Here is a 117,997-nt window from a genome sequence, read left to right on the forward strand (position 1 = left end):
AAAAGAAACGCCGCTCTCAAAGGCCGCCGGAGCCCCCAGCGGAAACATGCGGGCCGCCGCCGCCGCCTCCCGCTTCCCGCTCTCCCTCCCCGCCCCTGCCGGACATTCAGTTGCCGCCGAGTGGCCGCTCTGTTGTTTCCGATGACGCCGCGGAGGAGAAGGACTCCTGTTCACTGCTCGCTTCTGACAGTGAAGACTGGTCATCTCTCGGATCCGCGAGAGAGTCGACGGGGACCCGCGCCGGGATAGAAGAGGAGCTGATGCGCCTCCTCTCACAGGCCGTCGAACGCCTCGGTCTCGAGTGGTCTCCTCCACCCGAGCAGGCCCCGAACCGAATGGACGGTAGCTTTTTTCATCGGCGCTCGACCCCCGCGTGCACCCGGGCCGCTCCATTCCTGCCTGAACTTCACGCAGAGCTGACAAAATCCTGGAATGCACCGCTCTCGGCTAGAAATCGCTCCGATGTATCCGCCTCGCTGCGCTCGGTGGACGGAGCCGCCGAGAAAGGCTATGCAGCCATGCCGCCCGTCGAGGACTTGGTCGCCACACACCTCTGCCCGCCCTCCGCTAGATGGCGTTATTCGCCCACGCTTCCTTCGAAGGCTTGCAGAGCGACCTCGAGCTTTCATGCTCGCGCTTACGCCGCCGCCGGTCAGGCCGCCGCTGCGCTTCACTCTATGTCTGTCCTCCAAGTGTTACAGAGCGATATTCTCCGTGAATGGGCCGAAGGCGGTAGAAAACCCCCCCCCGCCGTCACGGATTTGAGAAGTGCTACGGATCTCGCCCTTCGCGCCACTAAAGCCGCCGCACAAGCTCTGGGGAAATGCATGGCCAGCCTTTGTGTTGCTGAGAGACACTTATGGCTCACGCTCGCCGACATGGGAGATTCTGAGCGCGCCGCGTTTCTCAACGCGCCCCTCTCCCCGACGGGCCTGTTTGGATCTGCCGTCACGGGAATTGTCGATCGCTTTTCTGAAGTACAGAAAGCTTCTCAGGCGATGAACTTGTTTCTACCCCGCCGCGCTAGCTCTTCAGCGGGCCGCTCTCACGAGCCCTCCGCCAGAGCCCCATCACAGCGCCCCCCCTCCGCAGACTCAAACAACTCAGCGCAGTCAGAGCGGCCGCCCTCGCCCTCGCTCTCGCTCTGACAGCCGCCGCAGACCGCCGCCCCCCCGTGGCCCGCGACCCAAGATCACGCTGAAGCCTGATCATCAGAAGTCTGCCTAACAATGTCAAGAAAACGACGGTGCTCTCCCGCCGCGGCCGGACCGCCGTCAAAGCTTCGCCCTCTGCCAGTCCCCGTTATTTCGCCGACTGCTGTAGTGTTGACCGCCACAAACAAGCCGGTGTCCCAGCCCGCTTGCGAGCGACAAAAAAGCCGTTTTTACGGCTACCCAGAGAAATCTCAAAAAGAGAAATTTTGCCAGTTGTGTAGAAAATGTGCCCACAATCATGTGTTCACCCATACACACAAGCATAACATATCCCGTGTCTCTATCAGAGCCCCATCACATGAAACGGGCACAGCCCGCTCTAATATCAGAGAACATAAACACGCCCACGAGCTCGTGCACGTGTCCCCTCTCTGCTCGCTCTGTGTCACGGCCCATAGACTCCTCTCTGAGTGCAGATCCCGTTGCCACACACATTCAAAGCGCGCCCACACACTGTGTCCAGCCCGCTATGTGCAGCAATCAGGGCAATACAGCCATTCGGCCACTAGCCGCATGCTCCAAAGCGTGGGAAGCCATTCCAGGCATTTCCCCGTGGGTGTTAAGCATTATAAAGAACGGCTACCTGCTACAGTTTCGCCGCCGCCCGCCTCGTGCGCGCGCGCAGCTCGAATCTTCTGTCAGCCCGCTGGCCGCCGGCACGCTCCGCTCAGAAATTGCGACGCTGTTGCAAAAGGGCGCGATAGAGAGAGTCCCGCCATCTATGACCGAGTCGGGGTTTTACGGCCGTTATTTTCTGGTTCCCAAGAAAGACGGCGGCCTCAGACCGATCTTAGATCTCAGGTCTTTGAACAAAGAGCTCATGAAGAGACCGTTCAAGATGCTCACTACCAGGAAACTCCTCGCGCAGGTGCGCCAAGGGGACTGGTTCATATCTCTAGACCTGAAAGACGCCTATTTTCAGATCCAGATAAATCCCCGTCACAGGCCATTCTTACGTTTCGCCTTCGAGGGTCTTGTTTATCAATACGCCGTTCTCCCGTTCGGCTTATCTCTGGCGCCCCGTACATTCACGAAGTGCATGGATACGGCGCTCGCCCCCCTGCGAAGCCAGGGGCTGCGCATTCTGAATTATCTGGACGACTGGCTGATTTTGGCCCAATCACAGACGGAGCTTCTGTCGCACCGCGCAGTTCTCCTCGACCATTTGGAAACGCTGGGCCTCTCTGTCAACTGGACAAAGAGCTCCCTTCATCCCAGTCAATCGATTTCCTTCCTAGGAATAGATTTGGACTCGGTCACGATGACGGCTCGCCTGTCTACACAGCGCGCGCGCAGTGTTCAGCGTCTAGCCGCCTCGTTCCAGATGGGCACCCGCAGGCCTCTGAAAACTTTTCAGAGGATGCTGGGTTACATGGCCTCAGCCTCCGCTGTACTTCAGCTGGGCCTTCTGCACATGCGCCCGCTTCAGTTCTGGTTGAACAGCCGTGTACCCCACCGCGCGTGGAACACGGGTCGCCAGCTGATCAGGGTTACGCAAACGTGTCTCACGGCGCTGCAGCCATGGACAGTAGCAGAATGGTTTCGTCTAGGCGTCACGATGGGGACCTTTTCCTGCCGAAAAGTCATCTCGACAGATGCATCCAACACGGGTTGGGGTGCAGTCTGCGAGGGCTCACCGGCCTTCGGCCACTGGTCGATTCAGGAAAGCCCATTACATATAAACTGTCTGGAAATGCTGGCGGTCGAGAACGCGCTCTCGCACTTTCTCCCGCGCATCCAGGGACACCACGTCCTGATCCGTTCGGACAATATGGCCGTGGTCTCCTATCTCAACCGTCAGGGCGGTGTCAGATCCAGAAATCTCTGTCGACTGACGCACCGCATTCTAGTTTGGTCTCAGAGCCGCCTGCTCTCGCTCAGAGCGACGCACGTGCCGGGCCATCTGAACGACGGTCCAGACATACTGTCCAGGAACCTCATCTCCACAGGAGAATGGTCCCTGAACTCACAGACGGTCCAGTTACTGTGGCGACTATTCGGCAGAGCAGAAGTAGACCTCTTCGCGTCAGAAGAGAACGCTCACTGCCCAATATATTTCTCGAAGAGCGAGGACGCGCTAGCCCAGGAATGGCCTCGCCGCCCGCTCTATGCATTCCCTCCGATCGCTCTGTTACCACAGGTAATTCAGAGGATCAGGGACACACGCCACTCGGTGCTCCTCATAGCCCCGCGTTGGGAGAGTCAGAATTGGGTTCCGGAGCTCACGCAGCTGTCACAGACAGCCCCGTGGCCCATCCCAGTCAGAGCAGATCTCCTCTCTCAAGCTCGCGGCACGATCTGGCACCCCCATCCACAGCGCTGGGCGCTGCATGCATGGGTGATCAACGACTATTCGTTGATTTGCCAGAGGGAGTAAGAAACACTGTCATACAGGCTAGAGCACCTTCCACGAGAAGGCTCTATGCGTCTAAATGGTCTGTGTTCTCAAAATGGTGCACCGACAAACAGCTGGACCCACGGTCGTGCGAGGTGCCGTCTTTGCTTGTTTTCCTTCAAGAGATGCTGGACAAGGGCAGGTCCCCCTCCACTCTCAAGGTTTATGTGGCAGCCGTCGCGGCGTTCGCGGAACCCCGACGCGCTCAGTCATTGGGCAAAGACGAGTTAGTCATCCGCTTCCTCAGGGGAGCTAAGAGGATGAACCCTCCGCGGCCCCCGTCGGTTCCGGTTTGGGATCTTTCTATAGTCCTTGAAGCTATGAAAGCACCCCCGTTCGAACCGCTCGAGTCTGTGGATCTGAAATACCTCTCGCTCAAAACCGTTTTCCTGACGGCTCTGTCCTCAGTTAAACGCGTTGGGGATCTTCACGCGCTCTCATCCAGCGCCGCGTGTCTTGAGTTTGGACCGAATGATTCGATTGTCATTCTCAAACCTAGGCATGGCTATGTCCCGAAGGCGATTGGTACCCCGTTCAGGGCTCAGATTATCTCCCTATCGGCTCTGCCTTCATCCGATAGTGAGCGCGATGCCAATCTCCTTTGTCCGGTGCGGGCTCTGAGATTGTACACTACGCGCGCTGCCGCGTTCAGACGCGCTGAGCAGCTTTTCGTGTCGTTTGGGGGGCGCACCAAGGGTCTGGCCGCCTCAAAACAGACACTGTCTAGATGGATAGTGGACGCTATCGCCTCTGCTTACGCATCTAAATGCCTGCCCTGCCCTCTGGGCATCAGGGCGCACTCCACTAGAGGCATGGCCTCATCGTGGGCATGGTCCTGTGGAATTTCCATTCATGACATTTGTGTGGCCGCGGGATGGGCCTCCCCGTCCACTTTTGTCAGGTTTTATAACTTGGAAGTTCCCGCCTTGCAGGCAAAATTACTAGCTGTCTGACGAACAGCTCTCTAAGAAGCTGCATTTCTGGAGGTCCCTCACAACCGGTTCGCCCCTTGTGCTCTCCTGTAATGCTTATACACTTCATGTGCCCGCTCTGCTGGCCCCATACATGCTTATGTGTACACTTCATGAGCCCGCTCTGCGGCCTCTTTGTACATTCACTCCACGTTAAGAAATTCCCCCGGTATATCCCTGGGTTTTTCATGAGTGGATTCGTAGCGCGCACGGCGTTGGCCAGGTGTTCCCGCAGCGTAAGCTAGCTTACGCAATACGAGAGAACCTCTCGTAAGAGAACGAATCGGTTACCTAACGTAACCTCGGTTCTCTCTAGAAGAGGGAACGAGTATTGCGTTCCCGGCCGTGCTTGCGCTACTAGCGTTTCGCTTCACGCTGAAATAAATCAACATATAAGCCTGGGAGAGCGCCTTATATACACCATGGCCACGCCCATTCTGGCGGGTCATGACGCAATGAGCGCGCGGGCGCCTCTCATTGGAAGCGGGTTCAGCCCCGCTCTCCCATAGGCTTAAGCAGTTCTCTCTGAGCGAACCAATGAGCTGCTAGCTAGCCCGCTCTAGGTCTGCCGCAGAGGAACTGCGTTGTGTATGGATACAAAATTATGAAATAATTTTTTGGCTTCAATATCTCAGCAAAGATGAATCTTTCCCGCAGCGTAAGCTAGCTTACGCAATACTCGTTCCCTCTTCTAGAGAGAACCGAGGTTACGTTAGGTAACCGATTCGTTTTTCTTTACAAAGTGGTATCGCCAACTCCTGGCCTGGCATGCATAATACACAGCGTTTTTGGCCATTTTAGCAGATCCTTGTGAACGGGATCATTCTGACAACGTTGTCGTCTGTACGCGAAAAAAGCAAAGGAAAAACTTTTTCAGTGTTTAGTACATTATTGTCGTGTAAACATACCCTTAGTAATTTATCCAAAGACTGTGTGTCCAGGAAACTGCCTCAGAACATTCAGTTTTGCTGAACATTTACCCTGACCATCCACAGCTGCATGACTAGTGCTTGAGGGAAGATAAAAGTCGGGTGATATGTGTAGTGCTGTAAATCAGACTGGCATTTCTGCTCAAAAACTGACACATTGACTGCTTGAACTTTACTGGCTTACATAAAAGGCCCATATAATCGTCACTTTTGCTTGATTGGTCTAAAGTTAAGCTGAATGTCTTTTAACATGCCTTAGACCTTTCCCAATCCGAATATCTGCAAACCTATCAAGGCTTAGTGTTGGGATATATTATGCTAACTTGATTATACACTCTCAAAAATGAAAGCTCCAAAAGGTTTTCGCAGCTATAAAAGAACCATTGGTCACACTTTAGATAAGAGTCCTATTCTCATTATATTAACTACGACTTTTGCCTCAATAAACTCCCAATTACTGCTTATTAATAGTTTGTAAGGTAGTTGTTAAGTTAAGGTATTGGGTAGGATTATGGTATGTTATTGTAGTGCAGAATAAGGCATTAATATGTGCTTTATAAGAATGAATAAATAGCCAAAATAGACGTGAAACTCACCGAGTGGTCTGGGTGATTTTTGTGTGAGCATATCAGTGAACACCCCAGACCACTTGGTGATTTTCACGTCTTGTTTAACTAGTTTAACTAGGTTAACTAGTTTAACTTGTCCTTTAAGGCTGATGCCAGTCCATGTTACCCATGTCTGGCACTATCCATATCATAATGTACAAATCTGTGAGAAATAAAGCTGTTTCCCTTGTCTTTGGCACTTTTGTTTGTTTACAGCAAAGGGAGACAGGTTATGAGAAAGTGCAGCTTATGATGTTTTGAGGGCTGAAAGTGAAGAAAAAAACTAGGGGCCCTATGCATTAGAGAAATAATGTTCACCCTGGGGGTTTAAAACCTCCATGTAGGCTACGGAAAGGGGAAGGCAGGAGAGGAAGAAAGAGTGGAGGAGAGAAAAGGACTTGTAGGAGTAACAATTCTCAGGAGGAACCCTGAAGAACCTCCTGATTGGGTCCAGTGGAGCTTCCATTGTTTGCCTGTCTTTGACATCTGAAGTTCATTATGTCCAGGGGCTGAGGTTTGTCCGAGGAATCAAACCAAGAACATATGTAGAAGAGAGGGAGAAATTCCCCTTCTCCTTAAAAGCAATGAAAGCATTTATTTTCCTTTGTGGTGTTTCCTGATCTCATATCAAAAGCTGTATTGTTTCTTTGCTCACAGGGGTCCCCAACGTTTTGGCAGCTTGTAATTCGGTTGCACCCCAAGAAACCGCCGATGCCTCTTAGAGTAAACAGTGCGTTCAACAAATGTCCATCCATACTGATCGTTTCAGGGCATGAGATTCGGAACATTACAGATCTTTTTTTATACCAAATACCAGTTTAGAATCAGGTTAAAATTATGGAGGGGAATCATACTAATTCCAGAATTATTGTGAAGAGGTTCAATTTGAGTGATATAGGATGTTTTCGGTAGTCACAGTGGACTCTGTGAGCAAAGCAATCATCTGTTCCGGCAGAAACACCATTAAGATCCCAGTGATAAGATTGATTTTGAAAGGCTGTAACGTGGAGTTTGTTATGTTTGTGGGATCTGTCCTGAACATGAGCTGCACGTCAGCTATTAAGTAACAGTCTTGCCCATATTAAATATAGACATCTTGAATTACAACCAAATTCTACTATCAAATTACTGTTAATGTCACTAATGCCATCTGTAATCTCTGAATAACATTAAAATATAAATTAATATATAGTGTGTTCACCCAAAAAATAGAATGATGTCATCATTTATTCACACTCGTGTTGGTCCAAACCAGTTTCTTTCTTCTGTGGAACACAAAAGATGATATTTTGAAAAATGTTGGTAACCAAACGTTTTGAAGAAAAAAAATATATCTCAAAACATATCTTATAGATCGTACATGTTTGGAACAACATGAGGGCGAGTAAATGATGACAGGGGTGAACTATCACTTTAATCCTTAACGTTTTATTGGGCAAGATGTAAAATTCGAAATGGGTTGCACTGGGCAATATTAAAATAACACTGAGGTATTGCGCTGTCAACGTCACTCATTTTTGAGATTTGTTGACATAAAAAGGAATTCCCATTAATTTTCTTTTTCAGAGCTTGAGGGTTTGTTTGATTTGTGAAAATTGTTCCTTTACGATGTCAACCATCAGATAAGAACACATTCAAAGTGTGTGGCATGGGTCCAAGTGATCTTTGAAACGTAAATTTCTGCTTTGATGATAGTTTTATCTTTACTTCTTTTTAGTATTTTTTTCTTGAACCTTAGAAACATCAACAAATAGAAATTGGTCAACTGGTTGATGGTGACTCTAAAGGGAGTGAATAGGAAACGCCAGACATACACCAGTGTAAACTATAGAAATGCAGTTTATCTGCTTTAAGGGAGGATGATTAATTACTTTTTTATTCCACCAGTGTAGTAATGGAACCCCTAAAGTGAAAAATACAAATCCTTTTTGGACTTTGCAAAAAAACGTTTTGCATGCTCACGAGAAAGCACCGCTTCAAGTCAAACACATCTTAAATCTGCAGTGGTCAGGTGGTACAAGTCGTAGCTCTCAGAAAATTACCAGTTCTACAAGCATGCGAAGGCTTTTTACAGTTCAAAGTTATTACGGTAATTATGAGATGAACGCAAATGTTTCTTGTTTTTTGCAAAGGTCCCTTTAGGGGCTCCATAAATACGAACTCACCTGGGCACACGTTATTATAGTTTTGTAGAAATTGAACAGAAAAAAAAAATGTGTAAGAGAAGTTCAGTTTGTAAAAAGCATTAAAAATTATGAAGTTGATTTTATTAGAATTCATTTCAATCAGTAGACATAAAATGTTTGTCATGAGGACAACCAATTTAGAAATATAATCTACAAAATAAGTTTAAGTGAAATATAAAAAATTCAAAGAAATAAAAATAGTCACAAAGCCAAAATCCAGAGCAATATGATGCCCTACTTTTTCAACAACAAAAAAAGAAAATAAATCAAAATAATATTTACAATAAAATGTCATAGTATTTACATTAAGGCATTTCAATTACACAAAACTTGTCAAATTCCACTTCACAAAGCCAATGCAATAAATACATTGATTTTACAAGAAAGAACCAGATGATACTTTAAACCTCTCTTGAAATTATGAAAGGCAGCCGAATTGTGGTAATAGTGAAATAATGGTAACCTGCTGCGTTTTTACTGACTGTCTTTTTATGAACAAGAAGTCGTAGCATGTGCTGCTGATAAAAACAAACATGAAAAGGCACTTTAAGATGAAATGTGATCCAAAGGCATTATATCAAAAGAACAGTCACTGTGGTCTCGTACATTCATAAGAGCTTATGCATCAATGACAGTGGGAAAACAAACGGTCGGCATGCTTCTGTGTGTATAAAGGGGACTGTACAAATCACACAGCTATCTAAAGCCCTTTTCCACTTCCCATTGCTTTTCTATACCATTGTTTAATAATTCATGAAATAATTGCTGTTCAGTAGCAGCACATTATCATCCAAAGCTATAAATACTTCAGCAACTAAAAAGAGGGAATCGCAGTATAGGCTGTGTACTTGAGCAGTAACTATTCCAGTGATATATATATATTAAAAGTATTTATCATACATAGATATTCATATTTCCAGTCTAATTCAAGTGCAACGTAAAATGGGAGTTGTGTCTTAGTGCTTTGCAGATGTACAAGAACGAATCCTGTGTATTTTACAGTTCCATTTCATTCCGTTTAAAAACGTTTCAACTTCCAATAAGAGGATCTCATGAACAAGAATGAGGGTCTTAAAGGAAATTTGATCTATACATCCGAAAGAGAGATGAAAAAGGAACGGGCGTTATATCTGAAGGTACCACAAGAAATTGGCTTTCATGGCAATATGAAACGTTTTCAACAGCTCAACACTCTCGACAGGTCAGAGAGAGAAGATTACCCTAAACATTATAAGGTTCGTCGCGGCGTAGAGAAAGAAATAAGTTGTTCTGTCATCACTTCATGTGCATAATAATAAGCATGTGTGTCTGTTTCAGTGAGTGTGTGTTTGTGTCTAATTCTGGTGCCTCTTCATATGCAGGGCGAGATGATCGGAGCGAGAGAAGCTGCGGCTGCACACGGCGCACTGGAAGGGTTTGGCTCCGGTGTGCTTCCTGAAGTGACGCGTCAGCTCATCGGAACGTGCGAACCGCCAGTCGCAGCCCTCCCACGTGCACCTGTACGGCTTCTCACCTGAACACAGAACACAATGGACATCAAGTTAAGTTAAGGTTAAGCACATGGAGTCACCACTAGAACATGGAAGAAACTCATTCACAGTAAAAACAAAACAGGTTTCTTTTCACTAATACATTAGTAATACTAAATGAGTAATCTGTGTGGGTAGCGTTTCTCTTTCTGTCATTGCGAGTAACCATAACAAACATATACCGAGAGGTGTGGAGCGCTACCTAATAAACTTCACTTAACTCAATCTCTAAGATTAAAGTATTTCAGGATTTTGGTATGTTCGTGGAGGCTGACAAGACTAAACTCATTGTCGGCCATAAATAGCAGCAGCGCAATGTTTGCCTTTCTAGAACTCGGGTTTAGAAGTTTTAAAGTGTGTTTTTCAAAAGACGACAAGGTTATTTCTCCCTCCTGAAATCAAGTCGGTTTGTTAATCCCTTCGGAAAATCCTGCCAGCTCAACACATGCATTACAACCCTTTCAAAGCTTGAAATTCGGATAGTCGATGACGGATAGTAAAAAAAAAAATGCAAATCTTATATTTAGACGACTTAAAGAATGACATGTGAGATTTAAAGACTTTATTTTGTGTCCCTTGTATAAAACAATTCGCTCAAAAATGAACATTTTGTGATCAATTACTCATCCTCATGTTGTTCCAAACCTTGACTTACTTTATTCTATGGAACACAAAAGAAAATATTTTTGAAGAATGTTCAACTTTTTTTTTGTCGTCCATACAATGAAAGTCAATGGGGTCCAAAACAACATTGGACCACATTGACTGTATGGACAAAAAATAAACATTTAAACAAAAAAAAAAAAAATATATTTGTGTTCCACACAAAAACTGCATACTGGTTCGGAAAGACTGAATAAATTATGACAATTATTTGTTTTGAGATTTAGTTTTTGAGTTGTGCATTGTAAACATTAAGTGCTTCAAGTAATTCAATTATTGTTAGATTATTTGAAATATCAGTGCAAATGATAACACACTGAAAACTTCATCACAATGTTTTCATTCATTTGGGCTAAAGCCTTTTAAGTAATAGAAAATGGGAGCCGAAGGACTATAAAGAGTGATACTGCGTGTTCAGCTGTTTCAATCATGCAGTGGGTGTGGTGCTCAAAAACAATTACCTAGCAAAACGTCAGAACATGTGCCTGTCTTGAGCTTTAACGTTTGTGAGGAGAGCCCTGAACAGGGATCCTGTAATGACTTGTTTGGATTGCGCATCTCATGCGTTTGTCTGCCTGAGGCCTATCTCTTGTCTTCAGGGACTGGTTGGATTGGGTGTAATCTTGAGTTGTTATCTGGACATTGTGTTTTTTGTTTTGTTTTTTAACAAATTAATACTTTTAATCAGCAAGGATGCATTCAATTGAACAAAAGTGACAGTAAAGACATTTATATTGATACAAAGGTTTTCGGTAACACTTTAGAATAAGGTTCCATTTGTAGTTACCTACATTAGTTAACATGAAAAATACTTCTAAAGCATTTATTAATCATAGTTAATGTTAATTTCAACATTTATTAATACATTATTAAAATCAAAAGTTGTATCTGTTAATATTATTTAATGGACCTGAGCTGACAAGAAATAACAATGAGCACTTGTATTTCTACTCTAACAAATGCATTGGTTATTGTTAGTTAACGCATTCATTTTTGGACCTTATTGTAAAGTGCTACCAAGATTTCTATTTCAAATAAATGCTGTTCTTTTGAACTTTCTATTCATCAAAGAATCCTGAATAAAAATGTACCACGATTACCACAACAACAAAAAAGAAGCACAATTGTTTTTAACATTTATAATATTAAGCACCAAATCATCACAGGAATAAAGTACATTTTAAATATATACAAATAGAAAGCAGTTATTATAGATTGAAGTAAAATTATTATTTTACAATATTACTGTTTTTACTGTATTTTTAATCATATAAATGCAGCCTTTGTGTGTATAAGAGACTTATTTTTTTTAAATCTTATAGACTGCAAACTTTTGAACAGTATCGTAAGTGTGAAAAATGTCCATTTAATTTAGTAAACTTCCATTTTATTTAATAAACGTTGTATTTTCTTTTTCTTCTGTGTGTGTGCATGTTTGTTTTAAGCAATATTGTGTATCTTGTTTACAGAAAACGTAGGCAATGGCATTATTAAACTGACCCGCCTATTCTCTAGAAAAATATCATTATGAATTTGAAAGTAGCATCTGCACTGTAATTGCAAATCTTATTTTGACATGTTGTTTATTCGAATACAGCAACAAGTCTAGTCAAGTCACATTTATTTATATAGCGCTTTTTACAATACAGATTGTTTCAAAGCAGCTTTACAGAGATAACAGGAAAATAATACAAAAAAGTTTGTTTCCAGAAGAAAATAGCATCACAGTCCAGCTTAAGTAAGTTCAGTGACGTTTCATTTTTATTTTAAAACAAAAACTGTCAAAAGACTAAATCATGCCATGTCTAGACTTATAGAAAAGAGTGGGTGTTGTTATCTTATCGTAATAGTGCTTTACAAGCATTAAAAAATAAATCTATAGCTGGAAAAATCTACAAACTTTTGATTGGCCTGATAAGTAAAGTGGTTTATCAGTTTATTAAGTTAACATGCCAAAGGCCAAGTTCTGGAATTCATGAATATTCAGATTCACTCCTCTGGGTCAAATGAGGTCTGCTCTTCTGTTTACTTCCATTCAAATACTACATGTGTATCTCCAAATATATATTTTATATACAGAGAGAGCAATGCTAAACAATGAAATTTCAAATGTACGACTGATATATTCAAATGTTGCCAAGAGGTTGTTCAAATATTGGACGTTATAATATGATATGGAAAAAGGAAGTAGAAAAGGCTGTTCCTGCTGATGTATTTGGGCATGGTTTTGGTGCAATCTCATATTAGGAAGCGGCGCAGGATAGCTTTCAGGCATCGTGCAAGAATGAACGCATGTGCATGCCAACAACGCACTTCTGCCCAGCAACATGACAGTAAAGTGCCAAAATAGGAGGGCAGCTTTATCGAGCATAAATAAAACCATTTTTAATTGGAGAACTCTTACCAGTGTGTGTCCTCAAGTGAGCTTTCAGGTGGGACGACTTGGTGTAAACTTTCTTACAACCTAAAAACACATAACAGCTTTTGTTACTCACAACAGTATAAAGCATTTGTGTGTTTAAAAAATGCTGGAAGGCTAGGGAGTATTTATAAAATCATTTTAAATGATTAAATATTTAAATAAGTTATAATGCAATTATTATATCTGATGCATATACAGTATGACAAGAGTATTTTAATAATTTTAGAGACTGTAAAAAATGGTTGTGAGGCTATTTATAAAAATATTCATTATGAAAATAATTATACATTAAATATTTAAATTATAAATGATAAGTATTCAAAACAATGCAATCATTCATTTTGATGCATTGACAGCGTGGCAAGAGTGTTTTCATTTTTGAGAGATAAAAATGTTAGGAGGCTATTGATAATACAAAATATATAAATTATGAATATTATAAATTATTAAATATTTAAATTATAAGTATTAAAAAGCAATGCAATTATTTTGATTGCATTGATCTTTTGAGTGATAAAAAGTCTTGGGAGGCTATTGATTAAAAAAATATAAATTGTTCAATATTTTAAGTATTTAAAAAAACTATGTCATTATTATGCTTGATGCATAAACAGTACGAAAAGAGTGCTTTCATTTTCTTGAGAGAAAAAATGTTGGGAGGCTATTTATGATTAAAAAATTTTAAATATTATCAAAACAATTAAAATGATCAAGGCCTGGTTTCACAGACATGGTTTAGATTAAGCCAGGATTAGGCCTTAGTTTAATTAGGGCATATAAGTAGCTTTTATAAATGTGCCTTAGAAAAAAAAAAAACCATTACTGGTGTGCATATTGAGACAAAACAATGGTAAAATCAAAGATTTTTTTTAATATATTAAAATATGTCAGTGCAAGTTGCTTTCAGTCATGCATTTTAAACTGAGACTATAGGCTTAAAACTTGTCTGTGAAAATGGGGCAAATATAATAAAAATGCAGTTATTATGCTTGATGCATAAACAGTATGACAAGATTGTTTTAATGTTTTGAGATCTAAAAATGCTGGGAGGCTATTAATAATTAAAAAAAATGAACATGAAAACGTATTAAATATTTCAGTTATACATTATAAAACAAACAATGGCATTTGGATGTTTGATGTACGGCAAGAGAGCAATTTATTCTTTTAAGTCACCAACACAAAATCAGTTGGTTCACTCATCACCACAGTCACAAACAAGAGCATCCTGTTCTTTGGTTTCAGTATGCTTTCTTTTCCAATTAGGAATCCAAAGCCCATCTCATGTCGTTAGCAGTAAAACCCCACTCAGTGAAGAAAAGCAGTGATGGGTTCTTAATTGCAAAGCACGTCGTTTCAGACATGCAGCTTCTTAGCGTAAATGCACTATTAATGGCACTGTGAGGCTTGTCTGTTTTACAATTTGCCCAGTCAATTTGATGCAACAGGATTCAATAACAATTAGCCTGACGTCAACTCTTTGGCATTCGTTTTGAGCACTGGTTAAAAGGCTTTGCCCGTCTCTGAATTATTTAACAGTGGATTCAAGCGTGCGAGTAAGAAAGCCCAGTAGAAAGCAGCGTTGTGCTCCGGAAAACACAAGAGCATCTTGTGAATTCGGCTATATGCTTTATTTAGCTCAACATGATTCATTTAAGTTCAATTGAAACGATTTGTAAATTCTCTGTACCTGGAAAATCACAGTGGTGTATCCGTCTTTTCTCGAGGTCTGGGTTTGTCCTTCGGTTGTAACGGACAGGCATGGACCCGTTGGTCGCGGAAGGTCGTGTGGAGGTGGGGGTTGGGTGACTGGGCGCATGGACAGCCATCTTGGAGGCGATGCTGGCGGCGTAAGATGGTGGTGGTGTCAGATTGTGAAGCAGTTCCTTCTGTCTGTCAGGACTGCCAGGTTCTGAAGTGGGAGGCGTAGGGGGAAGATAGGGCATTTTGAGCTGCGAGTGAGCCTGACCCTGAGGATGGACGAAGTGACCATGGCCGAGATGGTACCCGGCAGAGGACATGCCACAGTATGATTTGGAAGCAGTCTGTTGGGTCGCTAAGTGCAGGTCGTGGAAAGTAGGCATCTGTGAGGGCACAGAATGAGCGTGAGAATCGGCTTGATGGGGGACGTCAAGGTCTGAGTTGAGGAGCTGGAAGAGTGGCCCATCCTGAGGGATGTCAAAGCCTTGCATCTCCTGCTTGACAAAGACCCCGGTGTTATCGTCCATGGGGTCCATTCCAGAGCCTGAAGTGGAGTTTGCGTTAAAGATGCTGGTGAAATCTGGTAGCGTGGATGGAGGAGGGCCGGTCGCGCTCACTGGACACTCTGGATGAGAGAAAGGCACCGATACAGGTTCAGTTTTGACCTGGCTGGGGACCGAAGGCCGTGCCGGCCGGCACAAGCCCGTTCTTAGATACGCAATGTCGGGCAGGAAGACATTCATGTTGATGCTGTAGGGGGAACAGTGGTCGTCTCCGAAAAACTGGTCCATTACAGAGATGCTCTCTCGTCTTGACTTCTTTAAGTCGGGGAGAGCCATAGGTTGTGGAGACAGATATTTATCCATCTCTAATTTAGCCTAGAGAGCAAAAGAGAGAAGCATAAAATTGTAAATGCAGTTGCAAAGGCCATTAAATGCAAACAAGGTAAACAGATTTCAGAATAATAACTACTGGAATATTGCATACGCTGCTTCTGTCAGCAAAGCTGGCAGGATCTCCTGGGACTGCTTGTGTTGGCGGAGCACAAACACAGACAGTATACATAAAATTTTAGAAAAGCTTGCAAGAATGCAAATATTCACTTACTCTTGTCTTACAACAATGGCCAACCTGCCTGCTTACTCAGCTAAGCCAAATTGGCTTGGAGTAAAAATATATGGACTACTTACAATATAAATATATTAAGCATAATAATAGAAAACACATTTTAGCATTTGTGCTAAAATTGTGCTATGTGATTATTTGCTAATCTTTGTTATGAAATAATGGATTAAAAAATATAATTGTCCCTCATATGAATAGAAAAGCATGTTGGAACAAGTACAAATAAACCGACAAACCAATTTATCGGCCAGGCGGAGTATTTGACGGATATTTATTTACTTCCTCTTCAATTGAGGACACTTTGTCTTGAAATTATTTTACATTATGTTATGTGCGACAGTTATGAGTATGGTAATGACTTTTTTTTTTGTATTTTGAGAAAACGGAATAAGCATTGGACTTGCTAACACAACAAGTTAGCTAGCAGTCAATTCATCTAGAATGTATAATACTAAGGAGAAACCTAAAGGTTTCTAAAAAGAAAACTAAAAAGAAACCTCTTTAGGAATATGAATATCAATATGTTATATGAACAGGCAAGCATGTTGGATCAGGTAAAGCGAAAAACGTCATGTACATCAAGTGATGAACCAATTTATTGGCCATGCAGGCTGAGTAATAGATATTTTGAGGTAACCTATAACCATGTCTGCTGGCCGATTAACAGGTCACTTTTCCCAGTTTTTAAATCTTATCAATTAATAATAAATAATTTATTCCCCCCCCCCCCCCCCCCCCGCAAATTTTAAGTAAATATTGTGTAAAACCTCAATTCATCTAAATTGCCATTGTATTATGTTTATTGGCTATAACAGCATTACCTACATCATGAGATAGGCCTACCACCAATTTTAGAAATTTTGCAGGTATAGATATTTACCTGCAAAACCTTTGTGTGAAGATGTGAAACCTAAAAATCAGGACTTGATGTTTTAACACCTGATCTGTGATCAAGCATATATTGAAAGCACGGAGCGGTTGTGTTGCTGTATGGAGCAGTCAGAGGTAAAGCATTTATCAAGTCTTCTTCGATATGTCTCTGCTACATTCCACCTAAGACTGTAAAACAGCGCTCATACCACAAGCTCAAAACAGACTTTGCTGACAGGTGGAAAGCATGCTGGAGAGATTGCTCAGCCTTTCCAAATAAATGCCAACCAATTATCATAAAACCGTAATCAGCAAAAAAGAATAAATCAAGACTCATTCATTACTCCCTCCTGAATGTAACATCTATAGAGTCACTAGAGGAATAAACACGAGGGAAAATAAAAACACTCACACACATAGCCTACATATAGGCTACACTCGGAATGCCAGAGCTCTTTAAGTGCTCTTTTACGCGGCTGCTACGCATAGCTATTTCTGGATTTAGATCTTCCAGCTGTTCGCCGGACATGTATCTCTTTCACAAGTTTTCAGATTGAGGCTCGGCGTTGCTGGGAAGTTTGAGTTCGGAGCGCGAGAGCAGCGCGCGTGGGTGAGGAGGAAGGAGGGAGGAGAGTCAGTTGTTGACGGTTCGGTAGCCAAGAAACCAACTGCAAGCAACTGACATGAGCCTGTGCGCTATCCGACCCAGCCCAGACTCTCCCCTGCATTACAGACACGGGGAAACCCCCCCAAAAAACATCACCAAATCCCTTTGAAGTGCATAATGACAGATTATACAATTGAGGACGCTTTTGATTTGAAATCTTGAACAACGACTTCTTCAAACTATAGGCTTATGCTGCTATGTGTGACAGTAATGACGGCTAAGGTAATTGTTTTTTACTATTTGGAGAACATGGGATAAGCGGAGCACTGAACTCGCGAAGTTATCTAGAAGTCAACCAACTTTAATAACAACTTTGGAAAGACAAAGCTCAACGCAGAACATGTTTAAAAAAATCTTAAAATCAATTTCTGATCTTAATTGTAACTCTGCCTGATATGGTGTAAATGATAAAGCATTTAGGAGAGAGAGAGAGAGAGAGAGAGAGAGAGAGAGAGAGAGAGAGAGAGAGAGAGAGAGAGAGAGAGAGAGAGAGAGAGAGAGAGAGAGAGAGAGAGAGAGAGAGAAAAACACATTCTATTAGGCTACTGAAAAATTATATGATCAATAAGTTATGACACCGTTTTTTTTTACATTGCTTTAACTCATCAAATTAAGTTGAGCAATTTTCAACTTTTTTATCAGGTTCGGCTAATTAAAAAAATCAGTTTAATGTAATTTAAGTTAACATACTGTGTAGGCCTAAATGACTTAAACATCCTAGTTGATTGTAGGTCTACTTAAAAATTTAAGGCAGCAACTTTTTTTGCAGTGTAAATGAGCACAATTTTTTGTTTTGTTTCTCTAACGTACTTGGTAATGACTGTTATAGGTTGTTATAAAAAAATTAAATTGCACACACAATTGACTAAAGGCTACATTGAAATATGTTTAAGTTATCATGGTAAAGTGCAAAGTAAAATTGGCCAGCGTGTATTGAAGGATGTGAGGTTTGAAAAATCTAGATGAGGGACAAAATTAAAAATGCAACATTTCAGCTATCGTTACGTCTAGATTCTAATCTATTTTTTTTTATTATTAAAAAAAAAACGCATTTTGTTGTTAAAAAATGTAGCCTACTATGAAATAGAAAAGTTCCTCAAATGAAAGATTCGCACATCGCTGAACGCATTTAATGGGGCATGATGCTGATGGGACTGCAGGCGTGCAGCATGCCGCATCATCTAATGGCCCACCTTTCACACGACTGAGGCATATGATCTTTAATTCATAGTCTTCGAGAGCACCATTCAGAGAACTGATAAAAACAATTTACCTGACAATAGTCGTGTGATAAGCCCCTTTCCGTATCGGGATTCTTGCCTTCAAAGGAAAACAGAGAGGAGTCCTCCTGAAAGCCGTCGGATAGTGAGGGCTTGAGAAGCGAGAGAAAGTCATCTTGTCCCGGTGCGAGCGCAGCGCTCATCGTTAGAAGCGTAGCGGCCATAAACCCGTGGATGTGACGGAGAGAGCGTCCGCAAAATGTGTTTTGATAGACGTCGAGGAAGGGGAAGTGAGTGTATGGTGCATGGAATGACACCCGTGCGTGTATGTGTGCGCGCTTTCGGTAGTAATATCCCGTTTTGCCTCGCTCCGTTCCTGGAGCTCCGGGATATATGTAGCCTATAATCGCTGAAAGGGCGGGGCCGGACTCTGTCAGGGACTGAGAAAGTGAGACGGCTACACCTTTACTACAGCTGATACTGTAACAGCGGAACAAGCCCGTCAAAACAGCCGGAGATAATACATGTCCAGCCCCACGTATTGCCCCTTAGCATTAAATAATGACGGTAGTGCAGAATAAGGCCAATATAAAAATCACCACTGACTAACAGCGATAATGTGTTCGAATTGACGGCTAGCCTATTTATTATTTTTATAATTCAAAGTTAATTTTGTGATGATAACATTATTTAAACATTATTCAAAATAACTATAGCAGAGAAGCCAGTGAAGAGTTCATTTTGGTTCTTATTATTCAGTCAATTCCCAAACGAACGATTCGTGAACCGGTTCTTTTAAGTGATTCAACAACCTACATCGTGGTCAGGGTAGTCTGATTCCCAAATCTTATGAGCCGGTTCTTTTAGTAAATCAAAACACTTCTGAATATCTTACTGGATTTGTGAATCAGTTACTTGCGTACAGAACGCAAATATCACTATGCTGTACTTAGATGACGTGTGTTTTAAAATAGGCCACTTTTATACCATTTGCAATAATAAGAGCTATTCAACGAAAATGAATGAATAAATGTTTTCACATTTCGACTTGTTTTGTAATTTTATTAATGCATACAGGTCCATATTCGACGACATTACATCATCTCTAATAAGTTTCTCTATTGAACTGTTAAATGTATTTCTGATTTAATAGGCCAATATCTGGTTTGTTAATCTGAACATATCTAATTATTTAGCAATTATTTAACTGTTAAGGTATATGCAATAAGAATTTTCTTTTCTTCAAATACTTATTTTTTGAAAGCACTAAAATAATCGTTAATGGAACTGGAATCCTGAACAAGGTACATATGCTAAGATGTGTCTGCCAGCGCTTCCCGTTTATAAAGCTGGGAAACAAGGCTTAGGCCTACAATATGATCCCTAATTAGCCAACATAAATGTTTACCATAATTTCAAATTTAAAAGTAACAACACAGCAACTAAAAATATCCATCTCAAGCAGACTAAATCAATGAAATGCATCAATAACATGCAGCTCACTGCTACTGCTGTTCTTGTTGGACATTCGAGCCTGTGGTGTGTAACATTTAAGATGACACAAATAAGCACGCAATGCTGCTGCGATTAAGGTATGCACACGCTCCTCTATTTTTATCAACAGTGTCTCGCATTTTACGGATCAAAACAGAAGGATCCAGATTTATTACCATCGAATAATACACTCTACTGAGCTATTTTACAGGGGATAGAGAATAAAAATGCTTATATTCAGATACTGTTGTTTAAACAACCTGATATACTTTTTAAAATTCAATAAATTCAATAAAAATATCCACACACCTATTGGACAACATACAATGGTTTATTACTATTAAAATAAATCATAGTTTTAGGTTTACAATGACTACACAACAAACCTGTGTAACTAGTTATGTAATAGGTCTTAAACTTAAACAGAGTTCATCAGTGATTGCATGACATGGAGCATCCTTAAACTCTTAAACAAGTTGAACAAGTCCCTACTTGGTTTTCCGTTTGAGTTTTCTATACCATTCTGGGACTTCTTTATTGGTCTGTTAAAAGAAAAGAAAAAAACACCAGTGTTAAATATCATTGACCATTTATTTGGACTTTGCTTCGAGTAAAACATTTTATTAAACTTGTAAAAGTCAACGTGAAGTAAATCTCAGCTCAAATAGCAGGCTCAATAAAACAAAAATGTTCAAAATAACTTTAAAATGTATTCCTTTTTGGTTCCCAGAGAAGATACTATTTGTCCTAAAATGCTGTTTAAAAGGCTCTCTTTGTGGATAGACAAGTAAAACTTACAAACACTGTGGGTTTGGGCCCATAGTTGTATTGCTCCTCATCTGTGCTTTTTAAAACTTTGGGTCTGTGAACAGCGGTCCCCGTACCATCGGCCTCGAGAGACAGAGGTCCACCGTGCTGCTGTGAGCGCATGCTAATAAGGACTTGCTTCATGACGGAAAGTTCCTGCAACAGGATAAGAACAAATCAGTGGAAGCCTGAAGGTTAAAGAGCTCCTTCCCAGAATATTGTTAGTTTTGCTTCCCCTTCACAACAGGCAAGAAAGAACCAGCAGCTTTTGACAGGAGTCTTGTTGTGCCAGCAGTGCTATTGGCAATTAAAACTAAAACCGCTAACACAAACATCCAACGTGTCCTGATGCTGGATGTCAACATTCCATAACATCCACATCCTCATGTCATTCAAAACACTGTTTTTCACTCATATGTTTTCACAAAAGGAAAAAAAAATTAATCTCTGCTCTCCCCGAAATTGTTCTGTACTATAAGCTCGCGCTGCAGTTTCGTCGTATGCCGCTTTAAATGCATGAGCTCTTTAAAGCAGGATGCATTCAGTGTTAATGTTTTTATCGTTCATCTGCAGGAAAAATTGTTCTGAAAGTGATATTGTTTCATTATGCCGTCATCGTTATAGTTGTGGGTTGGACTGCTATTCTTTTATATTAAGAACGATTTTTAGAACTATATCTTTATCGTTATCATTCTTAGTGTGAAAGGGCCTCAATACAAACTACTAACAGTATATAGTACTTTTATGGCACATTTCCTTACTGGAGCATGACAGACATGGTCAGTGTCGTTGTATGGAAAGGAGCTCCTTCAAAAACTCTCTTTGGAATGACATGAGCGAGAATAATAAATAACTTAAATCCACCTTATTTTTCAACGCGGAAGTAAGCTATTTTGTGCGGATATTTCCGATTCATTTGCTGCTATAGAGTAAATAACTTGAGGAATAACAAAAATAACAAGCAGCATAACGGACAGTTTTTGTATAGCTAAAAATAACTGGAAGCCTCAACACATTCAAGTTACAATTCCCCCACCCGCGCTTATGTTATAGAATAAGGTGGATTGCTTTATTTGCAGACACTTTTTTTCTTTCTCCTCTTTTAATCGAAAGTGGCTCACGATACACCACATAAACATGGCTGGAGCAGCCTGGGGGTTCATGTATGTAAACTTTCAAAGGTGCAATGGTAATTGGAGGCATATCTTCATCAAGGGGTGCCCTGAGAGCACCTCTACAAAGCACAGGAGACGTCCTGCTTTTAGTGTAAATAGTTCTGAATCAATTGAAGGAAACGCCCTCAAACAACACAGCGCTCTCTCATTACTCTGAAGTCATCAGCGTAATACAGTTCTGAGAACGGATACTGCAAAACGTTTCTGCATACATGTCATTAAAAGAGAAAGTAAAGAAAATAATTACCCAATATCTCATATTTTGAAAGTTAGACAGATGATTAAATGTTGCTTAAAAACAGCGAAGCTGCAATACCACTTAAATATTTAAAACATAAAATCATATAAAATGATAAAACAACAGGAGCAACAACAAAAATATGCTACCACTTTAAAATAAGGTTCCATTTGTTAGCATTAGTTAACACGAATTAACAATGAAAAATACTTCTAAAGCATTTATAGCTCATATTAATTTCAACATTTACTAACACGTTATAAAAATCTAAAGTTGTATCAGTTAATATTATTTAATGGACATGAGCTGACATGAACTGACAATGAACAGTTGCACTTTTACTAACAAACGTAAATAAAGAATAATAAATATTTCAACAAAAGTATCGCTTATTGTTAGTTAAATGTTAGTTAATGCATGAACTAATGGGGCCTTATTGTAAAAGGTTATGAACAAAACAAACAAACAAAAAAATAAAACAAAACAAACAACAATTTTCTTCATATGTATTAAAGAGAGAGAAAAAAACACAAGAAAATAAACATTATGAAGATCTGACTATATGGTTTTGTACTATAGGGTTATAACAAAAACAAATACTTGCTGACAACTGTGTATTAATGAGTGAGTTAATATATGTTTATGATTCTTGTGTTCAACCACAGTTTTGTCTCAGCTACAACTTATCAGCAATTTGTGGCTGCATTGACATAAAAAACCTTCATGTTTTTACTTGGCTCGTGTGAATAAATGAAAATGTTTAAAGAAAAAGACTCTCTGATGTTAGATCACGTTGTGAGTTGCTGTGCACGCTCGTGTTCCAACACGCCGATAACAATCATAGACGCCAAAAAGCTTTTCATACAGAAAAGCACTGGTGACAGATATAGAATGGTCTGTTAAAGGTACAGTATACTGCAAAAAAAACTGGGCATACTTGACCTAAGAGCACAACGCTTTCGGTCTTAAAATAAAACAGGGGAAAAGGAGACAGACATTCCATATTACGCAAGAGGAATGTTTTACAAAAATGTACAGAAAAGACTGCTGAAAGAAATCTAATAAAAGTAACTTAGCAAAAAATAAATAAATAAACTGGTATTATTCGTGAACGGTTACTATTCTAACGTACGACGGCAATGTAAAACATCCCCTGCTAGCACATGACCACCCGCTTCAGCGGCGAATGGAGATCAGCCCGATGCGCAAGAGTCATTCAATATTTCTATTTATCACTGCACGACCATATGCGCTGGCATGCCAAAAAGCACCAGTGAGGAGCAGCTGTCTGTGAGGATTGCATGCTTTCTGCCAACATGCCACTGGAAGTTGTGAAGTCGGCACAGTGTGTGCCAGCAGTATTTGGTTGAAAATAGCTCCATATTGCACTGGTGCTTAATCAGTTACACCCTGCCCTTAATATTCAGAGAGTTCAGAATGTCAGAAGAGGTGTAGTGTACCTTCATGCGCCTTTCAATAGAGCAGATTCAAGATCACTCCATTCATTTAATATAAATGCTATTGGAAATGAGTAAATTAGTAAACCAAACCAAAGGACATTTTTCACAAAAATGTATACCATGCACTGACTTCACGGTCTTCGTTTCCTACCGCGTCTTTCAACAAACTAAATTCAGAACCCATCGGTCAAGTATAGATTATGGTGTTACACATTGGTTTCCTTCAATGAGGCAATCTATTAGCTGTCTGTCATCAAAAACAACCACAAATTGCAAGGTTATTACTAATCTGATGACTTGAGCATGGGAAACAGTTGACCTGAGACTGGATTTTTTTCACAACTGAACTGAGCTGTACTGAAGGCATCCTACACATACAAAACTGAGGCATTCGTCGATCAATTACTAGACCTGAAGCTTCCTAATTTGCAAGAGGCTTTCTGATGAAGGACTTCTTAAGAGAGTAAGCGTTAGGTACACAGTGTAACCACTATTTGGAACGGCAGGCTGGATGACAATAGAAGAGGACACACCTAGACTAGTCTATGTGCTAGTGTCTGTGGGAACTACTCTCTTACATTGTCATGTGTGGACACCCTTAATGGATAATGTATGATAATGTTGCACACAAAAGCAGTTTTTAATTAAGTACCTTGGAGTAGGTACTTAATTTTATTAATACGTATTGACTACTTCTCTACTGAACTCTCTAAAAGCATCCAAATATGCATGAAACTGCTTTAAAATGGAACGAAGTGGACCACTTTCCACTTTAAAAAGATATAAAGCAAGCGCAAAAGATTTGTGTGAAATACAGTATTTGACAGACTAAAACTATTCAAATGTAGAATGAATTCAAAAAGATTTTTTTTTCAATATCAGTCACACTACCACATTAAACAAACCTGCAATTACTCACGGAAAACAGAACAAAAAACAAAAAGGTCATGTGGGAGATTCTGACTGAACAATCAGTAATGTTATTCTGTATTTAGAGTATTTACAATGTTACAGTATCAGGGTTTTGAATGGTCATTTGAACTGTCAGACTCAGTAGTGTCACCCCATGATGTCAGTTTTAATAAGTTCTTCATCAAACCACTTCTGTATTTTGTATATAACACTTGCCTTCATCATGAAATTGAACTTTCTCATGAAGTTAGTCAGTGGTTAGTGGCTACTATGATCTGTTTATTGTAATAAAATGTAACACCACGGACACAAAAGCCAGTCAGTCAAATAAAATTAATTTTTTTAAGGGGCTCCTTTGATTTAGACCTTGTGTGAAATGATAAACTAAATAAATCAAGATAGGCCTTAACATTGATGAATTCCATTGGTTTTTTTTTGGGATGGAAATGCCACTGCAATTGTAAAATTATAGATTAATATACTGTCATTAAAGCAAACAAAAAACATAATTACTGTAAGTACAGCAGACAGCACAGAACTTTATGTATGACTCACAATGTTGCAACTTAATCGTGTAAAACTCTGTCCACCCAAGACAAAATGTTATTTATTTATTTGTATTGTGGCATACACTGATCTGGCCAAACTAACAAACCCAAATCTAAATGTTGGGTTTGGTATAATTAAAAAAAAACTACTTGATTTAAATTCTGTTCTTTCTAATTTAAATTGTATTTCTTCTTGAAAAAACAAAAAAAACCTCTTAATTCTTTTTAATCTGCTGACACAGAAATTACCTCTCTGTGGTTCAGGAGTCTCTCCAAATCAGCAGCCATGTTGTTTTTCACCTGCAGTAGTGCATTCTTCTCTTTCCGCAGTGCACTGTGAAAATTCAAAAAGACTGTAAGAGAAATGGTCTTGAACGCTGACAAGTCTGATTAGTAATTCGTAAAATATTTAATTTATCACATTCATTTTCATGACTTACTTAACCCATTGAAGTCTCTACCAATCAATTATTTGTAACTATATATATATATATATATATATGTGTTAAAAAACAATGTCATACATGTAGACAACTTCAGGATAATGTGTCCTGTCTATATACAGAAATATGTGCAGTAACAAATATTAAAATATTTATGTGAAAAAATGGCAAAAGAATTGAACAATATGAAATGAAGAAGTGAAGAAGCACATAAGTGAAATGTAAATAACTGCAAACAATTCAATACAGATGACACATATGTTTGAATCTATCTATTTGTATGCAGATTTTGGGCTATCGCATAAAAAAAAAATGACGAATGGGAACGGTGTGCATAAATTAAAAAAAATGTGTATAAAACACATCTGCGCTCCATTAAGGTGGATACATTTTTTGGTAACGGTTCCTTTTACAGTACAGTACTTACAGTGTACTTACCTAGAAAGTACTGGCTGATATAAGGTAAGTACATGGGTTAGGGGTAGGTTTAGGGGTAGGGGTAGGCTAGTTATTACCCAGTAATTGTAATTACTATAATAAGTACATAGTATGTACATAGGTAACAGGACTGTAAAAGGAAGCGTTACCCATTTTTTTTATCTGATAAGAAATGCACATAAACTACTATGGAAACACATTTACTTAATAAATTCCTCGATGCGCATTAAAAAAGTCATGTGATTTTCATCAAAATGATTTGTATAATTACCTCACAAAACTGTCTTACATGACTGTGTTCCCAAACAGCAGGTATCCGCCTCCGAAAGCAAGATAACATTACCGCGTTTATTGTGTTTCGTCTGAGCGCTTTGAGGCGCAAGTCATTTATTATTATATACGAAAAAAGACCCACAGTAGCTTCTCCTACTGCAGCAACTTACATTTTTCGTAGTGATATTTGGCACCAGTTTATCAGAAAGTGACAATTTTGTTCTCTTTGACTCGCTGGATTGAAACAGTGCTTTATTCCATTTATTTATGCGGTATTTCAATTTTGCACAAGTCAAATTCACAACTTTGGATGGAAACATAACTAGAGTCTTTTAATCAACCTACATGCGTTTAAAAGTCACCAGCGCCTCATGTGAAATGCAGCACTGAAGGTCATACATGACAAAAACTGTATTCCAACAGAAATACCTCTTTGTCATACATATCGCATGAGTAATGAGTGGTGACAAACACAGTGAGTTGGAGGTATTTATCTCTTAGTGTACTATCTGAGACTCCATTTGTACAGAATTAACCACTGAGCTGTAAACAAACACAACCTGTAGGGCTTGACAGAAGCAGTTAAGAAGAAACCTCTTCAAATAAAAGTAATGTGAAATCAAACCGGCAATAAATGAATTTCATACACCTCACTGACTGCACAGCACCCGTTTCCACAGGACAGGCAACATTCACTAAAGACTAACCTCGCCATCAGTTCAATAGAAAAGTTCAGAAATTGTCCATAGCAAGAACATTGTGCCGATATACAGAAACACGACATATTGCGATAATGAACATGCACAATATTGTTATCGTACGGACTTCAAAATACCATTAATAATTACTTAATATGAATTATTTAGATTTTTATAACTTTACCATCAAACGGTTAAAATTGACTGTTTTTCGAATACTATGCATTCGGACATACTACTGTTTCGGTGTACTGTTTTTTTCCCCCCGCATACTATATAATAGGGAAGTATTGGATTTCAGATGCAGCGTAGATGGCGCTGATGGAACCGCAGAAATGCAGCCATAATTCAATACCATGACAATACAATACGCTGTGATAAAAGCTAGAGCAATTATCGTTATATGAAAATTTGATGCCGTCATGTGCCTATGAAAGAACAGTCCCCCTGGCCACAAGTAGCCTTCTAATAAAAGCAGATCGATGCTGAAATTTTGGTGAGCAATTTGCATATTTTTCACATTAACCCCAGGAGTACATCTAAAGACACTTATACAGGAGAAAACCTGATTTGCATATGGAGGTAAGACAATTATATCTGGCATTGATAAGTGACACAGCCAAGAAAAACTGGCATCCAGCCACCCTTGAATGCACGCACATACTGTATACTACTACTAAGAAGCTGTCAGGTATGCCTGGCTTCTGACCTTTCTTGGCAGGTGCATTACCTTTGCTCCTCAATGAAGTGGAATGCATTTAGATATTGCCTACTATCTTTCCTCAGTCAATACAACTGCATACTTTGGAACATATTAGCAGTCAAAAACCGTTGCGACCATTGTTACAAAACAAAGGCAATGGTTCTATAAAGACTCCACCTATATGCTTTCAAAATAAAAGCTTTGTAAAGATTTCAAATGGTGCAGTTATATAAAAAAAAGGATGTATCCGTAAATCTGTGGTGCTTATTTACTTCCCTTTTTACCTCACTTCCTCCTCTAACTGCGTGAGACGGTCTTTCAGTGTGTGGATCTGGGTGTCTCTCTGCCGTACGGTCTCAATCAGGTAGCTGTGTGGCTGCTGGGCCTGCTGAAGAAGCTGGTTGGCTGCCTCCAACTGAAAGAAAGTAAAATATATTAATATATATATATATATATATAATATTTCACATAATTTCTTATAGGGATGTATGATAGTAGCTTACTGGTTATCGGCTGATATTCCATTTAAATTGTAGGCCAATACTAGACATTTAATTTAATGGTATATATTTTAATATTACTTTTTAACGTATTTTTTCAAATGTTTATATGGTTTTAATGGAATCTTTTGCAAATCTCAACACGACAATCCATATTTAATGCCTGAATTTACATGTAGCATTTAAAATGACACTTTTTTTTAATTTACTTTAAAATATGTACACATGCATACATACCATCAGTATGATTTAAAAAAAAAAAAAAAGAGTAAAACAATTTAACACTTTAATTAAATTGATTGAATGTGACAGTTAAAGACTTATATTTTTTGTAAGAATGTAGATTTCAAATAAATGCTGTTCTTTTAAACTTTCTATTAATCAAGGAATCCTGAAAAAAATGCATCATAATTTTCCACAAAAATTATTAAGTGCCACAACCCTTTTTAAAAGGTGATAATGTTTCTTGGGCACCAAATCAGCATATAGAATGATTTCTGAAAGATCATGTGACACTGAGGACTATGGCTATGTATTAATGTAGAAAACAGTTGTTTTAAATTGAAATAATATTTCACAATGATACTAGCTATATTATATCACTGCATGTTTGATCAAATAAATGCGGCATTGGTGAGCACAAGAGACTTCTTCCAAAACATTGAAAAATATTACCAACCCCAAACTTTTGAATGGAAGTGTATTATGCAGACTGCCATGGGGATTTATTACTTTGTAGTAAATACTTTTGCTAATAGGATATAGCAAAACACCTTTTTTAGTAATACATACATGAGCTGGTTATACTCATCAAAAGGACATACAGTATCTAAAGTGCAGTCCTTTAACCGATCAGTTATAATCCTGTCTGTCATTACATTATGTCAAGCCATCGTCAGTGTGACTGTGAAGAATGATTAGATATAGAGCGTGAAACAGAAGATGTCTTGTGGAACAGTTCACAGGTAAGAACGTTGCTATCTCTGGGCTTTTGTGGCAGGGTGGGGTTCGTAAAAGTCTGCATGCAATGTGAGGCTGCTGCTGTGTGGGTGGCTAAGTGAGCAATCTAAAGGAATTTTGTAAAGAAAACTTGGTTTTCTTCCTCAGTGAATTACAAAGACATACAAGTGCCAATCAGTCATGTCTGACAGAGCAAAGGTCTGTTTGCTAAAAGCGGAGGCCAGGTTCACGGTAAACTCAATTACAGTGCTCAACGGCTCTTCCAATTGGCTGAGGATAAGCCGGAGTGTGGGTCTCATAGGGCAAACGAAAAGAGCGATCACTTTATTCCTGCAAGGGATGAAACACGTTACTAAGAAAAGTGATGAATGTAAACAAGGCATACACGTAAGGGCCAAATACAGTACATCAATACATTGATGTTTCAGGTGCTTTGTGAGAACACCAAGCATGACAGTTACGGTCTGCTATGATCTTGTTATGACAGCTTTAAACGTCAATGAAAGAAAAAGCTCAGATGTTATGTCTGAGGAACAAGTCATATATATAAAGTGATTTTTTTTTTCTTGGGTAGTTTTGAAAGATGCAATTAAGCTTTCCTCCCTCAGGCCATTCCTTATTAGCCTGGTGTGCCAGACCAACTGATCACGTAACAACACTGTTCCATACTTTTTATCTCAGTATCCTCCTAATAAGACAATGATAATTACTTTGGTGACAATGCGTTATTACCCATTTTTAAAAGAGTTAAACAATTAATTCATAATTAATTTTACTTTGGGCCAAGAACAGCGTGTACCAGGGTTAAAATGTGGTGTAAAAGGGCAGAAAGGAACAAGTATAGACTTGTGATGCCTCTTTATTAAAAGCTGATCCAAACTAATCCGGACGACTTTGTCTCTCATTTACAGGATTTACTGTATATATAATATTTGATATGTATTTATATATCTCTGGATACAGTACAATTGATGCTAGATGATGACACGTCTCGTGTTTTTAAGAGCAAAAGCGCATTCTGTTTGATCATCCCCTTATGCCTTTCACTCAGACGTCAACATTTTTTGTTAAATTGAATAGATAGTGAAACCAACATTTTCTATTTCAATATAGTTTATAATACATTGTATTCCTCTGATGGCAAAGCTGAATTTTCAGCATCATTACTCCAGTCTTCAGTGTCACATGATCCTTCAGTAATCATTCGAATATGCTGATGTTCTTACTATTATCAGTGTTTTCATCAAACAAATGCTGAAAACATGCATCACGGTTTCCACAAAAATATTATGTTGTAATGCATAATATTTTTGTGGAAACCGTGATGCATGTTTTCAGAATTTTTTTGATGAATAGAAAATTATCTTTTGTAAAATACTCTCAACTTTTGATCAATTTTATGTATCCTTGCTGAATAAAATCAAAACAACAACAACAAAAAGACACAAACCTTTGAATCAAGGTATATAAAGTGTCACTCTATTATCATGGAAAAAACTGAGAACCTAGAGAAAATGATTTTTGCATTTTCTTGATTATTAATATTATGTGGAGCAGACTTCCGCTGATGTACATAACAACACTGTTATGGGAAAACAGATTGGCCATACTTTTTTTTTTCAATAATAGAAATTTCAAAATATGGGCAGATCAAATAATTGATTTGAACACTGCAATAAGGATGGGGGTTCACTATTTGAGCAGCATAAACAAAATTATAATTAATGTAATGAGGTTTTTTAATGCTATTGTACAACTAAAAAGACCTTCTGAAGGTTAACCCAAAACCCAGTGGAGATGAAATTCCGGTTAAGTAATGATACTGATTTAATTTTCACAAACATGGAGTACATTCATTTTGAGACATTTACACCAAAGTAATGAGTCAGTTCAGTAAGAGAGTCAGATATGGATTCAGTAACTGAGTCTTATTGAATGATTCACTGAAAGAGTCATTTGCTCAGGTACAAGACTACTCTGTCATTTCTGTATGATTTTTCACAACTCAATGTTATTTTATTGCATGTTTAATAGCAATAATTTTGCGGTACACAATAATTTTTTTTTTTCTCACCAAGAAACACTGAAGTGCTCTGACATCAGATTAACCTGGATTAATTCAATTAATCTTCCTGCACTAGCCTAATTTTACGCTATTCAGATTACACAAGTTTAACACCAGAATTTCACCCTTCTCCTTTAGTAATGGCAGTTCTGCCATTAGTTCTGCCTTCAAGTATATGGATTTTGGCAAGAGGTACCCAACATCATATCCAAAATTCAAAGAATTACACAATAAAATGTACAGTAATTTAACTACTAATTGCCAAAAATGTATAGCATGGAAATGAACCATGTCATTCTAATTGGAATGTGGATTTCATAAATTAATAGCTATGTATCCCTATCACTGTTTCCCATACATTGATTTATTTGTGGCGGCTCTCCACAATATTAACATTGACAGCCACAAATAGATTTCAGTGCTTCCCATTCATCAACTAGACTGTGGCGGCCGGAAAATATATTTAAATGGATCATATAATGGTACATGCACTTTTACAAGTTGATTGTACTGAAATGTGTGTTGGCAGTGCCTCTACACAACCCATCATATAATGATAAAAATCCATCCAGTGTTTTTTTTTACATATCTCCTTATATGTTTTCCCCTTTCTCAAATCGAGCCGTTCGACCGTGTGACGTCACACGGTCGGACGCCTCTCCCACGATTGTTGATTGACAGGAGCGTTTCAACGAGTGCTGGGCCGTTATCGGCGTTAACGTGCTGCGTTAACGTGAGACTCTTATCGGGCGATAAAAAAAAATATCGCCGTTAATCAAAGTTGGGTTGGGATCATAAATAGCTTTTTCGAATATCGTTATATTTTCGCGCAATTCTAATGTGTATTATGACGCCGCGCCTACTGTCACAGATCGCGCAGTAGGGTATTTTCCTGTCAGGGACACAAGGTGTACTTTTACTTTGTTACGTTGGGCGACGTTCCTCTCGTTACTTTATTTTAATGCAATACGTTGTTAAATGAGTTTATTCCAAGCGCTCTGTGTCCTTTGTATGGGCATGAGCGATGCTCATTTACAAATGAATCACTCTTTTGAGTCGATTCTGTTCAAAGACTTCATCAAACAAGTTGTCAGATGATCTGTCTAAATCGGTTCGCGAATCAGTTGATCTGTTCAGTTCCTCGCGCACTGAATCGTCTGAAGCGCTTTCAATTCACACTCGGAGTCGAAACAGGAAGATTTAAGAGCATCTAGAGCGTTGGATGAAGTGGCCGATCTACATAGTCTAGTCTAGTGAATGCAAATCTGCAAATGCATCATATTTTTGCCAGCGACGAAGATCTTTATTAGTTGAACATCTTCGTAAGCTGTCTGTGAATGAATGATTCCACAGGACGATACATTCGATTTCATTTCATTCAGGTAATACATTGTGTGTGTATTGCGCGTGTATTGCGCAGTGGGCATAATCACACGAATAGTTTACATTGATTGAAACTAATTTGTTTAAAAATGAGGCTATTGCAGTAACAAGGCAGGTTCACATAAAATTCCTATGACATATGATGACATTATTTTTTGATCTAACGAGCATTGGCGATGCAAAAACAGGCTGTCGTGCGTATTGTTTTTTTTCTTCTTCCAATTAGCCTACTATGTTAAAAAAAGGACGAAAACATGTTACTTGTTCAATTAATAAACAGTTTGTTTGATGACAAATCGCTAAAGATGAAATTGGCCTCCCTTTCTGTCATTGCGTTTTTTTTTTTTTTTTTACGATATTCGACTTTTGCTCCTCGATTGTCGAATGGCATTTTTGGCAGAAATGCACATCCCTACGCGAGGCAAACTATTCTCAAAGACTTACTTTTAGTCATTATTTGGGTAGCACACATATTCTGAATGCCTTCGGGAGAATTCAAATTAGCCATTTTAATCTAGATTAATTTCAATATTAATCTAGATTAATCTAGATTAAAAAAATTAATCTATGCCCACCTATAGTTTCAACACATCCCCACCCTGAGCGAGTTGTCATCATAGTCCGTCATTGTTGATACGCTGGAGCAGAATGGCATCTAAGCGATTGTGGTGTTCTGTTCTTGGGTGTAATAACGAACACAGCAGTCATTTTGATGTTCCTAAATCCGACGCAGTGGCTGAGTTTTGTTTTCGAAGGGAATATTCCCCACGATAAACGTCAATGCGTTCATGTTTGCGCGAATCATTTCTCACCAGACTGCTTTATAAACGAGGGTCAGTATCAAGCTGGTTTTGCTAAGAAGCTGCTCATGAAAAAAGAATCGGTACCAACTATTCATGTTTCTGCTGCACCTCCAGAAGAAGTGAGAGTAAAGTTGTATTAACTTTTATATTAATCTTTGCAAATCGCTTGCATGCTTCACGATGAATGCGGCTAAGGTTTACACTCAGGGTAAGTTACATTACGGCATGTTTTCTATGTACAACGTTCTCAATATAATTAATAATCCCACGTTTATAATGAACAACGCGTTATGGTTATTGTGTTATTACAAACTGAGTACGCGGTGTACACTAAGCTTACTTTTGTAGATGGTTTATAACGGTGTCTGTTACTGATTAAGAAGTAATGTCAAAAAATCTAATTGATACGGTTGCACAGATGTGTCCTCAGAGACTCCCGCTGCCATTCTTTCTCCAAAATATACCCTCAAATGTTGTGAAGGCAACACTCCACGTGTTTTGTGTCAAAACGCCCCACAGAACAGAGAGGCGGGTTGATAAAGCTCATTATCATTTAAAGACACATGCACTTAAATGTCGTGCTGAAAACAGAGCAGTTTTTGACCAGGAAAAAATTAGTGTTTTCTTACAATACTAATGAGAATTTTTAATTAACGTATATTACAAACTTTTCATTTAGACCCTAAAGAATCATATTAACTTGTATAAAAATGGCATTATATGACCCCTTTAAACTTCTCATAATAACATAAAAGGTCTGTAATGTCGCGTTTGCGCCATTGCTGTCAAACAAACTTTGAAACTAAAAATGAAAGCACGATAAGGCTTTGTGTCCTTATCAAATCGCAAAAAGATTGTCTGACTGCGCTGTGCAAAGAGAGAAGTGCGCACTTCACTCACGCAATGTAACGTAGTTACGCATTATTTCCACATTTGCATAGTAGACGATTACAGCCTTTCACTAGAATTAAGGATTTAATTTGGCAATTTTGATAAAAAAAATATTATTTCATATTAAAGTGAAAATAAATAGCTACAAATCAGTCAGTTTCACTTTTGTACAGTTATTAAAGACAAAGTAATAGTTTGCATAATCATTCAAGTCGGTATTTAGCAGATGCACCTGCTTCTGCTGTAATTGTGCATTAATTCGGTCTCTATAATGGACCTGATTTTTCTGTATCTTCAAACTCAGGCCAGTTGCAAGGAAATACGTAGCTAGTGGACAGTCCTTTCAAAGTCCACCCATTAATTGAGATCTGCTTTAGACACTCTTAAGATGTTGTTTATAAGCCCTTTCAGTTTAATAATGGCCAAAAAGCTCACTTATGGTCTCATCAGGCTATAGACTCTGCCACATGCCAAATGAAGCAGAGATGTCAAATGACAATGTTTTTCAATGTGCAAGTTAACACAATACTGTTTTACAAATTGGGCCTTCCAAATCATTTTAAGGGTGATGAATCTTTTTATATTATACTTCATATTCATAATCAATTTATATCATTTTATAGAGATCTTATTGCACATTGCCAAACATATGTGATAACATGTACAATGTAATTTTTTTTTCTTACAAACTGGCAACAACTCTAATCTTAACCACAGCAGAGTAGAGGATCAATGCACGTAAAGCATGAAGTTGGGCTTTCCAAAGCACTATTTTAGATAAAAGCTGATCCTTGAATGTTTCTGTTACAGTCTGTAGTACTTTCTGCTATTTTTGAAACCACATTACTGACCTCGTGAACTTACAAAAATGCTGCTCTTACTGAATATCTGTCACGAGTTGGTCTTGTCTCTGTCACGTTTTGGTTTGTTCATGTCATGTTCCATGTCTGTCATGTGATTCCCTGTTTGTCATGTGATCCTGCCATGTGTCTTGTCATTGGTTAATCGTCTGTTCATTGTTCACAGGTGTCCCTTGTCCTGTCATTAGTCTTTGTATTTAAGCCCTCATGTTTGCCATGTGTCTTTGTCAAGTATTGTTTTCTGTGACCACTGTTGCGTAAGTCCATGTCCACGGTTTTGTTTCATGGCACGTCATGTTTTTGTTTCAAGTTATGTTTTGATCCTGTTATATGTTAATTTTGAATAAACTGCACTTGGGTTCTCTCGCTACAACTTGCTTCCAGTGGATCCTTACAATATCTGTAAAAGCAAACATAATACAATGATGATTTAAAGAGAGAACTTAAAAACAGAAAACAGACAGTGTGCCAAGTTAAATGTAAATGCTGTTCTCTTTTCTATTTCTAACTGGTTCGATATTTCAAAATGTTTTTCAAACTCTATGGAGTTTTAAGCCATTTTAAGCAAAGATGGTTGATTGTGGTTTTGTTTGAGCTCTGACCCTGAGCTTATACTATAAAGACAAATGCAAATAGAACAGATCTTAAGTGAAACAGAAATCTGAAAGGCAGTTAGGACTAGAACACACTTTCTGTACCACAGTTGGGAGATATTACTATATAGATTCTGAATTTCAACCAAAACCAAATTATGTTATCATTAAATGCTCATGTTTTTTCCAAATGCATTCCTCCATGGAACACAAAAGGAAACACAAAACACAAAAGGAAAATATTTTCGACGAATTCTACAAATATATATATTTTTTGCAATGCAATTACAACGAATGGGGACAGAGGCTTTAAAGCTTAAAAAAAATGCAAAAAGTATTTTACAATATTTATGTGTGAGAAATTTTAGATCATGTCAATGATAATCTTCCCCTCCAGTGAGCTGTTAATCACTACGAATGGATCATTGAGTAAACCGATTAGTCATAATTATTCATCAACAAATAATATCAATGAACAAGTCATACCCATGAACTAGATGAAAAATGACTGAAAAGATCCAACCCAAAATAAACAAGCTCTTCACAAATCAGACTTCTCTCATGGACACGTCAAACAAAACTAGGTGAATGTACATTTCCTGATACTTTTATGGTGCTTTTGCATCCTTTTTCAAGCTTGACAACATCAGTTCCCATTCATTCAAGCATTCCTGTACTGATGCAAATTTTTTGTGTTATATGGGTTTTGAACAACATGAGCTAGATGTATGCACAATATGGATGGATGAAATCCAAAGCCATGGTTATTTTGTGCACATTCTCCTTTACTTGGTATTTCATTGGGATGGACTGGCAGACTGACTTTAGAAAAGTCACTCCTGCTGCTGGATCAGGTTTGCCCTTGCTTTTGTAGCATTACTGAACACATTATTGAAACATACTTAGTGATGTTATGTTCGACTAAGAATCGAACTCGGGTCTCCTGCGTAGCAGGGAGAAGCACTACCTCGGTGCCACAATGTGGTGTATTCGACTCAGAATGCAGAGGCAGAGACAGTAACTCAGTTCAAGGGCTTTACTTGAAAAGCAGGGCAAAAGTATCCAACAAGGAACAGGCAAAAACAAAAAGTACAATCCAGGCAAAGGTCAAAGTCCACTATCTCAGTCAGAATCAGTGAATAATCCAGAAGCAGGAGGCAAACTTGTAATCCAAAAAGGCATGTACAGGTTGGTAATGAAGGGTTGGTCAAAATCCCTTGCCTCTTCAAATACATATATAATCATATATCATTTTGAATGGTTATATACTTCCTTTATAAAAATCAATAATCAAATATATTCATTATCACATAATAATTTTTATATTCTTGTGCTTGTGAAATTATATTTTCTTAAATGCATGGATGCAAGTAACCAGTTTCTTTTAGGTGCATCCCAATCTTACTTTGAGATTGCACGTAGTACACGCAGGACACGAAGGCCACGTAACCCACAAGGCCGTTTGTCTCTTTCTCTGGGATCAGTAGAAAGGTTAGAGGGTCCTAAAGGCAGCGTGGGCACATATGATCCTTCGTTGGACATATGGTCAAGCTATATTGAGCGTTACTATCAAACTTTAATTGTTGTATTAAAATGTATTCTTTCCAGTATATTTCCTTCCTTGGGAGTAAATACCAGTGATCTGTTTTTCTCCCAAACGAGTGAATGTTTTAGCAGTATGTTTTGGTATACTTAACTGATAATAAGGAGCTCAGACTCTCTTCAGCCTTGATGGGAGCTGTTATTTGCTAGTGTCTGTTATTTGTGTGTGTGTGCGTATGACATTCTATGTAGGTTCTGGACGGTCGGACCAGACACCCCGGCGCCCTTCTCTAACCTGCGAGGCCACCACAGACCTAAATCCAATGAGTGGACGACAACTATCTTTACTAATGGCGATAGGCACCCCTATCTCCTCACATGTGTTAAATTGTTTAGGCTTTAATGTTTCTTAGCCAATGAGAATCATTCAACCTGTAAGCAATGACGTAGCTTAGACCTTGGAAATGGTATAACTGCTGTGATCTTTGTAACTGTAAGCGGGGCGGCCTACGAACTCCTGTGTGAGTCTTGAAGCTGACTTCTGCTGATGAAAATGCAAACTATCTTCAGTAAAACTTTTCTTTAATTTTTTATAATTCTGACTCCGGGTCTTCATTCTTCATATCTGGTTCTGGGTCTTTGACTGTACACCCCTTACAGTTATGGTGGAGGATGCGCAGGCAATTATTCTCGGTGACACCCCTGGCAAATCAACAAACAAGGTAGTAAGCTTTTATTAATTGTTAGGGCTGTCTGACTGGAAGAGATTTTGAAGGAGAGCGGGAGAGCTTCACTCCGATGAGGCGAGTGAAGGAGTAAGTTAATTATACTGCTGACAGTATAAGAAGTCGCTGAGAGCGTCGTTAAGGGTAACGGCAGCAGACAGCGCAAGCGAAGCGTGCTCTGTGGGGGCCCCGCTGGGCATTACTGGTGTAGCACCACCCCAGCAGAGCACGTCCCTGGGCTAGAGGTCCAGTGGCACCGTAAACCTGCTCAATCTCTTCCATCTCAGATAGGGGATCCCCGAACTTAGTGAAGTGAATCAGGCAGTTAGGGATACTAACAATAACAGGGTTGTTTGCCAGGGATGCATCAGGAACGATTCCGAGAGAAAAATTTAAAAAGTTGTGACCCAAATTGGCATGGACCAGTATATGTAACTGTGATTTTGGAGTATACTTTGCAGTTTCATCACGCAGAAGCCAAGCTGTGTTGTGCAAAGATCGCCGCCTCCATTTCTGCAATAACTTCAGGTGAGTATGAACTATGATTAAGATATGAAAAAAAAAAATGTAATAACTTAATCAGTAACCTGAAGAGTCCTGAAACAAATAGTGAGTCAGGAAAAGCAAACGCTGTAAGCAGCTGTGCTCTAAAGCCCTCACTTTAAATAAATTTGCAGAAATGATTAAGTAAATGGTAGTCAGGATTTTGATTCTGATTGGAAATTTAAAAAAACTTGACTGGCTACAAACAAACAAAGAAACTGAAAAATTAAAATGTTTAGCCTCGTATTGCTTACGATGATTACAAGAAGCAAGTGAAAGAAATTCTGGGTCAGGGATAATTTCCCTCGACAAGCGACTAAAGTTAAACAGACACTTTGTGAAAACAATATTTTGCAGCTTATGAAAATTTATGTTCTGCCAATAATAATGATGAAGATTATGATTGGGTTATTATGATTAAATCAGCCACTGGTGGACTGTAAAAGAATACAGAGAACTGCTTAATCAGTAGCTCTGTTTGCATTCCTGAATGGGACACACTGCTTCAAGGGTGTGATGCTGTAGTTGAGGCTGAAACAAATTCACCAGATGACAGAGAGTGTCTTGATTGTGGTCAGTAGGGCCATTTAACACGTGACACATTTCTGGTAATAATGTGAGTTTGAAAGTAGATCAGTGTTTAAATGACGATATTAAAGTTGTCGTCTGAGAAAGAACAAGAGATAAAACAAGGTCAAAAGATTGAAGTCTTAAAGTGAACCCTTTTGAAGAAAAGATCTATAATACTAATTTTTATAAGTGAATTGATGAATACAGGTTGATGTAAAATGAATGACTCCAACAAATGTGAGTTGCAGAATATATCAAAGTAACTAAAAGGATGATTGTGTTGCCATTAAAATTTTTAAAAAGGTTTTAGATGATATAGAGAGACTAATCTCACAGATGATTTACAATAACTGCAAAAGTATCACAAGCAGAGAGTGCTTGCCTCAAACTTAGTGTGAATCCTAATTGGAGATTGATAAACTCCAAGAGAAAACTTAAGTCAAATATTAAGTTATGGTAATTGAGAACTTGACAACTAAAATTGAGATTGAGAAATGTGAAACGTTATTGAGAACTAGAATAATTATTTTTATGTAAGAACAAATAAGCAGAAGCAGTACTGGATTAACAGTTGCTAAATGCTGATTAAACAAACAGCTTGAAAAGTTGACCATGAAAGAACTAGAAGCTGATGTTTTGCTTTCAAAAGATAAGTTTGTTATTGGCTGTAATGAAACAGTTTGCTTATCTGAATCTGATGTGTGCTGTGGCTGAAACTGCCAGTGCAACAGACTCAATCTGAGTGGAAATTTGTAATGCCTAAATTTCCTGATGTGTGGGCAAAAGACAAATATAAATAATATGTTTATTTGAAACCGTATGTAATATCTGGCAAAGATGCCTTAAGCTGGGATAGAGTTAAAAGATGGTAGATAAAGTTAGACGTTCAGAGTGCAGTGTACCAGTCCCTCTCTCATTCAATGTCTCTCTCTCAGTCAATGTCAGCTAAAAGCTGTTACCTGAGTCGGTGTCATAAGTGATAATAAGCTATTTGTAGTGACATCTTTGATTAGGTTATTTTAGGACCCGTAACTTCTTTGTCTGATCTTAGTCCCCACCATGAAACGGGGGAGGGGCCGACGGAAATGTACACTGAATGTACGGTTGTGATCTAAATTCACTGAGTATAATCCAAGTAGCTAGGTTGCTGCTTTTAAGATAGTTAATGGATTTAAGTGATTAAATACTGTTGTTCTGACCTGTCTCCCTATGTGAACACTATTAGGCAATCCGAATGGCTCTGGTGACTCTTGAACGTGCCTTTCCTAAGCTCTAGAAAACAGCTGAGTTCTGTTGAAGCAAACAGCCTGTGATGGGACAGAGCGGTCACCAGTGGGCACGAGTGGCTACTCAATGACGGGTAAGACCTTCTATTGGCCAGACAGGGGGCAACCTAAGCCAGAGTGGATCACGTAAAGTCACTGGGCATCTCAAGATGGAGGTGTTTATGTGAGAAAGGTATGAGAGTGGAGCGGATGACTGTGAGGCCAGCAGCATCCTTTATCGTTAGGGCAGATGAGCTGTGAGGAGTTACAGGCAGTCTGACCCAGAAACGTGAGTGTTCCTCTAATACCAATCACCAGAAACCGCATTCATTGTATGGCTTGTTTTTTTTTATTTGTTACAAGCGTCTGCAAATATGCCAGGGGAAAACACCCTGATGGAGATTATAGATAAAGGGCTAACAGGAGTGGGCTTTCAAGAGCCAGCTGAGGCCATTAAGTGATTCCCATTAGTTGTTGTGGAGACAGTAGCAAAACTTTTTATGTACTGGTTTGCCTTATGGGCAAGGAAAATCATAGTGTTGATTTTGAACTAATAGGTCTATGACATAGTTTTAACTCCTGAAGGTCGTTAGACATGGTGGTGGCTAAAGATGAAGACAGCTTTTGATTTAAGAAAAGTCTGGATAACAAAGGTGAATGGTCAAAGATTATTGTAACGAATTTAATATTACATTTTATATAAGTTACAGTCTTAGAAATTTATTTATAGTGAGAGAGACTGCTTGAGCGGAGGAAGGGATGGTAACTGTGTCTGTCTTTCCATTATTGGCCTGCTAGAGCAAGCTGAAGCAAAATAATGATAATGAAACAAAACAACCCAGCTGACCTTGTTAAATTCTAAAGAAAAATGAACATTGAAAATGAACAGTTAACATATGTGTGTCTAGTATGAGTGCGTGTGATGGTGACAGCACTTTATGTCTTGTATGTGTTAGTTTGGGGTACTATTATTTCCTGATTTTGAGGATATTGTGTCATTAACCTCTGGAATTAGTGTTTTATCATTACAGATGGGTTAAGTGAAATGACCAACTTTAAAAAAGTTGATAATTCTAAGACAATCTGATGAAAAGACAATGCAGAACATGGGACGAGCTTTAATTGAAGTGGTTTTCCAGCTCTGTCTGCTATTGGTAATTATGAATGCTTTTGTCATTTATGATATTGAACTGAATTACTCTCTGGATTAGTATTTTATATAAATTGGAATTGTAAAGAAGATTGCCGTCCATTATGGGGTAAAACTCTTGTCTAAATTCAACTGAGGGTCTAAATTTAAATAGACAACTAGGTGGGATCATAAGGATAAACGTAGGGAAAAAAAAAATATATATATAGACTTGACGGCAGAGAGACAAAGTGGCACATTGGCTAAGTCACTATCCAAATTATCCAGAGTGAGCTCCCTCATTTTTATTGAAAGGCCGGAGGGCGAACAAAGAAGGAGTGAATATAACTTCTAAAAAGAAAAGGTTTTATTTCTCAATCCCTTGAATGTATGTATGACATTAGATGTCTAAGAAAACTACAATTTAATAAAGGTAAAAAGAGAAAGCAGCTATATGGCTGTGGGCTGGGATCTGAGTAACATAATATTTTGGTTTCTGTAAAACTGTAAAGATAAGTGGAACTGAGACAAATACTGTGAGAAGTAGTTATAATGAAAAATAAAGTTGAAGTTAATGATAAGAAAACAAGAGTATTGAAGAATTAATAAAATACCATGATTTCCCTAACGAGGGAACTTTAAGTGTCACTAGGCTGACAGTGGTGAGAGACTCGGATGCAGAAGGAACTGGCATGTAGGGCAAGATGGAAGAAATATAGTAGAAGAAAATGTATGTTATGAAAATACAATTTCTGATAGGATTTATGGAAGTCAAATTAAGTTTAAATGGTATGAAAAAGGTTAGGGTTAGACATTGTATGATTGACAGGGATTCAAGTGATATAAGGATAAGGAATGAACAAAAGCTTTATTAAGCAGAATGGGGAACGATCCTATATTTTAGTGGTAAAATAATGACTGAAATGATGATGTGAATTTGTTTTATTTTATTTCTATTTTTGAAACAAACAAAAAAGGGTATAAGATGTTATACAATTAAAATGGTACATGCTATGTGACCGTAAACTGAAGGATGATTTCAGTAAAGACTTAAAGTGTTTACATCGATTATTATGGGCCTTAATTATTAATATTCTATTGTTTGTTGTTTATTTTTAGTTAGACAACCATTGTGTTTTAAACCTAAAGGGTCTATAAAAGGGGTAGTGAAAATAATGGATTAACCATCCAACTTTGTTTATAATAAAAGGATTTGGAAATCATAATTTTATAAATTAAAAAACTAGTGCATATATTCTGGTATTCATGATTATAGACAATGTCTTTATTTAGGATCTGAGTAGTGACTGTGGATCTAGCCCATGCTAGTAGGAATACAGCAATAGTGCTTGCTTATTTAGCCTGGCTTCCAAAGAAAAAATATGTACTTGTTTCGTAATCAGTTATGTGTTTTATAAAAATTTTAACCTGACTGATAAACTGAGGAAGAATGACATTGATGTCCTGTTGTGAGTGGAAGGTGGGAGAGCCTCTTAATGGGGACTGGAATTTTTAGTATCCAGCATGTCCGTGACGAGGTGAAGAGACAAGTGTGACCCGTCAGGGGAGCATGCGTCACCACTCCTCCCTTCCGTAGTGACCTCACTGGTTAGACCAGACGTGGCGGTATTGGACCCCACATTGGTCTAAAACGGGGGACTGAAGGGTTGGTCAAAATCCCTTGCCTCTTCAAATACATATATAATCATATATCATTTTGAATGGTTATATACTTCCTTTATAAAAATCAATAATCAAATATATTCATTATCACATAATAATTTTTATATTCTTGTGCTTGTGAAATTATATTTTCTTAAATGCATGGATGCAAGTAACCAGTTTCTTTTAGGTGCATCCCAATCTTACTTTGAGATTGCACGTAGTACACGCAGGACACGAAGGCCACGTAACCCACAAGGCCGTTTGTCTCTTTCTCTGGGATCAGTAGAAAGGTTAGAGGGTCCTAAAGGCAGCGTGGGCACATATGATCCTTCGTTGGACATATGGTCAAGCTATATTGAGCGTTACTATCAAACTTTAATTGTTGTATTAAAATGTATTCTTTCCAGTATATTTCCTTCCTTGGGAGTAAATACCAGTGATCTGTTTTTCTCCCAAACGAGTGAATGTTTTAGCAGTATGTTTTGGTATACTTAACTGATAATAAGGAGCTCAGACTCTCTTCAGCCTTGATGGGAGCTGTTATTTGCTAGTGTCTGTTATTTGTGTGTGTGTGCGTATGACATTCTATGTAGGTTCTGGACGGTCGGACCAGACACCCCGGCGCCCTTCTCTAACCTGCGAGGCCACCACAGACCTAAATCCAATGAGTGGACGACAACTATCTTTACTAATGGCGATAGGCACCCCTATCTCCTCACATGTGTTAAATTGTTTAGGCTTTAATGTTTCTTAGCCAATGAGAATCATTCAACCTGTAAGCAATGACGTAGCTTAGACCTTGGAAATGGTATAACTGCTGTGATCTTTGTAACTGTAAGCGGGGCGGCCTACGAACTCCTGTGTGAGTCTTGAAGCTGACTTCTGCTGATGAAAATGCAAACTATCTTCAGTAAAACTTTTCTTTAATTTTTTATAATTCTGACTCCGGGTCTTCATTCTTCATATCTGGTTCTGGGTCTTTGACTGTACACCCCTTACAGTAACAAACAGCAATCACAGGGGAAAAATACTCTGAATAATAACTCACGGACAGTTTTAGTCAAAAACAAGACTGCACGGTGTCAACAGGGTTTTAAATAGGCAGCTTAACAAGGTTCAGGTGAAACTAATAAATCAATAATGAGAACATGTGGCAGGCATAAAACAACAAAAGAAAAACACTGAGGACCTCACATGGCAAAAAAAGGAGCAACAGCCACATAATTCATGACACTCTCAGACAAGAGCAAACAATTATTTATACCATGAACAAAAGCAAGGTTATACTGTGGTGCTACCTGTTCAAGCTTTTGATTTTGCCATCTTAATATAGGATATAATGTGTTCTCAGGCAGGGTAAGTCAAACCTCAAATCACAGTCTTTGTTGTGCTACTCAATTGATAGAAGTGTGCATGTAGTAGGGATGTGATGGTGAGGAAATTTTCCCACCGGTTAATCGACGTGTTACAACACTGGTAATACCGGTATGACTGGGGATGGATGGGGGGCTGGGAGACGTTGGAGTGTTTCCCTCCTTTGCACCTCACTTGTAAATCGTTAATTTGAAAGCAAAAGAAAAAAATGCGCATGGTGATTCGGTAAAGCTCAAGTACCATAGGAATGAACTCAAAATGATTGCTCTGCCTCGCACCAGTGGACACAGACCTTTATGAATGCCCGTGCGGCCGTGTACATTAGCGGCAATTTGGGGGCAGCAATTTGCTTGAATGGTGGGTTCATTATAATTCTTAATGAAAAACACAATAACTAGAAAAACACAACCAACCCTTTTGCAGGTTCCTTATTAGCATTGGGTTTAAATCCAAAATATTTCCAAATAGGAGCTTTTAAATTTAGCTTTGAAACAAAATCTTCCGCCATCGCCTTGTAAGTCAGCAAATGACTCTTGTCACGTCTTAAATTAAATCTGTCTCCTGCTGCTGATATTTGCTGCGACTCTTGTTCGCCTCACGTTGCATTGAGCAGATATTTTAACTCTAGTGTCAGTTCTCTAACTGAACTACATGATTTTTATTACTATAAAAAAGCCTAAACGACGGTGTGGGGTAAAACACTGTGTAACACCGGTAACACTGACTATCGCAGCAAGCCTAGCATGTAGTCCATTTTATAGACGGTGTCTGTTCCCCGAATAATGAGGTCAAATAATACATTTACTACAGGATCTAAAAAAAAAAATATAATCATGATTAAACCAGAAAAACACAAAATGAGTGCCATATCACTCTGCGTTATCGACCAGGTAGAACAATTATACCAACCACAAAAGATAGATTCACAAATAACCTCCCTGATCTGTCTCAGCTGCTGTACCCATAAACACAAATGAACTTGATAAAATGACTAGTAGTATGGGCTCTATCTTCTCTAGTACATTCGAAACTGTTGCACACATCAGATTAAAAATGGTTAGAGAGAAAAGTACTGCACCATGGTACAGCAGTATTACTCAATCTATCAAGGAGGAACTCGCAATCTGGAGCGCAAATGGTAACAAACTTATCTACATGTCTTTAGAATCGTGTGGAAAGACACTATATCCCACTATAAAAAAAGCTCCAGGCCAGGGCCGAGCATCTCCACAAACTCTTAGAAAATAACCAAAACAATCCAAAGTTTTTATTTAGAACATTGGCTATATTAACAAATAAACAGACGTCACCTGAAATTAATATTCCATCACAGTCTAGAAGTAAAGCATCAGAAATACAATTGTAAATATACAACCTTCAACAGTATTTTATGATTCAGCCTCAATTATCACTCCTCAAGAACAATTGCAATGCTTTACAACTATAGGACAGGAAGAATAAAATTTTCATTGCATCTGAACCAACAGCATGTATCCAATACCCACTAAAAAACTGAAAGAGTCGTTATCTACCAAACTTCTCAATATTATTAACCCGTCTCTATGTCTGGGTCATGTCCCGAGACCCTTCAAGCTGGCCATTATAAAGCCTCTCATTAAGAAACCACAAATAAATCCAAATAAATTGGCAAATTACAGACCCATTTCAAATATTTCATTTATGTCTAAAATACTAGAAAAAGTTGTGTCCATTCAATTGTGCTCATTCTTGCAAAAAAATGGATAACATTTATTTAAAGGTGAAATAGCTACATGTTACTACATGTACTTACTATAGTAATAACAGTAAATTATTCATAATTACAACTAACCCTAAAACCAAACCCTAACCATAACTCTATAGTAAGTACACACTGTCAACTTGGATAATTTTGAGATTTTATCTGGTCGTGATAAAATTTATAACTGAGTATCATCAGCATAACAGTGGAAACTAATTCCATGTTTTTTAATAATATTACCAAGGGCATGTATATTGAAAATAGCAGAGGGCCTAAAACAGACCCACACGGCACTTCATAATTTACTGATGTTAGTTTTAATAATTCCCTGTTTAAATAAACAAAATCGTAATGGTCAGATAGGTACGATCTAAAACACCTTAATGCCTGTCACTGAATACCTATTAATATCTATGAGTATGTCATGATCAATAGTGTTGAACACAGCACTAAGATCAAGTAAAACTAGTGTTGAAATCAAGCCTTTGTCAGAAGCAAGTCATTTGTAATTTTAACAAGTGCAGTTTCTGTGGTATGATGGGGTCTGACGTAGTTACATTGTACTTACTCAAATAATTACTAAGTACTATTTATTAACTACATGTACTTATTATAGAGTTACGGTTAGGGTTTGATTTAGGGTTAGTTACTTGTAATTATGCATAATTTACTGTTATTACTATAGTAAGTACATGTAGTTCATTAATATTACTCGAGTAAGTACAATGTAACTACGTCACAATAAAATAAAGTGTAACCAAAAAATTACATCTATGAAAAATTTCAGTAAGGATTCAGGCCCCATCATACCACAGAAACTGCACTTGTTAAAATTATAAATGACTTACTGACTTGCTTCTGACCAAGGCTTGATTTCAACACTAGTTTTACTTGATCTTAGTGCTGTGTTCAACACTATTGATCATGACATACTCATAGATATTAATAGGTATTCAGTGACAGGCATTAAGGTGTTTTAGATCGTACCTATCTGACTATTACGATTTTGCTTATTTAAACAGGGAATTATTAAAACTAACATCAGTAAATTATGAAGTGCCGCATGGGTTTTAGGCCCTCTGCTATTTTCAATATACATGCCCTTGGTAATATTATTAAAAAACATGGAATTAGTTTCCACTGTTATGCTGATGATACTCAGTTATAAATTTTATCATGATCAGATAAAATCTCAAAATTATCCAAGTTGACAGTGTGTGTTAAAGATATGAAATATTGGATGACCAGTAATTTTCTTCTATTAAATTCAGATAAGACTGAGGTATTACTTATTGGACCAAAACCGACAGTGGTTTAGCTCCTGTGTATTTAACTAATCTTCTTTCGCCCCCTACAATCCATCACGCTCTTTAAAAGGATAGTAAACCCAAAATTTTGTCATCATGTACTCACCCTTATGTTGTTCCAAACAATGTGTTTCTTTCTTCTGTTTAACACAAAAGAAGATAACTTCTTTATCTTTAGAAGAAAAAAAATTGGCAACCAGACAGTTTACGGCAGCCATTGACTTCCATAGTATTTTTTCCTACAATTCTTTTTCAATGAATATCGTCAACTGTTAGATTACCAACATTCTTTAAAATATCTTTTGTGAAACTCATACAGGTTTGGAACCACTTGAGGGTGAGCAACTGATGACAAAATTTGACTTTACCTATACCTTTAAAGGTCCCGTTCTTCGCGATTCCATTTTTCAAACTTTAGTTAGTGTGTAATGTTGCTGTTAGAGCATAAATAATACCTGTAAAATTATAAAGCTCAAAGTTCAATGCCTAGCGAGATATTTTATTTAACAAAGTCCCCTTTCAAAGCATACAGCGAACGGCCGGTTTGGACTACATCCCTCTACTTCCTTTTTTAATGACGTAACTAGAACAGTTTTTTGACTAATCTCCGCCCACAGGAATACACAAAAAAGGGGGCGTGGTCTTGTTGCGCTCCCACGGAGAAGAAGCACTTCAGCTGCGCATGCATCTCCAATTTATGGTAAGAGGCGTGACCTTTCCGGGCAACGTGCGATAAGCTGCTGTCGAATCACAACACAGGAACCGCTGGCACAATCAGAACTCGTTACGTGTTTCTGAAGGAGGGACTTCATAGAACAAGGAAGTCATCAGGCCGTTTTTTGGACAGTGAAAACAGCGGTATACAGATAAGTAAATTGTGTGAAAAATACTGTGTTTTTTAACACGCGAAACATGAACACGTTATATTGCACACTGTAAACACAATCAAAGCTTCAAAAAAACATGAAGAACGGGACTTTTAAAGTCCCTGTAAAGGCAATTTCTAAACTCTGTCAAAATTCTAAACACATTATAAATGTTAGAAATGTATTGCTAAAACATATTACAAAGACTGTGAACTGTGAATTACTGAATTGTGGAGTTAGACCGTTAAACATTTTTTCACCATTGCTATTTTCCGGATTTTTTGGGCGGGGCTAAAACAGGGCTCGATGACGCACTGGAGCCCCTGAGCTCCTGGACACGCCCCTAGTGAGGCCACTGAGGCTGTCCGCTGCGCTCCCCTAACAATATATAGCACATTCGCTTCAGTTTGGCGCTCAATCGCGAGTTACTGTCAGTACTATTATTAGTAACACAGCATACAGATTGCTAGCTAGCTATGCCTTCGTCACGGAAATGCGTACTACCTGAATCCGATCACCGGATCACGTACAAAACAGATCGGTGTCCTTATTTAAATTTCCGAAAAACGATTACATCAAGAAGAAGTGGATTCATTTTGTGAAGAGCCACCTTGATGGAGAGCTGAGGATCACCGCCAACACCCGCCTCTGTAAGTGATCATTTTACACGGGATAGTTTTATAAACTTTCGTCGGAGACAACTGGGATTCACTGATAATCCGCTGTTACTGGTGAATGGAGCCGAACCGACTCCCGCCTCGGCCATCATCCTCCCGCCGCGCCGACAACTGGTGCCATCATCGGCAGTGCGTGTCCACCGTGCCAGCATCCATTCCGGCTGTAGACTAGAGTTCAGTCTATGGTTCAGTGTGGCGACGGCAGTTTTCCCGCGAGTGGGCGTGGTTTCAGCGCAGCCAGCGGACACGCCCCCAGCGTTTGAGAGCAGAGAATACTGCTCATTTTTTCAAGATGTTGATAGCTTATTTTATGTACTTGCTGGCGTTTTTTATCATTCAAATTTGGCTGGGTGACTAATAACACATTTTTCTGTGGTGTGACAAACTCAAAACACATACTTATTTTTGACTTTACAGGGACTTTAAGGTTACAAAACTCTGGACTTTTGGTAGTACTTAGGACATTTAAGTCCAGAGAGTCAGACTTGTGACCCGAAGGTTGCAGGTTTGAGTCTCAGTACCGTCAGGAAATGTAGGTAGAGCTCTCTTCCACTCTCATTACTGAGGTGCCCCTGAGGCACCAGCAAAAAAAAAAAGGCTGCCCACTGCTCCGGGTGCATTTTTGTGGGTGTATACTCACTGCTGTGTGTGCACTTGGATGGGTGAAGTGCAAAGCACAAATTTAGACTATGGGACACCATAATTGGCTACACGTCACTAAAGCTAAAGGTAGCCTTTCTGATAATGATTGGGGCTCAGACACACTCTCTCAGCTTAAATCTAGATTAAAGAGATCTCTTTAGCCAAACAATCACATGTGTGTGTTATGAATAGCAGCAATGCAAATTCTTTTCCATTTGCTTTTCTGTTTCTACCTTGGTATGCCCATCCGGAAGTAACTAGAGATTACCCCAGCTCAGGTTTGGATCCAGCCTCTTACAAGGACTTGAGATGAAGTCAACTCTGAATCAACATATTTTCCCGACAAATTTTCCCAATATTGTAATCATTATGATCACAACTTGTCATAATTGCTTTAACGAGCTCATTGTTTTTGCCTATAATTCATTCACGTGCATCTATCTCTCTCGCACTATATCTCTGTGTCTGATTCAAAGTGGGCAGAATGCTAGATCTAACGAGTTGTAACTAACAAAAATAACTAATTTTTACCCTTGCGGTCAAATATTCCAATGCAAACATCAGTAACCACTTTCTAATGGCAAATGACCATGGTATAAGCGGGATAATCCATGGCTAGTTGTGCATTCAAATATTTGAATACACTCTGTTTTGCGTCGGGTGGTTCTTTGCCTCTACATTGTACATTAAAACAGTTTAAATATTTATATATATACAGACACAAAAATGCTTTTTACTGCCAAATTTTTTACTCCCACCCCCCCCAGGTACTGTATGTGTACATGTGTGTCTATGCATTCTTGTCAAAAGAGTGAAATGCAGCACCTCTTCAGAGATCTGGCTGCTGTGCGCCGTATGTCTTTCCAGGTCTCTCCGAAGCAGCGTATTCTGTTTCTCCAGCTGCAGAACCCTACGTGCCAAGTGAACACTACACACACACATTCAGAAACCTATGATTAGAGTCACGCAGACATAAAAACAGCCAGTAAACACAAAGATGAGCTTCTGGTTTTCAAAGATGAGTGACCTCCTCAGACTTCACCTTTGCTTCAGTCTTCTCTTAGCAGTTGTTGGAATGTTTGCACCATAACCATATGAAAACAGCACCCTCTCTGCCTCATCTTCATTTTCAACTACAAAAAAGGAGGAAAAAAGTATGTTTAAGAACAAATATGTCTCTAGACCACCCAACTAGCATCATTGCCAGAAGGGAGAGCACTTATAGGACTATAAACAGTTTTCTATCTTTTCTTACAATACATACTGTGTTGGAAAGTTTATGTAGACATGAAAAACGGTGAAGTAGTGTTTAAAGAGATAAAGATGAGAATGATGTATAGAGCAAGATGTTCTTGTAATGATGTATAGACTCAAGAGCAAGTTTATATAACCAATTGAACAAGAACATAAAGGTCAATAACAAACAAGAATATCAAAAAATCTTGTACCAAGTTCCTATAAATGTACTCTCTGTAATCAATATTGGTTTCTTTTGGTTTTGAAAAACTTTTACACCACTTTCAATTTTTGTTTTTTTTGTTTTTAATGAATGACTTTAAAAATGTCACGTGCTGCAACCATCAGGCAAAAATAAAAAGTCATTTTTCCTTACACATTTAATACATGCAAATGTCCTAATTTTTCAGGGTAAAAAGTTGTGTGTATTTAAACATAAAAAAGCTAAAATTATATGATATTTTAAGAGACTTATTGACCTTAAGAATAACCATCTGAAAGGTTATGTCTATATCGTTTCTTGCTTTGTCTGCATGTTGGTAGAACCACAATAAGTTTACATTTTTTTTAAAAAAATTTAACAAAATTGCTTCACTACATTTAGAACAAAATATATAACAATAATAATAAGTAAAAAAAGTTGGCAGTGTGTGTGCGATTCAGTGATTCAGAAGTTAAGATGAAAATGAACACAGAATGAACAAAAACACATTTCTAATCCAAGAGGAAGAAATATTAGTACAATGCTTTCCCAAATAAAAAGGGAATCGCAGTGACACAACATTACACACATTTATAATGTTGTACCAGGCAGGAATCAACCCCACAATCTTTAGATCACATGCTTGTTGCTTATTGCAGTGCACCATTTGGAAGACAAGCTTCAGTAGTTCAGTTGAGAATTAACTCAACATTTTTTCTATATAAATGCATCACATGTTAGATTTATTAAATTCAGATTAGATCATTCTCAGAAAGACACAATGTCTTGAAGAGAATCAACTTTTGCACCATTTCAGGCCACAGTACCTCTTGCGGTCTGGGCATGTTCCACACAGGAGTCGAACCCACAACCTGAAAGGTTCGGTGCTTGTTGCTTATATAGTGAGGAAAATAAGTATTTGAACACCCTGCTATTTTGCAAGTTCTCCCACTTAGAAATCATGGAGGGGTCTGAAATTGTCATCGTTGGTGCATGTCCACTGTGAGACACATAATCTAAAAAAAAAAAAAAAATCCAGAAATCACAATGTATGATTTTTGAACTATTTATTTGTATGATACAGCTTCAAATAAGTATTTGAACACCTGAGAAAATCAATGTTAATATTTGGTACAGTAGCCTTTGTTTGCAATTACAGAGGTCAAACGTTTCCTGTAGTTTTTCACCAGGTCTGCACACACTGCAGGAGGGATTTTGGCCCACTCCTCCACACAGATCTTCTCTAGATCAGTCAGGTTTCTGGGCTGTCGCTGAGAAACACGGAGTTTGAGCTCCCTCCAAAGATTCTCTATTGGGTTTAGGTCTGGAGACTGGCTAGGCCACGCCAGAACCTTGAGATGCTTCTTACAGAGCCACTCCTTGGTTATCATGGCTGTGTGCTTCGGGTCATTGTCATGTTGGAAGACCCAGCCTCGACCCATCTTCAATGCTCTAACTGAGGGAAGGAGGTTGATCCCCAAAATCTCGCAATACATGGCCCCGGTCATCCTCTCCTTAATACAGTGCAGTCGCCCTGTCCCGTGTGCAGAAAAACACCCCCAAAGCATGATGCTACCACCCCCATGCTTCACAGTAGGGATGGTGTTCTTGGGATGGTATTCATCATTCTTCTTCCTCCAAACACAGCGAGTGGAATTATGACCAAAAAGTTATATTTTGGTCTTATTTGACTACATGATTTTCTCCCATGACTCCTCTGGATCATCCAAATGGTCATAGGCAAACTTAAGACGGGACTTGACATGAGCTGGTTTAAGCAGGGGAACCTTCCGTGCCATGCATGATTTCAAACCATGACGTCTTATGCCGAGTTCAGACTGCACGATTTTAGCCCCGATTTTGGCTCGCCGACAGGTTTTGAGAAATCACCGACAAATGCCCGAAATCACAGGCAAATCGGTGCTCGTTCACGCGAGTGACAATCACGCAGTGTGAATGAGCAAAGACGCGATCTGAGAGAATCGCCGACGAGTCGCCGACGCCCGTGAGATATTTGGCATGCTAAATATCTGGACCTGTCAGCGATTCACAATCCTGCTGTGTGAATGTGTTCTGACTGAAAACTACATCGGCGATGACCGACAGCCAATGAGAGAGCAAGATGCAGGGAGGAGGAGGAGGAGTTATAGACCAGAATATCAGTATTTTAATAGATAGGCCTATATTTACAATTATATCAAACAGAAACAAAGCACAAACATTTGCATGACCAGCAGCAACAGCAGGACATTTGCAAAATTATTTATTTACCCCCAACTCTCTTTGCAAAACACAGTCCTTGCTCCCCTCGTCTTCCCAACCATTTCCTCCATAAACTGTTTATTTATTTTTGTAAGCTATCATTTTTAATAACAAATTCAGTGTCGCGCGAGAACTCCGGTCTCACGCACGCGTGATCTTCCGTTATTTCCTATCACTTCTCGCGTTTGTTTGGTTGTGAAACGAGGTTTGCGGACCAGGCAGAAGTTGTCGGCGATTCTTTCTTTTGTAAAGTCATGCAGTGTGAAACCTCCTGTCGCCGATCCAACGTGCAGTGTGAACACCGCAGCAACTGAATGTTACCCCAGATAGTCATGCAGTGTGAAAACAACAGTGACCCGATTATTATGAAAATCGTGCAGTCTGAACTCGGCATTAGTGTATTACCAACAGTAACCTTGGAAACGGTGGTCCCAGCTCTTTTCAGGTCATTGACCAGCTCCTGCCGTGTAGTTCTGGGCTGATTTCTCACCTTTCTTAGGATCATTGAGACCCCACGAGGTGAGATCTTGCATGGAGCCCCAGTCCGAGGGAGATTGACAGTCATGTTTAGCTTCTTCCATTTTCTAATGATTGCTCCAAAAGTGGACCTTTTTTCACCAAGCTGCTTGGCAATTTCCCCGTAGCCCTTTCCAGCCTTGTGGAGGTGTACAATTTTGTCTCTAGTGTCTTTGGACGGCTCTTTGATCTTGGCCATGTTAGTAGTTGGATTCTTACTGATTGTATGGGGTGGACAGGTGTCTTTATGCAGCTAACGACCTCAAACAGGTGCATCTAATTTAGGATAATAAATGGAGTGGAGGTGGACATTTTAAAGGCAGACTAACAGGTCTTTGAGGGTCAGAATTCTAGCTGATAGACAGGTGTTCAAATACTTATTTGCAGCTGTATCATACAAATAAATAGTTTAAAAATCATATATTGTGATTTCTGGTTATTTTTTCTTAGATTATGTCTCTCACAGTGGACATGCACCTACGATGACAATTTCAGACCCCTCCAAGATTTCTAAGTGGGAGAACTTGCAAAATAGCTGGGTGTTCAAATACTTATTTTCCTCACTGTAGGTGTGCCACTGGTTGACCCACGTTCAACAGGCTGCTGAAGAGAGTTTCCAAGGCAAGAATGAGCTCACAGAAGTGTTACTTAGCATTTTAAACGATTAGCACACTAAGCTATACCTGAACTGCTTATGTAGCTTACGGTTAACCTGATAGCTGAAGAGCCACATTAGAAAGTATAGTAACTGGTTAGCATGTTAACCAATTAGCATGCTAAGCTAAGTCAAATAAGACAACAAACACAGGCATGTCAAATTCTGAGAGGTATTTCTCGGGAACGGTAGGGAATATCAAAAATTTGTTCAGTCATTTCTGTGCAGCTCGGTCCAAAGATCATCTGATCATATTTTGGACAAAATTTGTAGGAGGAGTAACTAAAAAACTGTTTTTCTTTTGCTTCAAAAAGGCAGATAGATAAGTTTAACTTGACAACAACATCACAGTGATAAGTAACTACATCAACTTGCGGTATCAACAGGCATTCCTTGCACTAGGCATTCTTTTTTTAAGTTTGATCTATGCAGATTTGATGATGTTTTTTTACCTTGATGGAATTAAAAACCAGTTTTTAACTTGGAGTTAAAAACCTGTTGTTAACCTGAGGGATTTTAAAACCTGTTGTTAACCTGAGGGATTTTAAAACCTGGCTAGGCCAGCCTTTCACATCACCTCAGCTCAGTGTCAGCATATTCACTGACGTTTAGAAGAGGGTTGTTTAAGGACGAGACCCTAAGGCCATTTATTCAAATCATCATCAGGTCTGATGTAGTATGGCATGTTGAACATGCAAAACCAATGGAAAAACAAACATGCAGTGTGTTTTATTTTTATTTTTTTACTATTACTACAGTGTTTACTTGTGTTTTTTGCAGCAGAACTGTTTCACGAGTAGGGTTGGGTATCGTTTGGGTTTTATCCGATTCCAGTACCTACTCGGTATTTTTTAAACGGTTCCGGTGCTTAAACGGTTCTTAAATCGGTACTTAAGAAAATGAAACCGCACACACTTTATCAAAAAATAATACCCTTTAATTTACAGGGCCAAACTGGACACACTATTAACTTAAATCTTTAAACAATATAAATACAAGTAACATATGGTAATAATAAAACCAATATAAAATAAAAATTCATATTTACATAATATCAAATGAAACAATATTGTATCAAACAATGTAATACTGGAGATTAATAGAGATTACTAGCAGGCAGAGCTGCCAACTCTCACGCATTGACCGTGAGACTCACGCAAATGACCCTTTTCACACAGAAAAATCGCGGACAAAGAGGACACTGACAGACAAGACAGAGAAGGTTACTTTTGATATGGAACAAATCCACAGCTGTCAGATTCTGTCAATATTTTTACAAGATTCACACAATAAATAACGTTTTGGCTCTTTGAAATGTGACAGATTGCTGTAGCGCGTCAGTTCAAACGGCACGTGATACAGCAGCCTACAAATCCACTGCTTCTTAGCTACGCAGCGTTGAGTGAACCTATGAAAGAGAACATCTCTGGTTACTGGTGTAACATATCTCTCAATAGGGAACGGGACGCTGCCAAGCTCCTCGCGCTGCCGACCAGCTTCCTTTTTCGGCAGAGAAATCTGAGGAGCAGATGGCGCGCGCGCGCCAACATAGTATGACGACGTAAGTGCGTCGATGCGGCACCCGCGCCATCAGCCAATGAATTGGCTTGATTCTATATGGGATTCAGACTATCGGCACACCCAGAGGGCGTTCTGACACGTAATTTTACACGTGAAATGCAGCCAAACCTTGTGAGAAAGAGCGCGCATGGGAGACAGAAGAAACTGTGCTCCAAACTGTGTAGCACACGCACGGCGGAGAGAGAGCGAGCGAGAGACCTTGTGTGTGTGTGTGTGTGTGTGTGTGTGCGCGCGTGTGTGCCTAATGAAGTTAGGCACCGAAATCAGGCACCGAAATTTTCGTTCTTATTCGGTCTGGTTACTACCGTTTACGTCGGAACCGGTTCCCTATTGGCACCGAGTTTCGGTACCCAACCCTATTCACGAGTAGTCATAAAACAGAATCTTCACCAGCACTAATTTAACCACAGCTTTGACGTCTTTAAATCTACATGACCATATATGCAGAAATAAGACCCTCATGTCAGAATTTAAAGGCCCCCTGAAATTAAAATGTAATTTTTTTTTATCTTTAAGTATGAATATGTTAGCCTTAAGGTTATGGATAAGCTGGTGTGTTCCAAATCAATGACAAAATTCGCATTTAGGAGATATAAGCATTCAAAACTTACAGTCTCTCACAGATTTTTATGACATCACCACAGACTTCTGCTTCTCATCACATCTTCTGTCCAATCAAATGCTCTCTAGAATCTAAAGCATCCTGCCCCCTATATGCTATAAATACCACCTGGCCAAAGCGATCGTTGACACGTCAGAGCAATATGGGTTGGAGATGTGTGTTCGGTTGCTCAAACGCTCAAGTTTTATTCCGTTTTTCAACTGTGCGTTGGTAAAGAATGCAATGGCTAGAATTTATTCACACCTCTACTATTGAATCTATCATATCATCAGCGCTCGGATTCGCTTTCATGGTGCTGCTAAGTACGACGTGCAGTCTGTGAGGTAAACTAAACGCTATTGGCTATTTGAAAAGGGGGAGGGGCCATTCAATGTGTCCCGCCTTAGTTTCCTGTTTCAGTGGAAATTACGTCAACGCATCATACAAAGCTCTTCAGTGGGTCTTTAAGAAAAATTTAACTGACCATTTAATTTCAGTGTGCAACCTTGCTGATGTTCTGGTCTTGTCTTATCTTTGGTCTTCAATATCAATGACTGAATCAGTCTCCTTTCTTACTCTCTGCAGCCTGCATGGTAACATCGTCCAGCTCCTTTTCCAATCGCTCGTATGTCTCCAGTCGTGCTTGCCTTTCAGAATTCTGAGCTTGCAGTTCTGTGATGCGTTTGTCTGATGATGTCTGAAGCCCGTAAAACTCTTTTGTTAGAACCTGCATAAACAGATCAAGAGAAGGACAAAGATATAACGACAGAACTTGAGTAACAAGGGTGGTGTCATATCATGTTCAAATAGGCTTTATGATGCTGACAAATATGTGCAATCCTTATTGTATGAGGCTGGTATGGGGTTCAACCCTTGCCTGGTCTCCGAATGAGTTGAGAGAGTCAGTGTGGAGCTCATTACAAGAATGATATATTCCATGTATGACATTGGAACAATCAAATCATGGGTAATAATTAAAGAATACTGTAATATTTATGAAGTGAAGACCCAAATAAAGAAAATTCTATTATCATTTACCCTCATGTCATTCTAAATACTTTTATTCTCTCCGTAGAACACAGAGGGAGAAATCTTGAAGAACAGACTGGCCTTTGAATTGGGATCCACGATGCTGAGCATCAAAATGCAGCATTAAAAAGAAGTCCATATGACTTGTTAATGGCTTAATGTAAATGCCATTCATAGATTTCACAATATTACAATTTTATACTATTTTGTAAAAAATCAAAAATAAATCAGAAGACCCGGATCAGAGAAATAAAACGCTAAAAAGCACACAAAAAAACGGGGGGGAAAAACAATAGTTTTCAATGCTACAAGTTAACTCAGGCATACAGTGCTTAGCGTAAGTGAACACACCCATGCTAAAATTGACTAAAAAGAGGAATAAAAAATGATCTTTTGGAAATTGATCTTAATGCCTTAATTAAAAAAATTAGGAAAAATCTAACCTTTAAGCACACACATTTTCTTTGTGAATGAATAATGTATCATAAATAAATAAATGTTCTTCATTAAAATACAGGGGGCATAAGTTAGGACACCCCTATGTTAAAGGGTTAGTTCACCCAAAAATGAAAATTAAGTCATTAATTACTCATCCCCATGCTGTACCAACCCCGTAAGACCTTCGTTCATCTTCGGAACACAAATGAAGATATTTTTGATTAAATCTGAGAGGTGGATCACTGCTACATAGGCTGCCTAAGGGAATGACACTTGACCAGTCCCTCCAGGATTTCACGATTTTTTTGTGTGATTTTTGCGATCAAAATTTTTGATTTTGTGGTGATAATTTCCAGAAATTTGTGAAAAATTTGCGATTTTTATATTTTATAATTAGGACATCACATTTACCATAATAGTATTATGTCAGATGCACAATAGTCATACATGACACAAATGACAAACAAATTGCATAAAGCTTGTTTATTTGGTCTAATCAAATTCTTTTTTTTAAATTGTGCTGTAGCCTATTGTTGTTGCTTGCTTGAATAACATTAACAACACTGACAACAGCAGGTAAATTAGGTTACTGTCACTTTAAGACCTACTACAGTAATGACAAACGTCCCAATCAGTTATTACTGATTGTTTTACGTAAATACTTGCCAAGATTAATATTTTGAAGTAATTGTAGCTATGTGTATTTGTTCAAGCGCTATAAAGTCAGCCAGTCAGTCAGTCAGTCAGTCACACACACACACACACACACACACACACGCTTGCAGTCAGAGACAGACTGTCACTCGACTGGCTGAAATTAGTTCTCTTTCACGGTATGCTGCGCTTTTAAGAATTCTTTTTAGTACCATCGAGCATATCATACTTTTTGTTATGTCATTCAATCATGTTAAATGCGTTAATAAGTTTGCCGTATCCCAATGAAAACCTGGGCGGTTATGTGAGAGGGCAGGAGAGACGCATTTTCTTTCGCCATGTTTCTGACAGACCGCTCACAGACATCACGCGTGCGCAACATCTGTATCCACGTAAAAATGCATTGAAACTTTAACTAGATATATTTCAATTGGGTGATTATAATTTAATGTTTTATGAGGTCATTTTTTGAATTTTTGTGATTATTTTGCGGTTAAATTGGGAATTATGCAGGATCGCAAAAAAATGCGACATTTTGTTGATTTTGCGTTGTATTCAGCGATCGCAGAATCGCGAAAAACTGGAGGGACTGCTTGACGGCCCAGAAAGTCATTAAAGAAAATGTTTAAATATTCCATGTGCCTACAGTGGCTCAACTATAAGTTTATCAAGCGACGAGAATACTTTTTGTGTGGAAAAAAACAAAAATAACGACTTTATTCGACTATTCCATTGCTTCCTTGTGGGCCTGAGACGAGAGTTCAAGAGATTTCCAGGACGCATGCGCGAGAACTGACGTTCTTCTTCTACTACACAGCGTGCGTCTTCCTCTGCTTGTAAGACGCGCGCTGTGTAGTAGAAGAAGAACGTCAGTTCTCGTGCATGCGTCCTGGAAATCTCTTGAACTCTCGTCTCAGGCCCACAAGGAAGCAATGGAATAGTCGAATAGCAGTTTTTATTCCTCTTTTTAGTCAACTTAAGCATGGGTGTGTTCACTTATGCTAAGCACTGTAGCTCTCTAGTCAGAGCCAATGGCCTCGTTGGCCTCCCTTCGACATGTTGCGCTTCGGGCGACCCGAGTTTGAGTCCCGGCTCCTTTCCCGATCCCACCCCCCTCTCTCTCTCTCTCCCACACTGCTTCATGTCCTCTCTCGGTAAGATAACTGAATTATCAGAATAAAGGCAAAAATTCCAAAAAATAAATCTTAAAAAATACAAAGGAATATCTACGGAGCCCCTAAAGGGACCTTTGCAAAAAAAAAAAAAAAAAAGACTATCGCGTGCGCACGCAATGTGTTTCGCGTGCGCACGCGATAGTTTCTCGTGCGCACGCATTACAATTTCCAGTTTGCATACAATTTGCGTCACTGTCATTACTATGAGGAAAACAAGAGCATGGATGTCAAAGTTTAAACTTCTCCTATAGATTAAAAAAGACCAAAGTGTTATTAAACTGTTGGTTACAACGTGACCAATAAATCCTTATTTTTAAGGAATTGGTTTAACAGGGATATTTATCATCTTATGAATATGTTTGATAATTATGGAAATATTTTAACATACGAACAATTTATGCGAATCCATAGTTTTCCTGTGCATTTTAAAGAATTTAATTCTGTCATTAAAGCTATTTCCCCTACTCCGATTCATCTTATCAAAAGTCATATTCAATTTAACTCCACATTAATGATAAATCCAAAATAAATTTTAAATGGCATTGAATTGATTGATAAAAAATGCAATAACAAACATATTTGTACAATATTTCAAATACAAAATAAAATAGCACCTAGAGGATTTTTTTTAACTCTATTATTGATAATTTTATTTGGAAGACTGCTTGGTTAATCCCCTTTAAATATTGCATTAATAATAAAACCAAAGAAATTGCAAGATACTCTGATATTGACGATTTATGTTCCTTTTGTAAAAGTGGCAAAGGAATTGGCAGAATTTATCTTTTATTTAGTAAAAATTAATTACTATTTTACTTTAAAGGATATTATTGTATATTATGAAAACAATGTTAACAAAGGTCTTGAATACATTGTTAATTTATATTGTTGGCAAAATTTTATATCCATAAGCAAAAATATTTAAATTCATCCCCAACTTAAAAGGTGAAGCTCACATATAACAGACTCATTACATGCAAAGTGAGATATTTCAAGCCTTTATTTGTTATAATTTTTATGATTATGGCTTACAGCTTATGAAAACCCCAAATTCAAATTTAGAATATTGTGAAAAGGTTTTCATAGCTGTAAGCCATAATCATCAAAATTCTAACATGTATAGTATGCAACATTTTAAAATGTATTTCTTTGGTTTTATTGTTAATGCAATATTTAAAGGAGATTAACCAAGCAGTCTTCCAATTAATATTATCAATAATAGAGTTCCAAAAAAATTCCTCTAGGTGCTATTTTATTTTGTATTTGAAATATTGTACAAATATGTTTATTATAGCATTTTTTATCAATCAATTCAATGCCATTTATTTTGGATTTATCATTAATGTGGAGTTAAATTGAATATGACTTTTGATAAGATGAATCGGAGTAGGGGAAATAGCTTTAATTAAATTCTTTAAAATGCACAGGAAAACTATGGATTTGCATACATTGCTCGTATGTTAAAATATTTCCATAATTATCAAACCTATTCATAAGATGATTAACATCCCCGTTAAACCAATTCCTTAAAAAATAAGGATTTATTGGTCACGTTGTAACCAACAGTTTAATAACACTTTGGTCTTTTTTAATCTATAGGAGAAGTTTAAACTTTGACATCCATGCTCTTGTTTTCCTCATAGTAATGACAGTGACGCAAATTGTATGCAAACCGGAAATTGTAATGCGTGCGCACCAGAAACTATCGCGTGCGCACGCAATGTGTTTCGCGTGCGCACGCGATAGTCTTTATTTTTTATTTTTTTGCAAAGGTCCCTTTAGGAGCTCCGTAAATATCTCTTACATTTTCATTATAAATGTACAGTATAAAATACGGATATTCATATTGAGATTTAATTACCAAAGATTATTTTTAAAAGGGTTATTGAATTATTCATGTTTTTTAAAGAATAACTATGAGTAAGATGTATTTACTTCACTATACAGTAAAGAGTGGTAAATAAATGATCTTTTTGTGTTCCTTGGAAAAATGAAAGTCATGCAGGTTAGAAATGACATGACAGAGTTGTAAAAGATGACAGAATGTTAAAGTATTCCTTTAAGGAATTAACAGCTTGAACTACTAAGCAATTGACAGGTTTTAACTTGCAGTGATGCTAAAAGAAATCACTTTTTGAGGTTTCATGTGCATGGCATCTGTGCCATACAGATTTAACCAAAATGAAACATTTTTTTATTTTATAGAGCCTTGCCTCCAGTTTTTTCTGGTGTTTCTCACACTCAATTTGACAAAGGCTGAGGTTCCTGGCGGTCTCCTCCTGGACCATCTGGGAACGCTCCAACTCAAACTTTTTCAGCTTCACCTGGTTAAGCAGTTCTGCCACCCTGCTGTCTGAACCCAGCTGCAGCTGCCTGAACCTCGACACAAGCACAAACAGAGGATATAAGTGCATCTGCATTCACCCATTCTACACACTGACCATCAGAATGAAGTCTCTTTTGCTCACTAAGGCAGCATTCATTTGATAAAAAATAAACTAAAAATAGTAATGTTGTGAAAAAATATTGCAATTTATAAGGACTACTCTCTATTTTAATATGCCTTAAAATGTAATTTATTCCTGTTATGGCAAAGCTGAATTTTCAGGATTACTCCAGTCACATGATCGTTCAGAAATCATTCTAATATGCTGATTTGCTGCTAAAAAAAAACATTTCTTATTATTATCAGTGTTAAAAGCAGTTGTGCTCCATATTTATGTGGAAATGTGATGCATTTTCTTCAGGATTCTCTGATAAATAGAACGTAAAAAAAAAAAAGAAGCATTTCATTCAAATAGTCTTTACTGTCACTCAAATTGTTATTTAAACAAAATGGGAGGAATAAAAAACATTATGGTTATAATGTCTGCTGTAGCTCACCTTAGGCTAAGCTAAGCGATTGCTAAATTAAATGTGATGCCTTAGATGCGATCGCCTCTGACATGCTAAGTGTGTATTTCCTAGGGCAAAAAGTCACTGAAATCTGAAACACCAAATCTCAACATGCCCAAACAGATTAAGTATCTGTTTGCATCCTCCAACATTAACAGCCAGGTCTTTGAGTGATTAAACCATATTTACTGAATGTCAGAGAGCTCCAGGGGGTTTTGGTTGAAACCATAACCACACCTATGAAGGGGCCAAACTGGCAGGTCAAGATTTTTCTTTTGTTTGTGCTTTGCTACTAACATTCAGTCAAATGCAGACAGTTTGGTAAAGAATACAAAGGAAATGTAATCACGATGACCAACACCTATACAAATAATTGTGACAAATTGTGCGTAATTGGACCACTCCTATCATACATTAGGGAGTAAGGCTGGATATTGTTAAGCTATTTATTGGCTTAAAGTATATTAGAGTAGTTTATTTACGTAAATTCAGGGGGGGGAGGAAGGGTGAGGAGGCTGTCTGAACACTATGTTGTAAGGACTGGTTGCCTTATTCATATATTTTATGATTTATTTATGTGCAAATGCATTCGACACAACAGAATTTTTTTTTTTTTTTTTTTTTCAGTATGACGCAATACAATGCAACACTCATTTCTATTCTCCCTTCCCCCCCTTAAAATTGTCAGCCCAAAATAGAGTCACTGGACAACATGTTCACGGACTGTAGACTTGACCTCTCAAGAGCAGGGTAAAGGAGCATCTGTCGTTTTTTGCCCTCAATCGAGCTTCTCTGTGAATGCCAGCAATCCGTTCCCCGGGGCTGAAAAACGTGGGGTATGCCCAACAACTGTGTGCAGAGTATCTGCTGGTATGCAAGGCATGTGCCTGGAGCTCAGTGACACCGTAAGCTTCTCACATGGGCAAATAAGGGCTGACCACTCAGGAGAAAGGGGAGGGGCAACAACCTGCACTTCTAGACACCCTTATCAGCCACCTCATTTACTTCGTTAGCGCACATTACTAGTCTTCCGGTGAACAATTAATTCGTGCAAGTTAATACACAGAAAAAAAAAATAGTTTGTCGTGGTAATCTTTAATCAAAATTTGAAAATTTGCTTCTGCTCTAGAATGGCGTTCCTTCTCTGATGACGTCAGTTTGACGGCTTGGATAGAATATCCTTAACCACTCCCCTCTAACCGTCAGTCTGCCATGAGCGAGGGATGGAGAGGAGGTAGGGTTGCCAACCGTTCCGTATAATACGGAATCGTTCCGTATTTGACACATAAAAGGCTTGTTCCGTATTGAACTGATACGGAACGCACTTTGTTCCGTATTTTTGAGAATCAATTCAGTGCAAATCCATGACAGACGCATAGCTTCTAATATATATGTCAGACAGACTATGATGAATGAACGAAGACCCGCTGCTATAATGGCAAATTCGGGGACTTGGCGCCACCTTGACGGGCTCTGACGTGTAATGACGTAGAGTTGGCTCATTGGTCGCACGTCAGAGGCGCCCGCGCCATTGGATGTGCAGTTGCCGCAGCGCAGCCTGAGCGAGCCAGACGCTCAATGTGTAAGCTGTGCAGCTGCAAATGCATTTTACAGGCTTCAGTAAATCGAGTAAAATGTGTTTCCGAAGACATTTGTAGGCCATGATAAGAAAAACTACTAAAAAAAAAATTTTTTTAAAATGTTGCACCGGAAAGAACATTCTAGAAGTCTAATTCTATTGAATAAGTTCGCACAAGGCTACAGAAAACTGTTGTGTTTATTTTTCTTCAAATGCTGTCTAAGCCGATGAGTTTCGAATGTTATATGTTGTATTTGTTTAAGTTAAAAATAAAACGTATTATAATCAAAACAAATACATGGTTCATTTTTGGCAAAATGATCATGATAGCCTTTATATATCTGTGTGGTTAAGTCTTGTATATTGATTAAGCCTACTTTGCTATTCTATAAATATATAGGCCTAATAAGTTGCATTATAATATGATATAAAATGTATGAATTTCAGGGGGCATGTCACTACCACATACCCCCCCCAAACGTTCCTTATTTCCATTTCAGAAAGTTGGCAACCCTAAGAGGAGGTGTGCTAAAATAAAATCTTGCCCTCTATTCTAAGGCTGCATAATTAATCGATTATGAAATAGCAAAGGCTGCGATTATTTTTTATGCGCAGCTTGTCAGTGACGTACGGCTCTACTCCATCTGAAAGCACTGCGAGTTTGAGTCGCTTATAACATGCATTTGAAAAAGCAACACGCGTCAAACATCTTTCCAAACATGTGAAGCATTTATGAACCTCTTGTCCAACAAAAGACAACATTTAATAAATCAATCAATGCATTTTAATCTTCTGTTTATTCAGCTACAGCAATAGTATGATGCCCATAGGTATTTCCTGGAATGACATGTGTTGTCTACTTCTGTGGCGGGGCATATATGGCGCGTCTGCACGAGAGCGCCCTCTGGCTTTCAGATGGAGCAGCATTTACTACCGATCAGCCGCGCTGCACTGACAAGCTGCGCAGAAAATAATCGCAGCCTTTGCCAAATCGCGTGTGGTTTCATTTCGATTAATCGTGCAGCCCTATTCTATTCAATATTCCATTTCACTTGGAAATACGTCACGACACTGAAGTAACGTCGGTTGCAACTTCCGGTTCACGGGGACTTTAAAAAAAAGAAAAAAGGATGCATACTAAAATGTAGAGAGAAAAAGATTTAAAAAAATACTGATAACAGCGAAAGAGGGTAAAAAATAGTTGGTGGCAAAAAAGAAAAAGAGACTGGCAAAAAGCAAAGAGAAAGAATCATTTAAATAATCGCAAGATATTTTTGTCATTTTGACAAACTGTGCCGACCAAGTCCATTTTCAAATATTTTTGTGAATTTTAATTTGTGTAATGCAAGCATTAAATTGCATTATATGAATGTTGATTGTTTGTCTGTGATTTAACACTATTCCATCTTTATGGCTATTTTCATGGTGAAAACAGGTAAAAATATAATAAATAATATCAAACCACTTATCAAAAAAAGTTAACCACTTAACGACCGGTTTTCAGAAAAAAAAAATTAGATTCTACATCATATATTCTGAGGATGTATAATTTCTCTTTAGTATTTTATTTATGATTTTTTTTTTGGTTTGAAAGAAATTATTGCATTTATATAGAAATTGATCAATAGCGATTTATAAATCCATTTATCAAAAGTAACGCATTTACATGAAAAAGACATTTACATTGTTACAAAAAACATTCTATTTCAAATAAATGCCGTTCTTTTGAACTTTCACAACTTGAACTTTTTTTTGTGGTTTCCACAAAAATATTAAGCAGCACAACCATTTCCAACAGCAATAACAATAACAAATGTTTCTCGAGCACCAAATCATCACATTAGAACGCTTTCTGAAGGATCATGTGACCCTGAAGACTGGAGTAAAGATGTTGAAAATTCAGCTTTGACATCACAGGAATAAATTACATTTTAAAATATATTAAAATAGAAAGTAGTCTCTTGTAATAATATTATTTCACAATATTACTATTTTCACTGTATTCTGATCAAATAAATGGAGCTGTGGTGAGCATAAATGACTTCTTTCAAAAACATTAAAAGAAACTTACTGACCCCAAACTTTTTCCATTAGTGTATGCCTACACTAGCTCTACATTTCAAGTCATTTTTCAAACCTTTCTATGTTTTGGCTGCAGACATGCACCAGCAGAGTGTACCAAAATGGAAATACCCATCTTTTCTAGCCAGTTTAGCATGTTTTCTCACTCATGACACTTACCAATGCTGTTAAAACCAAAGCTCATATGTTAAATTAGCCTGTCAGAGAGGTTTCACAGAGCTGTGGCGACTCGCTGCTTATTTACTTCTACTTGTCTAACTATAATTCTAGTCATGTCTTAACTAGCCACATGTTCTTGTTTTAGATCATCTATTTTCACAGTCATCTACCACAGCCCAGTGTCCAGAATCTGATACTGCTTTCCTTCAAGTGCAGGCCCTGGTCACCACAGTGTAGACGCATGGATTCAACTGCATTTCATCACAATGGAAAGCTTAACAAAGGCATGTTCAACACCTCTGTCACACTGGCTCTACAACCGTGGGAACATGACTGCACAAGACATTCCTTCTCAAGAACACAGGCTCCAAAAATAATTACATCTATCATAACCAGGAGCAAAACAATCCGCATATTTTAAAATCTTGGCTTTGATTGTTTACTTGTCATAGAAAGGCAGAGAAGAACGCTTTTATTTTTTCTGGAGGCAGTAACAGAGGTTAAATATGTCTCCCTCCAACTTTAGAAGTCATATACAGTACTTATTATTGTAGATGATCCTCACTAACAGACAAACATGGCTACACCCACTTTTACTTACAGTGACACAAAAATGGTCATGTCTGTCATCAGTTCAAGATTACTTGATTTGGCCTTGGAGGAATCCAGTCAAGCTTGAAATGTTTGACACAGAAAAAACAAACAACATACAAAAAAGTCCTAAAGAAATGTCCTTTTCACAGATTTACAAAGTGCATGCAACAGAACAGTGTTAAAGCCGCCACCCATCACTCTTGTGTGCTTATTAATGTAAAGTTAAGTTAGTAATTTTGTCATTTTAAAGTGACCCGGTAATATTATTTAAGTATTTTGGGGGATTTACAATGCAGTTCAAAGGTTTGGGGTTGGGAAGATTTTTGAAAGAAATCTCACCAAGGCTGCATTTATTTCATCAAACAAAATGGAAAATTAAGTTTTCAGTTATAGTTAACAGTTAGCATGTTATAATGTATTTTAAAATGTTCCTGTGATGTCAAAGCTGAATTTTCAGCATCATTACTCCAGTCTTCAGTGTCACATGATCATTCAAGAAATCATTCTAATATGCTGATTTGATGCTTAAGAAACATTTCTTATTATTATCAACGTTGAAAATGGTTTTGCTGCTTAATAATTGAATAAAACTGTGAAACATTTTTTTCAGGATTTTGTAATTAATAGCAAGTTAAAAAGAACAGCATTTGGTAGGAATAGAAATGTGTGTAACATCAGAAATGTCTTTTCAGTCATGTCTTATCAATTGAAAACAATTTCTTAAAAAATCGTATTGACCCTAAACTTTTGCACGGTAGTTTACTTTGACATCACATTGGGACATATCAAGTATTAATATAGTGGAAATAGTTGTCAATGCCTAGGCCTAATTTTGAATAACTTTTGAAATCCTGATTTCGAAATGCCCAGAAGTCTACCGCATCATTGCATCTGGTTTCACTAATTTACGAAAACTCATTCACTTATTCAGTGATTCACACACATTCGGCCATCAAGCTTCTTTCCACTGAATTATGAGTTGGCAAGAATTTCTATACATGCATTTACTCAATAGTTTTTCAAACACTCAACAAAGTGTCAGTAAGAAAATTATGACTGCATTTGTGAGAGTTTTGTAAGAACTTACTGGTCTAAAAGTTGATCATATTTGGCTTGGGAATCTCTTTCTGCATTCAATGCTCTGTCTTTCTCAATGACAGCATTATCTCGGGTTTCACGAAGGTTTCTGAAAAATTAAAAAACACATTTCCTGAAACAATTCTGTACATTATGCAGCACAGGATTAAGTTAAATGTTCTTTACAGCCTTGCCATTTGAAACAATATAAATCATGAACTTTCATTACCTGCATTATTACATATAGGCTAATACAATACAGTGTTTCCACTGCCACTTTTTTCTGTATAATTTACAGAATATGAATTTAATTTTTGTGCTTTGGAGAGTTCAGATTGCAGTGATACATCAACGATAAGTCTACACCAACATTTTGATGCTGTGAGAAGTAGCATAAAGCAGAAATTATAGTCCCACAATAGTGGGGAAACAATAGCTACGTTTACATGAACCTCTTATATTTCAATTGAAATTAATTAATTCCATACTAACATTCTCAAACATTGCGCAGTATTTTCCAGTTTCGTATTTCAATTCAATCAAGTGTTTACATGTCCTCTCGATCGGATTAGAAAAGGAATAAACCACCCCTTACAATCCGAATTAAATTTTAATGAGGTTTGGCCAATTAATTCCGATTGGCACGGTTACATGTGACTTTTATTCCGACTGTGCTACTAGTCCGATTACAATCGGATAATTAGGTTCCATGTAAACAAAGCTAATGTGTCACACACTCAAATGTTGAGGGTCAATCTTTTGCACAGATGAACTAACACAAAACAAGAGACGCCAATTAATAGCAACAGAAAAGTATAATGTTGCTCTGTGTGAACAGACTGTTTGTAGACTTTTTAGACTGTAATCAGATATTGTTTAGTCATAACTACTATTCTTGCATTAATAAAAAAAAAATTGTATTTATTCATGTTTATATGAATGATAATGATAAAACTATTTAGGCTGTGGCCACTTGAATAGCAGTGTCTGTCCTGGGACCCCTCTTACTTCACCTATGCTTAGTTGATTAGAAAATAGGGCTGTGTGATTAATCGGAATTGATTTCGATTTTGGCTTCCAAAAATTATGAAAACAAGATAATCGAGGTAAAACTATTATTGTACCGCTGCCACATTCAGCGGGTGTGCTTTCATTTCTCCCTAAGCCAAATTTAACATCCAAATCAGCCGAATAAGTGAGGGCTGTAAAATGTAGTCTACTGTTGCTAAACTGCGAGAAGTGTTTGATATTAAACAGTGTAATTAAAGGTACATTAAGCCGCGAAAGAGAAACTGTTCCCCAGGCGGATTTCTGTGCGTGCGCTCCGAGATGGAGAGAAATGTACACAAGCAAAGTATACTTTGGGCTTTAAATTCATGCCTAAATGGTCAAATAGAATGTAAACAGTTCAGAATGTAAACAGTTCAGAAAGAAAACGCGTTTGTAACTGTATATTGGATCCGTGCATTCGGTCTTAAAGTGACAGCAGCCCTATATTGCTTCTTCAGTCTGTGTAATTGATGTTAGTCAAACAACAAAAGACAAAGATATAATCTCTCACTGGTCTTGAATGAATAACTTTTGTAGCTTTAATAAGGATTCATCTATATTTAATATACAGTGAAGACTATGCAGTGTTATTTTACATTTGATTACTTTCTGCTGTAGGATACTAGCCTGGCTAACGTCAGACTCAGACCCAAGTCTCATTGAGACTTGGGTCTGGGAACCACATGTTCATTTTCTCGTATTTGAGACGTGGTTTACGAATGCCCAGAGCCGTTTATTGGGTGCTAAGAACGTCTATCAAATGCGCCTTTACGTAGCTCATAGCCAATCGTTTCAATTATACCAGATGGCGTATGTAGAGCGGCAGAAATTAGACGAGGAAGACGACGATGGGTCAGAGATTTATGTGTACACGATGGCGTGTATCTAACGGCCGTTCACACCGCATGCGTGAGCGGCGCGTATTTTTTCCGGTGTGCATGTTAATCAATGAGTGCATTCACACCGGGAGCAGGAGCAGCACGTGAGCGTCGAGCAGGAGCGGCGCGTGAGCAGCAGTGAAGCGGGGGTTTCGGCGTCGAATCTGTTTTTGCTGCACTTCTCCACGCTCAATTCAAGTGGAAGCACACTTTTGATGGACACAAATAAATATGATTTCACACAAAAAGTCCCCAAAATGCACAGAATAAGCATGTCTATAGTTTTAACAAGAACTTGTGTAGGCAAATAAAAGAAAATAAAGACTCAAAAATATTTATAGAAGATTACCCGGTAAAAACTTTTTTTTAATTATTCAGTTTGGGTGAAAGTTGTGTATTATATAAAAAAAAACTAAAGTAAACTAGCCAGAAAATATTATATAATAAACGTTCTTTTAGTTTATGTAACACACAGACAGCTACATAGGCTAGCACAACCCAAATCAAACCCGAGTGTGTGGTTTATTTGTGTGTTTTGTTTTTTATCCACGGAGTTTTATTGCAGTCTTGTAAACATATCGAAAGTATGAGTGAAACTAATAGACTGGAGCCATTTTCTGGGTTGTTTTGTTGTTTAACATTTACATGCGAATGTTGTACACCTCCCCATTACAGACTTTCAAGACTATCAATGTTATAAATGACCAACTTCTAAAAACAAATGTATAGTTGTCTTTGTAAAGAATTGCTCGCTTATAGTAGTCTATCTTTGGAGCTGCTGCTGTGACACTGTACAAACGCTTCCAGTGTGAATACTCTCGCACGGCGATGTAGTTACGCTGACGCGCTGCTCAAGTGCCGCTCACGCTTGCGGTGTGAAACGGCCGTAAGGCTGCATCAAAAGGTAACTTCGCGTCTGCTGCCATATTGGATCCATAGGTATAAACAAACTGCTTCGGTGTGTCGCATAGACGTCGTCATCGTCTTGCTGCTCCCTCCCCGTTCTGTGATTGGTTCCCTAGATGAGGCGAAAATTTGGTCCATTGTATCCAGACTACCTAGCAGCGTGAATAAAATTGCGCAAGGCAGTATGGAGAAACCCAGGCTAGTAGGATACTGCTGTAGCCCTGTTTATTTAATTTGTATTTTTGTTCTGTTGTATCTATTTGTCCATTTGTGTTTGTAATACGTTTCTTGCCATAATCGCGCAGCCCTATTAGAAAATAAGATTCAGCACTGTAAAAGCCCACTAAATCCATATAGGATCCAGCATCTAGTTGCATTTTAAGGACACTGAGCTTTACATGTGAGCCGTAGCTGTGAGAAGACCAAATGTTCACTATTAGGCAGCAGTTTCAAAGATTACATCCCATCCTAAGTAACTGATTTTCTTCATTTCTTTAACTTGATGCAAATGTTCAGATTATAAAACATAAAACACAGTATTCAGACTTTTTAACATATGAATTTCCAGTCATTCGTTATTACTGGACAAGGATTTTTTAAAAATAATTTAATAATTTATTATTTCTGATTCTGAAATTTTATAGAGATTTCACATTTTAAAATTCCCTCACATTCCCAGATATTCCATGGTAAACAAGGATAGAAAGAATAGGATTTGTCCAATCTGAGACATGAAGGCTTGCTCTCACCTGTTCTCTCTCTCATACATCTCTTTAGATGCCCTCTGCAGGCTCTCGATCTCATGACTGGTCTTCATTCGAATGCGCTCCAGTTCATCACGCAGTTTGTTTTCATACTCTGTCTTATAGTGATCTCTAGTGGAGGGATGCAAACAGTACAACTGTTACATTATAATGACAATACATTATAAAGAAATGAGAAGAATGGACCTTGGATTTCTGCTGTAAATCCAAGTATATTAAGATTCTCGAAAGGTTACGTAATACCTGATACCAGACCGGACCTGGCCCATTTCTTCATATTACGCAACCTTCTTACTACAGGCCAATTCTATATTGTTCATACAACTGAACTGAATAAATTGAAAAAATGTAGGTAGGAAGCACCATCTGTTGTACATTATTTATCACACATACCTAGAAGCAACATATTTTTCATAGGCATCTTCCCTGGCCTTCTTTGTGTCCTCAAGCTGGGTCTGCAGTCTGTCCAGACGGTCTTCTTGATGAGCACAGCGCACATTAAGCTCCATGTTCTGCTTATTTAGATATTCCTTGTCCTTCTGCATCAATGTTACAGACTGCTGCAGAGTAGCTACCTGTGGATGAAAAAAAAGGTGTCGAGAAAAAGGAAACGTAAGCAACAGAAGAAAAACCTTTATGATAAACAGATTTATAGGTTGAGATTATAGACATCAGCTGATAAGTTGCCCGCTTTGCTAGTTTGCAGAAGTGTGCTGGTTACAAAATGTGTAAACTTGTTAATGGATAATGCACATTTGTTGTTTTCAAATACGTTGTATTCAAATATATATGGGTATTGTACCTTGCTCTTTATATATAATTTCCCCAAAAAGAAAACAAACTGAAAATTGTTTATTATCCATTAACAAGACTGTCAGTGTCAGATGTCTATAATTTAAACAATCAGCCAATTAATTAATTGACCTAACTGGCATGCCGATCTGTTAGTAATCTTATGTGTGTGTTCATCCCACATTACCTCTTTATGTAGCTCATTCCTCTCTTTGGTCAGGGCAGTGTGTGTGAGGTCCAGTATTTCTAACTTCTTCCTCAACTCTCTCACCTCAGTTTCATTCTCATCTCTCTCTCTGTCGACCAAAATATGCAGACACAACCACCGTATTTAAAGGACTGAATTTTAACAATTCATACATAATGAAACTTTTATACTACCGGTAGTCAGTCAACTATAATGTTGCCCATAATGTTGACTCCCAACTAAAATATCTTTGTTTTGTTAGATTGCAGCTAAGGCTGGACATTTAAAGGAAGTAAACCACCGTTTGAGATCAGTACGATTTTTAAAAAAAATGTTTTTGAAAGAAGTCTCTTACGCTCATCACGGCTTCATTTTTTTATCGAAAATACAGTAAAAACAGTAATATTGTGAAATATTATTACAATTTAAAATAACTGTTTTCTATTTTAATTTATTTTAAAATATAATTTATTCCTGTGATGGTAAAGCTGAATTTTCAGCATCATTACTCCAGTCTTCAATGTCACATGATCCTTCAGTAATCATCTTAGAGTGCTGATTTGTTGCTCAAGAAACATTTCTGGCTGAGCTGAATGTGGACTTCAAAAGACAATGCAGGACATAGCACTCACCGTTTGATTTTATCATAGTTCTCTCGTTTGTAGTCTCCTTCCTGAATAAGCTGCTTGCTGTCAGCAAGTTCTAGCGTGAGTCTCTGACAGCGGATCTCCAGTTCGGAGCGTGCTCTCCTCTCTTCCTCATAACTCTGGTTGGGATATGAGAAAAAATTATTTCACAGCTGTCTGGAATTGGGGTCATGAATTGAGAAATCACATTTTCTTTGATCTTTTGACATATAAGAGGTAGGAGTTGCACAGACTAGTCGACTGCAATGCTCTGCCAAGACGCTGTAAGATTTAATTTGATGTCGACTAGTCGCTGATCATAACCTACAGAGAATGAATGAGAATGAGAATGTCCACGTCCGCGCAACAGAATGAGAATGTCCACGTTTTACACTCTGTTTCCAACAGTTAAAATGACAAATAAATGCATACTCCAAGAGCACTTCACAAGATATGTTTGAATATACCATCTGGATGCTCAAATTGATTGGGTAAATTCACGTTTTAAACAGCTTATTGTCCATGCAAGTTAATCGCCGAGCTAAACTAATGCGCCTCTGCACTGTAACGCACACACAGCACGTGCAAATCGCGCACACACAGAAACATTCAGTAGGGCAGTAATATATTGTCAACACTGTTCTGTGATTTTTCAATAAAATAGCTTAGAAACTGAAAAGTTCTAGCACATATATTTCTTAGTAACTAAAACCCACAGCTTCACTATTAGTAGAGAAAATTAATTCACACGCAATCGCTCTCTATAATGCATTCATATATAAATATAATCTTTATTGTGCCAATTTATCTGTATCTGATTTAGAACGAGCAGCAATCTGTGAGAAATATCATGACCCAAAGACAAAAGAACACATAGCCTACAAAGTAAACTGTTATGTAGGAACAATAGTGTATCGCAGTTAGATGTTATGGGAAGAAGGAGGCGGGAACCGCCGAACATTTAAATACTTTAATAACGTAAAATAACTCTCTCTCTCTTCTCTGTCGTCGTTCCTTTTTACACTTTTGTCAACTTACATTTATGACACAAGCTTTTTGCCAAATATAGTAAACAACCGTAAAAACTGAGCGCCCACATAGCTACAATAACCTTTATAACCTGTAAGTTGATAAAAACTTAATGCGACACCGACACACTGCCTCGGATGTGACCATTCTAACGACGGACAAAACACAGATCTCTGACATTCGCTGGTGAAAAACCTTGTAACTCAATTCGAGCTTGATTTTGGAAAGATTTTAATAATATAACAACACACGCAAGTGTCTAACCATACACATAAAGCCACAATACTAACTTTGACAACAAGGTGTTTAATCATTAAAAAAAAAAAATTTTAATACAATTTCCTGAATATAGTAGCGGTTCTACACTAACCTGCAATTGGTTTCAAAACATACCAACGGATATCAGCTGGATATCACCTGCCATGGTAACATATCGGATAAACTCTGCGATCCAACAGCTAATGCGACCTACATAGGATGATTTGACAACTGAGCGAGGTCATTTCCCTCACGTTGGTCACATTTGCATAGATAGGCCGTACTATTTGAATTCATAATTGGTTGACTGCCAAATTAAAATCTTAAACAGAACGATAAAATAACGTTATTGACCGATTAATGGTCATTTCAAACAAGCGTTTCTGTTCAGAACGTTTAAACTTGACTTCATTTTTGTTTATGTCCCTGTTAAAATTCCAGTTTTTGTTTTCATTCCTTGAACCAGTTCAGAGCCCTGCACAAGTGTGAGTAACAGTGTTTTTCAGTTTTCATGTTTCACCGCTGCTTTGTCTGTTACAGATCGTTTGATAGTATTTATACTGTAGCGCCGCAGTCAAACTGAATAGTTGTGCTTCGGCCTTTATGGGGTCACACGACCGTGTGACAAACAATGGTACATTCATTTATGATTCCGTTTACACAAAACACCGTAAATCATCCTTTGTCTATTATGACTGTGGCAACTCCAAGTACTTACTTATTTTAATATGCAAAACTTTTACCAAATCATAGCAGTGGGCGTTTACTTGCAAGTCTTGAATGCATCATGTGTTCTAAAGAGTTTTGCCCTTTTTACCGAATGAAACGTATGCATGGATGATTCGCTCACAATAAGATCTATATCTTGCATTTAGAAAATAGATAGATTTCATTTTGACTTTGAAGACCGTAGTAAAAATGGTATCCAAAAAGGAAAAGAATAATTTTCCACACCTCCATTAGTGATCTAATTTGGTTGCGGTGACTGTCCAGATCCTCGGTCAGGTTAGCCTTTTTCACCTGCAGCTCAGTCGCAAGAGCCCTCAGAGGGTTCACGACCTCATAGAACCGAATCTATATGAAGAAACACACACACTTACAGTATAGCTTTTAAATCACTGTTTGTTAGTGGGAGGAACCAACAGCACCAATAAATATATCTGAAAATCTTCATTTCCAACTCCGTGCTCACCGCCACATATTCAGGGATGGTGAGTTTGTCCTCAGTCAGTTCCTTCAGCTCAATGTACTTCTCCTCAGACAGCTCCAGGTCCCTCAGGCTCCTGCGGAGGTCACCTGCTCGATCACACAGCTGATGGTTCGTCTCTTCCAGCTGCTTCTGTCTGAGCATGATGGTGTCCATCTCCTGCTTCCTCAGGGCTTGCTGCTTCCTGCATAAGCAGAAGCCAAATAGGCTTTATGCTGAACCAACGTCACATGAACAAAGAGGAAAACAGGTCTCATTGCATCTGCTTGTCGGAGAAAGTGTTAACGGCAACTGATGGCGAAGAGATAATCAGCTAACCTAGCTAGTTCTTTTATTGTTGCTGTTTTATTTGATTTTAATATCTAAATGTTAGTGAGAAGAATCTTTTTTTTTAGATATCAATCTGCATACGGACATTGGTTATGCTCATCTTTTCTTGCTTCTTTGAACGTTTCTTGTGTAAGACAGCTCTAGAGTATATTTAAGGAAGCACTTACAAAAGACCTGAACCGGAAGTGATGCGACCTGTTTTACAGAATATGGAAGTTTGTTGCGCATAATCACCCTCATTCAACCCTATAAAGCCAACTGTATCATATTTGATATGATTCTAAGGCCTCTAAATGACTAACCTGATCAAAACTTTGCTGAAAGACCTGCCCTCTGAGAGTTCATTCTTTTTTAGCAAGTAAAAAGGCCTTTTAGTATAATTCTTAAAAAACCCACCTTAAGGTTGTGGTACACAAGTTTTTTACTGTGAAGTCTTTAATGATTTTTAAAAAGAAAACTAAAGAAATGTTTTTATATTGTTATTAATATTTCAAGATGTACATTTACCTGACTGTAGCAACTTAGATTTATGTAATTATCCATACATATTTTTAAATTGTGTTAAAATGTTGATGATGTGTGATACAATAGGCTTTTAAGAAATGTTTATTTGTACATTTCTCAATCATCATAGATTTTTTTCTTTGATGTTTTGTCTTTAAATAATGGCTGAATTTCCAAAAATCAGAAAAAAAAATCTGTAAAAGTTAAACATTTAACATATAAACATTTCATTTTATGTGTGCTTAACAATAAATAGCCCAACTAGACATGACTAGAAGAAGTGGCTATAATTTATCGGCTTATGATTGAATGAATGAATGAATGAATGAGGCATTTATATAGTGCTTTCATATACTTCTGTACACCCAAAGTGCTTTACAATCATATCAGGGGGTCTCTCCTCAACCACCACCAGTGTGCAGCATCCACTTTGATGATGCAACGGCAGCCACAGAACAACGACAACCCCAGTGCGCTCACCACACACCAGCTATAGTTGGAGAGGAGAGAGAGTGATAGAGCCAGTTCAGTGGAAGGGGATAATTAGGAGGCCATGATTGGCACGGGCCATTGGATGGAATTTGGCCAGGACACTGGGGTTACACCCCTACTCTTTATGAGAAGTGCCATGGGATTTTTAATGACCACAGAGAGTCAGGACCTCGGTTTAACGTCTCATCTGAAGGACGGTGCTCTTATGACAGTATAGTGTCCCCGTCACTATACTGGGGCGTTAGGACCCACACAGACCACAGGGTGAGCACCCCCTGCTGGCCTCACTAACACCCCTTCCAGCAGCAACCTGGTTTTCCCAGGAGGTCTCCTATCCTGGTACTGACCAGACTCAACCCTGCTTAGCTTCAGTGGGCAACCGGTCTTGGGGTACAGGGTGATATGGCTGCTGGCTTAAATATTTCACATTTATCAGCCAATACCAATACGACGACTGATATGTTGATCTTTTTCTTAACTGTATGTAAATGCACCTGTTTTCATCCTGCTGGAGTTTGAGCTGGCTGTCCAGACGCAGAGCGAGCACCTGTTTTTGATGGAGAGCATCGTTCAGCCTTTCCTCCAGCTCTTCTATCTAAAATGAATGTGAAAATAATCATGTTAACACTCACAGGCAAACAAACAAGCGTTAACTATTCTTCAAACTGCTTTTCAATTTAATGTAAACATCAGTTTCTCTATTAATCAACCATTACTTTGGTAAGGTGGTCCACTTTGAGATTGTCTATGAGCAGATTTTTCTGTGACAGATCTATCTTCAGTTTTTGAAGGTTATGAAGCAGCTCTTTTCTTTCTAGAAGCTGTTTTGTGACCTTCCCTGCGCCATCTTTCTCATCCGAAGACGATATGTCCTCTGTGGGGACTGTTGTCTCCAGACTGATGTCCTCAGACTCGATGGAGCTGGAGATGTTTGCCGTTGCGCCCTTCGGCTTCTTTGGAGGCATATCGACAAAGATCCAGTCAACGCGTCCTTACCGACTTGTCGTGTCAGAAAAGAAGAATGTTCCTCAAAGCTGGTTTTAAATCTGGGAAATGTGGATTGTTAGTAGTCAAGCGCCAGGACGGGCTCAGAAGCTCAAGGAAAGAATTAACAGATAAGACGCTATTCACTAAGTTAAGCGATGACAGTTCGGTTATTTTTAGGTTAACTAAGTTACCTGACTTCCGTAGCCTCATGACAAGAAAACCACAACAACGTGAAAATGTAACGTTATGTGGAAGTTGGGAAAAGTATTTTATGATTATTTATCATACCGACTGTTTAAGCGTCCCGCCGCCCATAGAAACAACAACGGATGACAACAGAGAAGAGAAGTGAAGATTGCGTTAAAGAGCGTCTTTTTAGAAAACGCTTGTGATATAAAATAACGCGCCACCTATAGGATTCCGCCTGAACAGAACTCTTATTTTGAAATTCACCCCAAATTCAAAACAGGAAAAAGGGAATGTGTTCATTCTGTCGTAGCACATTTCTGGTTTTGTGAACAAATAAATGTCTGTTTTTATTGCTTTTCTAGCACGATAATTTTGCTATGTCTAATCAAAACGTAACTGGACCAGCTTTGCCACCGTCGATGGGAAATAGCCAAAATGATGATTCAGATGGAGAAGACGCAAGTATGTTTACACATGCACGTCGGTTTTAGTATGTTAACGTTAGCTGCTTTGTGGACTGCAATTCTTTTTTTTTTAATTTTGCAAATGCACAACAAGGCTGGCAGCTTTTAGGTGTTTTTTCCCCTCCTGTCAATTTTCTTTAGCAAAAACGGTTAGGTCATTTAATTCTTTAGTGTAGATCTGAGTGCAAATAATTACACTATAAATAATAAATATTGTCTCCAGTCATAGGTCCAGCCTTGCCTCCACTGTATAAAGCTTCAGAGTCCTCAAGTTCATGTGAGGACAGTGATCAAGAGGAGGTCGTGTTCAAGAGAGCCAAATACTCATCATCTGGGAACCGGTCTTCTTTAAAGTATGATACTTGTTTTGTACTTATAAAGTATGATACAGAAATGTTCTTTCTCAAGTGTGGATACTAAATGGGCCTTAACCGGATGTATAAAATATGATACAAAATATAAAATAAAATAGATTTTCTTTCATATTTTGTCTAAAGTTTCAATAAACTGTTTTGAAAAATCTGACTATTAGTTAATTTGTCAGGCAAATTAGTTAATTTGTCATCATTGTCTTTCAGGAAAAAATAATTTGCTCTCACTTTTTCATGTGTGATTCTTTAACAGCAACAGAGACATCATGAAAGCTGAGATGGATATAAAGCAAACTGAGGAGAAGGAGGAGGAGGAGGAGGATGATGATGGTTTCTTTGGTCCAGCACTTCCCCCAGGATATCAAAAGCGAGAAAAGTCACCAGAAGAGTAATAAACATAAAATAATACTTAATAGTACCACACATAGTCATTTACATAGCAATTTCAGCATCTCAATCTAAGTCTTGGATGAAATACATTTTGCATCTCCAGGCCACCTTTACTAGGACCTGCACTCCCTCCAGGATTCAAAAAACAAGATGAAGATGGTGCAAAAGACGATACCAGGGGGCTTTCAGGACCAGCTCTACCCTCAGAATGTCGAAAGCAAGACAAATCTCCTGAACGGTAACAGGAATTAAACAAACATAGAAGACAAATCTTCACATTTTGCTGTGTAGAGTTGGTAGGATCACACACTGTTATTTATTCTAATTTTACATCCAAATGTAAATGTTGATTGAATTCATTTTTGTTTTTTGGCTTTTCCAGCAGGCCACCTGCGGTAGGACCTGCTCTGCCTCCAGGCTTTAAAAGACAAGATGAAGATGAAAAGGGGGAAAAAGAAGATGCCAGTGGATTTTTAGGACCAGCGCTACCACCAGGTTATACTCCAGAATTGTCAAGCAGTGAAGAAGATGATGATTATGTCATTGGACCCATGCCATCAAAAGGACCGTCCCAGGACTCTGTGGCATTGGACTTTGAAAGAAGAGCTCAAAAAATGAAAGACAAACTTACAGGAGTGGATGTAAGTGCATTTTATGTAGTTTTTTCCCATTAATTCAACTAGTACAGCTGAATATATGTATAATAATAATAATCATGATATTTATTAGTAGTAGTAGTCAGTGTTATTTATATACTATTTTAGTAATATTTTGAATTAGTTATTAGTTTTATAATTTCAGTTTTCATTTAGATTTTAGTACTTTTTTTGTATTTTTGTTACATGATTTTATGTCTTTTTATTTTATTTTTAATATTACTATTTGGGTTTAATTTGATGTTTATTTTAGTTTTAGTTTTTATTTTGTATATATCCTCTATTTAAATATGATTGAACAACAGTGAAAGACAGAAATAATTATGCTATACTTCATACAACATCAATAAAATCTGTGACTCTTCTGTTGTTAGACTGGCCCAGAGGTGGTTTCCAGAGAGAGCTGGATGACAGAGTTGCCTCCTGAGTTGCAGCATGTGGGCTTGGAAGCACGGACCTTTAAGAAAAGATCAGGCCCTGAAAACAAAGACCGCTCAATCTGGACTGACACTCCCGCTGAACGTGAGCGAAAAGCTAGGGTGAGTTAAAGATTGAGTTCAAATGTGAAATGTGGAAATTGTTATGGAGACTCACTGTGGATTTACCAATGATATAATTTGTGATTTAAATTTTACAGATGAAACCAGTTTTTTTACATTGGGTTTTGGAAAAGAGGGATTTCAGGGATTGTTTGAAAATTCCCTTCTTGTTTGTCTTTCTTAGGAGCGACAAGAGGCTAAGGAAAAAGGTGAATCTGCCAAGGATGATGGACCACGTCTGCCTCAGAAAGAGCTTGAGATGGCTGAAAAAGTTTCAAAATATAATGTACGATTTTTTTTTAGTTAAATGCAGCATAAATTACAAAGTGTGTGTGTGTGTGTGTGTGTTCGTTCAGGTATACCCTACGTTAAGAGTTTTCTGTGATGGGTAGGTTTAGGGTTAGGGAATTGAATATACCGTTTGCACAGTATAAAAATCATTATGTGTGTATTAATTTATTTATTATAAATAGTATATTAATAACAGATAGGTAAATTAACCACTATCCATTTTGGGATTCCAAAACTTCAATCAAAACACTAGTTATTAAGGGGGGAAATTAATCTTGATCATTTTTTTTTATTTTTTTTTATTGCTAAATAGTTGAAAAATAATAAAAGTATTATTAATTGTGTGTATACATGTATATGTATGCATGTATGTATACACTAAAACTGAAATAAAGATTAATAAAAAAACTATAGACATATTTTTTTTTTTTAAATTACTAAAACTTTAACCAAAATAAAACAAGATCAAAATTAAAACGAATTCAAAAAAACGTAATAATCTAAATGACACAAAAGTAACACTGGCTCTTGGTCCTATGTTTGAGCAGCTCACTCTAATGGGCCTTTTGAATGGACTACACCTTTAGTTTGCCAGATGCAATTGTTACTGCTTGAATGTAAAAAAAAAAATTGTTTCAATTGCCCATCTCTTTTTAGGAGTCCAAGCGTGGTGAATCTCTCATCAGTCTGCACACTAAGAAGATGAAGAGAAAAGCTGAGGAGGATGCTGACAAGCCTGTGGAGAGAAGACCCTTCGACAGAGACATGGACCTCCAAGTCAATCGCTTTGATGAGGCTCAGAAAAAAGCTTTGCTCAAGAAGTCACAAGAGCTCAACACCCGCTTTTCACACAGCAAAGACCGCATGTTCCTATGAGGGACATCAAATGCATTTATCTGATCTTATCAAAGACGCTGTACTGATTTGGAATCCTCGAAACATCATCATCAAAACATTATGAACCACGTTGATAATTATATGTAAAAATTTGGAGGGCTGACTTTTACTCCTCAATTCGCTTTTTTTTCACCAATGTTTAATTGTAAGTATTTGATTTGATTGAACAAAAAATATTTGATTTGTGGCTTATAAAAGTTTTTAGGCCACCTTTTTTATTAAAAAGTAATGAGTGCTTTAGTATTGGTGTTCATATTCAGTGATATCCCATCCTAACACCCTATCATTTTACTGAATATTGGTAATAGTAAGTATTGTTCACCAGCGTGTATTTTCATATATGTTTAGAATATGTCGAGTTCAGGTCATATTTCACCCCAAAATTAAAAAGAAAGAAAGATTTTATATTTTGCTTAAAGGAAATGATGACTACCTTAGACCATTAAAACTTTTTGTATTGTCATTATTTTTGTCTCATTATTTAACAGTTTTCACCCCAAACTATTGTGACAATGCAAAAAAAGAATCATTCTCATTACTGAATGCAAAAATGTAATTGTAAAAATTTGTCACTGTAGTTTTTGTTGTACTGCGTTTAATGTATGCAGATTTAAAACCATTTACCATTTAAAACCATTGCATTTTTACTGTAACATTACAATATTATTATATTACAGTAATGACGATCACCATTCATATATAGTTGTTGCGATGCAAAGAATCATAAAGATCCTAAAAAATGTTTGTTTGTTTTTTTACCTTGTAATATTTTACTTTTTTTTAATGCTTTCCTAAAAATTTCCCTATGAAGACAAAGGATATAAGTCAATTATAAGTAGGCCTATACAGACTTATCTGAATTGTTTGTTGTCTGTTATTATGATATTGTAAAAGTAAGGTACGAAATTTCCTTTGAAAAAGTTATTCTCAAAAACATGTTCATTAACTATAAGTCAGTTGCATTTACTGCATTTGACTAAATAAAATGACAAAGCGATGTCGAAAATCTCCTTTAAATCTATAACTGGTCAACCTAACAAATAGAAAATGCAACTATGTGGCAGCCATTAGGTGGCAGCCTAACTAACTGAGATCTGTGTAGTAGTGCTTCCGTTTTTTGTCCTATCTGGCCACCGTACAACCGAATCTGTTGTTGGTGATGTACTAGCTAAAGTGCGTATAGCGTGGAAGAGGTCTATTAAATCCACATGAAATAATTAGAATATACAGTTTTAAACTATTAACAATCATGTCAGACAAAGGAGAGGTGGATCTGACTGGAGCAAAACAAAACACTGGTGTATGGCTGGTCAAAGTAAGTGTTTTTTTTAAACAGTCGATGATGAACTGCTAACCTACAGCTAATGTGTCAGGTTTTATTAACATGGTTTTAGCATCTACAGATACCACGATTGCAATGTGATTTGTGCGTTGCAGTGCGATATTACATTGTTTTAACGCCATTGTTGGTGTTTAAACCTCTTAAAGGTCCCAAAGTATTTGTCACATCAATGGGCCAAAGCAACAGGGAGAGGTGAAGTTGGAAAGCTCCGAATTTGCAAGTATGTAACAAAACGTCATGTTATTGAGGACTACAAACACAACGTTTATATTAAACATTTAACATTTGTATTCACATAATTGTTCTTGTTCGTACAGGAATCAAGGCAAAGCGGAGGTAAGTAGCAGGTCTTTAAACATTAACCCCCGGTTTCACAGATAAGGATTAACGTTACAGTCTCAGAATAAAATGTATGTTTGAGCTGTTTTTACTGAAAGTAACTTGCACTGATATATCTTAAAATATGTCAGTGCCATTGTTTTGTTTCAAGACCCGTAATGTTTATAAAAGCTATTTAAATGCCCTCATTGAACTAAGGCCTAATCCTGGTTTCGCCCTGTCTGTGAAACCAGGCCTGATTCTTTTATATATGGGTTTGTTTGTTTGTGTGGAATCAGTGTTTTTCTGATTGATTGACAGGTATCATTCACACTCAATGAGGAGCTGACCACCATAGACACCATTGGGGAGAAGCCTTCTATGGTACGAGCCCCTAGAGAGCATCCATTCACTCTGCAGACCGTCGGTGGACAGACTCTGGCTGTTTTTACTGAAAACTCTTCAGGTGAGAACCAGGATCTTACAGTGCTGTGAATTACTGTGCTGAATCTCAAATTCAAAATTCTTACCCCTGGTTTCACAGACAAGGTTTAAGCTTAGTCTCAGACTAAAATCCATGTTTGAACTGTTTTCACTGAAAGCAACTTTCACTGATATATATTAAAATATGTCAGTGCCATTGTTTTGTCTCAAGATGCACACCAGTAATGTTGTTGTTTTTTTCTAAGTGACATTTGTAAAAGCTACTTAAATGCCATAATTGAACTAAAGCCTAATCCTGGTTTAATCTAAGCCCTATCTGTGAAATCAGAAAAACTGAAACAAATGCGTTTAAAATGATGTGCATTTAAAGGTACACCATTTGTCATTAATTGATGAGAATGCTCATGTATTACATTAGTGTTATATTGTAAAATTTAAGCACAACAAATATAAATAAAGTAAATGGGTAAATCAGATTACCATTTTCAGTAATGCATAGTGATATTATTTTTATTGATGACTCAATAATTAAAGTTATTGACAAATTATGTTATCATTATTTTTATTTAGTATTATATTTACATCTTTACGTTTTTATGTTTGCATTTATTTTAATGATAAAATATATTTTTGTACTTTAGTACACAATTTTATGTCCAATGTAAAATCAGAACCGCTGCACCTAAAAAGTTCTCTGATACTTTTTTAAATATTTGTGCACAAAGACATGTTAATAATTATATAATGGTTGTTAATTACTTATTAATGAAAGTATTATAGTATGACTGTTTTTTGTTAACTGAACTTTTGCTTTCAAACAGTTTATTCGGTAAGTCATGTTGTGCAATCTCTGGGATATCTTGTACATACTTCAGTTGCCTCATACTCTCTCTTCCTCCAGTTCTTTGCAATTACTTTCTCTACTCTGTCTGTTCTGTGAGATGAATCAGAAATTAGGTTGTAATAGCTTCCATCTGGTCTCTTAAGCTTTTGCAGTTGCTGACCTTTGCCTCTCAATCACGTATGTGTGTGTTTTGATGGTAGAAGATGTTAGAATGGGCCTTTAAATATCGCTGGTTTTGGAAGCCAAATCTACTCATTGCCTTTTTTCTTTGATTAACGTTGATTTGTTTTGTGTATAGCTTGGGTGTTGTGTGTGTGCATGAGCGACTAGTTGCCATCCTAATTCACTTTTTTTTTCTATATTGCAAGTTTTGAATCGGATGATTTCTTTAGTTGTTCTAATGTGCTTGAGTGCCAAATTGCCTGGTCGCTTCACTTCTCTACCTGGGACTATTTCTTAAAAAATTTGTTTTTTCAGGGATGAATGAGATCAGTTTAATTTTTTTAATTTCTAGCTCAACTGTAAATGTACTAGGGGTGTGACGAGAAACGAGATCTCGTACCACGATATTAAAATGTGGCGATGTATTTCTTGTCGAGGTGAAAAGCTGTCTCGCAATATCAGCATGATGGGGTTTGAGTTTGTGGCAAAACCTTTTACAGTGCTTACATTGTTCTGTCTTTTACTGCATATGACAATTAAATAAATAAATGCGCTGTGGGTTTCTGAGTGAAGCGCAGTGCTTTAATATGTACATATGTGTTTTAGAACGGCTCCATTCAGTAAATGCTGCTCCACTCGAACTCAGTCTCTGCATGTGCTGTTTGTTTGGGTTAATAACGTGCATTTGGGAATGCATAAAGTCTGGTGCACTTTGTGTTTCAAGCGAAGTGTTTCACTGTTATTATTTAGATGCGTGTAGCGCGTCTCAGCAGTTTGGTTACAAACTCCATCTCTGCATATGTTGTGAGTTTGGGTTGCTTATAACGTTCATCTGGGAATGCAGTGCGCACCATTTCACCAGATTTGTAACGTAGGCTAAATCATTCTTAAACCTGTGCCAACACAGGAGAATACATCAGTATGTTTCTAAATATATAAATTGTTGTTCATCGTGATTTTTCAAAATAAAGGTTTAAACCTTTTCTCAGAGTTTACATGTTTTGAACATGTTTTTGCTCAAGAAATTACTGCATTTCTATCGTAAATACTTGCTTTTGATACTTTACTTGAACCAATTATTGCCTCATTGTTATTATGTATTTAAGTCGTTTTAAAGACTATTGTTCACTTAGGTCTATTTATATTACCACCAAGAAAAAATCTCGATTGCCAAAATAATCATTGGTGACAGCCCTAAATTAGTGAAAACATTTCAAAATGCACCTGCATATTTGTGGATTTTATGACTTTCAGTCGAATAAAAAACATTTTTTCCAGGCATATAATGCATCACTGAAGATTCCTTATAATGTTAAAGCTGCAGTCCGGCATTTTTCCTCTTTGTCGCCATCTCTGTTTGAAATCTGTAATTGCAGTTATTCGCGGAATTATTAACTTTGCGTGAGTTGCACATTGGCATGAAACAGCGCAGATGAACACAATGTTTTGAGACTGCGAGTCTGTCAGTCACCGCGCCGATGTGGAAACTGGCATTCAGAATCACACATTCTACTTTTGGAAGTAGGCCTACAGTATGACCATGACAACATACGAATTTTCATCGGAAAATGTCATCTGAACAAGTAAGTAACATCCACATCAACTAAGGGGGGAAAGCCTTGCAGTAAATCGTGCTGATTAAATATAACGATCGCGTCAAACCTTTCAAATTATACTTTGTTCTCAAATTATCAACATCAGCATTGTGACTACATTTAATGTGTATTATGATTACCCTGTAGTTCAGTTTCTATTTCTGTGCAGTCTAATTTCTAATTGTCATACCAATAAATTAATGTTTCTTTACTGGTTTTCTTTGAGAAAAAAGAAAAGAAAAAAAAACACGTATCTGTAATCCGATGCATAATTAAAACTATATATAATTTCGGAGGAGGCCGGTTTGGTTTGCTTGGAGTAGAGGTGAATTGCTCCCTCTCATAGCTAGCTCAAAATATTTACCATAATAGCTAAACGAATAAAGACAGGAAACTCCGTAACTGTGTGAATTAAGCGAACAAGTGTGCTACTGTTACACGATTGAACTATTGAAATGTCTTACCTGTCCTAAAAGAAAAAAAGCCGTCTCTGCGTCCGTTTTGAACCGATGTTTATCCTTGTTTTCGCGTGGGCCAGTTGCAGTCTCTTTTTTCTCTAACGTTACCCACTCCGAAGTCCGAATTATTTGGGGTTTTACAAGTGGTGAATGTCCAGTTGTCACTGGTGATTGTCGTTTGAACCTTTCTGGATCCGCCATAAGTTTAATTATTTAATGCTGTGAGAAAAGGCTAAAAATGTCCACCTCCAACATCCTCACACAATATAGCCGACTAGCCGGGACGCCTTCTTTATGTGTACAGATGTGACGTAATGACGCAAAGACATGCTCGAATTTCCCGCGGAAATCCACCAGTACCACTGGAATTAAAATCATTATTACAAGCTAACCGTTTTGAATCGGGCAAAAGCAAGCAGATATTTTTGAACACTGGCTGGTTATGTTTTTTTTTATTATTATTATTTTGGATAATTTTTAACCCAAAAAAGTTACGGACAGCAGCTTTAAAATGTCATCTCATTCTAGTGAACCCAATTCACATCTATCGTCACACCCCTAAAATGTACTGTTTAGGACTATTCTAATATTGTCATAGATATAAATCTACACAGCACTGAAGACAGGGTAGGGACCTGTTGTGTGTGTTTTTTGGGGTTTTTTTTTTATTAATTTGGATCAATTTCCTCATTGGTTTCTGATTGATCAGAGGTTCTGTGTGGCTTGTTGGTTTGTCTATTTGTGCGTTTGCTTTCGCTGACTGCTGTGTAAGAAGCTGGCGTGAGGCTTGGCCTGCCGTGATTACTTTGGCATGTACCCCCCCTCGTTCTCATGTTGCCATCCCTCTTGTAGGGCAGTCAGATGCCGAGGCCAGCGGCTCAGGTACAGGTACAGGCCCAGGTGAGTGCTCACCGTCGCCCCCTGCTTGAGTGGAGGTCCAAGAAGGACCTAGTCAGGCCTTGTTCTGTTTATAATGGTCTGATGGCCTTTGACTTGACAATCATCCAACAAAACAGCAATTATAAATTATTCCTTTGTATGACCTAATTTAAAGTATTGAATTGGTGTATTGAAATTTTCACTGCCTGGATGAGAGACTGTACAGAACTTACTGTTGCGTCTCTCTGCTGATGTAATGACTGAGCAGTAATAGGCTGTGTGTTGCAGCAGAGATTGCTTCGATACAACTGCCACTGAGTATTAATGTCTCTTCTCTCACAAAGATAAAATTGCACTGGAAGGATTGGTGGTGCAGAGAGCTGAATGCAGACCGGCCGTCAGTGAAAACTACATGAGGCTGAAGAAGTATGTTCATATATGCACACTAGCTCTGTTACAAAACCTGTTGAGCTGCTATTGAGGCCAGTTCACTCCAAGAATGATAACTATAACCGTAACAAATGCACAATAACATTTTGTTTATTAAAGCATGTGCTGTAGTTATGTTGTCCACCGCTTTAAATGTTTCAACACGGTCAATGTTGTGTTTTGTTGCAGACTGCAGATGGAGGAGTTGTCTAAACCGCTCAGGTTCTCTCAACAGCTCGACAAAGCCGTTACCACCAACTACAAACCTGTGGCTAATCACGCCTATAATGTAGGTCAAGCTTTTGTGTCATGTATTGTAAGTATTATACAATTGATTGTTGAAGCACTCTCTCTTTGTTCCTGTTTTTCTCAGCTGAATTATGAAAAGAGGAAGAAAGAAGAAGGGAAGAGGGCACGTGCAGATAAACATCAGGTGCTGGACATGCTGTTCTCCGCCTTTGAAAAGCATCAGTATTATAACATTAAGGATCTGGTGGACATCACAAAACAGCCTGTGGTGAGTTACACTATATATACACGAATGTTTAACACCAATTTAAAGCATCCTTGCTGATTAAAAGTAACAATTTCTTTCAAAACATTACTTTGCTCTACTTTATTCTTACTGACCCCAAGCTTTTGAATGATAGTGAATGCTACAAGGCTAGCTATAAAAACTCCCTTTTTTCATTCTCTAGACTTATTTGAAGGAGATTCTTCGGGACATTGGCATATACAATGTCAAAGGCACCCACAAGAACACCTGGGAGCTCAAACCGGAGTACAGACACTACCAGAGCGAAGAGAAGAGTGACTGACCATTTTCACCATTGGACTCTTTGTGGTTCTGAAAACCTGAAAAACAAACGTCCCCAATTTTTTTAAGGATAATTTTTGTTCTTTTTAAAGGTGTATCAGAAACCTGTGGCATTTTACAATGCTAAGCAGTTTTATTATGCTTGTTAGATTGAGGAATTCCCTTGAGAAACTAGAAATATAACTATTCAGTTCAGATCTTCAGAGATGAAAAGAACTTCCAATCCTCATCACTTGTTGTGTATAAAAAGTAGATGTTGACGTTTTTTTAAGAAAACGTATTGATCGATTAATTGTAAACAGTTGTTTTATTCAGATTTAGTTTTCTGATTGAACCACTTATTTTATATAGTATTTCACTTTAATTTCTTGAAATAAAGGTTTTTGTACAAAAAACGTTTTTCCATGTTGTATCTCTGCACACATTGTGAGACATTTTTTATGATTCACACAGCATGACTGGGATAAATGTTAAATAATCAAAGTATTTAATAATTTATATTTAATTGTGATTTCATAATATATTAGAATAATGTTAATGTCCTTTTATCCTCAGCTAATCACAGAGTGCAAATGAACCTGCTTGTGAGTTCTTCATGATCCTTACAATGTATACCACTATACTGGAGAATTTCTGTCATGGGAATTTAAAATATATTTAATCAAATAGGTTTGATTTGCTAATAACAAAGTGTGAGCATTTTGAAAACAGCATATGCTCAAAATCTGTGGTCATGAAAGTTCTTCATTAGAACACTCAAAAATAAACATTTGGTCTAACTTGACGAAATGATGAAAGAAACATATTACTATTGCACAGTAGAATGTACTTAAACTAATAGGGAATATCATACAAGTTTTAATTTAAACTGTAAAATTGCTATGAAAAAATGAATGTCATTTGATAACATTTTAAAAGATTAACAAAATTTTTTGTTTTATTACCACAATTTTTTTAAGTAAATTTGTATTTGAAAATCCTGTTTTATATTCTATGTACTCCTAACAGTAAAATAAGCCACTATAAACTATAAAGGTCCAGTCATGAAAAGAAAAAAAAATACAGTGATGTATTGTGAAATCGCCAGAATCTTAAATAAAAATACAAATGTGATGAGATTTTAGGTCACACTGCCCAGCACTACTTTGTTTCAACTCAATTGTGGTGATTTCATAATATATTAGAATAATGTTAATGTCCTTTATCCTCAGCAAATCACTGAGTGCAACTGAACCATAAGGTTTCTACATGATCCCTATATACTGGAGAATTTCTGTCATGGGAATTAGAAATACATTTAATTTGATTTGTTGATAAGTGTGAGCATTTTGAAAGCAAAATTTATGTCATTGTGGTCATGAAAGGAGTGATAAGGCATCAAGAAACAAAGCTGCTTATTACCAAGAACAAGGTCATTATTTGGGCTTTCTTAGCAGCCACAAGACCCAAGGATCTTAAAGTGAATTCATTAATGAACTCCATTACAATGGACAATTATATTGAGCACACCAGCTAATATACTTTTACACACACAATTTTCCTAGGTGAGGTTACAGACACAAAATCTATAGGGTAACTACTCCGATGTTCCACTTTAAACTCATGATTTTGCAGCTACATGTCAACTGACTCTCATTGGAGTATTAGTAGACTGTCTGCTTACTTCATTTCCATGGTCCCCGACAGACATTCTACTAAGTAACTTTGCAACTACGTCAACTTATTCTACTAACCCTACCAACTAACCCAAAAGTATAAAATCCTAATGAGAGTTAGCTCACATATAGTTGCAAAGTATAGTTAGTACTAGTAGTATGTCTAAAGTTAAAGATCAGCCGATTTCTGGGCGGAGAGGGGGTGAATAACAGTAGTGTTTAGCGGTCTCTTTACTGATGCTAAAGACTCTTTCATATGTTTATCAAGGGCTTTGAGCACAATTCACCTCATTGCTTGTAGACGTAAAACACACCCCTCTTCAAAAAAGCAAGCATTTGTGTTTCCAATACGCATATAGAAAAGCCATTTTACTGACCAATTCACTTTTATCACTAGCTGTCATTTAGCATAACTTGTTTTAATTTATAATTGTGGCATGTTTAACTTTATTTTGGAGATTGAGCAGAAATGTAAGATTAGTAATATCCAAGGCAGCATTATAAAGAAGAATTTAAGTACTAAAACAAATGCTTCTTTCCCACCAGATAAATTACAGGATATTTGAGGAATTTTCTGTAGTGGAGTTGATCAATGCTTGCTTTGCTTTTATTTAGTAGCACAGACATCAACAGTCCACATTTTGATGTGTTAAGGACCTTTTCTTGTATTTTGTTGAGGCTTGATCCTCACTAAATCCTGTACAAATATACTATATTTGTCCCCTTCACACATTAAGGTCTTTAGGGTGAATTCAGGGTAAACTGGGACACTTTGCCATTGAGATGACTGGGGAAACGTCCCATTTATCCTGAATTAAGCCTACATTAACATTTCTTCTAACTATTGAGGCTACAACTTCTGCATAAGATACACATTATCAAGAATAGATGCAGCTGTTCATTGTATAGGGAACAAATGCCCAAACATGCCATTTAAATAATGTTTTCTCCCCAGTATCGATTTTTTTTCTTTGCATTGAAATAACGAGAATAAGTCAAAAACTTTAAGAGCATCACTTCATTTTTAGTTAATCTTGGTTTAACAATTATTTTGAGAAAAGGGAATTGGATTTAAAAAAAAACTAATATATACTTCTATATATTCATTTAGCCCACTGCCCTCAATCAAGTTTTATTCTTGGTGCTTCGTATAGTAAATTTTTTTTGCACCTCTGTAGAGCTTCCAACTTATCTCAAAAGCTTTCTCTCCTTTACCCATTGTTTTTTGATCAATGGCAGTTGAGCAAAAGCTAATTGGATAAAAAAAAAAACAGGTTGTGATTAAATTTGCAAGACAAGTTAGGCAGAATCAACAAGCAAAAACTTTAATTAGCCAGCAGCTTGATTTTATTCAATAATGGTGCCAAGAAATCCTATACAATCCTGTGAATCAATGGGAACGCGGGGAAAATTACAACTGTACATCTGCTGAAACTAGAAGCTGACATGCACAGCAAATGAGAAGCCAGCAAGTCAACTTCACCTCCATGATAAAGAAATAAAAGAGAACCCCCAAATTACTCAGTTTCTTTACCACAATCTTTTCACATTGCGGTTTGGCTTGCTAAAAGTCCTGTTTTTAATTTCCTTTGAATGGATAGTTCACGTCTTCTCGCCATGGACGGACGTAAGCCAATCAAGAAACGAAAACGGCGGCCTCGTAATGTTAAAAGAGCCTCTGGTCCTGATGGAAAGAATGAGGGGGAATGACTGGTTTAATCCATGGGTCCAATCCACCAAGCAGAAGCCAGAGTTGGAGGGGTAACTTGAAGATATTTGGGAAGTTTACTATGGTGAGAAAGAGAAACACAAAAGGATCAATTTTGTTTCAGGTTAATACCGTCAAGACCCAAACACTTCAGCACTAGCAAAAAAATAAAAATAAAAATCCAAGCACACCCCATCACGCAATAAGTTTTTTTTTAATCTTCAGATCTTCATGCTAATGCAATTATTCTATCCTCCTCAATTTAATCCTTTCCAGCCACCATTCAGATGATGGCCAGGCATCATGAGGAAAATTACTATTGCATCCTTGTGCAAGCCCAGACACCACCGATTATGGCAACAGGCCTATCAGTGGATGCTACGCAATAATTCGAGAACTTCATATATAGCAAAAGAAACATAACACTTAATGTAAAAAAGACATTAAAATGACTTCAGAAACTTACGCATTTCTCAATCTCCAGACCATCCTTGAAAAAGAGCATGAATGGTGTGACTCCATCCTCACGGAAGTCAAGGAGACCAATTATACCGTCCGGGTTCATGGATTCGCCAGTGAAAAACTGTACGATTGAGAAAATCAGTTAGCAGACCACAAAGGAGTTTCGTAACCCAAGACAATAGAACTGGGATCCCCACTGACGCATGTGTAAAGAGCATACATGTGATTATTTTGTGCTATGCTGTTTTTAACTTGATGCGGAGTTAAAGCTAACCCTAACCCTAATGATGCGCAATTCAGCTTTGCCAGCACAGGAATAAACACTTTAAAATACATTAAAAAGCTATTTATAATTATAATGTAACAAGCAAATGACATTACTGATTTTGATTAAAGATTTTTCAAAAACACTAAAAGAATCTCACCAACCACAAACTTTTAAACGGTAGTTTATATAAATTCAGCAAAATCAGAAGTTACTGCAGCCTACCTGATAGTTTTTGATATTGCCTAGAATTTTCTTGACCTCAGCCGGTGCGTTCGCCATGAAGGGGTCTACCCTGTCAGGTGAAAGTTCCTGTAGCTTGGCTTTCACTCTGTCACAATGGGGGGGGAAAAGCTAATATTACTGAAATATTTAAGTTTCATTTAGCTTCACAAACTGCCAAGCACAGTGGTTTCAAATCAATTCTGTAGACCCCAATTCAATCTTACATGCCACTCACTGGGCAGGCAGAAAGCGCAGGGACCTTTAATTTTGCATCTCAATATTTTAAAACCCAGGTGGCCACAATGCAAGACTCTGAGCTGTCAATGATGCAAAAACAAATACCAGGAAAATGCGAAACATGATATTTACAGTACACCAAGCCTGTTGCCAGGAAAAACATGCCTCATAACATTAAACTTACGCCTTCATGTAGTCCTTGATGTGGGCTGTGTAAGACTTCTTGTCAAAGGAGGTCTCCTGAAGCTTGTGGTTCAGAACAATATCCACACCGCTGACAGTGGCACTCTCACAGCCCTCATCCTGAACTTCTGCTGACGCATTGCCACCAATCAGTGCATCGTCTATGTCTCCCTCCGCCCTGCTGATCATCTGCAAAAACATGAGTCAATGCCTGTAGCTGATCACATCAACATATTGATTGGGAATTGTACAACCAATGCTAATATCTGCAGAACTGATTAGAAAAAGTTACTGACTCAATTTGGGACGCACAATTATTTTTATTTTGCTATAGCCCATCAGAGATCGTACTCAGAATATGGTGGTTTCATAGGTCATAACCTTCAAAGGTGTCCTAAGTTGTCATCATTGTACATCCATGGGAGGGCTGTCACTCAATTTTAAAAAGCTGTTTGGTTCAAATGAACCTGCATACCTTTCCCTCCACTTCAATCATCATTCCATTCTCAGACTCTTTGATTTTGTAGATGTCAGAGAACATCTCGTCCCCTGTGAAAGAAAACAAAGAAAAGTTAAATTATCAGTCCAATGTGTTTAGTTACTTCTGATTATTTTATTTCTCTTTTCCACTGTCACTAAGTGAAAGACAAAACAGATAGCCTATTGCACTCTTGTGGTCCAATTTAATTAACTCCCATGAATATTCACTGGAATGCACTAAGAATCTCTCACTTTATGCATAAAGTTCTGCCTGGTTTTTCACACTAATGCTTTAACCCTCTGCTGCTGTTCTGTCAATTTAGAGCAAAATGTATTTATTTTTTAGAATTTACTTCATCGGAATGGTATGAAACTTAGTGAAGGTTTTGGCACTTGCTATGTGAACAAAAAAACATGGATGATTCGAAAAGGTTAAACAGTCCGGTATAATAATAATAATAAAAAGTATTGAAAATGAATGGGAGGCAAATTTCATCTTTTGGAAACATTTTGTACTGCGGCCAAACAAAATGCTACTAAAAGCTTAAACCTCAAATCTATGGCTTTGTTTATCAGTTTTAGAGTAAAGCGTGTTTTGGAAAATATACATTTCATAATTTGTGCATTTTTAATTATAAAAAGTGTAAAAATTGTATAGCTTTTTTTCCAAGCTCACCTCTTTAAACTTTCATCTCTCTTTTTTCACTTCAGCAATAATGTGCCTGTCATCTTTAAAAAGAGACCAAACAGTCTGTGCGCCAAAGCATTCAAAATGTATGACATTTAAGTTGGAAACGTCTTTCAGGTTAATGCTCAAAAAGACAATAAATTGATTAACTACAGCATAAATATAATTTAGTACCAAATAATCCCATAAAATTACAAAATACTAAATAAACATCCAACTAAAATATAGTACAATCATTTCTTTGAAAAATAATCGTTCATTTTTAAACGACACGCTAACAGTACCAGAGGTTAAAGCGTAAAGTTAGTTCGCTACCCATTTTCACATCCAATCTCAAACAGCTTGCTTTACTGGAATGTTTCCAAAGCAGAGATACAATATTTGTTTTCGGTCAAGATGACAGAAAACACTTTTATCAATGTTCCAGATGACGGAACATTTTCCTTGACGCAATGTACGATATATAACAGACTTAACATTAGAAATAATTGACACGGCCGCAATGTTGCTGCGGAAAGACTGGTTTGAACTTTTGGGGCAATTCATGATCTTCTAAAAGTAACGTTAATTTATTTAAATCTCCTTATGGTGTTCGACGGTTGAGGGGTGACAAGAATGTCGCCTTATTGTAACGTAACCCAGTTTTTGCAATCGCTTATTACACCCATGCGTCGACCCTTTAAACAGGTTTATTGTTAGCATCTGACTGTTTGGAGTTCAACGGATGTTACTCACCCATAATTGAGCAAACCGTCATGGCGTTTAAGAAAAGGTCGATAATTCTCAAAAATGAAAGAACTTTCCATTTAAAGGCCCTCAGAAGAGTGACGAGTAACGTTAAAGTGAACTGGCCTGGACTAGTAACACGCCCTGTTTAGCGCTCATTTCATCATCTCATAATGGGCTGTGAAAACGAAAAAAAAAAGCCTAAATTATTTTCAAAATGAGCCGTTTCCGTCGTTAAAATCAAATTCACTAGAGATATTGGTTTCCAAAACAAACAGTGATTTAGATGAGTATGAGTATTAAAACACTAACATCACAACTTCTACCAGGCACCAAACTGGCCGACCGGCGTTTTAACTCAGCTGCTAACACTTATCGACAAACTTGTTTAAATATAACCAAACACGTTTATTCCCTGAAATAGTTTGAGTAAAATTAATTCGCAATGGTAAGGTAAACAAAAGAGTAACATTTAAAACCGCAGCAATGAAGCGAACGTCTATATAGTTTACAGCTTTGTTAGCCACTAAGCTAACTGCATTCAACAAAGTTAGGCCGCGATGAGCCGGGAAAGACCGGCCCTTTAACACAATTCAACAACATTTGACGCCAAAAATATAGGTAAAATCGTATCATTTCGGAATCCAACGTTGTGTTAGACGCAATTCTTACCGGTGATGATGTCCTTGTAGATGATCATTTTGTCGGATTGTGTTTGAGGGTGTCAGGAGGCAAACAGCGCTGGCTGTGACCTGATCGCAGACTCAGCTGAAAAAGGCCGTCGCGTGGATTGAGCATCTTATATATGCGCTGAGAAACACTGGCGCCCTCTAACGGTTTAACATGAACTCACTCCACAGGTATTGAGAGTTTCCTAAACTCTTCTCTCATTGGTTCCCACTGAACGGTATAACTTTTTTAGATATTGGAAAATTACAATTCCAGAGAAATACACAAATTGTTATAGTGTTAAAACAGCAGCCAAGACATAGCCTATGTGACATAGGCATCTGGATCATTCATCGCAGGTTACTTTTCCATCATCATTATACTTCTTCCATGGTCATGTCCCCCTGCCTTGTACTGTATGTCTCAGTAGTATTAGATACAATATTATACTGTCTGATGTAAAGTTTATATTATATTATATTAGTTATTATTATTTTTATTTGATCACAGTTATGAATCGTATATCATTTCACTAGGTTTGAGTGGAACTTTTTTGCTACAGAATTTTTGGACATTTTTGCTATGGAGGCTATATGCACTAAATTCTAACATGAAAAACTGGCAGTGTATTAAGAAATATACCAGGCATTTCTTATTTATTTATTTTTCTTTCAATTTCAATTCAATTCAGAAAGCTTTATTGGCATGACAAAAAAAAAAAAAAAAAAAAAAAAACATTTTGTATTACCAAAGCATCAAAACAACATAGAAAATGATTTAGAACATTTAGTACACAAAATAATAATACTGATAACATAAAAACAATAATAATAAAATAAACAAAGATTAATAAATAAAATTAAAGGATTTAGAAATCATCTATGTAAAAAACAAACACAAGCAACACAAGCAAAAAACAAAAACATTCAATTCAACATTCAATTGAATTCAATTGAATTCAATTCAAATGAGCTTTATTGGCATGAATGTGTAAAATAGCACAATATTGCCAAAGCCATTGACATATACAAACATATGAGGAGATATATTTTGCAGCAATTATTTCACATTTGGGCATTTCTCCCAGTAAATAAGGGAGTTTCTGTGTGTCTGATATGGATTCGAATTCAGGAATATTTGGGAAATGTTTGCAAAGTGTTTTTGTCTTAGTGTATTATATTTGGGGCATGAGGTTAAGTGCAGCTCTGTCTCTACCTGTCCCCTGTCACACTGGGAGCAGAGTCTCTCCTCTTGTGGGAGCCAGCTCTGTCTGTGCCGACCCGTCTCTATGGCCAGGCTGTGTTCACTCAGTCTGTATGTTATCAACATTTTTCTTAGTTTAGGACATTTTATTGTACTCAGGTAATTTGCCCGTGTGAATTCTCTTTTTAGGGTCAGATAACATTGTAATTTACTTTGTGTTTTGGTCGTTTCTTTCCAGTATTCAATATATTTTTCTTTCTGCTTGTTGATAATTTGGTTTGGTCTGCTTGAGTTGGCGTTGCTGTCCTGAGGCTGTTGGGGACTTGTTACTGCAGAGAGCCCCAGGACCAGCTGTCTGAGAGGACTCTTTTCTGGTTTCAGCTCATTTTAGGGCTTTGTGATGATATGTCTGGGGGTTAACTGATTTTAAGTGATTGTAAAATTTAATTGATCTTTTCTGTATCTTTAGTAAGAGGGGGTATTGGCCGAGCTCTGCTCTGCACAGGTTATTTGGTGTTTTTCTCTGCACCTGTATGCTCTTACAGAACTCGGTATGGAAAGATTCTGTGATTGTTTTGTCCCATTTGTCAAATTCATTATTAAGTTTTGGCCCTCAAATTTCACTACCATATAATTATTGGTTCTAGTACAAATTGGAAAATTTTAAGCCAGATTGGAATTCAATTAGAATATAGATTTTAATGTTTCTTTTTATTGCATAGAAAGCTCTCCTTGCTTTGTCCCTCAGATCTTTCAGCCATGTTGAGGTTCCCTGTGTATGTAATGTCGAGGCCAAGGTAAGTGTAGTTTTTTGTGTGTTGTAATTTAGTGGTGTCTAAATGGAAATTGTGTGTAATTTCTGTATTGTTTCTGAAAGATCATTATCTTATTATTTACTGTGTTTACTGTCAGGGCCAAGTCTGACAGAATATCTGCAGGAGGTTAAGGTGATGCTGCAGACCTTATTTAGTAGGTGAGAGTAACACTAAGTCATGTATACAGCATACCTCTGATCTCTGTGTAGCAAACTAGCTCTATGAAATATTAATAATCAATCATAACTTGTTATAATTGATTATGAATATGTGGATCAGTTAATCGGGTTAACTTGATGTAGCTACATTAACATCACAACCAATTACTCGGTTCATCCTGTGAACACTCAATATTGGTTATTAAAATTAATTAATAGAAATGTACATTTCCGGGGCATGGGAAATGTCTTTCTTACTAAGTACTACTAAGAGCAAGTAGTCAAGATCTTTGATTAGTGACTCCAGATTTGAGCTTGAGACACGGACAACTTTACATGTGATATGAAAAAGACTTTATTAACTAACATTTAAACTACTCTAAAATACACATACATAGGCCTACATGCATACAGTTTACCAAGGGAAAGAGAGCTGAAGCAGAATACAGGAAAGCAAGAAGTTATAGCATTGTTTGATGTTCAGCAGATCAACAGCCTGAGTAAACCATCAGACACGCCCTTCTTTATAGGGGTAAGGATACTTGTGTTTTTTTCCTCTTTGTCGCCATCTCTGTTCTAAATCTGCAATTGCAGTCATTCGCGGAATTGTCAACTTTACGTGAGTTGTACTTCAACACCTTCGACACGGCACAGCGCGGATAAACACAATGTTTGAGGAGAGTGTGCAGCTGTCAATCACCGCGCCGGTGTGGATACTGGCATTCAGAATCACAGATTATTCTTTTTGGAAGTATGACCAACATAAGAATTTTCACCGGAAAATGTCATCTGAACTATTAATAAACATCCACTTTTGTTCTGGTTCTGACATTGCAGTAAATCGCGCTGATTAAATCTAACAATCGCTTATAAGTTATCATATCATGCAAAACCGTGCAAATTATACTTTGTTCTCAAATTGTTAATGTTAACAACGTCAGCAAGCATTGCGTGACTACATGTAATGTCCTTCCGATATCCTTGTTTTCGCATGGGCCGGTTGCAGTCTCTTTTTTTCTGTAGCCTCTCCGAAGTCCGAAGGAAGTCTTTTGCATTTTACAGCGGGTGAATCTGTTGTCACTGGTGATTGTCGCTTGAACCTTTCTGGATCCGCCATCAAATTGATAAGTTTAATTATATCAAGTGGTGTGAGAAAAGGCTATAAATCTCCACCTCCAGCATCCTCACACTCAATACAGCTTATACTAGCCGAGACTCGGCTAGTATAAGCTGTCTATGTGTACAAATGTGACGTAATGACGCAAAGACATGCTCGAATCTCCCGCGGAAATCCACCAGTACCACTGGAATTAAAAACATCATTACAAGCTTACCGCTTTGAATCGAGCTAAGGCAAGCAGAGAGTTTTGAACACTGGCTGGTTATTTTCTCAAATATGTATTTTGGATCATTTTTAACCCAAAAAAAGCTACGGACTGCAGCTTTAATGTATCAAATAATGAGACTAAGTTTGATACTTGCATGTCTCGTCTATTTGCATTAAACTGTCCTGATGCAATTTGTCGAGGCTCCAGTTGATCTTTGCTGATGTAGTCTTGATGAGAGAGAACCAGTGGGAGTCAAAGGATCTTTGGTGAATGGAAAGACAAGGCCGCAGCCTGGCACAAGCTTGGGGGTCCTTGGGGGACTTCTAGTTCAGCATCATCTTCACATTAGGACTTCTCAGGAAGGACCAAGAGAGTAAGAGAGCCAGAGGCTAAGAGCGCAAGAGGCTAAGAGGACAAGAGAACAAGAGAACAAGAGAACAAGAAGACAAGAGAGCTAATCTTGATGATCAGTGATTTTTAAAGTGTGAAAATGTCACAACCTCTGGAGGTGCGTGAGCCAATGCAAAGCTGCCCCTTTGGAGGGAGTTTTTACGACCCTTTACGACCCTTTGTTTTCTAGCAGGGCATTTGAATGTTTAATTTCATTGGGTGTTTACGAAAAGAATCTTCAAGATTCTTATCATACTAATGCGTCATAAAGTTAGCAAAATGTAATGTAAAGTAACAAATGGGGGACGAAGATTGGAGTTTACAGAGACTAAACATATAATTGTGGTTAACCATAGTATGCAAATCAGACCAAAATAGTTTAGAAGAGAGAATGGAGACATAGGCCAAACCACATAAAAGGAAAATTTATGAGATGGAAAATTAGATACATGTTTGTACATTTATCACATGGTTATATAGAATTTATAGGATTAAAAGGGTTCATTTCTTCTTCTCAGGCCCCATCCACACTACTGCGTTTTCGTTTAAAAACGGAGACCTTTTGCTACGTTTGCACCTCCCGTCCACACTAAAACGGCAAAAACAGAGATTCAAACCGGAGAAGTTCAGAAAAACGCTGCCGATCCGTTTTTCGTTTTGAATCTCCGGAGGGCGTTTTAGTGTAGACGGGTCAAAACGGAGGACTTTAGAAACGATGACGTAGTGGAGGCTCACGCTCGGCTCTATGAAAGGGTGTCATCAGTCATGCCGTAAATCTTTGCTAGCCGCTGTTGTACAAGTAAATTCTGCATTTTACAACGCTATAACTGCCTACATGCGTCGGAGTCAAGCTATTGAATCGCGTGATCTGTGACAATTCCCGTGTGCAGCGGCGGTGTTGACCGTACATGGAGCGTCGGTTTGGGGTTAACCCAGAGCATGGTAGGATAATTTTATCAATGAAGTTGTGTTTACACTGGCACGCGCATGCCCAGTGTCGGTGAATGGTCACGTGATCCGCGTTTTCAGTCGTTTTAATGTGGACGGAGATCAATTCTAATACGCAGCTAAAACGCTGGTGTGGATGGAGACCGTATTCGTTTTAATTATCCGTTTCTAAACTAAAACGCAATAGTGTGGATGGGGCTTCAGCAAGAATTAAAAGAGTGTCACAATTCCCTGCACATTCTTTTGGGTCGTAAAACTGTGTCCTGTAACAGGACACCGAGTTCTACCAGTGTGTTGACTTGATTTGGGGGAAGTCTCACAGACCTTTGTTGGGATAGTGAGTTTAGCCCAATTTATACTTCTGCGTCGACCTCCCGCCGTAGCTACGTCGTAGGCTGTGTGTAGTGCGCGTACCCTTCGGCGTACCCTGACGTGCACCTCTCCAAAAATGTAACAACGCGTCAATTCTACGCGGACGCAAGCGCTGTGATTGGTCTGCTAGAACCGCTCCCTTGGGTTTCACATGTTCCCTCTGCGTGCATCAACGCAGACAACGACGCAGAAGTATAAATTAAAACCAACGCGTAGTCTACAGCGTAGAGGCTCCGGCGTAGGTCCGACGCAGAAGTATAAATCAGCCTTTTGCTGGATTATTCATTAAATATAATGAATAATTTGTGTGTGTCTGATCCTGACGCTACAAATGTGTTGTTCAGGGTGAGGCCAGGTGCCGTGAAAAAGGGCTACACGGTGGTACAAATAATGTTCCTCAAAGAACAGTTTTGTACCTTTTCAATAATAGTACCTTTAAAGGCAGGGTAGGTAAAAATCCCCCAAAATACTTTTTTCCAAATTTGTTTAAACTGTCTTTATATATCAATGCATAATTAAAATGTAAGTAATCTGGAAAAGAAATTATAAAAATCGAGTGTCTGTAGTCCTCTCAGGACTGCAATAAACACAGCTCATTATTCCATTCGGGACGAAAGAAAATATTGGCTGGGGCGATTGTCACTCTCCCTCGCTACCATGGATACCACCTCTGCTGATACAGGAGCAGCCCAAATGCGCGGACCCGTTTGAAGAGGCACGGAAGCTAGTAAAGCAGAGAAAGAACAGTCAAAATTCTCAGTACCTGCATATACGGGCAGCGAAGTCAAACAAGCTAAAAAAAGGAAGACAGTATTTGAAAAGGCTATGAACAAAAAGTCTTTGGATAAATCAAGAAATCATACAAGAGTCAATATCGGCGTGGCTCTCCAGCGGTGGCGACAACTGAGGGATCTCAAGGGACTGAAAAGTGACTCCATGATGGCATTATTTCTGCTGGACAGGTAATCTCGCTGTTTTCATTTTGATGGCATTTAATTTTTCATGAAGCATGTATCACAATGTGGGGAAATCTAGAATATACATTGATAGAATAGAATATACATTGATAGAGTAGTATAATTGTTATAAGATAATTGTGAGTTAAAAGCTAGACCCCCCCATGTAATAGTTTTTTGTCATTTCAGTTATTTTATTAATAATGGTTATTTAATTATTCAGTACCTGCATTTTAATTTGTAGTATACAGCTATGTGATGGGTGTCCAGTGGGTGGCAGTAAGCCAGAGGGATACCCCCGGAGAAAAACCTAGAAGAGAAAAAGAAAAGTTAGTTCACGCGAGGTTTGAACGGGACTATGAGTATTGAGTTATGTTGTACTGTGTGGTACGGAGCTGTTGCGAATGACGCTGGCTGAATAAAAGAACCCAACCAACTCACACGCTTGTTCATTCCTTCAAGTGTGTTACAAAATACTGGCGACGAGGGATGGGATCGGCGGTGCCGTTTTGAGTGAGTTGTCTACGAAGACGCTGAGCATGGACATTGAGCAACTGCAAGATCAGCTGAGCGCTGCGTTGCTCCGGCTGCGACTCGATCAGCTGCACGAGGTGTGTGTGTATGTGAAACTGTCAGTGGAGGAGGGACAAACAAAAAGGCACTCGCTGATCAGATTAATAAGTGAATCAGTAGAGAATGTTATTGAGACGGAAGATGACGATGTAGCACGTCAACATGTGAAAGATTTGTTAGAGTTTTCTAGCAAGATGACGCAGTGACCGCGCGGTACAAGATGGCGGTGGTGGCGCAGACGGAAATTCGGCGGAGCTCTTGCATTTAAAGAGACAGTACACAGAATTGCAGCATCAGTTTGAGTTGTCAACAAATGTGTTAAAAAACTAAATACAACGCCTGAGTTTGAAAGTTCCTGATGTGTCAAGTCCCCCTGTGTTTTCCCATCATCATCATGCAGTTCCTGAAGTCACTATCCGGCGTGATTTTAAGATTAATGGCCAAATTGGAGAACAGGGTCAGAAAGATAAGCTTTCATACAATAACTTGATGCACCAAATTGATGCTGGAGTGAACAAGGGACACAGAGAGTCTGAAATAATTGATGCGGTGATAAGAGCAGTGAGTCCAGGTATGAGCCTGCGTGATATGCTGGAGATCAAGACTGATTTAACCCTTTCTCAGCTGCGCACAATTCTGAAAGGCCATTATAAGGAAGAAAGCTCAACAGACCTGTATCATCGACTGATAAACATCACTCAAGAGAGCCGTGAGTCACCACAAAACTTCCTATTCCGTGCCATTGAGTTAAAGGAAAGACTTTTAGCTGCTGCTCGAGAACCAGATGGAGAAGAACCGTACAGCCCTGATCTCATACAGAGAAGATTCCTGCGCGCCCTAGGAACAGGGTTATCAAACGATCACATTAAGTATCAGCTAAAAACCTGCCTTGATGATCCTAAAATCACAGATGAGGTTCTCATCACAGCTATGAACGAAGCTGCAAGTCTTGAGTGCGAACGACAGCAAAAGTTCAAGAAAAATGCCAACATCAAATAAACTAAAGTCAGTGAGGTTCCAGTAGAACTACGTCAAAGTCAAGAGAGAATGGGTTATGCTGTTGGAGGTAAAGAACAGTCCACATGCACACAACTAAAAGCTTTGAAAACTCCACAAGTCATGGACAAGAAAGACTCTGAGCTCTATGAGGTTGTTAAACAGCTGAAAGAGGAGATCGGAGAAATGAGGAAAGCGATGAGTACTTACCGTTCCACGCAGCCCAGAGAAAGGAAGCGAGGATGCCGTGGATGTCAAGATGATGGCAGAGGTGACCAGTGTGACCATTGCTTTAAATGTGGGCAAAGTGGACATCTTTCCAGAGGGTGCAGGGGACCAGCTGCATGAAGAACCGAAAGAGGACCCTCAGCTAGCAGTATGGTAGTAACAACTCACACCACATCCTCACTGTGGCCAGAACATCAACATGACATCCTGTGTGACAGCATTAAGCAGCTGGAAGCTCAGGAAGCAGCGAAGCGAAAGGAGTGTCCTCTGCAGCATATCCGATCCATAACTACTAATCAGCTGTCCACCAAACATAATGCACAGTTATTGAATTTGATCGGAGAAAAATGTATGGTAAACTGTTTCTTCGATGGTGTAGCAACAAAAGCGCTATGGGATACTGGCTCACAAGTCTGTCTCATGAATGAAAAGTGGAGAAAAGAACATCTCCCACACACAATACTACGTGGCCTTGAAGAGATCCTAGGCCCTGGAACCCTCACCGGTCGAGCAGTGAATCAAACAGTGATCCCGTTTGAAAGCTGGGTCGAAGTGACATTCAAGCTGGGAACAGACGAAACCACACCGTTGGAACTGGAGGTACCGGTATTAGTATGTGGTGACGATGAAGTGGCAGAGGAGCCCATCATTGGTTACAATGTCATTGAGTACCTGTTGAACAGTGGTGTAGAGGGACCTACCAATGTAAAGACCAAAGCCATGAGTACTGCACTGTCATGTGACTGCAAGAAAGCCGAGGTTTTGCTGAACTTAGTGAGAAGCCAAGACGAAAGGTTCAGCGATGGAGTAGCGAAAGTAGGACGGTCAGTAACAAAGATTCCTGCCAAACAGACTAGAGCTGTTAAATGTTGCATTAAAACGGGCCCGTTGCTATTTGATCAAGATGCTCTTTTTGTGCCGGATGAGTGCGCGAAGTGGCCAGATGGATTGAGGGTGGAGGAAAACATCGTCGGCCTCCAGAGAGGGACATGTTCACGTATCTGTATCCCTGTGATCAATGATACTACTCATGACATCGACCTGCCTCCACGGGCAGTTCTGGGCCATATCCAGCGAGTAAAAGCCATCTACCCTGCCGAAGTGAGACCGGTGACCGCTCAGAAAGAGGTTGCATGTGCGACTGTTGCACACACCAGCCAAAGCCTGTTCCAAAAAGACGGTGAACAAGTCAGCCAATCTACAGATAACGCAAATACAACGCAAACGGTTCAAAAAGATAACCTATGGGACCCTCCTGTATGCGTTGATCACTTAAAACCTGAACAGCAGCAGAAAGTGAAGCAGCTTTTAAAGGAGGAGAGTGGTGCTTTTGCTTGTGATGACAGCGATGTAGGATGTATTCCATCTCTCCAGCTAAAAATCCGCCTCCATGATACCACATTCGTGAAGCACACATACATGTCCGTCCCGAAGCCACTTCGCAGAGAGGTTAAAGAATACCTGGAGGATCTGTTAAATTAGGGGTGGATTACTAAATCTAAGTCACCATATTCTTCACCAGTAGTCTGTGTGCGTAAGAAAGATGGAACTCTCCGCCTCTGCTGTGACTATCGGGAGTTAAACAAGAAATCCATTCCAGATAGACACCCTATTCCCCGCATACAGGACATGCTCGACAGCTTGGCAGGCAACACCTGGTTTTCAGTCCTTGATCAAGGCAAAGCCTATCACCAGGGTTTTGTAGAGGAATCCAGCCGACCTCTCACTGCATTCATTACACCGTGGGGACTATATGAATGGGTGAGGGTCCCTTTCGGATTGTCAAATGCACCTGCTGAATTCCAAAGGAGCATGGAGGAGTGCCTGAGAGAATTGCGTGATGAGGTATGTCAACCATATTTAGATGATAATTTAGTTCATTCTAAAACATTTGATGATCATCTTCAGGACCTTAGAAAAGTGCTGCAGTGTTATCAGAACCATGGTGTCAAGCTAACGCCTCGAAAATGTGAAGTGTTCCGAAATCAGGTACGATTCCTAGGGAGGCTGGTGACAAAAGATGGGTACACGATGGACCCGGCTGACGTTGCTCCTGTCCAAGCACTGAAAGAAAGGACCCCTAAGACAGTTGGTGAGGTGAGAAAGTTGTTAGGATTCCTCTCCTACTACCGGTCATACATTGAAAACTTTTCCCGCAAGGCCGCACCTCTTTATCTGCTGCTCGCTGAAAAAAAGACACCAACAGGGAAAGTACAGATGAAGCGGAAAGGAAAAGGGAAACATGGCCAAGGACAGCTTGCGTCATCACATCCAGTCACGTGGACAGATGAACATAAAAAGGCCCTCTGTAAGTTAATCGACTATTTGTCTAACCCACCGGTGCTGGGATATCCAGATCTGGATGAACCTTTTGTACTCCATTGCGACGCTTCACAGGAAGGCCTTGGTGCGGTGCTTTATCAAAGGCAAAGAGGCAAGTTAGTGGTAATAGTGTACGGATCAAGAACCCTAACCCCTCCTGAGAAAAACTACCATCTTCACTCAGGAAAGTTGGAGTTCTTGGCCATGAAGTGGGCTATATGTGAACGGTTCAGAGACTATGTCTATCATGCACCATCATTCATTGTGTACACGGACAATAACCCTCTCACATATGTGATGTCAACCGCCAAGTTAAATGCCACAACGTACAGATGGGTAGCGGAACTTGCTGACTTTCGATTTACCATCAAATACCGCCCAGGAAAGTCAAATGGGGACGCGTATAGCTTGTCGCGTATGCCGCTGCATATGGAACAGTACATGAAAACCTGTTCAGAAGAAGTGCACCCTGAAGTCATGGTCAGCTTATCTCAGTCAGCGGTAGTACAGAGTCAGGAGAGAGGGCCGTGGTTGTGTCCACTTACAATTGAAACTGTGTTGTCGGGAGAACAGGAGGAGGAGCTGTTCACTGCAGTTGCAGAGATCCCCAAGGAGGTACTGAGAAAAGACCAAGAGGAAGACTCTGAAATCAGTGAAGCCGTTACATACCTAAGAGTGAAACCGCGGCCTGTGAACAGAAGTCAGGGAAGAGAGGTTCGGGGACTGATGAGGGAAAGAGCAAAATTATACCTGGATGAACATGGTCTCTTGTTTCGGAAAACAGCCACTCGTCATCAGTTGGTATTGCCTAGGAGATACCATGAGCTCGTTTATAAGGAGTTGCATCAAGACATGGGCCACCTGGGAGCAGAAAGGGTGCTGAACTTAATCAGAGATCGATTTTATTGGCCCCACATGCAAAAGGAAGTGGAACACTATGTCACACGTGTTTGTAGCTGCTTGAGAAGCAAGCGTCCAAACAAACTGACCCGAGCTCCTCTGGTAAACATCACCACCACTTACCCATTTGAGCTGGTCTCTATTGATTTTCTGCATCTAGAGAAGAGTAAGGGAGGTTATGAATACATTTTAGTTGTGATGGACCACTTTACACGATTCGCACAGGCGTATGCATGCAGAAACAAGAGCGCCAAGACAGCGGCTGAGAAGGTTTTCGGGGACTTTGTTTTGAAGTTTGGGTTCCCGACAAAACTGCATCACGACCAAGGCAGGGAGTTTGATAACAAACTGTTTTCAAAGCTGCAAGAGTACAGTGGTGTGCAAGGCTCCCACACGACACCGTATCACCCGCAGGGGAACGGTCAAGTTGAGCGGTTTAATCGGACTTTGCTAGCAATGCTGAGGACCCTACCGGAAACCGCCAAAGCCGACTGGAAGACATCACTTGCAAAAGTTGTGAATGCATACAACTGTACAAAAAGTGAGGCGACAGGGTTTGCTCCCTATTATCTTCTGTTCGGCCGTACACCCAGACTGCCCATTGACATCATGTTCGGTGTACCAGCAAAGGACCAAAGCCCCTCATACCAGGACTATGCCGAGAACTGGAGGAAGAGAATGACAGAAGCTTACAAGTTAGCCTCAAGAGTGTCACACAAAGAGAAAGAAAGAGGTAAAGCTTTGTATGATAGGAAAGTACACGGAGCTGAACTGATCCCTGGGAACAGAGTACTTGTACGGAACTTCAAGGAAAAAGGTGGACCGGGGAAGCTTCGATCATTTTGGGAAGAACAAGTTTATGTTGTCACCAAGAGGAAGTACCAGGATAGTCCAGTATATGAAGTTCGTCCTGAGCAGGGGAAAGGAAAAACAAGAATACTACACAGGAACCTACTGTTACCGTGTGACTATTTACCTGTAGAGAGAGAATACTTACCGGGAAGACCTGAAAAGGAAAACAAGAAAAGAGGCAAAACAGAAAAAACATTGACACAGCAAAATCAAACATTCTGTGACAGTTCAGATGGTGAGGATGATTGGAAATGCCTGGTTGGAGTGCCAGTTGACAGGGAGAGTCGGAGCGCCAGAAATGGTCTACAATCAAAACCCCCAGAACGTGATTCAGAAGACACGGTGATGCTGGATGATGAAGAACCGGAGGTGGAACATGAACAAGGAGCAGGACGGGGAGATGATGATGTGTCATCCTCCAGAGAAGAGGCTGAAGAAACTGATGATGCCAAAGAAAGTGACGGGGAGCCTTCTTCACAACCTGTCTGCAAAAGAGTATATCCTTTGAGAAACAGAAAACAAAAGAAAATGTTTACTTACGATACTTTAGGTCAGCCTAGTATTGTAAGTGGGTAAACTGCTGAATTAAATCACAGTAATTAGTTCTAGTTAAAATGGTAAGAAGTTAAATTAGACCAGAATAAGATTGAGTTCATATTTTTGTTTCAAAGAGAAAATAGTTACCATAACATTCCAGAAGAAAACATAAAGTAAATTGTTTCAATGGTGCAAGGTTAGATTCCTTCAGTGAAAGTACAGATTCCTGTTGATAGACAGCGATGGTGGTAGAAGATCATGGTGCACAATGATGTCTGCTACAAACACACTGCATGGAAAAGGAGATACATGTTGTGTGTCGGGTGACAGTATAGCACGAGTACTAAAACTGTTGTATCACTGACTCCTACCAAAGAAATGATCTACGGGTAGATAACCAGTAATTTATTCTGAGAATGTCGGGACTACATTCTGTTTTGTAGGGGAGAATGTGGGGAAATCTAGAATATACATTGATAGAATAGAATATACATTGATAGAGTAGTATAATTGTTATAAGATAATTGTGAGTTAAAAGCTAGACCCCCCCATGTAATAGTTTTTTGTCATTTCAGTTATTTTATTAATAATGGTTATTTAATTATTCAGTACCTGCATTTTAATTTGTAGTATACAGCTATGTGATGGGTGTCCAGTGGGTGGCAGTAAGCCAGAGGGATACCCCCGGAGAAAAACCTAGAAGAGAAAAAGAAAAGTTAGTTCACGCGAGGTTTGAACGGGACTATGAGTATTGAGTTATGTTGTACTGTGTGGTACGGAGCTGTTGCGAATGACGCTGGCTGAATAAAAGAACCCAACCAACTCACACACTTGTTCATTCCTTCAAGTGTGTTACAACTAGCACACATAGCTACCTAATATAGCTACCTAACGTTACGTAGCATAACTAACGTTGCACTGGCTTAGCTATGACAGTGTAACTTTGGTGTCGACTGTTATAACGTTACTGTTAGTGAGCCAGGGTTGAGACGATAAATAATCAATAGGCCTATCTGCAGTTGAAAGCTGTTTTGTTTAATTTCGCCAAATCTAACTTTAGGTTAAAAAGTTTAGGGGATCTATTTTTATACCTAGCTTTACCCTCTGCCAAAACTTTGTTCCTATGTTCACCATGAACTCTACCTGCTCCGTTTTTTCACGTTTGGTTTGTTGTTATATGCTCTACATATGTTTACCTATGTCTTTATGTTGTATCTGTATGTGTTATACAATATATGTTGTGTGTGTGTTATATTATCTGGTGTCTGCAATGCAGTTGTGAGAAGGTGTTTGAGTGTATGTTACTCAGTTTATCTGTAAACAATACATCAGAGCCAACAGTGCTTTCATCGTGGAAGCTCTTACATGCAAAAGCCTGGGAAAACCCAGACAACTTCCGGCAAATTTAGATTTGCTCTGAAAGTTAGTCTGGCAAAGAGCTCATTCAAGCTCATTTCCAATCCGCCGAAATCGAGGCACCAATCAGAAACGTTGGGGCGGGCTTTACACAATGACGACAGGGTTGGGATTTTGAAGCAGATTTTGTAGCCTACATTACAGAGATGGATGCCGCCGTCGAACATCACTCGTTCGAATCAGCTATCGCGTCTGTTTTAAGTGATTTGAACGTTTCCCTTTTGTTAAAAACCGAGCAAAGAACAACACTCGGAGATGTTTCTGCCGCTCTGCATACGTCATCTCCTTCATTGCTCTGATTGGTTTTAGGTCTATCCGCGACGTCCGTTGGTGACGCCCCTCTGGAAATGATTTGTCTATGACGCTTTGCCAGACCATAACTCAGTTACAACTAAGAATGGTCTGGTTTTAACCAGGCTAATACAAAACACCTGTATGTTATGAATCTTACAAATTCACCTTCATCACAGTGTAACTGATAGTAACGGCAAACGTGTATCAATGAAGCTATTTATAGCTTTGCCTTATATTGAGTTTGATTCGGTTACGAGCTAGTAAAATATTTTAAACTTTACCAGTATCGATATGCGAGCCTGATAGTGTGTACTAACAGCCATGTTAATTGTTTATATTCATACTGATAAAGTTATTTTATTACTTGTGATTCTGACATGATGTCACTACATGCACTGCGCTCCTCTCTGCTCGGTGCTGGTAAACGCGTCCGACTCTTCCAGCTGAGCGAACGGCCGGGATCACGCGTTCATGTGTTTTGGGGGCGTGGCTTTGGAAGGAGCCGAGAAGGGAGGGGGTGGGAGTTAATGGAATAATGAGCTGTGTTTGTTGCAGTCCTGAGAGGACTACAGACACTCGATTTTTATAATTTCTTTTCCAGATTACTTACATTTTAATTATGCATTGATATATAAAGACAGTTTAAAAAAAATTGGAAAAAAGTATTTTTGGGGATTTTTACCTACCCTGCCTTTAATGGTACAGGAAAGACCTCTGACGATATTGGTACCTTTTAAGGTACAATTGACATTAAGGTACTTTATTGTTCTCACATCAAGGGTACAGTGATAGGCCAAATTACTGTTTCATTCATGATTGGTTGTTGTGATTGGTTGTTGTGATGAGTATGTGGCATAGCAACAAGAAGCTGATTGGTCGAAATCGCTTCAGCCACGGAATTTTCCGAACTGACAGCGGGCAGCAGGCTAACGTCGACCACGGTCCGGAGTTTATTTTAAATATCAAACTTGAAGAAGACGACATTTATAGGTGAGTTCTGATAATTTATGTTTATATTTAGTTCACAAGTCGAAAATATAAATGTTTCAGCAACTTAACGTTAATTTTGCGAGTTAAATTATCTTTGCATCAAATGCTTTTTAGCCATATTTGACTTGTATACACTTCAATCTTTTTAATGCAATTATTGACTAGTATTAAGTCATCGGGATGTGATATGGCGTTTGTTCTCCATTATTCCACTATAACTGTTAAATGTTAACTTTGCTATTAGGCACTAGCCTGACTTCGTCATACTCATATTCTAGTCAGAATGTGAGTCTGATACTGGCTGCTCCATAGGGCTTTGATTATGAGGCGTGTCTTAACTGAACCAGAAAAAAAAAACTCTGCACTCAATTGGATAGACCTACAACCAATCAGAGCAACGCAGTAAGTAACGTATGTTGAGCTACGCAGTTGTCCACAGAACCATAGCCCGACATTCTCTGACAGAACTCAACTGCACGCACGCTGGAAGAAGTAGTAAAATAATGAGTGTTGTTTCTTTTACTTGGTCCTCCATGAGTGCGACCAAAGGAGAAACCACAACGACCACAGGGTTTTCATTGCGTCCCATCTTCTTAGCGACCATCGGAGCCAGCTGATAAATTAAACCTTTGCCGAATCCCGTAGGAAGGACGGCAAACACATCTTTCCGATCGACAAATGCCTTGATTGCAGTTCTCTGTTAGTCTTTTAAAATGAATGCACTGTCGATTTCTTTTACAACAGACGCAATAGCGGAATCTATACATCTCAATTATCCAGCTGCAGTCATCTTTGAGGGAAAACAGTTCAACCCAAGCGCTCTTTGATAACGTGATGATTACGTAACTGCAGATCATCTGTCCATCGTCGTATAAAGCCCGCCTTGGCAATTTAATTGGCTCGACGATTTCTGAACCGATCATAATTACCATAGACATAATAAATACATAGACGCCCTATTGGCCGCTTTGGAACGTTGCTGCGATACGTCAACGCGTCCGCTTTTTGCGGAGGGCAAGACTGCACTGTAATCAAATACAAGTAAACGGTGAGCTGTGGTTTTTCTGGATAAAAAAAACAAACATTTATCAACTGATTTCAGTGCTTTGTACGTGGTTGTTAAGGGTAGACGTGACTGAATCGTCGTGAGCAGATGAAAGCACTCAGGAGAGGTTGGATGAGTTTGTTCAGATGGGATCTTTTTATTTGTCCCAGTTAAGGCCAATGAAAGGCAATACAATAAAAAAAAAAAAAAAAAAAAAAAAAAAAAAAAAACACTGTTTAGTAAATAAAGTAAATTGACATGAGAGTAAAAAAAAACAAAAAAGTTTCAACAATCAAACTTTTACAGCTGTTTGAAAATTGACCTTAACACAAGTCACTATAATTAGAGAAAAGACAGACTTATGTCCTCTCACCCACGCTCCCCCTGACAGAATGACAATACTAGACTTTATAGGCCTGAGGTCACCCCTGGGATTGGAACATACCAACACATGATTATGGTGCAGGGGTGGCTCAGATGACAAAGACATAAATGCTTAAAAACAGCTTAAATACTACCTCTATAAAACTAGAAAATTACAGAATATTATTTCTACAGTTTCAGCTAACCATTGGCAAGCAACAAGTCATATTTAACAGCTACAAATTAATAACTCAAACTCCAGGTCATTTCCTATTGACCCGGAAGTCATAGCGTCATTTAAACCCCACAATTGCGGCAAATTTTCCTTTACACAAACAAACCGGAGACGCCAGTACGACAAAGATGGTATGTCAAAGCTATGTTTCTCTTAATACATACTGAAAACATGTGTTGCGTGATTATTGTAACTGATTATGACTGTAATGTAAATGACATGATTTTCTCTCAAACAGCAAGATATGTATTGAGAGAAGTAGCTATAGCATATAAATCACCGTAGTATTAGCTGTTAAAAGTGTGCACACAAAAGCTACGGGATAACTATGGAGTTTTGCGGTGAAAGGCTAGGTTAACCGCTGATTTATAACAGTATAAAGATTAACAGAAGACATTAATGTGCTAGACAAACACATACAGGTCACATTTGCACTCAGTCTTTGTGTACTAGAATAGGCAGCATATCGCTGCCGTGACGATAGCTATGCGCCCCGTCAAGGAATTAAAGTCACGCATACGGTGTAGCCATTGCAAGGGCCTATGGTCTGTCTCCAAGACAAACTCTTTGCCAACAAGGTAATATTTTAAAGTGTCCAGAGCCCACTTGATGGCAAGACACTCCTTTTCAATGGTTGAGTACCGAGTCTCGTGAGGGAACAGTTTGCGGCTCACAAACTGTATGGGTCTTTTGTCCTCCCCCTCGCCCTGCAACAACACTGCTCCTAGTCCAATGCCCGAAGCGTCGGTTTGCACCGTGAAGGGTAAGGAAAAGTCAGGACTCTGCAACACTGGTTCGTGGCACATGCTCTCCTTGAGGTCGTGGAAAGCTGCCTGACACTCCGCAGTCCAGACCACCTTATTGGGGCTGGTCTTACGAGTGAGATCTGACAAGGGAGCTGCTCGGCTTGAAAAGTTGGAAATAAAGCGCCGGTACCATCCGACCAACCCCAGAAAAGATCTAACCACCTTCTTGGTTGTAGGCAGCTGGGAGCTGCGGATGGCTTCCACCTTGCTGACCTGAGGACGTATAGTACCGCAACCCAGGACATATCCCAAGTAGCACACTTCAGCCCGGGCAAGCTGGCATTTGCTGGCATTCACTACCAACCCGGCCTGCCGAATCCTTCGTAAGACATCACTAAGGTGTTGAAGATGTTCTTCCCACGACGAACTGTGAATGATGACATCATCAAAATAAGCAGCGGCATAGTCCTCAGCGCCCCTCAGCACTTCATCCATGAGACGCTGGAATGTTGCTGCTGCTCCATGAAGGCCAAAGGGCATGACCTTAAACTGGAACAATCCAGATGGAGCTTTGAAGGCGGTCAGTTCACGTGCTTGGGCGTTGAGTGGCACTTGCCAGTACCCTTTACAGAAGTCCAAGGTGCTGAGGAACTCAGCCTTTCCCAGGCGCTCCACCAGCTCGTCTACACGAGGCATGGGATATGGATCAAAAGCTGAGATGGTATTCAGCTTCGAAAAGTCTACACAGAAGCGGAGCCCCCCATCCTTTTTTGGCACCAGGACCACGGGACTGCACCACTCGCTGTGTGATGTCTCGATCACCCCCATTTCCACCATCGCCACCACCTCCTGCTTCAGCGCGGGGATCATTCGCACTGGAACCCTGGTGGTGGTCTGCCGGATAGGACCTGGAGAAGTCAGCCGGATGTCGTGGGTGATGACGTCGGTTCGCCCTGGCTGGTCTCGGAACAGGCCTCTTAGGATGATTTTCTTTAGGTCCTCCTGCTGTTCATTTGTCAAATGGATAACTGAGGGGTAGGTTGACTTGCCGCCCACAGTAGGAAAGTACTGCTCCAACGGCTCTTCTTCCTCTTCCACGGTCCGTGCCCACAGCTGGTCTTGGACAGAAGATGGTCGATCAATCCATTGTTTTAAGAGGTTCACTTGGAAGATCTGTTTAGAGCGATGTCTGTCTGGCATTGAGATTTCATAGGTAACCTCATCGACCTTGCGAAGTACCTTGAAATGGCCTTGCCACTTCGCCAGCAAACTGCTTTCTGATGAAGGCAACAGCAGCAGCACTTTCTGTCCGGACACAAAGGTGCGACTACGTGCTGTCCAATCATACCACCTTTTCTGCCTCGTTTGAGCCTGAGCCAGATGTTGGTGAGCCCTGGAACTCAGCTGGTCCAGCTTCTCTCGCATTTTCAGGACATAACTCACAATGTTGGTTGGCTGATGAGGAGCGTCCCCCTCCCAACTTTCTCGGAGAATGTCAAGTGGGCCTCTCACTTCCCGCCCGAACAAGAGTTCGAAGGGGGAGAACCTGGTGGATGCCTGCGGTACCTCTCTGTAGGCAAACAATAGGTAAGGAAGCCACTGGTCCCAGTCAGCTCCTGATTCCGACACGAACTTCCGCAGCATCGACTTCAGAGTCTGATTGAATCTCTCAACCATACCGTCGGTGTCACGTTCCAGCCCCCAAAAGGGAGGGGAACCTGATAACCCACCGCTCGGGCCCACAAATGCCAGCAAAGGAGGTATGGAGTCGTGGTGCGAGAAAAGGACACAAATTCCAAATACCGTACAAACTAAGCTTTTATTTTTGCCACGGTAATAATGTGAATGATAAACAATAATAATTTTCAGGGAGAAAGGGGAGAGCTGGACGAACCGAAGAAAAGAAATAAACAAAAGATACCCCACCGCTAACCTATTCTAATTATACACATCACCTATCTGGCACACGATCAAGGTGCCCTAACCAAACTTACAGATGGTGGTCCGCATTGGTTTTTTGCCTATTCCTCTGGCCCAGCCTATTTCTGCCAGGAAAATAGGCTGGGCACCCATCTCACTAGGATTACTCATTCCACCAAGCTTATTACTCACATCCTCTCAGGCAATCATGCTGAGGAGATTTGCCTTCTCCTTATTCACTCTCCCTCCACTCCAGTGGTTTTGGGACACACCTAGCTGGTCAAGGCTTACAATAATTTGAGAGCGTTTTTCAGTAAGTTCCAAGCTTCATCTCTTCCTCCGCACCGCCCATACGACTGTGTGATAGATCTGTTGCCTGGCACTTCTCCTCCTAGGGTGTGCCTTTACTCTCTTCCCAGGCCTGAGAGGGAGGCCATGGAGAAGTATATTCATGATTCTCAGGTAGCTGGCATCATTCGAACCTCTTCCTCTCCGGCTGGGGCAGGGTTCTTCATGGAGAAGAAAGATAAATCGCTGCACCCCTGTATAGATTATTGGGGGTTGAATGACATCCTGGTGAAGAATCGCTATTCGTTGCCGATGATGTCATCGCCCTTCAAAATCTTGCAGGGGGAGACCGCGAAGTTGAACCTCAGCAATTCTTATCACCTAGTTCAGGGACGAATGGAAGACCGCCTTTAACACCCCCACGGGGTACCTTGAATATTTGATCATGCCTTTTGGGCTTTCAAACTCCCTGGCGGTCTTCCAGGCACTCATCAATGACGTGCTCAGAGACATGGTCGACCGGTTTGTATTTGTTTTTTGTTTTTTAATTTGATTTATTAGACAGTAAAAAAAAATGCATACAAGATGCCATCACAGTGACATTATACATTTATCAGAACCGTTGAGGATAATGGGTCGACATCCCATTGTCCTCAATGGGTCGACATTTTCCTCGACGACATCCTGATCGTCTCCCAGAACGAGCGCGACTATGTCCTGCACGTCAGGTGATGTCTGTGCTCCAGCGGCTACTTGAGAATCGCTTATTTGCCAAGATGGAGAAGTGCGAGTTTCACGCACGGTCGGTTCCGTTCCTGGGATTTATTCTTTCAACAGAGGGTATCTGAATGGATCTCGCTGAAGTAAAAACAGTTGCTGATTGGCCCACCCCAGATAGTCGTAGAGCGGTCCAGTGATTTCTGGGGTTCGCCAATTTTTACAGGGTGTTCATTGGGAATTTTAGCCAGGTAGCTCTTCCTCTGACTGATCTCACCTCCACTCGAAAACATTTCTGTGGGTCGCCGCAGGCTTGGACCCATACGGACATCATCAAAAGTGGTTATAAGAATTACACAAATTAACACAATATAACATTTTGTCATCATGCAAAATTAAAGATTCCTCAACAGACTCAAGGATGATATGTTTTCAAAGCCTTTGTGTTCAAAGGTTTTGACATTTTCTTAAAGGGTAACTAAACCCT

General features: G+C 38.8%; 5 protein-coding genes and 2 non-coding genes across 11 annotated transcripts; 2 read left to right on the top strand and 5 right to left on the bottom strand.

The window, feature by feature from the left end:
• Nucleotides 1–9,486: 9,486 nt before the first annotated feature.
• On the bottom strand, nt 9,487–18,987 carry klf5a (Kruppel like factor 5a). The gene is made up of 4 exons (XM_056271817.1): nt 18,554–18,987; nt 14,608–15,496; nt 12,900–12,959; nt 9,487–9,816 (listed from the first exon to the last, which is right to left on the bottom strand). The coding sequence occupies exons 1-4, from the start codon at nt 18,722–18,724 to the stop codon at nt 9,638–9,640; spliced, it is 1,299 nt and encodes a 432-aa protein (XP_056127792.1). The 5' UTR covers nt 18,725–18,987; the 3' UTR covers nt 9,487–9,637.
• Nucleotides 18,988–20,310: 1,323 nt separating this feature from the next.
• Nucleotides 20,311–78,748, bottom strand: pibf1 (progesterone immunomodulatory binding factor 1). The gene is made up of 17 exons (XM_056271822.1): nt 78,265–78,748; nt 78,043–78,143; nt 76,208–76,406; nt 75,970–76,089; nt 73,735–73,868; nt 73,103–73,211; nt 72,517–72,698; nt 72,109–72,234; nt 68,536–68,634; nt 62,353–62,518; nt 57,420–57,570; nt 50,833–50,923; nt 50,616–50,718; nt 27,974–28,104; nt 25,384–25,468; nt 20,793–20,957; nt 20,311–20,536 (listed from the first exon to the last, which is right to left on the bottom strand). The coding sequence occupies exons 1-17, from the start codon at nt 78,511–78,513 to the stop codon at nt 20,483–20,485; spliced, it is 2,265 nt and encodes a 754-aa protein (XP_056127797.1). The 5' UTR covers nt 78,514–78,748; the 3' UTR covers nt 20,311–20,482.
• Nucleotides 78,749–78,977: 229 nt separating this feature from the next.
• gpalpp1 (GPALPP motifs containing 1) lies at nt 78,978–82,494 on the top strand. 3 transcript variants are annotated; one of them, XM_056271834.1, is made up of 8 exons: nt 78,978–79,186; nt 79,412–79,541; nt 79,813–79,947; nt 80,053–80,187; nt 80,332–80,590; nt 80,980–81,144; nt 81,329–81,430; nt 82,093–82,494. In XM_056271834.1, exons 1-8 carry the CDS (start codon nt 79,102–79,104, stop codon nt 82,309–82,311), a joined length of 1,230 nt encoding a protein of 409 aa, XP_056127809.1. In that variant the 5' UTR covers nt 78,978–79,101; the 3' UTR covers nt 82,312–82,494. The 3 variants fall into 3 exon arrangements, with proteins under 3 accessions (XP_056127809.1, XP_056127810.1, XP_056127811.1); XM_056271835.1 differs by having other exon boundaries at nt 80,335–80,590; XM_056271836.1 differs by having other exon boundaries at nt 78,979–79,186; nt 79,819–79,947.
• Nucleotides 82,495–83,466: 972 nt separating this feature from the next.
• Nucleotides 83,467–90,024, top strand: gtf2f2a (general transcription factor IIF, polypeptide 2a). Of its 3 annotated transcripts, XM_056271748.1 has the most exons (9): nt 83,467–83,647; nt 83,821–83,894; nt 83,992–84,010; nt 84,314–84,458; nt 88,348–88,395; nt 88,719–88,800; nt 88,993–89,092; nt 89,177–89,320; nt 89,502–90,024. In XM_056271748.1, exons 1-9 carry the CDS (start codon nt 83,582–83,584, stop codon nt 89,619–89,621), a joined length of 798 nt encoding a protein of 265 aa, XP_056127723.1. In that variant the 5' UTR covers nt 83,467–83,581; the 3' UTR covers nt 89,622–90,024. The 3 variants fall into 3 exon arrangements, with proteins under 3 accessions (XP_056127723.1, XP_056127724.1, XP_056127725.1); XM_056271749.1 differs by lacking the exon at nt 83,992–84,010 and having other exon boundaries at nt 83,821–83,913; XM_056271750.1 differs by lacking the exon at nt 88,348–88,395.
• Nucleotides 90,025–92,596: 2,572 nt separating this feature from the next.
• On the bottom strand, nt 92,597–97,059 carry tpt1 (tumor protein, translationally-controlled 1). Its single transcript, XM_056271751.1, has 6 exons — nt 96,922–97,059; nt 94,831–94,904; nt 94,357–94,544; nt 93,936–94,041; nt 93,450–93,566; nt 92,597–93,063 (listed from the first exon to the last, which is right to left on the bottom strand). The coding sequence occupies exons 1-6, from the start codon at nt 96,947–96,949 to the stop codon at nt 93,061–93,063; spliced, it is 516 nt and encodes a 171-aa protein (XP_056127726.1). The 5' UTR covers nt 96,950–97,059; the 3' UTR covers nt 92,597–93,060.
• LOC130105712 (small nucleolar RNA SNORA31) lies at nt 93,230–93,364 on the bottom strand. The gene has a single exon (XR_008809655.1). It is a non-coding gene; the product is annotated as a small nucleolar RNA SNORA31 (small nucleolar RNA).
• Nucleotides 94,702–94,769, bottom strand: LOC130105711 (small nucleolar RNA SNORD58). The gene has a single exon (XR_008809654.1). It is a non-coding gene; the product is annotated as a small nucleolar RNA SNORD58 (small nucleolar RNA).
• Nucleotides 97,060–117,997: the final 20,938 nt, after the last annotated feature.

The sequence above is a fragment of the Rhinichthys klamathensis genome, unplaced genomic scaffold, assembly GCF_029890125.1.
Source record: "Rhinichthys klamathensis goyatoka isolate OS25496 unplaced genomic scaffold, OSU_Roscu_1.1 h1tg000325l_1, whole genome shotgun sequence".
Lineage (NCBI taxonomy): Eukaryota > Metazoa > Chordata > Actinopteri > Cypriniformes > Leuciscidae > Rhinichthys > Rhinichthys klamathensis.

What these genes read in the sequence shown, in the direction of transcription:
- klf5a (XM_056271817.1), bottom strand. Translation starts at nt 18,724, where the DNA reads ATGGCCGCTACGCTTCTAACGATGAGCGCTGCGCTCGCACCGGGACAA. An exon ending in ACACCACTGTGATTTTCCAG is followed by an intron (nt 12,960 to 14,607) that starts GTACAGAGAATT and finishes ATGTGTTTTTAG; the next exon opens with GTTGTAAGAAAGTTTACACC. An exon ending in TCACTTGAGGACACACACTG is followed by an intron (nt 9,817 to 12,899) that starts GTAAGAGTTCTC and finishes TTCTGTGTTCAG; the next exon opens with GTGAGAAGCCGTACAGGTGC.
- pibf1 (XM_056271822.1), bottom strand. Translation starts at nt 78,513, where the DNA reads ATGCCTCCAAAGAAGCCGAAGGGCGCAACGGCAAACATCTCCAGCTCC. An exon ending in GCAGCCAGATCTCTGAAGAG is followed by an intron (nt 28,105 to 50,615) that starts GTGCTGCATTTC and finishes ACTTTCTTTCAG; the next exon opens with TTGGAGGCAGCCAACCAGCT. An exon ending in GGCCCAAACCCACAGTGTTT is followed by an intron (nt 20,537 to 20,792) that starts GTAAGTTTTACT and finishes TTCTTTTAACAG; the next exon opens with ACCAATAAAGAAGTCCCAGA.
- gpalpp1 (XM_056271834.1), top strand. Translation starts at nt 79,102, where the DNA reads ATGTCTAATCAAAACGTAACTGGACCAGCTTTGCCACCGTCGATGGGA. An exon ending in ACAAACTTACAGGAGTGGAT is followed by an intron (nt 80,591 to 80,979) that starts GTAAGTGCATTT and finishes TTCTGTTGTTAG; the next exon opens with ACTGGCCCAGAGGTGGTTTC. An exon ending in AAAAAGTTTCAAAATATAAT is followed by an intron (nt 81,431 to 82,092) that starts GTACGATTTTTT and finishes ATCTCTTTTTAG; the next exon opens with GAGTCCAAGCGTGGTGAATC.
- gtf2f2a (XM_056271749.1), top strand. Translation starts at nt 83,582, where the DNA reads ATGTCAGACAAAGGAGAGGTGGATCTGACTGGAGCAAAACAAAACACT. An exon ending in AGTATGTAACAAAACGTCAT is followed by an intron (nt 83,914 to 84,313) that starts GTTATTGAGGAC and finishes ATTGATTGACAG; the next exon opens with GTATCATTCACACTCAATGA. An exon ending in ACATCACAAAACAGCCTGTG is followed by an intron (nt 89,321 to 89,501) that starts GTGAGTTACACT and finishes TTCATTCTCTAG; the next exon opens with ACTTATTTGAAGGAGATTCT.
- tpt1 (XM_056271751.1), bottom strand. Translation starts at nt 96,949, where the DNA reads ATGATCATCTACAAGGACATCATCACCG. An exon ending in TGATTGAAGTGGAGGGAAAG is followed by an intron (nt 94,545 to 94,830) that starts GTATGCAGGTTC and finishes ATGTTTTTGCAG; the next exon opens with ATGATCAGCAGGGCGGAGGG. An exon ending in GCAATATCAAAAACTATCAG is followed by an intron (nt 93,567 to 93,935) that starts GTAGGCTGCAGT and finishes TCAATCGTACAG; the next exon opens with TTTTTCACTGGCGAATCCAT.